The 144,179-nt window shown below is 38.1% G+C and overlaps 3 protein-coding genes across 26 annotated transcripts; 1 reads left to right on the top strand and 2 right to left on the bottom strand.

Annotated features, from left to right (window-relative positions):
• The first annotated feature begins 28,402 nt into the window (after nt 1–28,402).
• On the top strand, nt 28,403–29,116 carry LOC107800330 (uncharacterized). Its single transcript, XM_016623518.1, has one exon. It carries the CDS (start codon nt 28,403–28,405, stop codon nt 29,114–29,116), a length of 714 nt encoding a protein of 237 aa, XP_016479004.1.
• Nucleotides 29,117–33,610: 4,494 nt separating this feature from the next.
• Nucleotides 33,611–106,027, bottom strand: LOC107773572 (uncharacterized). Of its 22 annotated transcripts, none has more exons than XR_012703671.1 (46): nt 105,769–106,025; nt 105,504–105,689; nt 104,368–104,457; nt 103,583–103,656; nt 103,332–103,487; nt 102,656–102,776; nt 102,405–102,460; nt 97,336–97,390; nt 97,205–97,261; nt 96,968–97,069; nt 85,982–86,062; nt 85,789–85,841; nt 80,358–80,427; nt 76,682–76,745; nt 75,041–75,189; nt 74,812–74,939; nt 74,672–74,729; nt 74,403–74,500; nt 62,603–62,687; nt 62,404–62,469; nt 62,264–62,323; nt 61,492–61,578; nt 61,217–61,403; nt 58,809–58,852; nt 58,600–58,731; nt 58,386–58,517; nt 58,215–58,267; nt 58,076–58,124; nt 57,096–57,154; nt 56,642–56,781; nt 56,388–56,536; nt 52,986–53,114; nt 52,821–52,906; nt 52,621–52,736; nt 52,420–52,532; nt 52,157–52,280; nt 50,439–50,560; nt 49,441–49,609; nt 49,137–49,350; nt 39,893–40,202; nt 39,020–39,159; nt 38,813–38,937; nt 38,511–38,712; nt 38,223–38,324; nt 36,636–36,687; nt 33,611–34,010 (listed from the first exon to the last, which is right to left on the bottom strand). XR_012703671.1 is itself a non-coding variant. In XM_075240664.1 (45 exons), exons 1-44 carry the CDS (start codon nt 105,871–105,873, stop codon nt 38,246–38,248), a joined length of 4,878 nt encoding a protein of 1,625 aa, XP_075096765.1. In that variant the 5' UTR covers nt 105,874–106,025; the 3' UTR covers nt 33,883–34,010; nt 38,223–38,245. The 22 variants fall into 22 exon arrangements, 9 of the variants coding, with proteins under 9 accessions (XP_075096765.1, XP_075096767.1, XP_075096764.1 ...); XR_012703669.1 differs by having other exon boundaries at nt 33,874–34,010; nt 38,223–38,327; XR_012703668.1 differs by lacking the exon at nt 33,611–34,010 and adding an exon at nt 36,162–36,497 and having other exon boundaries at nt 38,223–38,327.
• An 18,914-nt stretch (nt 106,028–124,941) lies between these two features.
• On the bottom strand, nt 124,942–134,661 carry LOC107772400 (uncharacterized). 3 transcript variants are annotated; one of them, XM_075240661.1, is made up of 14 exons: nt 134,407–134,661; nt 131,273–131,357; nt 131,074–131,139; nt 130,934–130,993; nt 130,163–130,249; nt 129,888–130,074; nt 127,472–127,515; nt 127,263–127,394; nt 127,049–127,180; nt 126,878–126,930; nt 126,739–126,787; nt 125,727–125,817; nt 125,494–125,633; nt 124,942–125,388 (listed from the first exon to the last, which is right to left on the bottom strand). In XM_075240661.1, the coding sequence occupies exons 6-13, from the start codon at nt 130,051–130,053 to the stop codon at nt 125,587–125,589; spliced, it is 714 nt and encodes a 237-aa protein (XP_075096762.1). In that variant the 5' UTR covers nt 130,054–130,074; nt 130,163–130,249; nt 130,934–130,993; nt 131,074–131,139; nt 131,273–131,357; nt 134,407–134,661; the 3' UTR covers nt 124,942–125,388; nt 125,494–125,586. The 3 variants fall into 3 exon arrangements, with proteins under 3 accessions (XP_075096762.1, XP_075096763.1, XP_075096761.1); XM_075240662.1 differs by lacking the exon at nt 134,407–134,661 and adding an exon at nt 131,502–131,596; XM_075240660.1 differs by lacking the exons at nt 130,934–130,993; nt 131,074–131,139; nt 131,273–131,357; nt 134,407–134,661 and having other exon boundaries at nt 129,888–130,209.
• Nucleotides 134,662–144,179: the final 9,518 nt, after the last annotated feature.

The raw sequence follows: 144,179 nt of genomic DNA, 5'->3' as shown, positions 1-144,179 counted from the left end.
GTTTTAACCTGTATTCAATTTTTAAACAACTTCAGTCCCTTTCTCCTCTTCCTTCTCCTCCTTCGTTTTCTTCTTCTTCTTCAACTGAAAAGGCACTATGATTAATTCTCTAATACTACCACCATTTCATATGTTTGACCAATTACAAAATTACAAGTTAACAGTTGACTATGACAAGACTTATTTGCTTCGAATGGTGAACGCTGTAATGAACAATCAAATGTTCTTCTCTGTGGCAAATCATCAAATTACAGTAGTAGGATCATATGCTGCCTATTTAAAGCCATTTAAAAGAGATTATATCATAATTTCCCCTGGACAGACCATTGATTTATAACTTCAAGCAAATCAACCCCTTAGCCACTATTACATCGCTTCAAGAGCTTACAGTAGCAACCTTGGAATTGGATACGATAACACAACCACCACAAGACTCATTTCCTCTCAAGTCTCACAATGCACCCACATGCACCCACAGATATCCAACAGTTTTTTAACTATCGAAAAAGTGAAAGAAACAAATACCTATGAACAAGGGGAGGATTACACTCATGGAGTAAATAGGTTAAAACTTCAGCTCTAGAGCTGAAGTTCTCCAGTTACAAAAATAAAAAATTTAGCTCTAGAGCTGAAGTTCGCCAGTTACAAAAACAAAAACTTCAGCTCTAGAGCTGAACGTCGCCAGTTACAAAACAAAAACGTTCGCCAGTTATAAAACAAAAACTTCAGCGCTAGAGCTGAACTTCAGGCCCGGCTACTAGAATGCTGAAGTTTTGCGTGATTCTCTTTGTACTTCAGCCCCGTACGCTGAAGTTATGCGAAAAAGCGGGTACGCTTGTAAATTTTTTTGCAAAGCGGGCACAAGTTAAAACGTGACACAAAAAGCGGATATAGATGCAAATGGACCTCGATTAGTTTTTCAATCAACATCCATAGATTGCGAAAAATAATATTGTACAAGTACAACTAAGAAGAAGCGGAGGAGGAGCAGACATGTTCTCTCTCTCTCTCTCTCTCTCTCTCTCTCTCTCTCTCTCTCTCTCTCTCTCTCTCTATATATATATATATATATATATATATATATATATATATATATATATATATATATATATTGACTGAGCACAAAATTTAAGAAAAAGAAGACTTGAAACTTGTCAAAACAATACATATATTTGTGCGGTAATATATCATCTCATTAAAGATAAAAGAAAACTTTAATGTTAAATAATTTCCACATTTAAAAAAGGTTCATTTCTTTTTTAAACGAATATATATATTACTTTACTACAATATATAAGTGAGAATGGGAGTACGAACACAGCAGTTCTGAATTGTAAAAAATACATTGTGATTTGTACTTTATATTTGAGTACATCTTATTGGTGGATTAACATGTGCACTATATCTCTACTTTACCAAACCACGTATACTTTTATTTGATACTACAACTCTCTACAAAATTATCCATCTCTTATGTGAGCACGTGATTTTTGCCCTACGAGAACTACTCCCAAAAATTCAAAATAAAATAATTTTTGTTTGTTTGCAATTGTTGTAAATTTTGTTTTATTTTTCTTGTATTATTGGCATTTGTCCATGAATGTTTAGTAATGAAAAATACAAAAATATATGTGTTGCGTTTGCATTTACAATTTAGGATTAATTAAACAATAATTTGTTTTACGAAAATAAAAAATTAAAAAATAACGTACTTCGCATTTTAGTGTTTAATGTCAAATTGTGTGATTGTCTTTGTATTTAATTTTGGGTGATAATTATTATTAAGGGTTAATTAGTATTTTCTAAGCTAATTTTTGGCTTTACAATTTATTAGGATTTAAAAAAAAAGAGAAAAAGAAAAAAAGAAGAAACAAGAGAAGAAAGAGTTTATAAACTCGGACTAGGCCCAAACAATATGTCCAGGCCCAGTCCGAATACCCCTCTTACCCTGTCCAACCGACCTGGCAATACGACGTCCAAACGACGTCGTATCTGTCACACCCAATCTCAGCCGTCCATCCCAATCCATCAACGGCCAAGATCATCTCTCATTTACCCGTTCCTATACCCGCCCCGCCCCGCCCCAGCACTTAAACGAAACGACCCGTTTCGCTTGGATTTGATCACAACCGTTAGATTTTTGTAATCCAACGGCTCACATTAACCCTTTTCAATCTAATATACCAAAACACCCCAGACACATTACCCCTTCTCATTTCCAACCCCCACAATCGTCTCTTTCAGAGACGAATCAAACGACCCACCAAACCCTAGCCGCCCTCGTTCCCTTCGCCTGAAAACCCGGCGGCCTGAGGTTCGATGGCCCTCAAACTCACACCCCTAAACCACTTTGACCCCCTCCGTCCAAATCTATATCCCTTTGACCTCGAATCATCCCAGCCTGTTTCGAATCTTCGATCAAAGAATCAAGCAAAATGCGAACCTACCCAATCAGCCCCAAACTAACACCCAGTAATCCCCTTTGACCTCCTCATCCCAAATCCGAGTAAAACTCGTCGAATGGCGGATCTAGGGTTCGAACGGTTCGAGACTGTTTCGAGGGCTGCCAGGGTCGAATGAGTTCTAGTTAGTATTATAAGCCTATTTTTGACGAAATAAATAGATAATACTAACTGGAAGTCAATTTCGAAAGGCATGCTGGTGGGATCCGAAAACCAGTAAGTTCTTCTTAGTTTCTCCCTTTTCTTTTTATTTGATTATCTTTGTTAAGCTGTAATCAGGTTCTTCTTTAGGTTTTAGTTTAATTTAATTATAGGTTCTTAATCCAGTAAATATCCCGCCTCTTTTTCTGATTCTTGTTAGTTTAAATACTCCAATGTTCGTTTGAGTAATTCAACCGATTAATTGTTAGTCTTATTGTTGTTATAGTCCGTGTCTTTAAGTGTATGATTTTAGATTTTAGGTTGCTTTTCTTTGTTGTGATTCAGTGGCTTGAATGCTTCATTTTTCTTTTAGTTATAATCAAAAATCGCCATTGAGCATTAGAAGTCAGGTTGTCTTATAGTTGAATTGTTTCTAATTTGTGCTAAAAATCCAGATTTTCATCTTTTTCCAGTGTGTGTTTACTGTTTGATTGTTTTCACTCATATTTATCTGCAATGTGATGTTTGCCTCATTTTGTAACTAATTAAAACTCCCAAGGCCTTAGTTGAACGATTAGGATAGTAATTTCAGAGATTCGAGGGGGTAATTTGGGAATTGAAAACATGAAGAAATGGGTAGTTTGAGTGTTTTGTCCACTAAGTACTAATGTACCATTAAAATAATGTATTTGTTTAATAATTAGTGGGGAACACAACATAATAACATGGGAGCATAATGATAAAAGGCAAAGGGATACATGTGGGAGGATATACAAGCTGTAAAGGAGAAAATCTAAAAGGGGGGAGGGAGTTTTTTATCTTTAAATAGAACACATAAAGAAGAAAGAAGGGTTTTGGGATACACTGGATACACTCGATGTACACTCTGGATACACTGGATATACACTCTGTAAAGGAGAAAATCTAAAAGGGGGGAGGGAGTTTTTTATCTTTAAATAGAACACATAAAGAAGAAAGAAGGGTTTTGGGATACACTGGATACACTCGATGTACACTCTGGATACACTGGATATACACTGGATATACACTCGATGTATACACTGGATACACTCGATGTACACTCTGGATACACTGGATATACAGGGGCAGAATTCATTTTGGAGAGTTTTGGGAGTTGAAAAAGAATAGCTATTGTTTCATTGCCTCGCTTAGGATCTGAAATAGCTAGAACCTTTCTTCCTTTTACTTATGATCTATACGTGGGGTCGTTTATAGGTTTGGATCTGTTTGTTTGAATCAAAATTCAATACCAGTTGGTTTGGTTAAGGTTGTGTTTGGGTGTTCTTTTTTTATTTGGTTTCTACTGGGTTCATACTATTCCTGGTTTGGTCGAGTTAAGCTCTGGGCTGTTGTTGATTTCTGCCCGTTACTGCTGCTTGTTGATTGTTGAATACCAGTTGACTACTTGCTGCTGACCTCTCCTTTTCTATTTGATTCGATTTCCAGGTACATATCTCAGACTGTTTCAATGTATTGTCTCCTGTCGGAATAGCGAAAAAGAAACTGAAGTTTTCTGTCGTAGATCTGTTGTCCTCATAATTTCATTATGTTTTTATATAACTTATGTAGTTTGGTTTGTTGTATGTTGTAATTAATTGGGTGTATAACTGGACTGATTAAGTTGAATTATGTAGGCTGCTAGACTATTGATTTATGGTTATTCTAGCTTTAGACTTAGTATGGTTAGTATTTATTTAGTTGAGCATTTGGCTGTTTAAAATTTAAAAACCAAAAGCAGTTTAAAATTACAACCAAGTTGAAAGCAGGAGGCATTGACCGCATCAAGTTTATTTCTAAGCCAAACGTGCTTCAGTAGTTGGAATTTTGACATAACGGTTAATATTAGTTCAGGGCTTAAACCATTGCTCAAAAAATGGCTTTGTATTCCACATAGTTAATTCCAATAATCCAATTCATATAATAAAGCTAAAGTTGAACTGGATCGAAATGGTAGCTGGTTTGTTAATATTTACAACGGCAGGCGGCGGATCTTAAGTTAGGTAGCGGGTTCAAACTAGAAGATGTTTCCTTTTGTTTGGACCCGGATTTGAATTTGAAGCCCGAAATTTTAATGCTAATTGATTAGGATTTTTCTTTATTCTTAGAGACCAATAAATAGGAAATCATAGTCGCTTTAGGATATCCTTGAAATAAAAACGAGATGAGCCTCGCCGAATAAACAAAAATACAAAATTACGGGGTCCTCAATAAATATTTGTTTTAAAATACTTAGACTTAGAGACGGGCCGTTTAGCCAATTTCACGACCTTCCCCAAAAGATAACAACGCGCAAATCACTTCCGGCGTGTTTTAAATTATTTACTTTCTTAAACTCGGGTGCACATTTATGTGACCCAAATCCAAATCTCAACGAAGTCGAAATGTGTCGTTAATCACGGGTACATTGATTGTGACGTGGTTTGAGATGCATTTCCATGACGTTGCAAATTCCTTTAAAAATAATGAATGAGACGAGCCTCAACAAACAAGAATACACAAATTGTGGGGCCCTCAACGGACAGTTATTTCAAATGCTTAGATTTCGAGACAGGCCGCATAGTGAACTTTACGGCTTTTCTCAAAATAACAACGCATTAGTATATTTAGGCGTGTATGTAATAATGTTATCTTCCTAAACTCGGGTGCACATTTATGTGACCCAAATCCAAATCTCAACGAAGTTGGAATGTATCAAAAATTACGGGTACATTTATGTGGCGCAATTCGAGATGCATTCTCACGACGTTGCAATTCTTTGAATAAATAATAACAAAAGCGGTAAACAGTTAAATTTGCATGTAGGTTCATAATTGTATAAAATCAGATAATCAATCCGAATATGACAGTTGAGCGACCGTGCTAGAACCACGGAACTCGGGAATGCCTAACACCTTCTCCCGGGTTAACAGAATTCCTTATCCGGATTTCTGGTGCGCAGACTGTTAAACAGAGTCATTCTTTTCCTCGATTCGGGATTCAATCGGTGACTTGGGACACCACAAATCTCCCAAGTGGCGACTCTGAATCTTTAAATAAAATTCCGTTTCGATTGTCCTTTAAATGGAAAAACTCCTTCCGCGCCCCTTTGCGGGGGCGCGGCTGAAAAAGGAGGTGTGACAGCTCTGGCGACTCTGCTGGGGAACGAACCCAAAATCTCTGGTTCAGGGTTCAAGAGTTCGAGCTTAAAATAATTGTTATATTTGGCTTTGTTTATTATCTGGTTTATTACATGTTTGGGCCTAATGTGCTAAATGTTGCTTTTTACCGCTTTGATATTATTTGAACTGTATATATAAACTGCTATGAAATCCCTCTCTTCTTTCTCTTGAGGAGTGCACGCTGGTCGGGACTTCTTTCTGTTAGCGTCATATCCCAAAATAGAACGAGGATTAGGAGGAGTTGCAAAACCGGATGATCTTTTGGTTACCGGTACGCAGTTCCCATCCTCGGCTCGAGTTGTCCGCTCGGGTAAGCCAGGTCTAGAACAAACACCCAGGATAAACCTAGTATAACAAAACCTCATGCCGGATCCCTAGTAGGAACGCTTATTTGCATCATGTGCACTTAACTTAGAGGACTCAACACAGGGGTTGGGTCCGTCTAGGACAAGCAACCTGAAATGAAAAGACCATCATGCTACATCTTGTTTGTTTTATGCATTTATTTGCCGCAGACTTGCATGCTGACCGGCTTCTGAAATACTGGAATATTGAAAAAAAAAACAGAAAAGAAAATAGCGGTATAGAGAGATAATTCTGCGTTACCGGCAAACTCTGCCAAAATTTTGTGAAAAAAAAAGAAAATGTTTTTTTAGTGTAATTTGTTTAAACAAGTCTTGTTGTCAGAATTAGTTTATTGTCGTGGCCCGAACTACGCCGGTTTGATTCTCACAGGATGTGAGATACGTAGGCAACCCTCATCGGGTCCAACCTCCCCTTTTGCAAAAATAGCCAAAAACGTCATTTTTAATTGTCAACATAAATAAGTCGGGTGATGCCGTTTTTTGCAAGAATAGCCAAATGTTCCCGAAAGGGACGCCGGAAGGCTGACTTTGCATAAACAGCCACTTTTGATCATCCTTTAGAGTTTTGATCGGTTGACCCTCACAACCTTAAAATCTTCATTCCCGAAGTGCTGAAAGGCCATGTTCGGAACCGGATCTTTCTTATTATTTGTGAAATTTTTTTTTAAAAAAAATATAGCTAATTGGTTGAGTCAAAAAAAATTTATTTTTGCTTAATCACCTTAATAAGGATTTATGTCCACCAGATCGTGGAAGATTTTAAGGATCTGCAAAGGGGCCTTGCACCAAAGCCGGCGGTTTTAAGATGCAGTCGAAGCAAAGACATGTTAGAAATGGTTAAACTGCCTAGGAACATTGCATTCCCCAACGTGAAATTGCAATATGTGTTAAACTCTAATGCTAACAAGTTTGTTGTTTATCCAGAGAAAGATTTCGAAATAGTTAGCTCGTTAGAACTTTCTGGCAGATTACCATTACCACACAAGATCTACAGGGCCCATTCCAAAAAGCATGTCTGGTTCGGACAAAAATATTGAGGAGGAAAAGATGGAGATGCAAATGATGAAAGAGGAAGTAGACAGGTTGAGACAAGAGATAGCTAGGATGCACCTAGCCTGGGCTAGGGGACAAACATCACCAATCCTTCCCCCTACTCCTACCCTCTCACCGGCTCGGACTCCGGAACACCCTCCCACTGGTCCATCAACAAGCTTCCCCATTGCCCAATACTATCAAGGGGAAACTTCCTATAATCCCTAAGCTCCACCACCTAAACAAAATCCTCCTCCACCAACTATTCTTGTTTTCATAGCACCTCCACCTGCCACATTGCAAAAATCATCCGATAAACCAGTGTTTCAGGTTCACAACAACCAATACTATTCTCTCGAACTCACCTTCAAAGCACCCGAGCCATACACTTACACCCCTTACCTTCAGCTCCCGGCAAAAACTGAGAGGCCGGCTAAGAATACAGAGCAGGACGAAGTGCTTCGTAAAGTGAAAAGCCTGGAGCAATCCTTCAGGAATATGCATGGATTGGGCAGCCAAGTTAGTGTGGCCTATAAAGATTTGTGTCCCTTCCCCGATGTTCAGTTGCCGACAGGTTTTAAGATGCCCAAGTTCGATCTATATGAGGGACATGGTGATCTCATGGCACATCTACGAGGTTTTTGTAGTAAGATGAGAGGGGCAGGTGGAAAGGATGAGCTGCTGATAGCTTATTTTGGTCAAAGTTTAAGCGGGTCCGCACTGGAATGGTACACGAGGCAGGATCCTAGCAGGTGGTATACATGGGATGATCTAGCACAAGCATTTGCAAGTCACTTCCAGTATAACCTTGAGATCATCCCTGACCGTCTCACACTGTTGAAACTTGAGAAGAAGCCGGGGGAAAACTTTCGAGAATTTGGTTTCCGCTGGAGAGAACAGGCAGCAAGGGTTGATCCTCCGATGAGAGAGGGGGAAATAGTGGACTACTTTCTACAAACTCTAGAGCCAACTTACTTTGGTCACCTGGTGACGTCAGTTGGCAAATCTTTCAACGAAGTAGTAAAAATGGGCGGTATGATTGAGGAGGAACTTAAGTCCGACAAAATCCTGAGCTATTCGGCGATTAAAGCAACCACTCAGGCCATCCAGAGCGGCATGGGAGGTGCGCTCGGAAAGAAGAAAAGGGAAGATGTCGCAACAGTCGAGGCAGGTACTTGGTCCAGATCTAGAGGTCCCCCCCCCCTCACTACCAACCTAAACTCCATCACTCAAATTACCCACACATTCCATATGGCCCTCCACAGTCCTACTACCCACCACAAGAGCCACATTTCTCTATCCATCACGCCCAAACTTACACCCAGCCTTCGGCTCGCCCGCAATGGCGTCCGCTGGCTCCCCAAAATACATACCCACCTCCACAAAACACATACCCACATCCACAAAACACATATCCACCTCCGAGGGCCTATAGAAATCCTCCAGGGTCAGGTTTCCGTGGGAATCAAGCTTTCAAGAATGAGAGGAAACAGAAGTATACTCCGCTGGGAGAATCCTATACTACTCTGTTCCACAAATTGAGGCAGTTAGGCCTGTTGAATCCTATTGAGCCCAAATTGCCAAATCCCTTTCCTGGAAATCTTGACCTTTCAGCGAGCTGTGAATATTGTTTGGGGGCTCCGGAACACGATACTGAGAAATGTTGGAAGTTGAAGAATGTCGTGAAAGAGCTTATTGATACGAATAGGATCGAGGTTCAGGCTCCAGAAGCACCAAACATTAATCAGAATCCGCTACCAGCGCACCATGAGACCCACATGATCGAACTAGTGCACAAGGGAGGGGAGCTTAAAAAGCCCTCACAAACGGTAATGACGATCCGTGCCAGTGAAAATAGTTTGAAAGAAAACCGACCAGTGGAAAAGCAGTGGTGCAGTCTGTAGATGACAAGCTAGTTATGGTGATGGGGGAAGGGTCAAGCAAGGCGAATGTACAGTTTATGGGGCTGAAAGCAAAAATCAACAATTGAATGGCTACTCATCTTCCTATCCGAAGGGAGACTTGGTAGTGGGCTCTGATTTTCTTTCTTGTTGTCTGGATTATTCCAGGGTTGTAATCCAGATTTCTTTTTGTGCTCGCCAAAGTGTGAAACCTTGTTATCCCGTATTTTAATAAAGTGAAATTTTTTTTTCTCTTTATTCATTATTTTGTTTTAATTTTTCTTCTTCTCTTTCTCTTCTGAACAGTTCTCTTTACACTGGTTCTAATGACATGGCATGCACGACGGATCTTCAACCTAGTCTAAAAAAATCAATCTGATTTCGAACTTATAGTACAAGATTGTGATGATAAGTCGGAATACGATGAGGATGAAGCCTTAGAAGAAACTAACAGAGAGTTGAGCCAATTTGAAAAAAAAAACAAACCCAACTTAAATGACATGGAAGCCGTCAATCTAGGGGATACAGATGATATCAGGGAAGCTAAGATAAGTGTCCACATTGAATCAAACATCAGGGAAGAACTAATCAAAGCACTTATTGAATTCAAAGACGTTTTGCATGGTCATACGACAACATGCCGGGTTTAAGCACCAATCTAGTGGTTCACAAATTGCCCACTGACCCGACATTTCCTCCCGTCAAGCAAAACTGAGAAAGTTCAAAACCGACGTGAGTGTGAAGATTAAGGAAGAAGTAACCAAACAGTTGAATGCTAAGGTTATTCGGGTCACTCGATATCCTAATTGGATGGCTAATGTGGTGCCCGTGCCAAAAAGATGGAAAAATCAGGGCGTGTGTTGATTATCGCAATCTGAACAGAGCAAGACCAATGGCGCTTTATGTTTAACATATATCGAAGGGAAATGCATCGACATGGCTATCAATTCTGACACAGTTAAGAGATATTATGTATGATTTGTTGTAATTGTTGTTTGTTTGTACTTGGCATTTATCAGAGAATGAAATGACGGAGGCAATTCTTTCTTCTATCCAAACACTTTAACCTTTGCTTCCCCTTTTGAGCTTTATTTATTCTTTCATACCCGTCTCTCGGAATCAGTATTGAAAAAAAAGAGAAAAGAAAATATAACACAACAAAAGTCACAAGAAAAACAAAGGAATTGGGAACTACGTTTGACCTGATTCCTCAAAGAAGGATACGTAGGCGCCTCACGGCTCGGTCATAATGTAACATAGTGTAATAAAAAAAATCCCCAAGCAAGAAGAACTGGGGCAGAAGTTCTGTTTATAATTTTGGAAAGAAAGTTTGATTCCAAGAGTTGTACTGTTTCATCCCTTCAAATTATTTTGAACTTTTGATACCCCTTTTCCTTTTAGCCATACACAAAAACCCATAGTGATGTCCAAAAAAGACCTCCCGATCAGTATCCGAGAAGTGCCAAGTCATGCAAACGGAAGTCGGGAACAACACTCTGATCCCCAGCAGAGAAGAGGATCATAAACTGGAAATGAATTGATAGCCGAAAAGAATCCCCGGCAGAGAGAGTCATATCGGTAACACTCCGATCCCCAGCTAAAAAAATAAATTAAAATGAGAGAGTCTTATCGGTGAAAATCTTCACAGGCACCATAAGGCGACGGAAGATGAGAGAAATAAAATGAGAGCGTCTTATCGGTGAAAACCTTCACAGGCACCACAAGACGACGGGAGTTGAGAGAAATGAGAGAGTCTTATTAGTGAAAATCTCTCGAAGGGCACTATGAGGCGACAAGACAAGATTGGCGGGAAGGATCCGCATTTGGCAAAGAGTTGAGTGATTGTTTATCCCCAGCAAGATGAGGCTGTCCGAAGGATTGATTGATACAAATAGACTAGGATGATTAATCCGGAATGCACGACATGATCGTTGGGATCGGTTATATCATCCAGATAAGTTCTTTTCTTTCTTTCTCCCCAGCATTTGTTCAGAAAGACTTCTTCTTTTTCTATTTTTTGAAATCATCACTTTTTCATTTCTTGGTTTAAAGACTTTACCTCCCCAGCAATTTGTTTTTGAAAAGGATTTTCAGAACTTACTACCAGTTGCCCAAAATGGTGCAAAGCAAAAAGGCGAATAGGACAGGCCAAAATAAGGAGACAAAGCAAAAAGAGGTTTATCGTAAGACCAAATGATGAATGGTTCTAGATCCCAAGAGGACCAAATTTCCAGGGGAAGTTGGAGAGAAACGGAAAAAGCAACAGTTAAAAATTATGAGGATCCCCAGTAGATTTGCGAGATACAGGAACAACTCCGACAGATTCTCGACCAAGTTCTGCAATGGTCGGACAACACAGAGCGGGGAAGAAAGAGAAAAGAAAAACCATCCCCAGCAGAAGTATCATCCTCAACAAATAATATCATCCTCAGCAAGTTTTGTAGCAAAGCAGGGAAAGGAAAAAGGAAAAAACCATCCCCAACAGAAGTGGCACGACCACTCACCACGTTTTAAACTAACAAATTTCACTTTGATTTGAAACAGGGAAAGGAGATATTATTGACAGTAGGAAGACATGGCCACAAAGAAGATTATCAAACTGGGGCAGAAAATTTTCTCTCATTGCGAAAATTTTCTTGAAATCAGATACCCACTTGGGGAAGATGGAAGATAACACAAGTTTTGAAGGAAGTGGAATTCCCCGCAGTTTACGGGAGAAAGAATACAAGTTTTAAAGAAAGCAATCTTGGAAGAAGCAAGATAACACAAGTTTTAAGGGTAATGGTCTTTGAATCAGTATCATCCCCACCATTGTTAAAGGGAGGAAAGTTAACTAGTCTTAAAGAAGGAAGATAATTCCCCAACAGTATTATCCCCGGCAGGTTTCAGAGAAGTGAAAACACCAGCTTGAGGAAAATAGTTCCAAGTGGAAGGAAGGCACCAGTTTTAAAGGAAGTAGTTTGTGAAGAAGGAAAATAACATAGTTGTGAATAAAACACCGGTTTGTCCCCAGCAGTTTTCGGAGGAATAAGACACCAGTTTTGAGGGAAACAGTTGAAAGAAGATAATTCAAGTTAGAAGGAAAATGGTTCAGGAGGTAAGGGGAAACAATGGCGATTTATTTTTGGAAGTTGTTGTTGAGGTCAGGAGCCCCGCCTGAAGAACGGAATGGCATTTTAATTTTCGAAGTTGTTGTTGAGGTCAGGAGCCCCGCCTGAAGAACGGAATAGCGATTTATTTTTCGAAGTTGTTGTTGAGGTCAGGAGCCCCACCTGAAGAACGGAATGACGATTTATTTTTCGAAGTTGTTGTTGAGGTCAGGAGCCCCGCCTGAAGAACGGAATGACATTCTATTTTTCGAAGTTGTTATTGAAGTTGGGAGCCCGCCCATATAACAGAGGAATACATTTCAGTCTTTACATTTCAAGTGAAGTTGGGAGCCCGCCCATATAACAGATGAATACATTTCAGCCTTTACATTTCAAGTTTGGAAGTTGGGAGCCCGCCCATATAACAGAGGAATACATTTCAGTCTTTACATTTCAAGTTTTGAAGTTGGGAGCCCGCCATATAACAGAGGAATACATTTCAGTCTTTACATTTCAAGTTTTGAAGTTGGGAGTCCGCCCATATAACAGAGGAATACATTTCAGTCTTTACATTTCAAGTTTTGAAGTTGGGAGCCCGCCCATATAACAGAGGAATACATTTCACTCTTTACATTTCAAGTTTGGAAGTTGGGAGCCTGCCCATATAATAGAGGAATACATTTCAGTCTTTACATCTCAAGTTATGAAGTTGGGAGCCCGCCCATATAACAGAGGAATACATTTCAGTCTTTACATTTCAAGTTTTGAAGTTGGGAGCCCGCCTATATAACAGAGGAATACATTTCAGTCTTTACATTTCAAGTGAAGTTGGGAGCCCGCCCATATAACAAAGGAATACATTTCAGTCTTTACATTTCAAGTTTTGAAGTTGGGAGCCCGCCCATATAATAGAGGAAATACATTGAAGTTTGAAGTCAGTAAAGCAGCGGAATACAACCGAAATCCCCAGCAAGAAACAACAAAAATCCCCAGCAGAGGAAGGCAGTTCAAGATTCGATGAAAAATAATGTGAAGCTCACGAGAAGGAAATAAGCAGTTCGAGATCGACAGTCAAGGGAGAATACAAGACAAATCAGAAAGAAAGAAACATCAGAGGAAACACCAGTCACCGAGACATCAAAGCAACAAGAGACACAAGAGCACGACTGAAGATCTAGATAAGATTTTGTAATTCATGGACTATAGTTTAGTCTAGGTTTTGTTTTCTTTCAGCAGGGTGTAATAAGGAGGTCAGAAAGCAGTAATAACAGCATGCAACAGCAGTAACGGCAAAATCACAGTCCCATGGTAGTCCCAGCTACCAAAACTTCCCGAACTACATTAAACTGATTTCCTTCTAGCCAGGGATATGTAGGAAACCTTTGAAGCAAAGGTTCGGTTAAATCTTTTCAAAAATGCTTCGAACGGGGTATCCGAACGGGCAAAAATCACTCGTATCTGCTCACTTTATCTTTGCACGAAAACTCTTCGTGTTTTCGGACAAAGAGGGGCAGCTGTGAGCACGTGATTTTTGCCCTACGAGAACTACTCCCAAAAATTCAAAATAAATAATTTTTTGTTTGTTTGCAATTGTTGTGAATTTTGTTTTATTTTTCTTGTATTATTGGCAATTGTCCATGAATGTTTAGTAATGAAAAATACAAAAATATATGTGTTGCGTTTGTATTTACAATTTAGGATTAATTAAACAGTAATTTGTTTCACGAAAATAAAAAAACGAAAAATAACGTACTTCGCATTTTAGTGTTTAATGTCAAATTGTGTGATTGTCTTTGTATTTAATTTTGGGTGATAATTATTATTAAGGGTTAATTAGTATTTTCTAAGCTAATTTTTGGCTTTACAATTTATTAGGATTTAAAAAAAAGAAGAAACAAGAGAAGAAAGAGTTTATAAACTCGGACCAGGCCCAAACAATATGTCCAGGCCCAGTCCGAATACCCCTCTTACCCGGTCCAACCGACCTGGCAATACGACGTCCAAACAACGTCGTATCTGTCACACCCAATCTCAGCCGTCCATCCCAATCCATCAACGGCCAAGATCATCTCTCCTTTACCCGTTCTTATACCCACCCCGCACCAGCACTTAAACGAAACGACCCCGTTTCGCTTGGGTTTGATCACAGCCGTTAGATTTTTATAATCCAACGGCTCACGTCCCTTTCAATCTAATATACCAAAACACCCCAGACCCATTACCCCCTCTCAATTCCAACCCCCCCCTCCCCAGTCGTCTCTTTCAGAGACGAATCAAACGACCCACCAAACCCTAGCCGCCCTCGTTCCCTTCGCCTGAAAACCCGTCGGCCTGAGGTTCGATGGCCCTCAAACTCACACCCCTAAACCACTTTGACCCCCTCAGTCCAAATCTATACCCCTTGGAACTCGAATCATCCCAGCCTGTTTCGAATCTTCGATCGAAGAATCAAGCAAAACGCGAACCTACCCAATCAGCCTCAAACTAACACCCAGTAATCCCCTTTGACCTCCTCATCCCGAATTCGAGTAAAACTCGTCGAATGGCGGATCTAGTGTTCGAACGGTTCGAGACTGTTTCGAGGGATGCCAGGGTCGAATGAGTTCTAGTTAGTATTATAAGCCTATTTTTTAACGAAATAGACAGATAATACTAACTGGAAGTCAATTTCGAAAGGCATGCTGGTGGGATCCGAAAACCAGTAAGTTCTTCATAGTTTCTCCCTTTTCTTTTTATTTGATTATCTTTGTTAAGCTGTAATCAGGTTTTTCTTTAGGTTTTAGTTTAATTTAATTATAGGTTCTTAATCCAGTAAATATCCCGCCTCTTTTTCTGATTCTTGTTAGTTTAAATACTCCAATGTTCGTTTGAGTAATTCAACCGATTAATTGTTAGTCTTATTGTTGTTATAGTCCGTGTCTTTAAGTGTATGATTTTAGATTTTAGGTTGCTTTTCTTTGTTGTGATTCAGTGGCTTGAATGCTTCATTTTTCTTTTAGTTATAATCAAAAATCATCATTGAGCATTAGAAGTCAGGTTGTCTTATAGTTGAATTATTTCTAGTTTGTGCTAAAAATCCGGATTTTCATCTTTTTCCAGTGTGTGTTTACTGTTTGATTGTTTTCACTCATATTTATCTCCACTGTGATGTTTTCCTCATTTTGTAACTAATTAAAACTCCCAAGGCCTTAGTTGAATGATTAGGATAGCAATTTCAGAGATTCGAGGGGGTAATTTGGGAATTGAAAACATGAAGAAATGGGTAGTTTGAGTGTTCTGTCCACTAAGTACTAATGTACCATTAAAATAATGCATTTGTTTAATAATTAGTGGGAAACACAACATAATAATATGGGACCATAATGATAAAAGGCAAAGGGATACATGTGGGAGGATATACAAGCTGTAAAGGAGAAAATCTGAAAGGGGGGAGGGAGTTTTTGATCTTTAAATAGAACACATAGAGAAGAAAGAAGGGGGGGCGGAGAGAGCAGTATACACTCGATATACACTCTGGATACACTGGATATACAGAGGCAGAATTCATTTTGGAGAGTTTTGGGAGTTGAAAAAGAATAGTTATTGTTTCATTGCCTCGCTTAGGATCTGAAATAGCTAGAACCTTTCTTCTTTTTACTTATGCTCTATACTTGGAGTCGTTTATAGGTTTGGATCTGTTTGTGTGAATCAAAATTCAATACTAGTTGGTTTGGTCAAGGTTGTGTTTGGGTGTTCTTTTTTTTTGGTTTCTACCGGGTTCATACTACTCCTGGTTTGGTCGAGTTAAGCTCTGGGCTGTTGTTGATTTCTGCCCGTTACTGCTGCTTGTTGATTGTTGAATACCAGTTGACTACTTGTTGCTGACCTCTCCTTTTCTATTTGATTCGATTTCCAGGTACATATCTCAGACTGTTTCAATGTATTGTCTCCTGTCGGAATAGCGAAAATGAAACTGAAGTTTTCTGCCGTAGATCTGTTGTCCTCATAATTTCATTATGTTTTTATATAACTTATGTAGTTTGGTTTGCTGTATGTTGTAATTAATTAAGGTGTATAACTGGACTGATTAAGTTGAATTATGTAGGCTGCTGGACTGTTGATTTATGGTTATTCTAGCTTTAGACTTAGTATGGTTAGTATTTATTTAGTTGAGCATTTGGCTGTTTAAAATTTAAGAACCAAAAGCAGTTTAAAATTACAACCAAGTTGAAAGCAGGAGGCATTGACCACATCAAGTTCATTTCTAAGCCAAACGTGCTTCAGTAGTTGGAATTTTGACATAACGGTTAATATTAGTTCAGGGCTTAAACCATTTCTCATGAGTAAGTTTCTTTTATTTTGATTGGCATGTGAACTCCAATAATCCAATTCATATAATAAAGCTAAAGTTGAACTGGATCGAAATGGTAGCTGGTTTGTTAATATTTACAACGGCAGGCGGCGGATCTTAAGTTAGGTAGCGGGTTCAAACTAGAAGGTGTTTCCTTTTGTTTGGACCCAGATTTGAATTTGAAGCCCGAAATTTTAATGCTAATTGATTAGGATTTTTCTTTATTCTTAGAGACCAATAAATAGGAAATCATAGTTGCTTTAGGATATCCTTGAAATAAAAACGAGATGAGCCTCGCCGAATAAAAAAAATACAAAATTGTGGGGCCCTCAATAAATATTTGTTTTAAAATACTTAGACTTAGGGACGGGCCGTTTAGCCAATTTCACGGCCTTCCCCAAAAGATTACAACGCGCAAATCACTTCCGGCGCGTTTTAAGTTATTTACTTTCTTAAACTCGGGTGCACATTTATGTGACCCAAATCCAAATCTCAACGAAGTCGAAATGTGTCGTTAATCACGGGTACATTGATTGTGACGTGGTTTGAGATGCATTTCCATGACGTTGCAAATTCCTTTAAAAATAATGAATGAGACGAGCCTCGACAAACAAGAATACACAAACTGCGGGGCCCTCAACGGACAGTTATTTCAAATGCTTAGATTTCGAGACAGGCCGCATAGCGAACTTTACGGCTTTTCTCAAAATAACAACGCATTAGTATCTTTAGGCGCGTATTTAATAATGTTATCTTCCTAAACTCGGGTGCACATTTATGTGACCCAAATCGAAATCTCAACGAAGTTGGAACGTATCGAAAATTGCGGGTACATTTATGTGGCGCAATTTGAGATGCATTCTCACGACGTTGCAATTCTTTGAATAAATAATAACAAAAGTGGTAAACAGTTAAATTTGCACGTAGGTTCATAATTGTATAAAATCAGATAATCAAGCCGAATATGACAGTTGAGCGATCGTGCTAGAACCACGGAACTCGAGAATGCCTAACACCTTCTCCCGGGTTAACAGAATTCCTTATCCGGATTTCTAGTGCGCAGACTGTTAAGCAGAGTCATTCTTTTCCTCGATTCGGGATCAACTGGTAACTTGGGACACCACAAATCTCCCAAGTGGCGACTCTGAATCTTTAAATAAAATCCCGTTTTGATTGTCCTTTAATTGGAAAAACTCCCTTCCGCGCCCCTTTGCGTACTTTACTACAATATATATGTGAGAATGGGAGTACGAACACAACAGTTCTGAATTGTAAAAAATACATTGTGATTTGTACTTTATATTTGGGTACATCTTATTAGTGGATTAACATGTGCACTATATCTCTACTTTACCAAACCACGTATACTTTTATTTGATACTACAACTCTCTACAAAATTATCCATCTCTTCAGATTTCACTCTTCTAATATCCTCTCTTTCTCTGCTTGCTTTGGTACCGCAAGAGTTCGAGGTGTCATATTTGTTTGGGTGAGTTATTTAATTCTTTTGGGCTCCTCTGGATCTATCTATATGTTTCAGTTTTCTCCTCTTTCTCTTTACAGAATTCATGAATTTTTTTTCTTCTTAATTTTACATTCTGTTTTAATTATGTTTGTGTTTACCCATAAAATTGTACAGTTGAATTTATACGTAGTGTCTAGACAAGTGAATTAATTCGATCCTGAAATAATTAAAGAAATTTGCAATACATAATCTTGAACAACAACAATAACAACAACCCAGTGTAATCCCACTAGTGGGGTCTGGGGAGGGTAGTGTGTACGCAGACCTTACCCTTACCCCGAAGGAGTAGAGAGGCTGTTTCCGAAAGACCCTCGGCTCAATAAGACAAAAGGACAAAAGAACAAAAGAAAACAATATTAGTAACACCACAGAACAATATGAAAGAAATATATATATATATATATATATATATATATATATATATATATATATATATATATATATATATATATATATATATATATATGAAAAATAAGAACAACATGAAATCAAGAGGCATGATACCAAGCAAAAGCAAAATAGTATCCTTACCAAACTAGTCCCCCAAAGTTTTGACATAAGACAATACTCAGCTACCTCCTAGCCTACAACCTTAATACTCGACCTCCACATATTCGTATCAAGTGCCATAACCTTAATACATAACCTTGAAATGAAGATAAAATCACGAAAACAGTAATTCCGGAGGCAGAGCTTCGGGGCACAACATTGATGAAACTAAAGAACAAAAAAGTAAAATTGTATAAAGCTTTTAATCAATTAACGCGTAAGTTTGCCAGAAAAGTTGTTCCCTTTATAATGATAACAGAGCTCACTATTTATAGCTATATCTAGGAAATAAAGTCCTAGGATCGCGTCCTTCTTTAATGACAATTATGAGGGCCATTGATGAAGATGTAACGGTGAGCATAAATGACAAATTCTTTGTAACGGGCAGTGCACTAAATGTTATAGAATATTCTTCATTAAATGCTACTGATCGGAGGGCATTTGTTGCATCTTTACAGGTATCATTTTTTTCGGTGACAACGGGATAGTTGCCTTTGGTTCTAATTGTCCCCCTCATTAATTTCCACGTGTCACCCTCTTAAGCGGCCACTTAGCACAGCGTATTTTACCGTATACACATAGTCCCCCTGCTTTCCGATAGCATATGTTTTGGTCACCCAGAAGTTGGTAGAAACACTCTTTTTGGCAGAAACTACTATGATTCCTTCTGAAAAGTTTCTAACAATTGATTAGACGCACGTCTTTGCGTATTTAATGCCCCAAACACGGATCATCCCATGATTCAACATAGCGTTTGCTGGTTATCGAGGTAATCATGGTCACAAATTTAGCTGCCTAAACCTTTACTTATCCGCATCAATTTTCTTCGCCGTACTCCATAACTTTCCAAACTTCCTAAAACCTTCTTTATTGTTCTTCAACCTTTCTTTAACTTCCTTCAAACGAAAAAGTTTTTCCTTCATCTGTAACATATAATGGCTTCTTCTTCAAAGAACACCATCTCTTCAAAGAGCAAGAGAAAAGACGAGGACGTTGCTCCTCCAACAAAGGGCACCATCATCCCTAGAAGTCTTGTTATAATAAAAGACTTCAAAGAGAAATTCCCTTCGACTAACCCTCGCACGTGGGCTGTTGGCAGATAACCTTCTTCCATCCGTCCTTCTAGTATTTCTGTTGAGAAGGAATATTTCCACTGCCAATATTTATACATTATTGCTCCTGACCTAACAGAGCAAGTAACCCTACCCAAGGAGGGTTTTACATATTTTTACACGTATCCCTTTACTTTAGGAGCTTTTTTTGAGTGGAGAGCTCGACTCTGTTATTGCTGCCTCCGCTACCAGGTGTGTTTGGCACAAATAAGTTCTTCTGTGTGAAGGACGATTGCTTGTCTTCGGTGTTTGTGCCAAGAGATGGGAGAAGAGCTATCTTTAGCTCATGTGATAAATTTCTATTCCCTCAAAGTCTTTCATGGGGGAATGATAAACTTTAGCAAACATGGCCACCATGCTCTATTTTCTAGCATGGATGATGACAATGACCGTGTGTGGATGGAATGGTTTGTTGCAGTTGCCACCAATGATATCATTCCGGCAACGGCTTCATCCTTTCCGGGATCATGGAACCGCACTCGTAAGCTCCTTGTTTAATATTTCTTTCATTAAAAAAAATTTATATCTGTATTGATCCTCCGTCCTTTGCCTGTTTCAAAAGCTCGATGGGTTCCACCAAGGGTTGAAGGCTTGGACCAGTGGGTCCAAAATCTTGGACGTCACTACGTTCGAAACCCGCACGTGGAAAGAACTAGCCCTCAATACGAGTGGAAGGCAAAAAATCATGATAACTTAGACTCAACTCGTTTCTGATTTTTACATGAGGAAATTGATTGATCCCTTCTCCCTTTTTCTGAAATCAGGTCTACCCACGGGTTCGATTGTTGTCTCCGAAGAGGACAGTTTAGATGATCCTGATGATACGGCGAGGCTGCTTCAGGAGGCGCCTACTTGAACGGGTGTCTCCGGGCCTGCTTCGGGTACAAGTGTTTCTTCACGGAGCCCCTAGCCGGAGAACAAGCAACCAAAAAGAAAGCGTGCCTCCGCGATCGGAGGAAAGTATAAGAGGGCAAAGAATGCCACCCCTGAGTCATCTACGGAAGTCGTGGTGACGACCCCTCTGCCTGGGCCGGTCATAGACACCATGATGATCGACAATGATGGAGAAGCTAGTGATGAGGGAGATTCTCTACATAGAAGACGACGATCCTTATTATCTCAAGAAGATGCTCAACCTATTGAGTTAGTTACACTAACCGAGGATGATGTCTCAACGCTTTGGGGGTTATTTGGAATAGTGAAAAATTCCAACTCTCGTTGCCCGATCCCATTCGCTGCGCCTGGTACCATGAGGTTGAGTATCGGGCCCTTACCGTCTTCAGTTGATGAGCAACCAACAATCAGCACTGCGTTCGCCGAAGCTACTTCTCATCCTTCAATGCCATCAACTTCATCACCTTCTTCATCAACTCTTCCGCCAATAACTGCTACATCATCTTTACCGGCTACGTCTTCCTGAGAAGAAGATGTTCCTCTTCCCTAGTCCCAAGTTCATGGGAATTTGGGGCAAAATTATGGTGCCCCCTCAGAAGATCTGTAAAGGAGGAGGAACGTTACTCTCTCGGTCTCCACCGAATGCAATTTGCTATCCCGGCCAGTTGAACTTGCTAACTATCTGAAGCCTTTGGCTTCAAAGAAAGATTAGGAAAAGATACAGGCTCTCTCAGGAGAGTTCTTGTTGAACAATGCAGCAGTACATTCTTTACTTCCTTTGCCATTTCTTCTGTTTTTGCCTGAAAATACCTTGAATTTGCCCCTCTTATTTTGTAGGCTAACTTTCTTACTTCTGAGGGTCTTCAGAGGTTGATTCGGGAAAATGAGGAACTTGCCTCCGAGCGGGATCAACTTTTGGTTGAGCGGGACCAAGCCGCTACTCGCCTCTCGGAACTGGAAACCAAGCTGTTGAGGCCGTTGTGTTAGAGGCTCCTTTGCAGCAAAGTGAGCAAGAAGTGGAAACCCTTAGCCAAGATATCACCCTGTTGAGGGTTCAATTTGAAGAAGCTAAGACCAAATAGGTTGAAGTTTATAATGACGTTCTTACTACATCCGATCGTGAGGCTGCCTCTACTGAAAGATTGATCAATTTAGAGGCACCCTTGAATTCCAAGACTGAAGAGCTTGCTGTTGCGGGGATGAAATATGCCTAGTTGGAGAAGAAGTATAAGAAGACTATCGAGCATACTAGGCTCTTTAGCTCAACTATCCGTGAGCTTGATCTTAGCCTCCGGTGTATTAGATCCGCCCGAGAAAACCTTTCTGCCGAGGTAACCCAACTCAAAGAAGAACTTAAGCACCGAGCGGTTTTCCTCATTGTTGAGAAAACTTATGTTATGTACAACATGAGGAGAAAAACCTTGGAAGAGGCCAAAGCTGGTATCATTGACTTTGATGTTGAAATTGCTAAGGCCCGTGAGCTTGAGTTAGCTGCTAAAAGTTGTCTTCCGGCAGATCCCTATACTTCCGATTCTTCTGGTTCCGATTTTGAGATTCCGATAACTGGAGACAAACAAAAGGCGAAGATGTTGAAGGACCAACTGATGAATGCCAAAATATTGAGCCATCAACGATTTTACCAGCTTCCCCTAGGCCGCAGACACTTCTCTTCCTCCAGGTTCCGGAGATGCAGCGATTTAGCTTTTCTTTTTCTTCTACTTTTGTATCCGTGTACTTTGGAATGTTATTATAAATAAAGACATCTTTTTTCTCAAGTATTGTTTGAGTCTTTCTTTCGTTTGAATGTTTATGCAAGTTTTGCACTTCCTTTTTTTCTTTTGCCTAAGTGATTTGAGAAAGTTTTACTGTTTGCGTCTTATTACGTAAAGCTTTGGGTGTATTTTCCCTCAAAAGCATTTGGATTTTGGGCACAAATTCGTCCAAAATCAACCTTTTAGCATGAAGGTTTTCATAAGTATTTGTGCAACTTTGATTTTTGTGTCTTTTTATGCAAGGCTTCGGGTGTATTTTTCCTCGAAGGAATTTGGATTCCGGGTATAAATTCTTCCGAAATCAACCCTTTAACGTGAGGGTTTTTATAAGAGAGTGCCCTCTTGTGTTTACGGTGCTCTTGAAGAGGACGTCTCCTGTTTATTACGGCACTAGCATTTGAAGTACTTGTTTAACTTTCAAATGATAAAGTCAAATCATGGTTCAGATAAGAAACAAGATAGAAATAAAAAGATTTCACTTTATTTCTTCCATTTTTAAAAAGTACATAAGTATTCGTTATGATAAAAAAAGAGATTGCCATTTCTTGTGGCTAACTTGTAAAACTAGTTTCTACGGGGCTGGTTGTGTAGTCCCTGGTTCTGATGATACAACTATGTTTCCGGTTTTTGTTTCCTGGTCGACGTGACAGTTATTGTTTCCATATCCTCATATCATTCCCCTCAGTATTCTAATGCGAAGAATGCCAATTGGAATACTGGATGTTTTCACCTTCGAGGACCCCACTAATGAATTGCTCGACAATCTTCATCTCGATAACAAACTTCGCTTCCCATTAGGAATTTATGTTATCCAGCAAAAGACAATATAACAATCCTTTATTGGTTTGCACTTGCGAACGGTCGGGTAACCTTTGTTCGATAGCAAACTTAACTTTCTAGTAGGAATTTTGCTATCAAGCGAAAGATTAACTAACCGTCAGTGTGATTATTTGCTTGAGTGCCTTGTTATTAGAAGGTCTTATTGTTGCTGTTGAAGCTTTATTCGTAGTATGCTTTCCATTGCTGCCTCATTAAAAACCTTGCCAAAAAAACCCAATTAGGACAAAAACTGGACGAAGGAAAAAAGAGTCCAGCACATACTTTCAGTATAGGTGATGTTCACCAGCAATAATATCTTTTGAGGTGTGCCACTAGGTAACTTTTCTCCATCTTGATTCTCCAATTCGTACGAACCTTTCCCGGTGATAACTGAAACCCAGTAGGGGCCTTCCCATGTTGGACCTAGCTTCCATGTATTTAGATCACGAGTGTTTTGAGTTACTTTCCTTAGCACCAAGTCTCCTACTTTGAAATAACGGAGGTTGGCTCTTCGATTATAATATCGTTCCATTTTCTGCTTTTGGGCTGCCATTCTTATATGCGCCAAGTCCCTACGCTCATCGAGTAACTCCAAGTTGACTAACATTGCTTCGTTGTTTGACTCTTCATTTGCTTGAAAATATCTCAAGGTGAGCTCCCCTACTTCCACCGAGATTAAGGCTTCTGCTCCATACATAAGGGAAGAATGATTTTCTCATGTGCTTGATTTGGTCGTTGTTTGGTATGCCCATAAAACTCTGGGTAGTTCCTCGGGCCATTTACCTGTAGCTGCTTCCAACCTTTTCTTGAGGTTTTGTATAATCACTTTGTTCGTTGACTCCGCTTGACCATTTGCGCTCGGATGGTAGTGTGAAGATGTGTTCCTATTTATTTTCATATCTTCAAGAAACTTTGTGATCTTTGCGCCAATAAATTGAGGCTCATTATCACATGCTATTCTTTTGGTATTCCGAACCTGCAGATTATGTTTTCTCACAAGAAATCCACCACAATCTTACCTTACCGGGAGTCGACGACAGTGGTCCGGCGATGTCCATTCCCCATTTCATGAACGACCACGGAGACAGAACTGAATGTAGTGGTTATGCCGGTTGATGTACCAGCGGTGCGTAGCATTGCCACTTATTGCTTTTTTATACGAAAGCTTTAGTGTCTTGTCCCATCCGACGCCAATAATATCCTGCTCTTACTAGCTTTAACGCTAAGAAATCTGCATGGATGGTTTTCGTATATCCCTTTGTGAACTTCTCCCATAGCGTAATTAGCTTCGGATGCTCCCAAACATCGGGCCAGCGGGCCTTAGAAAGATTTTTTGTACAATTAACCTCCTTTAAAGCTATACCATGCCACTTTGACCTGCAGGGCCGGGGATGCCTTGGAATCTTCGGGTAATTTCCCGTGTTCAAGATAAACGATGATCTCATTCCTCCAGTCCCAGACCAAATTAGTCGTATTTACCTCGTATTAGCTATCTTCATCCAGGACCAAGTGCATCATTTGTACTACTGTCCCGGACTTTGGTCCCTTCATTTTTATTGATGAACCGAGGTTAGCTAGTGCATCTGCTTGTGCATTTTCTTCCCTCGAGATATGAGTAATCGACCACTCTCGAATTCGAGCCAGTATAGCCTGGACCTTTATCACGTAATGTTGCATGCACTCCTCTTTGGTATCATGGGGAGTTGCTTCCCGAACACGTCGCGGGTACCGTCTGTCGTGGACCAACATGGCATCATTCCCCTCATTGTGGGTGTCACTGATTGAATCCTAAAAATAAGGTTGGTTTCCTCGAACCTCAGGATTGTGCTTGTTGTTAACACCATTATCTACCATTTCCTATGATTTTTTGCTAGGAAAAATAATCAAAACACGTTAGTAAAAGAGGCACGGATTAAGTTAATTACACGGTTGTCTAGGCCCTACGGTGGGCACAAAACTATTTACCCGTAAAACGGTACAGTTGAATTTATACGTGATTTCTGGACAAGTGAATTAATTTGATTCTGAAATAATGAAATAATTAAAGAAATGTGCAATACTTAACCTTAAAATGAAGATGAAATCACGAAAAACAATAATTCCGGGGGCAGAACTTTTGGGCACAACAATGATGAAACTAAAGAAAAAGAAAGTAAAATTGTATAAAACTTTTAACCAATTATAGCGTAAGTTTGAAGTGTTCTTGCTTTCACTTCAGAATTTTCTAAATTTGAAGTTTTATCTAATATTTTTGATGTTGGTTTCTCTATTCTTTTGAATAATTTCGTGCTAGATTTTCTACAAGCATGTCTGATTTTGATATGCAGGTTTGGAAAGAAATACCCAGATGCATAATCTTTGTTTCTAATTTTGGTGCTCTTATTTTGGTTGAGCAAAATGATATTTTTAGTGTGAAAATATTGTTCTTCAAACATTCGGATTGAGGATGAAATAGGTGCTCAGGAACAAACCAAATTTCCCAGTGTATTTAGGATGTTAAGAACTATCAGTACAGGATAGCGTGTGTAAATACTTTCTTTTGCCAATAACAAAGAAACATTATTACTGGATCCATTAGCATGCAATAGCTTTTGGACTATCACCGAGAAAAGTTCTATTTGTTCATCTTAAATAACTCCATTCATTATTTCAAAGCTCGACCCTGGCCGTGTGAATGTAGTGTAACGCACATGTCTTTATTCCTCTACCGAGGTGCGTAATTTATGCATAGTACACAAACAAATATGCCAATATAACAAAAACAGTATCATTAAGATAGTATAGCCAATAGTTTGTCATATTGGATCTTTCCTACGAATTTTATACCTAAATGTTTGTTACTTGAAAGACTTTTTGTCCCTTTAGTTCAAAATTATTTTCAGAACTGGTACTTAAATTAAATGTGAGTATTCACAGTTCGTAAAGCAAATCAATAGTTTTCACGATTAAGTTTGTTCGGACAAATATCTGCTATTATCTGCCAAATGTTGACACGAATGGAGCTAACAATGGTTTTAAGCTCCTTTTGTTGCCTTGATGTTGAAACGCATAACGATTTTTATTTGTCAGGTAAACAGAAAATGCTACTTTCTATTAGAATTTTGAGGAAGTTCTGTGCATGAACTTAAAACTTAAACCAAAATGATTGTCTTCATCTGCCCTAGGAAGGGCTATGACAATTATTTTATCTCGAGCATTTTGGTTGTATGATAGTAAACGTAGATGTTGTCCATAATGACATGTTTATGATGCTTCCATTTATAAGTGCAACCAAGCTTTGACAAATACTGAAATTGTACGGGAAGTAGACTGTTACAGCGATATGCTTGTAAAGGTGCTTAACGGCATGCATCTCACATTTGAATATTCACTGATGGACCGGTTTATTCCCTTTGTCATTGATGAAGGTGTCAATTTATTCCATATAAAGCTCATATGTATCTGTTTTGATTGGTTTTGTTGCATTTGCCTCTCTTTTATGTTAAATGTTTTCTGCTTAATAAGTGGATGCAGGAAAGCAGATAAAATAAAATTGTGTATTACTATGCAACTATGACTGTTTAAGTGAAAGATGTCTACCGTTTGCTGAACTTTAGTAATAGTATAACCACATATCACGTCCATCAGCTGGAAGCAGAAGCAGATCTGCCTAACAAATGGTGGTGCCGGTAATGTCAATTTTTGTACTTAATTATTATTTTTTCTCCTCTCTTTTATTTTTTTTGCACGGTGGCAGCAGTATTATTTCTTTTAAGCAAGTTTTTTAATCCCAAATATTCAATATTCCCCCCAAATCACAATCCCAATTCCAATCCCAATTCACGCCAAAACCCCAAAAGTCAATTGTGTCTCCCTCTTCCTCCCTCCCTCTCTCTTAATCTCTTCTCTCAATTCACATCGCTATAATTTTGCAATTCCAAAATGGTATTTTAGAATCTCTATTACCAACGATTCTTCAATCCTTATTTGCTCTCTTTCTCAAGGATGTCCCAAGATTTTGTACTCCTTAAGCAGTCAAGCAGGAATACTTTTTATTTCTTATTTGATTGTTAATCTCAGTTATTTTGTTTGCTTTCATCTTTATAATTTTTTTTCTGTTTTCCTCATTTGTTTGGTTCATTGTTTATCTAATTTTTGGAATCCTACTAACCAGTGTAATGCTTATTTTTGTGTCATTTGGCAGATTACATTGTGAAACTCGCTTTTAAAGTCCGGAACTTAGGCAGAGTCGCAAAGACATTCAGTTGATCAAGATAGACTATTACATATTTTGCGGACGAATTGGTATGTTTTTATTTTATTTTATTGTAAATTGGAAGGGGTGTGATTCCCCTACTATATTACTAATTTGCAAGTATTCGTGATTCGTGATTCGTGATTCTCTTATATTTGAATGCGAAAGGGGTATGAAGGTGGGATTCCCTTATTCAATAATAAATTCTAAAAGGGTGTGATTCCCCTTTTCGTGAATTGTGTTATGATTAAGGTTGATTTGAATTTATAAAATGGATATGGTCTAAGATTGAATAAAGGTGAGTATTTGATTTTGTAGGAATAATTTTTCCGAACATCAAAATGGATAGATACTTGATCAATTTAAACAATGGCCAACCAAGTTCTAGTTCGTGTCAACCATCTGCTAATTCACAAATAGTTCCAGAAGTTCAAAGAGAAGCAATTTCTTCCCCTCCTTCAAATGTTAATAGTGTTCTTAGGTTGGGATCTCTTGAAACCGATCCTAAAGAAAGAATACCCATTTCTCAGTATAATCCTAACATTCGAGATGAAGTGAGAAGATATTTTATTCAAAGAGGGCCTTGTCAACCGATTGGTCATGACTTCCCTGAAACTATGTTTGGGAACAAAATGTGTCAATTCAATCCCGATTGGTTTAAAAGTTCATTTTCTCAATATTGGAGTATAGCATAAACACAGATGCTACATTTTGTTTGTGTTGTTATTTATTTAAGAATGAACTTGAAAGTCGTAGACATGTCGAGGATGCTTTTACAAAAAATGATTTTAGGGGTTGAAACAAGGGTTCAAAAATATATAGAGCACATGTCGGTGAAGTAAATAGCATTCATCATAAATGTTTCAATAGAGTGCAAGATTTTGCGAATCAACGCCAATCAATTCAATCATCTTTTGACAGACAAAGCGAGAAAGTAAAAAGTGATCATCGAATGCGCTTACTGCCTCAATTGATGTAGTGAGGTTTCTCTTAAGAAATGGATTGCCATTGCGTGGTCATGATGGAATACAAAGGTGTTTTTCTTGAACTTTTGGAATTTCACAGAGATAAGCATCCGGATGTGGAAAAAGCGATATTACGTCATGCTCCAAAAAATGATATGATGATTTTTCCAACCACTCAAAAGGAGATTATGGATGCTTGTGCTAAAGAAACCATTAAAACTATTATCAATGATTTAGATGGTGATTATTTTGGAATATTGGTTGATGAATCAAAGGACATCTCACATAAGGAGCAAATGGTCCTAGTTCTACGATATGTTAACAAAAATGGGGAGGTGATAGAGAGATTTTTGGGCGTTGTCCATGTGAAAGATACATATGCACAATTACTGAAGGATGCAATTTATTTTTTACTTCTGGCTAACTCATTAAGTTCATCCAAGATACGTGGACAGAGTTATGATGGCGCAAGTAATATGCAGGGAAAAATAAATGGCCTAAAAACTTCAATTTTGCAAGATGCTCCATCTGCATATTATATTCACTACTTTTCTCATCAATTACAACTGACACTTGTAGCTCTTTCTAAAAGACATTCGGATGTAAATAATTTCTTTGATGTTGTCACTAATTTGTTGAATACTATTGGAGCATCTTTTAAACGCAGGGAATTACTTCGACAATGCCAAGTAGAGAAGTTGGAAGAATTACTTAAAATGGAGAAGTTTATATCGGGCAAAGATTGAATCAAGAACGTTGCCTCCAACGATCGAGTGATTACTCTTTAAGGGTCTCATTTTAAGACCTTGGAAAATTTGATGATTTTATTTGCTTCAATTGTAAATGTGCTGAAAGATATGCAACAAGATTGTCTACTTTATCTTGATAGATTTGCAACAAAAAATCTTTTGGATAATATTCAAGAATTTGAATTTGTGTTTATGTTGCACTTGATGTTCAAGATGTTGCTTCTTACAAATGAGTTGAATAAATCTCTACAAAAAAAAAAAGATCAAGATATCGTCAATGCTATGATGTTATTTGACCTTTGAAAGACAAGATTGCAAACAATGAGAGAAAGTGAATTGAAGTCTTTGATGGATGAGGTTTACTCATTTTGTAGTAAACATGATATTTTAATTCCCAAAATAGATAAAAACTATCCAAGGTCGAAGCGTAAGAGGTCAGATGTTTCATATTCACATCACTTTCGTGTGGAAGTATTTTATGCTATTATTGATTTCCAACTTCTAGAGCTCAATTATCGTTTTGATGTAGTGACTAGTGACTTACTCCTTGGTATGGCTAGTTTGAATTCGGTTGATTCATTTGTTAATTTTAACAAAGATAGAATAATGAGGTTGGCCGAGTATTATCCAAGTGAGTTTGGTAAAGGGAGCTTCGGGATCTCAATCTTAGTTACCAGCTTGATAGTTTCATTGTCTATGCTCGAAAGTGTGATAGCGAGTTTCTCAATTTAGAAGGAATTAAGGATCTTTCTATAGTGATGGCCAAAAAAATTAAATCAAACTTGGTATCTTGTTTATTTACTCGTGAAGCTAACGTTGATTTTACATGTTGCTACAGCAAGCTTGGAAGAGCATTCTCCTCAATGAAGCTCATACAGAATGATCTATGTAATAGCATTGGTGATGAATTTTTTAATGGTTGTTTAGTTTACAATATAGAGCGTAAGGTATTTGCAATTGTAAGTAACGATGCTATTATGGATCACTTTCAAAATATGAAAGCTCGTCGAGTATAAATATAAGGCGTAATGGCTTCCTGACCACTTAAACTTGTAGGGCTTTTGAAAGACGATACACAAACTTTTGTCTTTCCCATTTAAACACTCAAACTCGTGAAACCTATAACTAATAAACACATTTTACCCTTGACTCTACGCGCGTGTATTACACATTCGCTAACGTATCCATCCAGTCAGCAAATGACTAATGAGACAGGTACACGTCAATGGCGCGAAATTAAACCCCAACCGATTGTGGTCCCCCCCCTCTTTTAATCAGTACACCGACAAATCCTCCCCCATTTTTCGTCTCTTTTCCTCTCTCTAACCAACCCTCCCCTCTTAAGCCTAGGTTAAGCAATGGCTGAAAATTAGTCATCCCCTTCCAAAAAAAATCTTAATCACTCCAAAACCAACCGATTGGGGTCCCCCCCTCTTTTAATCAAAAGATGATCAAGCTTGTTTGGTCTGAGCTTCCGATTTCAGTCACGTTATAGGCTCTGAAAGTTAGTTTGTTTCTTTTGATGTCGTTTTCTTTTTTGTCTTCTAATTTCTTAGTGAAATAATGTGTGTAACGTTTGATAGTGAAAGCTATTTTTGTCTGCATGCACAATTTTTCATCTGCTATAGTGGAAGCCATTTCGCCTTTTGGATTTTATATTAGGGATTTTATAATTGGGGAAACACTCGAATATTCACTCTTTTTTAGGGGTTTTGTCTTTTTCATGACTAATTTGGCATTTGGGGTTAAAAAATTAGGATTTTTGTCTGCATGCACAAATTATGGAATTTTATATTAGGGTTTTGGGAAAAACAATTGTATGTTCACTTTATTTTAGGGGTTTGTCTTTTTCATGAGTAATATGGCATTTAGGGTTAAAAAATTAGGGCTTTTTTGAATATCAAAATATTCTTGTCTCCCATTTTGTTAAAGGTTATGGCTTTTTAGGGTTAAAATGTATCTGACTTGCCCCCCCCCCCCTTTTTAGGTTTCAATGGTTGTCTATGTGAAATTATAATTTCATCATCTAGGGTGGTTAGTGGCTGACCCAATTATGAGGTATGTAAATGGTCAAACTTGGCCAGTTGTTCTTCAAGTTGACATTGATGAATTACATATAATTCAATTTCATGATTGGGCTAAGGATATGGGGCACCTAACAGTAGATAAATATGCATGTAAAATTAACCAAAAAGGAGAATTTAGATTTCTGAAATATGATGCTGATGTGTTAGCTTTCTGTCAAGATCTTAAGGATGGAGATTTTATTGATGCGTATATATGTCACACAATTAATACACCATGTATTGATTTGGACCTAAATGAAATGTTAAGTAGTGGTGGTTTAAATGTGGACCCCACTAATGTTCAGCCATTTGGCTTTAATGAAATGCCACATGGGCAAACAAGTGATGTTAATGTTAGGGCAACACACTCACCTAACAATGATATAAATAGGGGTGATAACACTCATGGGAAGGGTAAAGAGAGGGCTGCTGAAAGTTATTCTGAAACAGAAGAGTCTAGTGAAGATGAAGGTGAGTTCTATACCTTTTATTTAGCAACTGATTCTTAGGGTGATGTTGAGGGTGATGAGCTAAGTATTGAGAGTGATAAAGATTATGAGGCTATTTCTAAAGATGATGATGATGATACAGCTGAGTCATTATATGGTTTTGATAAGGATATTGTTGGAGAGACAAGTGACCTAGAACCTGAAGTTGTTGTTGCTAGACAGGTTAAAGTGAATGCAAAGAGTAGTAAATTAAGATCTAATGAAGTTAATATTGATGAGATACCTAGTGGATCTGTAGGTATAGACCCTGGTTTTGAAGACATGTATAAAGACAGGGGAAAACAACATGTGTGAGACCTTTAACAGTTGGATCTTGTCTGCTAGGTACAAGTCTATAATAACTATGTTAGAAGAGATTAGAGTGAAGGTGATGGAGAGGATGACTACCATGAGAGAATTTGCAACAAGGTGGATTTCTGATGTATCTCCTATGGCAATGGGTACATAGAGGAACAATCTCAATATGTTGTTAACCATGATTTAAATGGAATGCGGATACTAGGTATGAGATACAACATGGGGTTTACAAACATATTGCTGACTTCACCAACAATACATGCATATGTAGATCATGGCAGCTTAAAGGAATACCATGCTCCCATGCAATATGTGTAATGTTTTTTAAGAGATTTGAGCATGTTGACTATGTAACCCACTGGTACAAGAAAGAAACATACCTGAAGGTTTTTAGTTGTTACATACAACCAGTAACCAACATGGAGATGTGGCCATCAACACAGAATCCAACTGTTGAGCCTCCTGTAATTACCAAGATGCCTAGTAGACATAAGAAAAATAAAAAGAGCTCAAGATGAACCTAAAAAGAAGTTTGGTAAGAGATCAAGGAAAGGGACACCAATGACATGCTCTAATTGTAAGACAGTAGGCCATAACAAGAACGGGTGTCCTATCCTGGTAATGTATTCAATTTGTTTCTGATTGTGTCTTGTACTTTGGTTGTTTCTATATCTCATTTTATATTTTAGAAATTTCAGAAAGGACAAGGTTCTGGAACAACAGGAACCAGGAATGCTGGTGCTACTCAACCATCACAGGCTGCTCAAACAACAACTCAACAACCAGGTCCTACAAGTGATTCTGGAATTGCTAGGGCCAGAAATACTCAACCATCAGTTGTTGCAAGTGCATCTGTAAGTAATCATTTTTTACTTTAGTTAATCTGTATTAGGACTATAATTTTTAAATTACTAGATAGTATTTTATCTTACATCAGGATACTAGAAGTATGAGATCAAGAACTTCTGAGGATTATAGCTAGTGTTAGAGGAAGGCCAAGAGGTAGTGGACTTCGAGGAAGACCAAGAACTACTAGATTTGGTATATTGTTTAGTGATACAGGAACAATGATAGAAAGGGTAAGATCATTAAGGATTTGAATTTTTATTTATATATTAGTAGTTTGGGTACTAATTTAGCTTCCTATGCAGTGTGGAGCAAGAGATAGGGTACATTCTGCTCCTACAAAAGTAGTGGATGCTGGGCAAACCAATATCGATCTTGGATACAATGCACCTGGACTAAGGTGGCAAGGAAGAAATGCTAAATCACAAAGGCAACTTCAACAATAGTTGAGGAGAAGACAAACTCAAGCAAGCCTTAGCCAACCTCAAGTACATTCTTCATCTCAGCCAAGCCAGTCTCCAAGTCCAAACTTGAGCCAATCTCAGCAAAACATTAACCAATTTCAACCTTGAAGACGACTGAATGTTTGATTTTGTGATAACTTAAGTCTGTTAGTTGCAGAACATAATTTGTAGGTTAACTTAAGTCTGTTTAATTATGACTTTTCTTTTGGAACAATGTTTAAACTATTTCTGCTACTAGGCAGCAGTTCAGTGCTAATTTTGTCAACCAAGAAAGCTTATCGAACTTGGTTGTTTATATATGTGTGCTTGTTTATGTTAAAATTTCTTTTCATTTCACAAAAAATACATCATTCATTCTGTCATTATCATTGTACATAGGGTTATGAAGGCACTGATTAGTGCTAACTACACTAAGAAGAAAATTACAATTATTAGTGCAAATAAAATAACTAAAGTTACAATGATCTTTACCCTCTTCCTACGCATCTCTCTCTCTCTCTCTAATTCTTGATAACAACCCTGAAATCACTTGTTTATAGTGATCTGGAAGAGGTGGGTCAAACCACCTAAAAGAATTACAAGAATCGGCTCAACCATAGTTTGAGCACCCATAAAACCTTCTTCCTGGATTTGTTGGCTTCCAAGTGATGCAAATATGAGCTCCAACTCCACAATGACAAAATACAGGATTTTGATTCATTATCACAATCTGGAAAAAGAAAAAAATTTAAAGAAAGCTTCAGATTTTAAGAAATATGAAGGAATGAAGCTTCAAATGCATATAATAGAGGGATAATGTGTTTTACATTGAAGGAATAAGAACCCACTTAAATAGGCCCCATTTTTTACCGTTGGGCATTGGGAAGGGGGCTCTCACGCTCCTAAACATCATGGCACTCACGCAGCAGGCTGACTAGGACCAACTAACGCCACATGGGATAGGTCAACGGTCAAAATGTGTTTATTATTATAGGTTTCACGAGTTTGAGTATTTAAATGGGAAAGACCAAAGTTTGTGTATCGACTTTCAAAAGCACTACAAGTTTAAGTGGCCAGGAAGTCATTTCGCCTAAATATAAATTGATGATGTATTTTTGAGATAATGGAATTGGATAATTTTTGCTAGCCAAGTTGTTTTTATAAAATTTATATCATGAAACTGAATGTTTCTCTTTGAAGCATGCTTGTCTTTGAAGTAATGGTGCACCCATCTTCTCGAATTCCTGGATTCGCCTCTTGCTGGAAGCATTCATAAAGAGTTGAACATAACCTTATATAGTGGGGCGTATTAATCCATGGGCTTCAACTCAGATGGAAGCCATCGTGGAGAAGAGGAAATTATGGCTATGGTTACTTTTGCAAACAACCCCCTTGAAAACAAACTGTTAAATGAGGAAGTTGAACGAAAGGCAATTCACATTTTCACACGAGAATTTTATAATGTAGAAAGCTTTGTAGCAGGGAGTGGAAGTTGTAATTGCTAAAAAAGCTTTGATTGTTTCCTACTACAGTTCATCAAATTAGATAGGAGAATTAGTGTTCTCTTAGCTTCTCAAACCAGATCTATATTTGATCCAAGATAGTCCTTTTTTTTCTTTATGTATATGCAGATTAATTTAGCCACAAGGAAACCAAAGATTGGATTCTTTTATGCAATTCCATCATTTGATTTATTTTTCATCATCACTTACGGATAGAAAATATCAAAGATAAACCAACGCATGTATTGGGCACGTGCATTGCACGGGCAGGCCATTCTAGTATATATATTTGTGGAGGGAAGTGTACGATTAGCCACTAATAACACATGTATTTACTTTTAAGCTATTGTTTAAAATGTCTTCAGTCCTTAGCCACTGCTTTAATAATTTTAACTGCCCTGATGAAAATACCCTTCTGCTCGTATCCTTAACTTTTGAACTTAACTTCAGAACTTCAGGACTACATTTCCTTAACTTTTGAACTTGAAATTCTAAGTTCAGGACTTCAGGACTACATGTTCTTAACTTTTGAACTTAACTTCAGGACTTCAGGGCTACATGTCCTTAACTTTTGAACTTGAAACTCTAAGTTCAGGATTTCAGGAATACATGTCCTTAACTTTTGAACTTAACTTCAGGACTTCAGGACTACATGTCCTTAACTTTTGAACTTGGAACTCTAAGTTCAGGACTTCAGGACTACATGTCCTTAACTTTTGAACTTGTAATTCTAAGTTGAAGACTTCAAAACTACATGTCCTTAACTTTTGAACTTGGAACTAAAACCAAACAAAAATATGAAAACTATCCCATATAAATAAATAACATGGGTTAAAACAACGTTCGTTATGACTTGCAGCCGACTCTGTTCTTTCACATTCTTCTACCCAAACAAAAGCCTAAAATAATACCAAATTTCATCTCATGGATTGGGTTCGTAGTGAAGCTGTTAGTCAAGGAAGTTTTGGAAAAGTCAATTTTGCAATACCCACAAAGCAGAGTACTCAGATTCTTCCATTGATGGTAGTAAAGTCATCTTGAGTTTCCCACTCGACTACTCTCAGCAACGAGAAAAGCATATTTCCATTTGGTAAGGAATGGGTAACACTGTCTTTTCATATTAATTTTAATAGACTAGTAACTATTTTAATACCACTTTAAAAAATGACTACCCCACACAATTTTTACTACATATGCGTGTGTACGTGTCTTGCAACCCTACTATATGAACTGTACCCATTTTTATTTTTCATTATAATCCTCTAAGTCGGCAAAGTCAGTTTATTACTTTAGATTTGACCTAAACTATCTGAGTAGCTTTTCTTATTCTCTCGAGAAAAAGGCAATCCCTCTAACAAGAGAGGGTCTGAGTGGAACAAGAAATGTGAAAAATAGTTTATAGAGGCTGAAGCGATGGTTAGGGAACATAGGTGGCAACTACCAACACACACCAACTTTAAGCAAACATGGGTCTAATTTAAAATGTAATCTTGAACATATCTCGACACCGATTATTACTCTTGAGATGTGAAAGAAAAGCCAGAAACGCCTTCATAGATACACACAAATCAGAACAAAATGCAACTTTTGGTGAAGTATTGCGCTGTTTGATGAAGACGGTGGAGTTGTGTTTCATCTTTTTCTGGTGAAGATTGAATAACCATGGCCTCCTCCTTAGTCTCTTTAAGCGCTAATCCATATATAGTGAATGAAGTCTTGGGTGATGGTAGCGGAGAGGGAAATGAAATGCGGCGAAATTTATGTTAAAATGACAGAAAGGTCCTCACTTTTAATGTTTTGATAAAAACTAGTAAGGATATTTAAGTGAACCAAAATGTAGGTACGGTGCTAACCTACTATCTTCATGTATAGGTATGCGCCTGTGAGGACGCTTCAATTCAAGACCTGAAAAAGGAACCTTTTAGAGCATTTCTGCATCATATATCTGCACCCACTCGCAAATTATTCAAAGGAATACCAGACCCTTTGAATTTCAGGGAGCCACAGAATGTTAAACATAAAACAAAATAACTCACTGAGCAATATAACACGAAAGAGGCAAGAGTACGTAAAAGCTTCGAAAGAGCATAAACTATGGAAGAAATGCACTCTATGGATCAATAGTCCAGGTTTTCAAAAAGGGAAATTTGCATAAATATACAGCCCAACATAACACATTGCATCCATGTAGCTATATTTTTCAGTTTAAACTTGCATATATTTTTTCTCCAACAATATTTTACACTCTTGTACATTATTATAGAATATTTATACACCTATATAAGCAATATATCCACCATGTATAAAAGTATATAACAGTGTATAAACATGTTTCAACCCTATACAAAAGTGTATACCATTGTATAAACGTCTAGGATTTTCAGTTGCAATTCTTGTCCAAACTAAAAAAAAGAAAATCTCCACCAAATGACTTCAAATTTTATAGGCAATATCCTTATTTCCAACAAATCTAAACAACACCCACTTCAAATTTTTCACACAAGTTAGATCCACAATTCAAATCCACTTCTTTAAGCTTGTTCAACAATGGTGGAGGTACCTTTCTAATCTAATTTTCACCATCCAAATCTTACAAAATCAATACTCTAACCACGATTTGAGCTCCAAACACTATAATATAATGAACTTTACAAAAATTTCTAAATCATATAAATGTCCAAAATTGAGAATATAAAACATTTCTAATGATGTAAATATAGTAGTAAGACTTTCTTAATTACTCTCTTCTTTTTCAAGTAGTTTGGGGGTTGTCGAGAAGTATATTCAGTTTTAGGTGAAGAGAGGATGAAGAAACAGGGAGAAGAGAGAACAAAGGAGACATCGATGCATTCCGTTTCTATTTTTGTAATTTTTTAAATACATGTACAAGTTGGCATGTTTGTAAAGATGCGAACTACCTGCACCTGCACAGGAAGATCCTATGAAGCTATAATGTTCCCAGAGATTGACTTTGGGCCTTTCCTGCGCAGCTTAGGTGGAATTCTTTTCTTGTCCAATAAAAAATTTAATATAAGAAAATACTTGCCACTTTCACCTTATAGAAACAAGCTATAATTGTAATTGTGAATTAAAATATTTTTATGAGGTTAAAAAAAAAAACTGAGGATTTTGATGTGTAAATTTGGGCTTAAATTGGTAAGGAAAGCAGCCCACATGTACTTTCCTAGTAATAGCTTCTTTCCAAAATCTGCTAGAATAAGGACACCACCTAATCGAGTTATAGGAAAAAGATACATACAATAATGTACAAGAATGTTTCTCGGTTTCGACACCAACCGTGTTTTCTCGAGTTCTTCATTTTGGCTTAATGCACAAAGATATACATTATGAAACACCAAAAATTGGAGAAAGACCAAAAATTTCCTCATATAATAGACTCGTATGGACAAATTAGGAGCCAACTGTGAGAAAATGCCAACCTTTTCTGTTTCTTTCAAATTGCTCAAGTAGACTTCTGTAGTCCCAACTCAACTATGATGTGTCTCAGCAATACTTGCACCAACTCTCTCACTCTGGCTTCCCTGCTAATAAAGATTTACCTCATATTAGATTTCTAATTCTTGATTTTTTTTAAAATGAACAGAAAGGAAGAGTCAAAAGTTCACTATGAAATAACCACGATATGTTATAGCTCCGTTAAACAAAAGATGCCCAGACACAGAATCAAGAGTTCGACCACATCCTCTTTCGTCATTTCACAAGCTTACCTTGATATGACAAGTTCACAGAAGGATGGGAAAAGAACAAGTAAATGCGTGCGCCTTGCTTGATTCTCTCCTGTGAGGCCTTCTTTTAAGTATGGATGTAAATTAAGTTGGGATACAGTGTCTGAATGAACCACAAGAAGTGCAAGCTCTTGGAGGACAAAGATAACTTCTTCCACACGTGCTGCTGGCAATGGATTTTCTCCTGAATAGTGGTTGTATGATTTAAGAAATAAGCTGAAGAAAACAAGAATAACAAACATGAAAGCATTTAAAATCCCTTTCAACATAACTAGATCACCCACCTAATCTGCTCCCATCCATCAAGAACCTTCCCAGAATGAACTCACATCTGGTCATTAATAATTTTATTGAGATATTGCTAACTTCACATCTAGTTGAAGTCCATTCACCAGTTCCATGGCTGAAACTAAGTGAAATGAGTGTGAAATGGCAATCACCGCAAACATGGAAAACAGGTAAGGTAGTGTCAATTAAAAGGTACTATATACCTGCACAGAAGAAACAGCTTCTGCAAACAGGTCAGGGAGAACCTGCTACAATGTGAAGGCATCAGTTCGACAGTCTCAAGCGGCAAGGAACATGTACGTGATGCACACCGATCCAGAGTGGTGATTAGACGTTCCAGAATCTGCAAAATTGGCATGATCAGCGTTATGCTTGATCTAGAAGTTTACTCCTACAGTGCATCATTAGAAAATATGAATGCAAACGGACATACTACTTTAAGTGGCAATGGAAAAATAACTCTGTTATAGTAAGCAATAAGTCTGAGCTGTAAAACTGGATAAATATCATATTTTATCATCTGCTGAACTTCTCAAGCCACACAGTCTGGGCTATTAATTCACAGCAGATTTCTATATCTAATCCTGCAAAAGGCCATGAATAATTCCTATAATCTCACATTTATCGACCAGAGCTGTGTCACCTGACATACATGATCTTTTCCCCTAACCTATTTTCGAGGATTCAGTTACCTGCAGAGGTAGCTGTTGTTAAATCATTTATACAAACAAGGGCCCCAAAAAGATGTTATAAAAAACCAAAAATGGGCATACTTATAAAAAAAAATCATTGGCCAATGCCTAGTGGCACGCAATAGATTGAGATAAAACCATGATAGATAGCATTTAATTCCTTCTCAAAGAAGAGTGGACATGAAAGATCTACACCATTTGGAACTTATGAAACACATAAGCACATCTTGCATACAGAAGTTCCAAAAATGTTCGAAGTTCATTAGCATGGAAGGTACCAGTGGTCCAAAATGAAGTGTTTGTCGGAGATGACTAAATATGTGCAGCTGTAAAGTGAAAGAACTAGAGTGAGAATATCTAAAAAGATTAGGATTGGAACGTTACGTCAAGAGGTGCATCAGTCTGTGATTTGAGAATTTTGTCTCCAAGAATATCCAAGAGATTCATCTCAAGAGACTCATCAGCACTGTCTACCGTCACTGAAAGTGCACGACCACAGTAGCCTATTAGAAATATCTCAAAAATGTCAGCAACTTCTTTCCAAATACGCATTCTTGCAGGTCTGGTAATAGTCAACTCTGGCCCTGCTTTCTCTGTCAGTTTTTTGACATCATCGAGCAGAATGCGAATAAAACCTTCAACTGCTAGTCTCCAAAGTGAGCCATCAGGATTGTCTCTTCTTGTTATCATACATCTAGTGAAGAAAATTAGAACTCAATCAATTAGAACTCAATCAATGAGAAGCTCCAAATTCTTGGAGTATATTGATCACCTTGAAAGATGAACACAATCAATAAAAGGAGTACAAGTAATTCAAACTCTGATCAATCCAGAAAGATTTATGTATCATTGACATGTAAGCAGACACATATTAGCCAAAAGAAAAAAAAATTACAAAAGAAGCCTACAGATTCATGCAAGTGACGAGAAAGGATTATTTCAAAAGGAGATTATTTTTTATTTTGATCATAATTTATGACAGTCTTCCCAAGCAATTTGGTATGATTAACTGAAGAGAACATGAGAATGGATAATAAGCTCCTTTTTTTCCCAACTTCGTAACAAGGTTGTATTATAAGGTTTTTTTTACCCAACTTCATAACAAGGTTGCAATATCTTGGATTCCCTAGTCAGCTCTTAAAATAGATTCCCTGTCACAAGAACGGTGTTGTCAAAGGCGCGCTTAAGGCCTGAAGCGAGGCTCAAAACATGTCGAGTGCTTTGCCTTGCTTTGGGGGCGCTTCTATGTCACATCAAGACTCTAAGGCATACTTTTCCTTACCGATGCGTGTAATCTTGAAAAGGCGACACTAAACAACTGATATTTCATTTTATCGTAATTTTTTTTGAAAAAGGTTTTTTATCGTAATTATTTTTCAATTTTTTTCTGTATATGTGTTATTCATGCTTATAATTATTGGTCTTGGACTATATATATATATATATATATACACTTTTTCTCCCGTTGCGCCTTTTTTCATTAAAGCCCACGCTTTATTTGCACTTAAAGCCCCAATAGACATTAGAGCTTTTTTACGCTTTTCGCCTTTGATAACACTACACAAGAATACACTTCAGAGTACCATTTTTAATCAAACACTATGGAGCTGTCACGCAGGGTTATTCTGGGGGTCATAAAGGAAACTGGTCGTGGAATGGAGAGGTCCAAGATAAGGTGGACGCCAAGAAAGCGGCTTATTTGAAGCTTGTGGAGAGTATAGACGAGGAGGATAAAAAGACATATCGGGAGTATTATAAGAAGGCAAAGAAAGAGGCGAAGTTAGCAGTTACGACGGCCAAGACTGCAGCGTTTGGACGTTTGTACGAGGAACTCGGGGGCAAGGTCGGGGACAAAAAGCTCTTCCGGTTGGCCAAAATGAGGAAGAGAAAGGCCCAAGACTTGGACCGAGTGAAATGCATCAAGACGAAGATGGCAAAGTATTTGAAAATGTTGGTTTATGTTTAGTCAACAATGGCATGCTGAAAATGGCATGCTGAAATGCATCAAGACGAAGATGGCAAAGTATTTGAAAATGTTGGTTTATGTTTAGTCAACAATGGCATGCTGAAAATGTTGGTTTATGTTTAGTCAATAATGGCATGCCAATTGGAAGAGTTGGTGGAAAGAGTTGGTGTGGATGCTAGGAGGAAGCTTCCTCCTTTGATGTCACCCATGACATCATGTCACCCATGACATCAAGAGGAGGTAGTTTGATGTCACCAATGACATCAAGAGGAGGTCTTTACCTCTATAAATAGATGCACTCCTTCACTTGTAGAAATCATCCCAAAATAATACAATACATTGTAGTGAGTAGAGAGTTAAGAGAGAAATTCTCTTAAGTGTAATTGGGAAATCTCCCCTTCCTTTGTTAATATTAAAAAGGGCAATTGTTCTCTGGTGGACGTAGGATTATTTTGATCCGAACCACGTTAAATCTTGTGTTCTTTCTTTTACGTTTCCGCTAACAATTGGTATCAGAGCGACAGGATTCTTTAACGATCCAAGGAGAAAGAACAAGCAAATATGAGTTCCATGAAGTTTGAAATTGATAGATTCAATGGACGCAACAACTTCAATATCTGGAAGATCCAGATGATGGCGTTACTGCGGAGGGAAGGTTCAATCCATGCTATTGACGGAAAGTATCCTACGGATATATCAGCTCCCGACAAGGAGAAGATTGAAGGGGATGCATTGAGTGCAATCCAACTATCCCTTGCACCTAACGTGCTTTGTGAAGTGAGTACGGGTACCGAAGAGACGGCCAAACAGTTGTGGGAAAAGCTAGAAGGGCTATACCAAGACCGATCAGTGACAACAAGAATGTTGTTACAACGGCGTCTTCACACATTTAAGATGGGGTCAGGTACTTCGTTACAAGATCATTTAGATGCGTTTAATAAACTTGTCATGGACTTACAGATTGCAGGAATTAAAAGGAGGAGGAGACGCTTGCATGTGCTTTGCTATTTTCATTGACTTCAGGATATCGTGATATTGAGAATTCAATGATGTATAGCAAGGAGCCTATCAAGCTTGAGCAAGTGCGGCAGGCACTTAACTCTAGTGATGTGCGGAGGCACATTGAAGGAGATAGAGATGACCAGGCAAGTGGCCTCTTTGTAAGAGGCCGGACTAGCCAACAGGGAAAGACCAAATCAAAGCACAAATCAAAGTCTCGTGTGAACAAGAAGAATACAGAGTGTTGGGGTTGTGGCAAGAAGGGGCACTTTGAACGAGATTGCCCAATGTCAAAGTCCAAGGAAAAGGCGAGTGCATCTACAGTTGAACAGGTACATAATTTTGATAATGATTATGTACTAACAACATCGTGTAATAATAATAGTAGTTATGAAAACAAATGGGTGTTAGACTCTGCTTGTACTCTGCATATGACGTTCCGAAAAGACTGGTTTAGCAGCTACGAGAAAAGTGGAGGAACCGTAGTAATGGGCAATAATGCAACTTGTGCAATAGTTGGCATTGGCTCAGTTCGGGTTCGCTGCCATGATGGAATCGTGAGGACTATTACACAAGTCCGTCATGTTCCTGATCTGAAGAAGAATTTGATCTCCTTGGGTACTCTGGATGAACAAGGCTACAGGTACATGAGCGAAGCAGGAACTATGAAGGTGACTAAAGGTTCTTTAGTCATGCTGAAAGGCAAGCTGGAGAACGGCCTTTACACATTGGCCGGAAGCACCATTGTTGGCTCTGCAAATGCATCTACAGTGCAGTTATCTAATGATGACAAGGCAAGACTATGGCACATGAGACTAGGTCATATGAGCGCACGTGGACTGGAGATGTTGAGCAATCGTAAACTTTTGGAAGGTGAGAAGATCAGCACGCTTGACTTCTGTGAGCACTGCGTTCTAGGGAAGCAGAAGAAGGTCAGCTTCAGCACTGGCAAACACAAGACAAGAGGAGTGCTAGACTACATCCATTCAGATTTATGGGGTCCTTCTAAACTTCCATCGAAGGGCGGAAAGAGCATTTAAAGAGTGGAAGATTTTGATTGAAAATCAAATGGAGCGGAAAATCAAGTATCTTCGCACAGACAATGGCTTGGAGTTTTGCAATGAAGAGTTTAATGAATTCTGCAAGGTTCATGGGATCTCAAGACATAGGACTGTCAGGCATACCCCACAGCAGAATGGAGTTGCCGAGAGAATGAACAGAACTCTTCTTGAAAAGGCTCGTTGTATGCTCCTACAAGCCAAAATGTCCAAAGTATTTTGGGCTGAAGCAGTTCACACTGTTGCTCATATTGTCAATCGATCTCCAGCATCGGCAATTGACTTTAAGACTCCGAATGAGGTATGGTCAGGTGAACCCTCTAACTATTCATACTTACGAGTATTTGGGTGTCCAGCTTATTATCACGTTAATGAAGGAAAGCTTGAACCAAGGGCTAAGAAGGCCATATTCGTAGGGTATGTGGATGGAGTAAAAGGGTACAAACTTTGGTGTTTGTCTTTACTCAAATTTATAGTTAGTAGAGATGTCACCTTCGATGAATCCTCTATACTTGATCCCCGTAAAGTTTCCGTGGAGTTTTCAGGAAACAAGAACAACGAGCAGGTGGAGCTTCCGGTGGAGCTTGCCAAGGAAAAGGATCAAGAGACTCAGGTTAAAGATGAGTCAGAAGATGTAGGCGTTGAAGAACTTGCTGTCAATGAACCATACACAATTGCGAAGGGAGGGAGAAGAGGCAGACACGAGAACCGGAACGCCTTATAAATCAAGCAAACTTGATTGCATATGCGTTCGTAGCTGCACAAGAAGAGATTAAAGATCTGGAGCCCTCCTCGTATATTGAAGCAACTTCTTGCAAGGATGCCGCACAATGACGGTTAGCCATGACTGAAGAGATGGAGTCTCTTCACAAGAATCAGACATGGGTCTTAGTGAAAAGACAAAAGGGGAAGAGGACAGTTGGATGCAAGTGGGTCTACCGAAAGAAAGAGGGAATTCCTGAAGTGGAAGATGCTAGGTTCAAGGCGAGATTGGTTGCAAAAGGTTTCAGCCAAAAGGAGGGAATTGACTACAATGAGATTTTCTCTCCGGTCGTGAAGCATAGCTCAATTCGCGTGCTACTAGCATTGGTTGCACAATTTGACTTGGAGCTTCAACAGCTTGATGTCAAAACTGCTTTCTTACACGGTGATCTAGAAGAGACAATCTATATGGATCAACCTGAAGGTTTCCTAGCTGAGGGAAAAGAAGATCACGTATGCCAACTAAAGAAGTCTTTGTATGGTTTGAAGCAATCCCCTAGACAGTGGTACAAGAGGTTTGATGCATTCATGACTACACATGAATTCTCAAGGAGTGCATTTGATAGTTGTGTGTATCACAAGAAGATGTCTGGTAACTCAATGATTTATTTACTGTTGTATGTTGATGATATGCTTATTGCTGCTAACAACATTACAGAGATAAATGCTTTGAAGAAACTATTGAGTAAGGAATTTGACAAGAAGGATTTAGGAGCTGCAAAGAAAATCCTTGGTATGGAGATTTCAAGAGAAGACGATGTTGTACATCTTTCTCAGAAGAGGTATATTGAAAGGGTTCTCGAGAGATTCAATATGCAAAAGTGCAAGCCTGTAAGTACACCATTAGCTCCTCATTTTAAACTTTCAGAGTCACAAATGCCTCAGTCTGAGGATGAGGTGGAGCATATGTCAAAGATTCCTTATGCCAGTGCAGTTGGTAGTATTATGTATGCTATGGTATGCACACGTCCAGATATTGCTCAATCTGTAAGTGTGGTAAGTAGATACATGTCCAACCCAGGAAAGAGGCATTGGGAAGTTGTCAAGTGGATATTGAGATATCTCAAAGGAGCTTCTGGTGTTGGTCTTACCTTTCGAAAAAGTGGTACAGGTATTTCAATTCTCGGTTATGTGGATTCTGACTATGCAGGAGATCTTGACAGAAGAAGGTCCACAACTGGATACATCTTTACCCTCGTTGGCAGTGCCGTCAGTTGGAAGTCGACTTTGCAGTCGATTGTCGCTTTGTCTACGACAGAAGCAGAATACATGGCAGCAGCGGAGGCGGTAAAGGAAGCTATCTGGTTGAAAAGTTTAGTAGCGGAATTGAGTTTGGTTCAGCTGGAATCAACTCTTAGATGTGATAGTCAGAGTGCTATTCATCTAATGAAAAATCAGAGATTTCATGAGCGCACTAAACACATTGATGTCAGATTTCATTTTATTCGAGATGTTATTGATGAGGGAACTATCAAGGTCGTGAAGGTTATCACAGACGATAATGCTGCAGACATGTTGACCAAGATAGTCCCGCTCGCTAAGTTTGCACACTGCAAGGACTTGGCGGGGGTGTGCATCAACTGATGCAACTCCGAAGAGAACAGTTGCTAGGTGGAGGTGGTATGTTCAACAATGGTTTGATTCTTCTTGTTTCTTACAACGGGGTTGCCCAGTAAGCTTAGAAGTTTTGGCCAGAGTTGTTCACACGCTCGAAACGCAAACCAAGGTGGAGATTGAAAATGTTGGTTTATGTTTAGTCAACAATGGCATGCTGAAAATGTTGGTTTATGTTTAGTCAACAATGACATGCCAATTGGAAGAGTTGGTGGAAAGAGTTGGTGTGGATGCTAGGAGGAAGCTTCCTCCTTTGATGTCACCCATGACATCAAGAGGAGGTAGTTTGATGTCACCAATGACATCAAGAGGAGGTCTTTACCTCTATAAATAGATGCACTCCTTCACTTGTAGAAATCATCCCAAAATAATACAATACATTGTAGTGAGTAGAGAGTTAAGAGAGAAATTCTCTTAAGTGTAATTGGGAAATCTCCCCTTCCTTTGTTAATATTAAAAAGGGCAATTGTTCTCTGGTGGACGTAGGATTATTTTGATCCGAACCACGTTAAATCTTGTGTTCTTTCTTTTACGTTTCCGCTAACAGTATTGATAGACGAGGCACATATTAAACGAAAATGGCAAGCATACTTCCATAAATTGTTGAACGAGGGGAACAGAAGCATCGTGCTAGGTGAGTTGGAGCACTTTGAGAGTCAACGTGATTGTAGCGTGCTCGGGACCTCGTACGAACAAACTAACAAGTCCCATAACATAGCACGGACCTACTCGAGGCCTCAAATCACGCATAACAACATCGAAACGACGAAACGCACCTCAAATCAACCTTAATGAACTTTCGAACTTTTGACGTCAAAAAACTCGCGCAGAAACATATCAAATCAGAATGAACTCAAATTTTGCACACAAGTCCTAATACATCATGTGGAGATACTCGTACCCTCAAACTACCGAGCGAAGTGCAAATGCTCAAAACGACCGGTCGGGTCGTTACATTTCACCCTGTAAATTCTATTTTGTACTATTTAATTAATGGAAATTATGACTTCAAGTAATAAAATGAGTATTGATGGACGAGACACATATTAAACGAAGATGGCAAGCATACTTCCATAATTTGTTGAACGAGGATGGGAACAAAAGCATCATGTTGGGTGAGCTGGAGCACTCCGAGAGTCGGCGTGATTTTGGGTATTATAGGCGTATTAAGGCAGAAGAGGTGGAGAGGGCGATGTGTAAGATGAGCAGGGGCAGAGCGGCGGGACCAGACAAAATCCCGGTGGAATTCCGGAAGAATACGGGCCGAGCTGGCTTGGAGTGGCTTACTAAGTTGTTTAATGTTATTTTTAAGACAAAAAGGATGCCCGAATAATGGAGGTAGAGTACGATGGTTCCATTGTACAAGAACAAGGGCGATACAAAATTGCAACAACTACAGGGGTATAACACTGTGGAGCCACACTATGAAAGTTTGGGAGAGGGTGGTGGAAGCCAGGGTGAGGAGGACCGTGTCTATTTCCGAAAACTAATTCGGATTCATGTCGGGGTGATCGACGACGAAAGCTATCCATTTGGTGAGGAGACTAGTGGAGCAGTATATGGAGAGTAAGAACTTGCATATGGTGTTCATTGACCTTGAAAAAGAGTATGATAAAGTCCCGAGGGAGATTCTATAGAGGTGCTCGGAGGTTAAAGGCGTCCCAGTAGCGTACACTAGTTGATTAAGGATATGTACGAGAGTGTTAAGACTCAGGGTAGGACTGTGGAAGGAGACTCGAAAAACTTTCCGGTTACAATGGGGCTGCACCAGGGATCGGCTCTTAGCCCGTTCCTATTTGCCTTTGCGATGAATGTGCTGACGCGGCACATCCAAAGGGAGGTGCCTTGGTGCATGTTGTTTGCAGATGATATAGTGTTGATAGACGAGCCTCGAGGCGGGGTTAACGCGAGGTTGGAGGTTTGGAGACTGACCTTGGAGTCTAAAGGTTTCAAGTTGAACAGGACCAAAATGGAGCACTTGGAGTGCAAATTCAGTGGCGGGACCCTTGAAGCTGACGTGGATGTGAAGCTCGATACTTAAAGGTTTGGAGACTGACCTTGGAGTCTAAAGGTTTCAAGTTGAACATGACCAAAATTGAGCACTTGGAGTGCAAATTCAGTGGCGGGACCCTTGAAGCTGACGCGGATGTGAAGCTCGATACTCAAGTCATCCTCAAGAGAAAAGTAGTTTCAAGTATCTCGGATCTATTATACAGGGTAACAAGGAGATTGACGAGGATGTCACACATCGTATTGGAGCGGGATGGATGAAATGAAGGCTTGCTTCCGGTGTTCTTTGCGATAAAAATGTGTCGTCAAAACTTAATGGTAAATTTTACATAGTGGTGGTTCGACCTACCCTGCTATATGGGGCAGAGTGTAGGCCAGTCAAGAGCTCCCATGTGTAGAAGATGAAAGTAGTAGAAATGAGGATGTTGAGATGGATGTGTGGGTGTACCAGGAGGGATAAGATTAGGAATAAAGTTATTTGGGACAAAGTGGGAGTGGCCTCTGTGAAGGACAAGATGCGGGAGTCGAGGCTGAGATGGTTCGGGAATGTTAAGAGGAGAATCATTGACGCTCCTGTTAGGAGGTGTGAGAGGTTGACCATGGCGTGTTTGAGAAGAGGTCGAGACAGATCTACAAAATACTGGGGAGGTGATTACGCAGGACATGGCACAGCTTCAGATCGCTGACAACATGACCCTTGACAAGAGGGTGTGGAGGTTGAGGATTAGAGTAGAAGGTTAGCAGGTAGTTGAGAATTTTCCCCTTTCTTACCAGTAGTACTAGTAGCACGCACGTACTTTCATATCTCTCAGATTTATATTACACCATGTTGTTTAGTTTGTTTCAGTTATTGTATTCTCTTGTTGTTACTATTTTGGTGCTACTTATTTTGTTCTCGCCCCCCCCCCCCCCCTTCTTTTTTTCTTTTTCTTCTCCTTTCTCTCCCTCTGTTTCTTCTTCTTATTTTTCTCCTCCCTACTTTTCTGAGCTGAGGGTCTATTGGAAACAGCCTGTCTACCTTCACTAGGTAGGGGTAAGGTCTGCATACACACTACCCTCCCCAAACCCCAAGTATGGAAATATACTGGGTATGTTGTTGTGCTATAGGAGCTGTCAATGATGGCGGGAAAAGAAACAAGAGGATCTGTCAGCATGATCAATTTTTAATGATCGACGGGAAAAGAAACTAGAGGATCTGTCATGCATGATCAACTCTCACCTTCCTAAAGATTGAATAATATCAGGTAAAATTTTGTACTTCTCAGCAGGTGGAGCCTGCAAGAGGAGATCCACTAACACGGGAACAAGTTTTTCTGCGAAAAGATGATTTGAGATACTTGGCACTGTAGTTGATTCAGGACTCTTAGGCGAAGCTTCTACCCTTTGGGATTCTGAAGCAACTCCATTACTGACCTCAGCATCATCATTGATCCCTGGGCAACAATGTCAAAGAAAATAAGTTGTGTAAGAATAAAAAATAGCTCTAAGAAATATACTGATTCCAAACAAGTAACTAATCTCACTGGTCTCCTGGTCGTTCTCATCTTCAATTTTGTCCATACAGGAATCAGAGCTTGGAAGATACAGCAATAATTTTGCAAGCAGCGATGACCACATTGCAGAAAGGTGTTCTGCTGGACGCAACTGTGGCAGTATTTCAAGTGCAGTACGTTGTAAAGGTGGAACATGACCCTAGAGAAAAATATGCCACTGACAAATTAAAACTCATGCAAACCGATAAACTGCACAGCTTGTTGCATTCTCTACTTGAGTACTGTTCTGTCTTCAACATAATAGAAAGGATATGAGAGTTGAATGACCTCTAGGTTTAGAGAGCCGTAACTTGTCTTTTTTTAAGACAAATTATTTAGTATGAGAATGAAATGGACATGAATACAGCAGAACGGTTATAGGGAATTCATAAAACTGCCTCCAACTAGTTAGGTGTTGAGACATAAGTGATTGATTTAATGTTTTAGAGAGGATAAAGTTTAAAAACATTCATTACTGCCAAAATTCAAGCAAGATGCAAGATAGTTTATGATATTGGATGTCCCTGCAGGGACATGATATCTGGATCTTGTAGCAAACTTGTTATTAGCTATAACTTGGGTAGCTGACAGACAAATGATTACGAACCTTGGTGAGTGGTAGAACTCAATAATGCTATCATCATAATTATGAGTGTATAGAATAGCCAAACGAGTTTACTGGAAAGAAGCTGCAGATCTTTCTGACTCTGCTGCTTCTGATAATCAAGTGAAGATGGTCCTTCATACAATTAATAACAAAGGAACCTCAAGCCTAGAGGGTTCTTGTTGAATACATAGTATAGAGAACTCTCCCTTTTTGTCATAAAGTTTTCTTGAAAAAAAAAATACACTTGGATCTAATCGTATTTATACCCCCCCCCCCAAATTTAGAACAACCCACACAGCTCTCACATGCTTATATGGGAATAAAAAGTCCAGACAATCTAAGGGCTTACACAGTCTTATTAATTATATCACATGATACTCACATATTCAGCTTCACCGTTACTATTAGCGACCTTGGCTTGTTTAATCCCTGAATCTACAACTGACAGCAGCTTTAGGTACGTACCATTATCAAACATTCCCTGCGCTTGAACATACAATTCACCTGCCAATAGAAAGGTTCTCACTGTAAACTACTGGACAGACTATAAAAAATGTCATTGTTTCGTCATATGGATTCTCTGTAGCTCCTTGATCAGACTGGTAACATTAAGCAACCATAAAGATTGCATTAATATAAATAAGTAATACATGTTTTAACCTCATGAACTCAACTAACACAGATTCTGGGATCTGCAGACACAGGCGGATTAAGGATTTTAAAAGGATGGCTTCACCACTACCTACAGTGGCGGAGCTACCTTTAATGACGGGGGGTCATTTGAATCCCCTTAGTTGGAAAGTCAGAATGTGCAAAACGGTAAATTCTAAAAATCTTGTATTTATGCAACTTGTTGGATCTTCTTGAAATAAGAGAATTTTCTAATGAGTAGTAAAAGTGGTTCAAAATTTGTTTAGGGTATCAAGTCCAGTGTGTGACATTCTTGCATTTTTTCTGAATGCCATTGTTAAAATTTCTGGTTTCGCCATTGAGTACCTAACATAAAATTATTGTGCCTGAGTATAAGCTGGGTATGAAATAGGGAGTAGGAAAAAAGAAAGACCTGAAAGAAAATTTATAAAAAAGAAGTTCCACAGAAGATCAATTCTTGTACCTGGATGCAAATATATTGCCAGCTTATAATGAGTGCATCACTAAGCCTTCTGCAGAATGGGTTCCCAAGTGCACTACTTTTCTGTTTACATAAATTATTTACAATGCTATATAGATATTTACATGAACCCAACCCTATAAAGTAGATTCGCTACTGCCTACAGAGATAGAGAACAAACTAATTACTGTACAAGTTACAAAAACAAGGAGATTATTGACATAGGACAAAAACAGTTGTCTGTCTATTTTGATCTCTTTAGCTTGGGGAAGAAAGGATGCACTATACTATTTACAGTATTTAGAGGGAAAAGACATTACTCTATGAGGGACTTGACATGGGATAAAAACAATTGTCTGCCTGTTTTAGTCCCTTCAGCTTGGGAACGAAAGGATGCATTATATCAATTACGGTATTCCTCTTATACAATTTTTCTAAGCGTCATAGACACTGATGTTCAACTGCCAACTTCATGTGATTTTAAAACTCATGGTATTCAAATCCATTGCAGCGACTGAGAATTTTCTTAATCTGGAATTAGTGTTATCTTATTCCTAAACCTAGCCTGACAAAAGATGAATTTGTAATTTGGATCAATCTTGACCCTAGAAAAGCGTTATCCAGATTGAGTTTGCTCCAAGTCAAACTTGAGTTGGTCACCGAAATTTTTTGATATTTTATTGATTTATTATACATATAACATAGATATCATTTACAAAATAAAATAGTACTATAGCTATTTATGACTATTGACACCCTAGTATTCAAAAATTAATCCAGAGTAATATATATGTCAAATGGAGATGATATAAAATCCTGATTAACATCAATTTGATCAGACCAACATTACATGCAAACTGGACGAACTAAATCTAGAAAAAATTCTTATTCAGATTTTATAAAAGGACCCGATCAAATCTAATCTGACCTTTAAGCTCCCAAACGGCCCTTATAGAGCAATGTCAATTATTACTCACAAAAACACTTACCAAGACCATATAAGATCTCCTGCTTCAACTTGTATGCCATATTCCCGTTGTAGTTTGGTGACTTGTGCATCACAAGCTCATAGACATCAAGCACCGAAGTAAGATAAGGCATAGGCAGATTTCCCTGCTTCATAGGATTTATTCATTGAGTAGAAGCTAAAACCTATAAGCATTCAGTAATATTCATAACAACTGATAACTTCCATAGACTTCTTCCTATTAGAGAAATGTCATTTGCACAAATACAATGAATCACATATTACCTTTGGGGAATGAGAAACTATGGTGGACTGTAAACAATTTACAGCTGCGAGAGCAACTTCTTTACTACCATTAAATATGCTGTTTCTTACAAAAAGAAGCAATGTCTGCCATCCTACATAAGCACAGAACTCTTCCGCGATCACTGAAAATGTTTTTTCCCAGGTAAAGACGACGATAAATCAACTGATTGTGAAAATTACCAGACTGGAAATTCTCTAAGCTTCTCAAGAAAGGAAAAAAAGAACGTAGAATTCGAGCTATGCCCCCAAGTACAAGCACAAGTGTCTCATCCCATTGTTTCTGAGCTGTGTTACGACTGCAGAACCAAACATTTCACTTAAGAGAGATTGAAACAAAAACAAATAGAAAATATAGACAGCGAGTTTCAAATTTGGCATACCTATGGTGTATGAGCATATGAATTGCTTTCCCTCCACGTGTTCCAAGTTCTTTTCCCTGCCATTCTGTCTTTGAAGATGTTGCAGCCTAAGAGCAAAATATATCTTATTGGTCAAGAAAAGCTACAGGATAGTCCCTAAAATAGATTGGAGCCATTTCAACTTACCATGTGAGAAGAGCGATCTAATGTAGGTAAAACATAATTCCATAGACAATCCTCCCACATGCTCTTTGAAAGCTTTTGTCCATGGCTGCCAAGAATTTGGAAAAGTGTCCGAACAGCAGAGTTCCTAACCTGAAAAATAGATTAGGTTTACGTCCGCTACTAACAAAAGCACCAACAAAGCACATAATTTTCAGCACGGTTAGTGTTAGAGAACTAATGTATGTAGGAGGCTTAGTCCCACATCGGAATAGTAGTAGTATGTAGTGTATAGAATTTAGATATAAATAGGGCTCCTAGTATTATAGTAAGAAAATGAATATCAATAATATATTTTTCCCGTGCTATTAGAGCTTTGGTGAAAAAAGATCATTGTGCATCATTCAAGCGACATCCAGGAAGAAAGAACTTAGTCGACCCGCAATTTTCCGGGGACTTGAGAGGCTGTCAGCGACTGTCACAAGTTTCCCCTATCACCAGCGACCAAACCCCAGTCAGTCTCTCCGGCAAAGTCACCTCCATGCACCTCCACATGCAGTCATAAGTTCTGTCCTCCCGCGTCATGCGCCGGCGCGTTTGGACTGTTCCGGAAACTGTCCTTGCAGAATTGGGTTGCCTCCCCATTCCGACATCACCCATCTAGCTTCCTCTGTTGTCTGATAACTTTCTCTCCAGGCAGTCCACTTTTCCGGCAAGTACTTCTCTTTTTTTGTCAGATGTGAAATTGTTTTGTGGAAAATCAGAACTTTTTCCGGCCAAGTCAGAATCTCCGACAAGTTCAGTCATTTTTCAGTCACCTTCTAGGCCATATATTGGTGAAGATGTGTGGGTATTCACTGGACAGCTACTTGACTCGACTATTTTCAGAGGTCCTTTGAACTTTGGTTGCAACAAAATGGGAACCAATACTTTGAATAGTTGGATGATTTCTCTATCGGAGCATATTGAGTTCCTTCCGTACAAAGCACGTAAACAAACATTTTCTGAGATAGTTTCTGTTGTTCAACCAGGTAATAGGGCGAGTCATGTCTCCCAATCTTCTTCTCCCGACTTTTTAATCATTGATTCGGGCGCATTTGATTATATTTCTAGTAACAAATATCTTTTCACTACAACTTCTTACTCTCAATCACTTCCAACAATCTCAATAGCCCATGGATCTCAAATCATGGCAATAGGAATAGGTCAAGCTAGTCCACTTCCTTATCTTTGAATTCAGTTCTTTATGTTCTTGGTAGTCCTTTTCATCTCATATCCACTAGTCACTTAGCCAAATCACTTAAGTGCTCTGTTTTATTTCTTGATGACTTTGTTATTATACAGGAACTCAGTACGAGACGGATCATTGGTATCGGGCGTGAATCAAATAGACTTTATTACCTTATCCTTGCTAAATCATATGGACTCACATTTTGTCATGCTTCAACAGCTTGTCTTGTAAGTGATTCATCTGATTTATTACATAAATGGTGGAGACATCCCAGTTTATCAAAACTTCAGAAAGTGGTAACGGGTTTGTCTGACTTGTCCACTCTAGCGTGTGAGTCCAACCCGGGCATACTCGCTCCCATTTCCCTCGGTGTCCTGATAATCGGGCAAGCCAACTTTCACTTTAGTCCATTCAAATGTTTGGAGTCCTAGTTGGATCAGTTCTACCTTGGGATTCCGCTACTTTGTCAGTTTCATAGGTGATTATTTCAGGTATACTTGGATATTCTTGATGAAAAATTGATTTGAGCTATTTCCTATTTTCCAAACCTTTCACACTGAAATCTAAAATCAACTTGGGGTTCTATGAGCACATTACATAGCGGCAATGCCTCAGAGTATTTCTCTTATCCATTTCAGCAGTTTATGAACTCTCATGGGATCATTCATCAAACATATTGTCCATACACATCTCAACAAAACGGGTTAGTTGAAAGAAAGAATAGACATCTCATTGAGACTGCTCGTACCCTACTTGTTTGGGGGATGCGTTACTCACATCTTGTTATCTTATTAATCGTATATCATCATCAGCTATCCATAATCAAGTTCCATTCTTTATCTTGTTCTATTCTCTTTGGGAGCACGTGCTTTGTTCATAACTTTATTCCAGGAAAAAAAATAAGTTAGTTCCCCGTACTCTTAAGCTAAGTTGCTCGGACACGGGTGCGGGTGTCCGACACGGGTGCGGATCTAGAGGTCGAATCCTTCTAGTCCTATTCTACTTTTGGTGTAAAAAGTTAGCATAGAAGAAGCAGACTCTATTTTTTATGGCCTAGATTTTTTGTAAGATGATACAGATCTAGGATTTTATTTTTTCTCTTTTTTGTAACTCTGGAGACTTCACAACGTATAGTTCTCCCTTTATACATAAAAAAAAAATTGTTACCATTATAAAAAAAAGTGTGTAAAGTCAAATGATCAACTTGTAGATATTTTCACTTAGTCTCTTACTAGTCCTCGTATTAGTTACAACTGTAGCAAGCTCGGTACATATGACTAATATGCACTGGCTTGAGAGGGAGTATTGATAGTTAGTACTAACATATTATGTATAGTATCCCACTCATCGGGGAAAATATGTCTAGTGCTGTATAAACATTGTATGAAAATAGGCTATTGTAAGACACTTTAGATAACGAATATATCAATAATGTATTTTCTCCGGTGCCTTTATTTCTCACAGTCACCCGTGACAAAAGTAACTAAAACTGCAATTCTTTTAGCTGTGAGATCAGAGGTCGATACTTTTGATTACGACAGAATAAGTTTCTGACAGTAGAAACTACTGTTGTTGACAGGACAAGCAGAAATATATCAGTTTTCAAGTCTGGACCATCAGTTGTTACATAGAATATATCAAATATATTAAATTTTTGTTTTCAATCTTTAAAGTTCAAAGAAGAAATAGGACAGCAGATGTTTATCAAGCAGTATAGATCACTTTGAGGAAACAAGACAATCCACAGTAGAAAATTATAGAGTAGAGAAGCATTAGCATCCTGATAGGAAGGTTTGTCTTGTTTCTAGCAAATTACTTCATAATAACAACAAAAAACATTTCCTCAGAAGGAATAGAGCTATCAATGTAAGACAATATTATCCATGTAAAGAAGGTAAAGGAAAAAAAAACATTTATATTGCTTTCCCAAGATTTATACCATATTACATATCTTCAATAATTTGAATAGGTTCTCTAGTTTCTAGCAAATTACTTTCCCCAATCAGATATTCTAGATAGGTTTGTTTTGCTACAACAAGCCTCTCGGGATTAAAGTAGCAAATGCCTGAATTTGAACTTGTCATAAATGGACTAAAGAGAAAAGGGCTTGAAAGCCTAAAAATTAGTTGCCTATCAGCTATATGCTCAAAAAATGTAACTAGGAAAAAGTTTAATTGCACAGAAAATACAAATACCTCTGGTCTTTCATCAGCACCAAGATTTTGTAATAAAGAAAAAATTGAAAAGAGCAATTTGTCACAGTCTACAATACTCATTTGGAGTGCTTGGTCGTTAACTTTCCCAGAGAAACTTAGAGCCCGTTCTTCCTTCATTCCATTACTATCTGAAATCAGATAAACACTCAGTTTTCATCTAGAACAAGAGAAGAAATCAAAGAACACACTTTTAATAAATGGAACCAACACCTATTTACAACCCGTGGTTCTACCTGATTCTTTTTCTTCATTCTGTTTATACAGAAACCCCTTAACGATGAAATCTGTGGAAGTCCATAAAAGGCCAATTGCTGTCAAACTGATATTCAGTTCAGTGTTCTGAGCACTATATGCTCCAGTGACATCAATGCATCTGCAAAGAAATAACATTATTAAATAATGATGCTTTCGTGCCATTTGGTTTCTTTTGTCTTTCTTCTTTTTAAGTTTGTTTCTTAATTCGTACTGCTGTCTGAGAGACCCTCTTCATCGAGTTCGTTTCCATTGCTGTCTGAGAGACCTTCCCCGTCAAGTTTTCTTTTTTCTTATTTTAAACACATGCAACATGTTTGCAAATTGATCATGGTTGCCAACATTATGCACATGTAATGCTCAAAACTTCTACTGAAGCTGGAATAACTAAGAGAAGAAAAGTAGACAAAGTCCAGGAACACAAAAGTAGCTTACACATGAAGGCAGTCAGCAGGTACTGTTGAAAGGCCATCATTCATGATGACACGAAGATTCTGTGCAAGAAATCGTAGCAGTCAGTTCACATCAAAGATGCATATGTAAGCTAAAGCTTCGCTTTCAAGTATGTTACACCATTCAGAGTGTAAACATTAAGAAGGTAGAACATAGCCAATACTAATTGCATCAGTGAGCCACCATGAATTATGTCGAAGCATTCCGTCCAACCCGTCTTCTTTTGTAAAGCAATTTTAAATGTGGAAAATATTTGTATACAAAAACTATACTATAAGGTAGAGAATCAATCCAAAACTATGGTTCTCTACAAAATATAACGAATCTTCTATACATATAGAAATCTAATGGGTGCATCAAAAAGAAACTAGAAACAAGAGCAATTCTTTAACTGTACAAAGTCAGTCCTAACTCAATCAAAAGCTCCCTATTCTTCTCCTTCTATCGGACCTACAATATAACGAGTGGGCGATAGTATTCTAATTGATCTTATATGCACTGAACATAACCTAAACATCAATAAAGAAGGGAAATCAGTACCACCAACCATGTTATTTAAGCGGTATTTTAGAAGAGATGAAAGAGTAGAGGCAAAATATGAATGATTTTGGGGTTGCGCTTTACACTTTTCCTCAAAATGCCTTTAAAAAGGTAGGACAACAAAAAAGAAATTAGTCAACGAACGAAAAGAATCTGGGAAAAATGGGAAATATCAAGCCGTCTCTAAATACTTTGTTTGTTGTTAACCCTAATAACCAAATTGACATTCCTCTTTTTTGTATTGGAAAAAGAATAACATGTGTGGTGGATGCCTTGCTACTTGAGCTGGCTTGAGTCAATCAATACTAAGTAAAATAAATGGAGGAGCTGGTTGAGACAAAATCGACCCAAGCTCGCAAATCTCATGAGATAAGCCTAGTTCACTTGCACCCTCAGTTTTGTTGAGTGTTTAGCGTTGTTACCTGAAATCCAAGAGTAATGAGATCCTTCTCGGCAGCGTTTGCTACTGACCTGAAAGCATCATTTCAAGATTTAAAGTTCTCTTGACTGAAAAACTATGGCTCTAAAGACCAAAAGCAACTCAAAGTACTAGATGAGCACCTCAACAATTCAAGAATATTTGGCCAGCTATAATGGAGCTTTTCTCCATGTCTCTGAAAGAATATAAATCATTAAAAAGATAAAAACAGTAGTGAGAGAGGATCACAAGAAGAGAGTTCTGCATCTGTGAATCAGTGCTATGGAGTAAAACAGTAACTTGGATAACACTACCTCTAAAACGTGAAGAAGAATTTTGAGAGATCCAGCACGAACATCGATGTTCTGAGCTGAAGAATATAGCACTTTCAGTGGAGAAATGACAGCACACTCCAGTGACCTCAACTCTATATTCTCAGTTTGTACCTAGAGAGTTTGTCAAAAGTAAAGATTATTACCACCTAGCATGCAAAAAGTCATGACCTTTGAATGGAAGGTTAATTCTCACATCATTGCATGCACCCTGGAGCTTGGATGATGCATATTCCTGGACCTGATTAGATCCTAAAACAGCGGAAATAGATTGATCCATTGCATTCAGTGCTATAGTTCTCACATGCTGATTTGAACTATCAGTAAGCTACAAAAACATGTGGGCATTAGAACAAAAATAACAAATGCAACCATAACATTTTATGAAATTAGGGATTAGATTACCTCAATAAAGTGGCAAATAACTTCATTCCATAATGGTCCCACCCCTGTTATAGAAGATTACCATAATTTAACTGTAACGAGAAAAGATAATGAAAATTTGAAAAGGTTAAACATACAGATGCAGCAGAATGTGTGTGTGTGTGTGTATTTTTGAAAATTGCAGCTAAGTGTATGTTAATAGATTCTTGACAAATATTTGAGATTATTAGCCTTCCGTTTGGCCATAGATTTTGCCAAATTTTTTTCCAAAAAAAAATTGGCAAAACATGTTTGTTTATAGATTTTATCCATGTTTTGGCAGATTTTGAAAACAAAATTTCCAAATCCCAAAACTAGCTCTAGACCTTCTTATGTGGTTGAAGGAAAGGATGTTGTCTCCTTATGTAGCCTTGGGCAATCAACTTCATGAGCTAGCTTTTGAGATTGAGTTTGGCCCAAGGTCCATTTTATAAAACATTATATCGGAGACAGATCCACTACTTCTTTCTATGTTTTCAAAATAAGCAAACTGAAGTTGGTTTCTCCTCCTTGAGGTGGACGGAGCCGGTTAGAATATCAAGGGAATACTTGTCTTGATTCACTGACTTGAATAAGGGAAATATTGTAGAATATTCTATAGGATACCTTATGAATTACAAAACATTCCTCTGCTATCAGTTTTCAATACTATACAGACTATCAGTTATCAGCTTTCATTTTCAATTTCAGATTTCAGTTAAATGTCAACTATCAAATTATAAAATGTTATATAAGGGTATTATTGCATTCCATATTTTTATTAAGCAAGTTTTTCAGGACAGCATAAGGGGTAGTCAATGAGACTTACTGAGTACCATGACAGTGATACTTAACCTTCGGGCATCTACTTACTATTGTGTAGAGCTAGTACCTAACCTTCGGGCGTCAGGGACGAGATGTTTGGCTAGTACCTAAACTTTGCAGATCCAGTTGGTGAGCTCCGCTTCTTCTAGCGGTAGCCAATTTTCGGTTTCAGATACATTGGTTAATCTTTATTTTGATTCCGAGGATGCCCCACACATTTGTGTACCTTGCTCTTTATCAGATCATTATATGAATTCGGATTCAATTACATAATTTACCTTGCTCATTATAAAATTGTGATATAAATTCAATGTTAAAAGCAATTCAGTCAGCGAGTTCAGAGTTCACTCGCTGGGTAGTACGGGTTGGTTGTCAATATGTTCCACCCCAGTTTAGGGACATTGACTTATTTGTCAAAGCCCAAGCCCATGGCATGTATTATCCGCTTCGGTCCAACAGACCTCGCGGATTTGCTTTTTGTGCCCTTGAATTGAAGAAAAAAGGAGTGATCAAGAGAAGTTGTCCCTCATGATCAATCTGAATTGAAGTGCTACCAACTCTTCTTGAGGATTAAGTAAATAACAACGATGTCTACATCATCCTACGCTCGTCATCATCGAGCCCAAAAGAGCATAATATGTGAACTTGTCCTATGCCTTATAAAGCTCTTCACTTTCCTCTTCCATTTTAATATGGGATTCGCCTAAGGTATCATGTGCACCCCTTCTTCGGAAGCATGCTAACGAAGAAGCCTGACAGTCCTTCTCTTTAATCCACCCTCATCGGCCCACCCTCTGTCATGGGCGTAAGATAAAAGGAGCACCACTTGTATATTATTACTTCATCAAATCAATGAGAAGTTTTTTCTCTTTTTGCATACATGAACAATAAAACAGATGACATGCAGGTCAAGTCATGCAATATCAATATACATTTTTTACTTTGGACGTCTCCAAACATATCCTAGTCTTCAACTTTTAAGCCAACTTATATGCACCGGGTGGTCATGACTATGAATAACAAAACAATCTGGAAGGCTAAAGTGGGTGTAGTCTGAATATTCCCCAAGTAGGCTCTTCCAGAGATGTGTCTCATAGCTCATGTACGCTTTAGTTTTTCTTTTCTTTTAATACCTAGAATTTTGAAGCAGAAGTTGGAAACAGCAGCATATACCATAGAATTCTGCAGGTACTTGTTGAATAATATTATCCCCATTGTCAAGTGACCACCACTATAAAATTGTAGGTCCATATTACCTAAAAGTTTAAACTATTAAAAAGGACACACTTCCATTTACTTAATTATATTTTCAACAACCACGATAATGACAAGGAAGTCAAAAACATTTACAGCTTACCTGATAGCTAAAATATCTTATCCTATAGCATTTCAGTTGCAATGCATCCTCTTAGTTTAATCAATTTTAGAACAATAAATAGAGAAATAAATAAGTAACCAATTATACGTGATGGCACCTTCCAAAAAATTGAAACAGATAGTTATAAACTAGGAGCATAATGCATGTTTCATGCGTAACAACAGATAGGGAAACAAAAAACATAGGAAAAATAGTTGTCAGGACATACTATGCATGTTATTGACTAGGATCGATAACATTCTTTCTACTGAGAAACAGATGCTTCCACTTTTTTGACTTGACGGTGGGCCAAAGCTACTCACAGCTGCAGACATACACTGATGTGACAACTGACGTAGAGCAGAAAGCAGTGACTTGACAGCAGCTACATGCATCAGAGCAGAGCTCTCAAACAGCTTCATAAAGAAGTGAACTTTTGAATTTATATACAAATGATAATAAGTTAAACAGTGAAAATGAGAAGAAAAAGGGGAACTCAAGCACCTGAGAATTTAAGGAAGAAAGAATATGAAAATCACTATATTGACCAGAAGAATCTCTTGTGAGCTTTGGCACAGCTGTGGAGACCTCCTGCATCATGGTAATTAAAGTGCATGAACAAGTAGATTTTTCAGCCTTCGGTGGTGACACATACAACCATAATGATATGGACAGCTAGTAAATTTTGAGAGGTAAGAGTTGTAAATTATAGCTCATACTGTATTTTTAGGCTGCTATGTCATTCCAGAACCCATTAATTGTTTGCTTGTAGTAATAGAGAGAAAACCTGAGAGCTACTGAAATATTCTGTTTGTTCCCCTTACTCAAAATTATAGCATTATATTTATCTTTTCCACGTTTCACTCATAACTAGACTGTTTCCGCTGAGAAAAGAAAGGGCAGCCCGGTGCACTAATCTCCGCTACGCGCGGGGTCCGGGGAAGGGCCAGACCACAAGGGTCTATCGTACGCAGTCTTACCCTGCATTTCTGCAAGAGGTTGTTTCCACGGCTTTCCGTTGAGAGAGCCAATGAAAATTAAAAGAGGCCATAACTCAAAAGGATACGAAGTAAGCATCAGGAACTGCATTTTTCTACTAGATTTTCATTTGAATAATTCGAAGCTTTTCTATACTACAGTGTAAGTAACTCTCTAAGGACACTAGCCTATTAGTGTTGAAGTAGGTCAATTCAATTTTAGAGATTGGTCCAATCAATCTCCAAAAATAATAATTGAAGATAAACTAGCCCTTTCCTTTGTTGACATCCAATATTACCTGTGTAGTTGCATGTGGAGAATGAATAGTTCGGTCAAGAGAAGCTAGAGTCTCCAGTACCTGCACATATTTAGCAAAAGCAAATATTAGGAGCTTGCAGTTCTAACTTTTCGGTAGATGCAGATGGTGGACCAACTCACCAAGCTCCATGAAGGACCTAAAACATTATGCAGTCGATGAGATATGTTGAAAAGTGTTCTTAGTGCCTGAGATACAGAAGCATCAATAATAACACCATAAGTTTCTCAAAACCCATACATCATGAAATAAAGTTGGCTCTCCAAAAGTAAAATGTCAAAGAAATTTGAAATAGCTGCACACACGACAAACAACAAATACCTGCACATTCTTAGGAGTAAGGACAATAGTTTCCTTTGGCTCAAGCAATGCTTCTGACCGCTTAGACCCAGGAGATTGCACCACACTGTAGATTGTTAATAGCTTATTAATTCAATGAATTGCACAGAACGTTTTCAAAGAAATACTAGAACATATGATCAAACATTATTATAACTATATGCAGCTTAATGTGCAGATTTAGCCAACAAAAAAATAAATAATTACCTACTTCTGCACGAATTTGTGCAATTAGTTGAGCAGCTGAAGTCATTAGGCTACAGACTGCAATTCCTTAAGTGAGGGTTCCTATAATCACTACATCAATTGTTTCTCTGAAAACTTACGACAGGGAGAGGATAGCTCATCATTATCTTTTAGTAGCTTGGCTATCTACATAATCCACCATTATTTCATTTCTGGGGTGAGGGTGTCAATGGAGGGCACGTGCCATCCTTGGCCTTCAACAAAAAAATAAAAGGAAACTTGGCCTTACTTTTTGCATTCGAATTTTTCCCTCAACTTTAATTGAACAACTTTCTTGATTAGGAATAATCACGCGTAAAACCTTCCTTGAAATAAGATAGGAGTAAAAGTGGTCTTCTGAATTATTTAATTACTTCAAGTTCTAACATGATAGGACTACTTCCTAAAAGTCAATAACCATATGTAAAAGGTTGGTTTAAGAACAAAATATCTTCAACCTATTTTTACCTATGGTGCTTGGAACTCTCCGAAATTGTTGCCGCAAACGTGTCGGATCATTCAACAAATGCACTACTTTTGGAAGAACCGACATGCACCCGACGGCGTTTTTAAAGAGTCCGAGCAACATAGATTTTTACAGCTATTTAACAACTTAAAGGTCTATGAATAATATTATAAGTAACTAAACATAATGAATATGACTCCTAAACATCTTTCCTTATTCCATCAAATGTACTTGGTGACTATCAAATTAGACTCAGGACCAATGATGGTGAAATATACTAGAGAGACAAGTAGAAATTTTTATAACCTAATAAGCTATAAAATACAGTTTACAACTTTATGTGAGAGGTAACCGGGGAAAAAAAAAAGAAAGAAAGAAAGAAAAGAAGACTACCGATACACAATGAAGAAAGATCAAGAATTCAATTCGTTTTGTCAGTGGTGCTCAGCTTCTTCTGAATACAAATGACATTTTTATAAGTAATTTTTCAACAAGGGACAAAAATAAATTAGATTATATATCAAGTTGACATGGTGTTAATAAGCAAAGTTGAATGAAAGATATAGTTTATTAATTCAAAACTGAATCAAATAATAGTCATATTTTAGAATAACATTTATCAATCTATTATATTAGTGAAATAATGAAAGCTGAATTAACCATTATTTACAAAATAAGTAAGGAAAAGTTTAAAATTAAATAGTCCATTAAGGTGGCTCAGTTATTACAACAACAACAAACCTAGTGTATTCCCATAAGTGGGATCTAGGGAGGGTCCTACCTTGTGCAGGTAGAAAGGTTGTTTCCGCTAGATCCTCGGCTCAAGGAAAACATGAACTCAGCAGTAACGAAAAGGAAATACAGTAGTGAAGAAGCCATGGGAAAAGAAGCAGTAATAATGGCAAGATATTAAGAAAACCGAAGCAAGAGAAACAATAGATCGTAATAGAAATCTAAGAATAAAACTATAAGAGAATGATACTACAACTACAAGACCGAAAAGGAGTAACAACCGCAAGATAACGTAAGGAGTACGCTCGGCTGCCTCCTAACCTTCTACCCTAATCCTCGACCTCCACACCCTCCTATCAAGGGTCATGTCCTCGGTAAGCTGAAGATGTGTCATGTCCTGCCTAATCACATCTCCCCAATATTTCTTCGGCATGCCTCTACCTCTACACATCTCCGTTACTTTCATTATTTGAACATGAGAGTTTTTGACTAGCCAATATTCCATCTCATACAACATAGTCGATCTAACAACCACTCTGTAGTACTTACCCTTAAGTTTTGGTGGCACATTTTTATCACACAAGACAATGGATGCGAGCCTTCACTTCATTCACCCCGCTCCAATACAATGAGTGACATCATAGTCAATCTCCCCGTTACCTTGAATAATCGACCCAAAATACTTCAAACTTCCTCCCTTGGGGATGACTTATGTATCAAGCCTCACCTCCACGTCAGCCTCATGGGTTACGTCACTGAACTTACACCCCAAGGTGGCGCATTATTCTAAGAAGTAATTGAAAGCAATAGATAAAACCAAAAAGCATGCACAACAAAGGAAGGAATAAATTGCCATATGGAAAAGGAGATGAAGTGAAACTATTGTAAACTCAATTAGCACATCATTTAAAATGTGAAATGGAGGGGGAAAATGAAATCTGTAGCTTAAGACCCTTCATCTTTCAATAGAAAAACTTTTTTTGTTTAACTTTGTGACAAGACAACAAAAACATCATCAATGGTGAGAGAACCTTCCATCACCTCGACATGCGATACAACCAGCTACCTTGTTACACCTTTCTCTATAAATCAAAACAAAAGAAAATGAAAAGAAACAATTTTACTCCTTCCATTCAAAAGAATGACATTATTACTACTTATGAAATCAAATAATTCTACCGTCGACTACAATTTTCAAAATTATTTTTAAAAAATTTCACTATAAAGATTGTGATTCATAATACTTTTTATGTTCGATAAACTCCCTTGGTCACATTTTATGTGAGAGTATGTGACTGACAGTGATTTTAAGAAATAAAGGATAGACTTTTGAAATTTAAGCTAAATCTATGCAAAGTACAAGAATTGCCCTTACTACCAATAATTAAATGAGTTATGGTGAGAGTTTCACATGTCTTTTCACCTCCTCACTCCTTGTAAAAGAATGAGCTTTTATATTCTAAATAGTTCCAACATCATTAAGGGTAAAATTAGGGAGCTAATTCTAAATAGTTCCAAATAAAGAAAGGTGTCAGCTTTTGGGGACAGACTAAAAATGAATGTGTCCAATAAAATGGAACAGAGGAAGTATCTTACAAAAATAAGAAATTGATTTCAGAATTCATAAAAGAAGATTAGAAGTATTGACCCTTATACTATGAATCAGTCATTCCTTCTGAGGCAAACTTCTTTTGTTACTTCCCTCTTTATAACTACTCGGTCCATAAAAAATTGAATGTTTTACTTAACTAGGAAAAGATATTAAGAGCTTGGGTTGGAAAAATTGTACCTTTTTAGCCACTGTTATAAAAAATATATTGTATCTTTTGAGAAGAAATTTCCAAAAGGGTTGTGAAAGTAGAGAAAAGACTACAGATTTTGATGTCCCAAAATGATTATTAGAGTGTCAACAACAAGAGCAAGTGACATTGGTTGAAGTTCTATATGAATATGCATCATCGAATTCCGCTGAAGAGTCGAAGACTTAGAAGAAAGATATGATCGAGTATACTCAACTAGTGTGAAAATCCTTCCACGAGCTGGGCCTAGGTAATATTTTTTGGGGTTCTTTACATTTATACCCCTAACTTTAGCATTCTCTTTTGATTTACATCATACTCTCCTCCTTTTTTCGAACGACTTATACACTTATCTAATCATTTCTTTGTAAATCATGAAATAGTTCACTTCACAAGGGGCATAAATAGGAATTAATTATTAAAACAAACAATGGTTGGAAGAGGAGGATTAGGAGGAAAAGTATTTCATTTTATTTTCACCGATAACGGCTCAATATAATTGCATTGCTTCTCTAGAAAAAGAAATGTATAGTTTTGCAAGTGCAAAATGATGTCCTTCAATGTGATAAACTCAAACAAGAGTCTCCACGAACCGTAAACACCATTAGAGTTTGGAGATGCATTGATTCGGCGGCCAAGCACTAGAGCCCTCTTTCCATTTCTTTTTTCTCCCCATTTTTTCATTTTCCTATTGATGCAGAATCTTTGAGAAGGATATTTATGTAGAGTGTACCCTCAAGGAAAAACCAATTGCAGTACCTATAGAAACAATTTAGTAAACTCGACTTGGTTTTTCCTTCCTTATTTCCCTGCACCTTATCCTCATAAAAACTTTTTACCTCCGTTGCCAACATAAATATTGCTACTTTTCAATCAACGATTGTAGCCAAGATTACAAGAGGTAACCATATATCACTAACTTTTTTTTGAAACTCATGTAGCCGCTCATGAAGTGAAGATTACACTTGTTGAGATTTGTAAATTCTTTATTTTCTTGCTGATTGATTTATTCCTCTGCCAACAAAGATTTCATGCCGCTTCAGTTATCAAGCTTACCTCTTATTTCTTTGTACGCCTGTATATCTTCTTTGTTCCCAAATTACCCTAACTGGATAACTTCATCAGCCTTCTACAGTTTTAATAAGTTGATTTCATGTTTATTATACAATTTTAATTAAACAACATAAACCTAGTTGCCTAAGAGAACAAGGCTTCTAATCGAAACTCGCGATTTGCACTGTCAGACAACAACAGCAACAACAACAACAAAGCGATTATAATCCCACAAGTGGAACCTGGGGCGGGTAGTGTGTACGCATACCTTACCTTTACCGTGAATGTAGAGAGGTAGTTTCCGATAGAACCTTGGCGTAAGGAAAGATGAAAATAAAACAGTAGCAACAAGCAATAACGACAACAAGATAATAAGAAAATGAGGCGAAAGGAACAACATGTAGGGACAGAAATATAACAATAACAGAACAAAAGATTGACAATAATTTCACCGGAAATTTGCACCGCTAGACGATTGACGTTTAAATTCATAAATCCATATCTCCTCAATTTATATTTCCTTTAAATTTGAATGCAACAGTTATGGAGAGATCATTTGAGATACTAAGAGAATCAAACCAATAAAAAAATTGCCGAGATGAGGTATTGTTTGAACCATGTAATCAATAATGGACGAAAACAATTGTCAAGGCAATGCTTGATGAATTTCTTAATAATAATAATAATAATAATAATAATAATAATAATAATAATAATAATAATAATAATAATAATTATTATTATTATTATTATTATTATTATTATTATTATTATTATTATTATTATTATCCCACACCGTGGGGTCTGGGGAGGGTAGTGTGTACGCAGACCTTACCCCTACCTTGTGAGGATAGAGAGGTTGTTTCCAATAGACCCTCGGCTCAGGAAAGCATAAGCACCATATTAATGAAAATATTGACAAGAAGGGATAGTACCAAAAAGCCATATAAAAGCAAAATAAAAACAAAACAAGATAGTAAGGTGATCAACAATGAAAGAAAACAATGGTTAGCCATAAAAACTTACTATCAATAGACAGCGAGAATGCGTGTCAATATTACTGTTATGAACACTCTAGACTACCTACTCTATTACCATAATCCTCGACCTACATACCTTCCTATCAAGGGTCATGTCCTCGGTCAGCTGAAGCTACGCAATGTCTTGCCTAATCACCTCTCCCCACCTCTTCTTTGGCCTACCTCTACCTCTCCGTAGGCCCTCCAATGTCAACCTCTCACACCTCACCGGGGCATCTGTGCTCCTCCTCACATGACCAAACCACCTAAGTCGTGTGTCCTCAATAGGGACCATATCCACCTTGTCGCGAATAACCTCATTTCTAATCCTATCTAACCTGGCGTGCCCGCACATCCATCTCAACAACCTCATCTCTGCTACCTTCATCTTCTTGACATGAGCGATCTTGACTGGCCAACACTCAGCCCCATACAACATCGTTGGTCTGACCACCAATCTGTAGAACTTACCCTTAAGTTTCGGTGGAACCTTCTTGTCACATAAAGCACCGGAAGCGAGTCTTCATTCATCCATCCCGCCCCAATATGATGTGTGACATCCTCATCAATCTCCCCACCCCCCTGAATAATAGACCTAAGGTACTTAAAACTTCCTCTCCTAGGGATGACCTACGAGTCCAACCTCACCTCTCGTTGGGTCTGCCTCCATACTTCCAAGGTCTGCCTCCATACCTCTAATTGCGCGTTCACACCGTCTCGCGTTTCGTCAATCAATACAATATCAACTGCAAATAGCATGCACAACGACACCTCCCCTTGAATGCGGCACGTCAGTACGTCCATCGCCAGAGCAAACAAAAAAGGGCCGAGTGCCGACCCTTGATGCAACCCCATCATAACCGGAAAATGGTCCGAGTCCCCACCCACCATCATCACTCGGGTCTTTACTCCATCATACATGTCCTTAATCAACCTAACGTAGGCAACAGGTACACCTCTAGCCTCCAAACATCTCCACAAAACCTCCCTCGAAACTTTATCGTACGTCTTTTCTAAGTCGATTAACACCATATGCAAGTCCTTTTTTCTCTCTCTATACTGCTCCATCAATCTCCTAACAAGGTGGATGGCTTCTGTAGTCGAACGCCTCGGCATAAATCCAAACTGGTTCTCGGAAATAGACACACTTCTCCTCACCCTTAGCTTTACGACTCTCTCCCAAACTTTCATAGCATGGCTAAGCAGCTTGATACCCCGATAGTTATTGCATTTTTGGATATCACCCTTGTTCTTGTATACAGGAACCATCGTGCTCCACCTCCACTTTTCGGGCATCTTCTTCGTTCTAAAAATGACACTAAATAACCTAGCGAGCCACTCCAAGCCTGCCTTGCCCGCACTCTTCCAAAAATCCACCGGGATTTTATCTGGCCCAGTCGCTTTGCCGCTGCTCATCTTACGCATAGCTCCTCAACTTCATCAACTATAATCCGCCTACAATACCCAAAGTCACAACGACTCCCGGAGAGTTCCAAATTACCAGTACAATGCTCCTGCCCCCCTCCTCGTTCAGAGACTATGGAAGTAGGTCTGCCATCTCCGCCGGATAAGCCCCTCACCCAACAAAACTCTACCTTCTTCGTCTTTGATGCACTTCACTTGGTCCAAGTCACGCGCTTTCCTTTCTTGCGTCTTGGTTAACCTGAACAACCTTTTATCCCTACCTCGACCCTCGAGTTCCTCATACAAACGACTAAAAGTTGTAGTCTTGGCCGCCATAACTGCTAGCACTGCCTCTTTCTTAGCCAACTTATAATGCACCCTATTCGCCCTTTCCTCTTCGTCTACACTTTCCACTAGCTTCAAATACGCTACTTTCTTGGATTCCACTTTTCCTTACACCTCTCCATTCCATCACCAGTCTCCTTTGTGACCACCAGAGTAACCCTTTGAGACCCCTAATACCTCTCTCACGGCTTCTCTAATGCACTGCACAACTGTGGTCCACATAGAGCTTGCGTCCCCGCTACTCCTCCAAGCCCCCATAGTCAACAGCTTGACCCCCAACTCTTGCACTTTAGGTTTCGTCAAGGCTCCCCACTTGATTCTATGTTGGCTATACATCGCCCTCTTCCTCCTCTTCCTCGTGATCTCAAGGTCCATGACCAAGAGCCTACGAAGGGTCGAGAGGTTCTCACTCGGGATGACCTTGCAATCCGTGCAAAAACCTCTATCGAACTTCCTATAGGGTATAATCAATCTGAGTCTCGGCCACCGAACTCCGAAAGGTGACAAAGTGCTCCCTCTTCTTCGAAAAACTCGAGTTCGCTATCACCAAATCAAATGCTCAAGTAGAGTCCAGCAGACAAATTCCTCCTTCGTTTCTATCTCCAAAACCAAAGCCACCATACACATCATCATAACCCCCCCGACCTCGCTCCAATGTGGACGTTGAAATCTCCTTCAATGAAAAGTTTCTCGGTATGCGGGATACCACGCACCATCTCATCTAAATCCTCCCAAAAATGCCTCTTGACTTCCTCATCCAAGCCTGCTTGGGTTGCGTGCGCACTGATTATATTCAAAGTAAAACCTCCAACAACTAGCTTAATAGTCATCAGCTTGTCATTCACCATCCTAACCTCCACTACTAGTTCACGGAGGTCCTTATCAACCAAGATACCTATCCCGTTCCTGCTCCATACCCTCCCAGAATACCGTAGTTTGAAACTGTCCACATCCTGCGCCTTATCTACTACCCACCTAGTCTCCTGTACACAAGCTATATTAATCTTCATTTTCTCGAGAATCTTCGCTAACCTACAGATTTTCCAGTCAAAGTTCATATGTTCCAAGACCCCACTCTCAATCTAGTAACTCCCTCAGGCCTCTCCCCACCCCCACCCCCCACCTTCGAGGACAAGACCTTACCCTACCATTGTTCACCAAAGCCACTATAATAATAATAATAATAATAATTATTATTATTATTATTATTATTATTATAGGATTCAAATTTTCTCCCTTAGAAAAAAAACTCTTTATGATTTTGTTAAATTATCAATAGGTTGGGAGCAAATTGTAAAACCAAATATGATAGGGTGCAAAATAAAAGAATGTACATACATTAGTGATGCAAAATGCGAAGAACTCTAATCATTCACCCACCTTGCCCTACACACTACTCAAAATGCCAACCAACACCATTTCCAATTTCATCTACTAAAAGCATAGTAAGTTCAAACCATATTTTATTATCCCCGCCTTGATAATAGCCCTTTTGTTCGGGTCATTTGATACCCCTCACAGTCCAATTGATAGTTTTATCATTCACAACTACTTCTTTACCCTTCCTACCGTCCTTGATTTCTTACCTTGTTTGTTCCTCTCATCCTTCCTTGTGCCACCTCTCATACACTACCATGTTGCCCCCCTTATGTTGTACTCCACCGACCCCTCTTTCTCCCTCCATACATCTTCACTGCCATCCCCACTAAGTCCTCATTACTCTCGTTTTATATAAGCAGGAGTTTGATGACTTTATTCTCTTTGTCCTCAAAAGAGCTCCCAAGAATTCTCCAAAGTTAAGGTAATTTTCCATGCCCAATTGGCCAATTTCCTCTTCCCATTAATGTTGCAAACCTTTGGACATTCTTCTTTACCTCCACAATAGCCTACTATCAATTATCATTCTTCCTTTGCACAATCGTCTTAACCAACTTATTTCCACCACCTAACTCCACCAACTAAAGATTCTCTTGACCTTATGGAACAACCATAACGGCCAAAGATCTCCTTGAATAAACTTAGACTGTTTTCGTGCATTGAGGGCTGGTGGACGACCCCTACCTTTTCATCTTGGTACGATAGCCCCGTCCATGTTGCCTCGAGTTGGTTTCGGTAGATTATCTACGTTTTCAATTATCATATGCCTAGATTTGATTGTCACGATAATATAGACAGAAAGGGAGTCATTGATTTTCAAGCCCCTTCTGAGGCACAACGACTCTTCCTCTATTATCAAGATTTTTCCCCGTTTCAAGGGTCATACGAGCTTCTTGGATTTTCTAGCCCCCTAGAGCAAAGGTTGCCCCTTTTATTACCATCGTAGTCTCCCTCAAAAGACTCCATTTTCCTCAACGTGATGATCAGAACTTTTTTTCACTTTTTGTGGGTGTGCATTGTTTTTGCTAGTGAACTGGTTTAACTTGTTTTGTCAGACCTATACACTAATCCAAGGGCATACATGTCTTTTTTCTTCTTTTATAGATTCCTTCCTCGCCATTACTTCTAACTCCCAAACATCTGCTTTTCCTCCACTTGCCATTACCGGCTCATCCACCATAGCTAAGAGTATTCCAACCTCTTTCATCACCAACTCTTTCATAGCTAAGAGGACAATGGCGATTAGTAGACATTGATATAAAAAAGACGAATTGAGCAATTTTAGCCAATGCAGCGAACATATCACCATTATCAAAGTCCAAGTATCTGAGTATATCTTTTCGCAACTAAATGAGCAATTTTAGCTACGGGAGTGAATATATCACCATAATCAAATCCAAATATCTTTCATCACCATAATCAAGCCCAAATATCTGAGTATATCCTTTGCAACTAAATAAACCTAAGAAAATATAACTTTAATATTGAATGTATTGTTAGAATATCACTAGAATATGTGCCTAGATACATATAGGTCTAGCTCGGTGTACTTTAAGAAGGAAAATCTTATAAAATATTCTATAGGATATCTTAGGATAATATATATTTAATTATAAGAAAATTCTCATCTTTTTTATTACCGTAGAGATTCATCGCCTCCCATGTGTACGTAACATGACACTCCTATTATAGGAAAACCTCTTGCACATTGTTAATTAAACTAATGGAAAGTTTATTTCTATTGTCACGTGACGTAAGAGCCTCTACATCTTCATAGAGACTCAAATAACTTCTACCATTGACCGGCTTGTCTAGCCAACCCAACCAAAGTTTTCTTCTGTTCTTCTTTCAATCGGTGTATGGCATTGTTCCTCAACAGTGACCATCACTGCTACTTTCTAGATGACCATTCAAACGTGATGCCTCTCTCCAAAGAGATAAGTTGCATCAAGCACAAAGTGAGGAGCAACACCAATCATTGGAGAGAGGAGGGTTGTGGTTGCCAGAAATAGAAAATGAGGAAGAACAACATTAGCCAAGTAGGCGAAGTTAGCATGCTCATATATGGAAGCTACTTGAGATATTACCAAAATCTAAAAGTTTGATATCTTGTTAAAGGGGAGAAGAACTTCTTATTGACTCTATCTTAAATATCAACGTAAATGAGAATTTCCTTATTAAGAGTCATAGCTATGTACATTACGTTAGGTATCCATTCTTCATGTCTAGTTAGATAAGTAATATCAATATTAATGAAAAATGCGCTTAAGCCCTAGAGCGAAGCGTAAAATATGTTGAGTGATTCGCCCGGCTAGCAGGCGCTTCAGTGTCGTCATCAAGGCTCTAAGACATACTTTTCCTTGCCAATGAGCGTAATCCTAAAGAGGTGATGTGAAACAATTTCTTGATCCATATATTTGTTATTCATGCTTATAATTATTAGTCTTGGGATATATTTGTATTTTTTTCTCCATTTATGGCTTTCTTCATTAAATCCACGTTTTATTTACGTTTTTGACCTTTGATAACACTCATAAGTAAATAGTTTACAATTAAATAAAAATATCCCAACATTTCCCATGGAATATTCTTGTAATATTTTAGGGGTAAGGTCTGCGTACACACTACTCTCCCCAGATCCCACTTGTGAGATTCCACTGGGTTGTTGTTGTAAGATTAATTAATCTGTACATATTTGAATCTAGGCACATATTCTTTTAATAATCAGCAACGACTCTTTCCTATTTTAGGACATGTGTATACACTTTTAAGAACAGCAATGGCTTAAGGGAATAATCAATGTTGTACAATTTTCTTAAAATTTTAATATGATAAAACCCACCCCTAGACCCCCTACCCAGGAGGCAAACATTAGCACTGTACTCCCTTGCTAATTCGAACCCCCATGGTTGAAGGAGGAAGGCCATTTCCTCAAGGCTAACCCTCCCTTGTAGATAACCAAGCAGTACATTCTTCCCCAATTCTGTTCTTCCCTTCACTTCCTCTAAAAGACATTATTTTTTCTGGATATTGTGCAAGACATTTTGAAGCTAAAGATAACCAATTGCCAAGTCATCTTTGAGACCCTTGGTTTTGGCTTGACAATTACGGTAGTAAACAAGCGACTGATTAGGATGCACATACGACAGTTTCGAAGAACTAAGCATATAGAAAGTGCAAGTGTCGGCAGGCACCTTGAGAACTTACAGAAGATTAAAAAGCATGATTAATGAATGAGAAAATAACCTCTACAAGATTCAATGTCCAATCAATTATGAAGGAAGAAAAGGTTCAGTAAATTTATTTCATAATAAGTAAAGAAAGTTGTGGCTAAAACTGGAAAAGTTTGCATTGGAATTTACCTCCTCTTCTCAACTTCAACAGGTATGCCAATTGTGAATTTGCAAAGGGATGCAAGGAAAGAATTTAAAGGCTCTACAGCATGAAGAATTCCACAGGCCTGAGCAACAAGAAGTTCTGATCATCATCACAAATTGGAGAAAACTAAGCAGTTGGTCAAGAACATAACACCAATCCCTCTTGCTCTCAAAAGTTGTACAAAAGTCAACTAGAGGCCAATTTTGCAGGAACTCATACAATAGGAAGAAATTTAAATTTGACCAAATATTACCTGAGTAAATGCTTGATAGCCTTTCAGTATTTCCAAAATAATAGCCTCTCCCTGAGACCTACAATGTACATCACAGGTGAAAATAAGTACATATAGCATTTTCTTGAAGGTTCATTCATAGACATGAAAATTTTACATACTTTGCCAAGATGAATGACAAAGCATCAAGAATGGTCAACCACAGAGAATCAACCATTGATACACAAAGAAGTGCAGTTCTCCCAGTGAGTTTTGCTGGTGGATCAGATTCACATCTTGGAGAGTCAAGCTGGTCACACCAAGACAACAAGTATGTCATGTGACTAGTTGCCTTTCAGAATAATTATATCACTACAAGACAAAATATGAAATAGCAACTCCACTAATTACCTCACCCACGTCAACTGCCTCATCTGTTAAAGTAGCCACAGTGAAAACGACTCCTAGTAGGCCCTCAATTGCTAAAGTTATTGCATGTGCTTCACTTGCAACTAAAACAGCAGCATTGGATGCGTCGCTATCTAAGCTCCACTCAATCCCTACCAGCCATATTGCTTAGTGATTAGTGTTAGTAGTTAAAATAAAAAATGCTAGTGAGACAAAGATAAGGGTGAGCAAGGTATAACAGAGGGAATTGACTCCCAGCCCCACATCCAATTGGAGCTCTAAGTCTAACCACCTATCAAAAGGAGGACAAAAACTGACAAAAGAAAACCTAAAACATCCATTTATTGCTCTGAAATAGGAACCGAAATGGCATTTAGTTTTACTTAGAATTTTTGCATCATAAGAGCTTGTTTGGCGAAGTTGTCAAAAACTGTTTATTTTAAGAAGTGTTTTTGTTTAAAAGTGCTTTTCGAAAAAGTACTTTTGGAGAGTAGTAGTTTGTGTTTGGCCAATTCATTTGAAAAGTGATTTTTGCAATATTTGATAAGCAAATTGTGTTTGGCCAATCTTTTCAAAAAGTACTCTTGATTGTCAAATTACGAAAAAGCGCAGTAAATGTTCAGTTAACAATTAGTATTATTTAAAAGGGAGAAATGAATTTAAATATTTATTATAAATAATTTGATTAATTTTTTACATAATTAAAATATAAAACATAAAGTAAACTTATATATTAGAGATATTAATCAATATAAAATATAGTTATCCAAAGCAATAGTATTAAGTATATGGTATTATTATAACAAAAACAAAACAAAAAACACCAATGAAATCTCACAAGTGGGCTATTGTTTGCATGATGATTCAAATATATCAAGATACATCATTCAATATAAAAATCTAATCCATAAATCCTATATAAAAGAAGAGATTTATTTACTATAATAGAGAGACTATTTTAAAGAGGAATATGAGAAGGAGAACAAAGATATGATAAAAAAAGGAGGGGGGGGGGGGGGGATGGTAGAAACAAAAAGGAAAAACGAAAAGGGAAAGGTTAAATTAATGAAGGATAATTTGAGAAATATATTTATCTTGAAAAAATTAATTTTCTGCTTCTGATTCTTGGAATAAGTTAGAATTTGTAGTTTCTTCCCAAAAGCAGAAAAACTGCTTCTAGTGCTACTCAAAAGCACTTCTACTTTTAGGTATGTTGCTTGTATAAGGGAGATTTTCCTCTAAGCAGTAAAATTATTTAACCTATCGGAAACAGTCTCTCTGCCCTTCCAGGGTAGGGGTAAGGCTGCATACATCCTATCCTACCCTCCCCAGACCCCACTTGCGAGATTATTATGGGTGGTGGTTATTGTTGTTGTTGTTGTTGTAAAATTATTTAACTTATCAAAATAAAGAGTGACCATTTACACTTCAGGACACTCCAGCATTTACTTCACCATATTTAAGTAATCATTTATAGGAATGATTAAATTGTTGAGTCAACTGAAGCCGCTAAAAGTAATTGATGTAATCAGGAATCCTGTATAACTCATTCGAACTAATCCACAAATCAAACAAGTTAATTTTCAATGTCTAAAAGATTTTATGTTCCCCTCTCTACCAACAATTAGCTGATGATGCAATTACCTTTTGCTTTACTACTGAACATTCCAGCTACAGCCGCAAGACTCTCCTCACATGTGTCTTGAAACTGGATATAGAAGAGCAAAAGTTAATTTGACTTTCTCCACAAAGAAACCATAACAATATAAGATGAGACCAGAGATAAAGCAAAGTAAGGAGAAATGAAGCCAAATCAAACAATGTAACTGTTTAGCCTAGAATAAGATAACTTTCATCTTTAAATCGAAAAGGAAGTCACATACTCACACATTGATGTTGAGAAGGGTGAACCAGTTTCTTTTTTTTCCTACAACTAAAACAAATTTATTGAAAGGCACCAAATAGGGGTGCAATCTTACACAACAATTGTAATTAGAAATCCAATGTATGTCTACTCAAAACAGCAAGCGCTATTCAGTGTATTCACCAGCAGGTACTGGAGAAAAACTTTGACTTTGAGTACTCCTACATTTAACCAAATTTTCATGTGCTATCATATACTTGAAAAACTCAAACCCATTTAGCTTCAAAACCCCCAATAGGGTGGAAATAAATCTCCTACATATGGTGGGGAGATGCAATGGTCCTCAAATATACTGGATAACCACAATGGATAACTCCAGAACGCAACAGCGAATAAGAGTATACTTTTTCAGTTGCTGCACCTAACGCATTCATTAGGATTAAAGCCTTTCTCACCTTCTCCTGGAATTCTTAACTATAGGAGGTGATCATGGTTAGCCATCCCCAGAATGCAGTTCAAGTAACAGTTAACTTTTTTTTTTAAAATTATTAGCTCTAAAAAGAAATTATGGTGCCCTATAGCACTCAATGGTGTGGTATAGTGCTCAATGAAGTAGGAAAGTCCTTGCTCCCAGCAGAGACAAAAATAAAAGCTACTAGGTGATTTCGTCTACCTACCTAAGTCTTGGTAGGCAGAGTTACCCTGTACCCATGTTGATGGGAGATAATAGGCAAGCCAAGAAGCGTGCAAGATGGTCCGAACATTACGTTGACTCCAAAAAAAATTATGATGACCTAAATGTTTTTCTAAGGGGTAGGGCAAATTTGTATAGAAATAAATCCAATTTGTGCATAAGGAAATTCAAATGTTATGAAATGTCCATCTCCACAACTTTTTGGTTGTGTGAATACTTTTCATTTGGTACAAACATGAAGAGATCATCAGCTTCCTTGAAGGGTCTCTTTGTAGAGTAGAGTTTATCAGTATGGTCCTATTTCCCAAAGGAATTGTTCCTTACTGCACTATGCAATAAAGTCGCTTTTAGACAATGCACTTAGCAGGGTTATGTACACCCTAGTAACTCATCAAGTGAAAATTCTAACCTTTACTCATCCCAAAAAAATGAGTAAAGGTTATATGATTTGGGCATGTGGAGAGGAGGAGCGTAGATACCCCACTAAGGAGATGCGAGAGGTTGACCTTGGTGGGTTTGAAGAGAAGTAGAGGTAGGCCAAACAAACATTGGGGAGAGGTGATTAGGCAGGATATGACGTTTCTTCAGCTTTCCGAGGACTGTGGAGGTCGAGAATTAAGGTAGAAGGCTAGTAGGTACTCGAGAGGGTTTCTTTCTCATACCGATAGTATTAGTGTTAGTCTGGTGTTCTATTATTGTTAGATTTCTATTACTATGTGTTGTTCCTTTCGCTTCATTTTCTTATTATATTGTTATTGTTAATACTTGTGCTACTACTTTCTTTTCATCTTTCATTAAACCGAGGGTCTATTGGAACCACCCTCTCTACCTTCAAGATAGGGATAAGGTTTGTATACACACTACGTTCCCCAAACCCCACTTTTGAGATTGTACTGGTTTGTTATTGTTGTACTTATCCCAAAAAGAAATAGGGATACGCCCAAATTGTAGAAATAAAAAAGTATGGAAGTACCTCTTTCCTGTCTTTTCGAAAAGACAAAAACTAATCCAAATTGTTAAAATGATGCTATAAGTTTGCAAACCATTGAGTTTTTCTTCTCTTAAATGCTTTATTTTGAACTCGTTCACAAGTTACAGATACGCCAACAATCTACCTTAAAATGTACAAAAGACCACACTACTAAATCCAAACTTCACTAGCTGTAAATTTTTACAAATAAAATCATTTTTCAAAAGGTAAATAATATATCCACAGGTGTAGAAAAAGGCACTGAACCAGTATACGACAAAAGCTTCACAAAGATTATACCTCTACAGATACTTATCCAATAACAAAAAAACCAAAAAACAAAAAGAAAAAAAGAATATTGGAAAAAAAATCAAACAAAAAGACTACCTCTAGAGATCTAAAAGAAGATAAGGATATAGGTCATACAGCTATATAGCTCATGTATATTGTCTTGATTTCGCAGCTATTTACACTCCCTAAAAGCATAACCTATTTCTTTTCTTTCGTGGCGACAGTAGCATGCATAGAGGAGTTGCAACCAAGATTTTTAAAACAAACATCTTATTGATGTTGTAAAATCTCTCACTAGAAAAGTTGTATTCAAGAAATAGAGAATATAACTACTTATCAAAAAAAAAGTAGAGATTATACCTAATTGGCTAAGCTAATATGAACTGTGTGGCTGCAGCATCAAAATCTACTAAAACAAAAGGTTATCTCTCAATTCTACAAGTTCATTGTCCATCCTTCAAAAGACTGCTATTCCTCTTTTCCCGTGTTAGATAGTTAATGTACTTTAAAATGTGTATAGTTACACTTATTATTTGTGTCCTGCATCCGAAAATATGAGAAACACGGAAGTGAGTTAATACTAAAAGGAACGTATCCTTTGGCCCAAAGTTCAAGACAATGAATTGTATATACTCTCACCTAGAATTCCCTCTGGAAACAGAAGAGAGGTAGTTAAAAAAAAAAAGGAAGAGTAGAATTCAAATGTATGACTACTAACGGATTGGTGTTTGCCAGTTGTTGGTTGCCACAGGATCAGATGAAAGCCACAGTAGTGAGCAATATGGTTGAAGCTCCTGGGTGTACTGTTACAGCTGTGGTTAAAGCAACTTTTAAAGATCATAGAATTATTGTTGTGGCTATCAAACTTGATTAGGAGGTGAAGCAAAGAAATCATCCGCACTGGCAAAATTACTGATAGTAGAGTGAAACATATTTCCAGCATTCATATTAGTTTATAGAAAAGGGAAGATGGAGGTAGAGAATTCCAATCTAGGCAAAGACTACACTTTAGATCAATTTGCTGACCATCCGCAAGAAAAGTGGAAGGATCCGAAAAGTCATAAATAGAAAATGGCGAGAGTAAGAGGAATTAGAAATTCAAATAAGAAACGGGGTTAACATATCCAAGAATGTGAGAGATTGTCCTTACTTAAACCTAAAGTATAATTTGATATTTTTTCTAATACTTCCATAAAAGATACACATGTTATATTTGACATGGTTTGAGTGTATAGGGGAAGGCACCTTCTTGAAGCGACAATCAATAGAACTTGCATATTACTTAGAAAATTAAAATAAAATCTAGGCAGAGATTGCTCAACCTATTACAAAATCTAAGAGTAAGACATACAACAATAACAGACACAAATACTGTAAATTTGCACTAGCAGAGCCAAAGCATAACCTTTTTTTAAGGATAGTGGAAATAGCAAGATAAAACAGGTAAAATAAAAGATGGATTAGGTATAAAGTAAATAAGTGTAGAGCCCATATTGTGCACCTGGATACTAGAAACAACACGAGCAAGAGCCTTTACCATACCCTCAACCACATTTGTGTTTTTTGGATGCCTGCATACACCAAATACGTTCACATATGCATAAAAGGGGGGAAACGGAGAATAGGGGAACTCGATATTTTTTAGATAGGTAAAATCAATTGCATTTTACAGAGCTTGTACACAATCCAAACTATGCCTGCAATGGTATAAGAATTTTGATAAATTTCACTTCAGATATCGTAGAATTTAAGAAGAAAAGGCATCTTTCATATATGAGCATGTATTTACATCCAATGAGCAAGGCTACTTATTCGGGAGGTCCTATGACTAATTAATGAACGGAATCAGTTACAATCAATTACAAAATTAGAGCAAATCAATTAGAATAAGAAAACAAATCTCCTACAATCAAGCCTCCTACAATCAAGCTAGTCAACACTCCTCCTCAAGTTGGCGCAAAGATGTCACACATGCCCAACTTGTAGATCAAAGTATGAAAGGTTTGGTTGTTGAGGCCTTTTGTAAACACATCACTAGCTATTTCTCTGATGACACATGAAGCAAACTCAAGATACCACTTGTAATCTTTTCTTTGATAAAGTGTCGATCACTTGTGGGAATTACTGGGTTTGTTGTCGTTGTTGTTGAAGTGTATCAATTTCAACTTGTTTCGTTCGGTCATGTTGAACAGAGTTACGAGCTATACCAATTGCAACCTTTTCATCACAATACAAGAATGTTTTCTTTGACAATCTCAATTCCTCTAATAGCTTTTGTAGCCACAAAAGTTCACAGACATCCTGGGCCATAGCTCTATATTTTGCCTCTGCACATGATCTAGCAATCTTGCTTCTTAAAGTACCCAAGTTCCCTCCTACGTGTGTACAGTAACCATACGTAAATCTCTTGTCATCTAGAGATCCAACTCAATCTGCATCTGTAAAGGCTTCTATCTGGAGGTGACCATGTTTGGAGAAAAGCTGATCTTTTCCTAAAGCAAACTTCAGATACCGCAAAATGTGAATGTCCACTAGCATATGAGGATCTCAAGCTGGCTCACCAAGCTAACTGAATAGACTATGTCTGTCTAATGTAAGAGATATAAATGAGTCTTTCTACTAACCTCTGATATCTCTCTTTGTCATCTGACTTTCCAACTCCTGTTTGTAACTTGCGATTGCTTTCAATGGGCGATTCTGATGGCCTGCGACCTCTCATACTAGTTTCGTTCAAGAGATCCAAAATATACTTCTGTGAAAAATAAAGATTTCTTTTTTTGATCTAGCAACAATCATAGTGCAGGTGCTCTTTATCAGAAGTGAATGTCCTTGGTTGCTCATGAGACATAGTTAACCAGGACTTCTAGGTTGGTGTTGAATAAAGCATGACCTGTTGTCGGCTCTTTTCCTGGTGAATATAAGAGTATGCATCCTCAAGAGAAGGAAAAGGAATTTTACCAAGAACTTGAACCCTGATCTAATTGTATACTCGGTCCAAATCGGCCAGAAAATCATATACCCTTTCATTTTCAACCGATTTTTGGAAGAGAACTACATCATCAGTACACTTTGCTTGGAAATCCTGATAGTAGTCAATCTCCTGCCATAACCCAGTTAACTCAGAATAGTAATCAGTGATAGCCAACTCACCTTGCTTAGTGGAATGAATCTTATTTCAAATTTCAAAGATCTAGGCATCATTTCCCTAGCGAGAGTAAGTGCGCTTAGTTGGTTTTCAAATCTTTTGAGTAGTATGAAGCAATAAATATTGTTTAGAAATTCGAGGTGCATAGTATTCTAAATTCATGTCATATGTAGGGAATTGTCAGAATCCTATTGACTATAGATGCCATCAGTCACAACAAGGTGCTTTCTTTTTTCCAGTAATATAACCCGATAACTTTCTAAACTTAATAAAAAGCAAATAAGATCTTGACCAACCAAGATACGTACAGCCCCATCCAATTTTATAGCACTTATTTGTGAAAGAGAAGTGTTGTCCCTTATAGAAGTGTTAACAAATTCCTTATTGTCCCCCATAGTTCAAATAGGACTCTAAATCGAAAAATATACTTTCCCGTATGTACCTTCTCTGAAAACCAGTCATACTTCACGGTCCATATGATCACTTAGATATTTCTAAACCAATTTCATATTTTGGAGATTCAGTCACTATCGCTCTCTCACCTTCCTCCACGCTACATCACTTGCCGCTCCGGTTTCATCACCTACAGTTTCAGCTATAGCTTTACCTCCACCTACAGCTCCACCACCTATCTTCTACAGCTCCCATACTTTTGACTTATCGTCGATGTCAGCTTCCAGCATCACGTCCAAATAATTCATGTCCTGTACCGGATCCTTCACATACTGCGAACTTGTCTCCTCCTAGTCCAGCAATCGCACTCCGAAAAGGTATTTGATCCACTCTTAATCCTAATCCACATTATATTGGTTTGAATTATCATCGTTTATCATTAACTCATTATGCCTTTGTGTCATTTTGTCCTGTATTTCTATCCTTAAGTCCATAAGTGAAGTGTATCTCATCTTGGAAGGCGACATGCTATGATAAACGAGATGTCTGCTTTACATGCTAGTGTTACTTGGGCGCTTGCTTCTCTACCTCCAAGTAAATCTACTACTGGTTGTCGATGGGTGTATGCAGTCAAAGTTAGTCCACATGGTCAAATTGATCGCCTTAAAGCACACCTCATTGGCAAAAAGGTTATACTCGAATATTTGGGCTTGATCACAGTGATACTTTCTCTCTCGTGGCCAAAATAGCATATATCCACCTTTTTCTATCCATGGCTTAGCAACCATTTGGTTTTTTGTTGCTTATGGGGAGTTTAATGGCGTTGTATGAGGGTTGTGCGGTCACTCTATGGTCTAAAACAGTCTCCTCGAGCCTGATTTGATTAGTTCAGCACAGTTATTCAGGAGTTTGGAATAACTTGTAGTGAAGTTGATCACTCCGTGTTTTACCCGCACTCTGCTCCAAATTTGTATATTTATTTGTGGGTTTATGTTGATGAAGGTGTTATTACCGACAACTTTCACGATGGCATCACTAGCTTTAGTATGCCATAGACATTTTTGAGGAGACATGAATGACGGGTTGTAGACCCATTGACACTCATATGGATCCAAATGTTAAACTTCTGTCAGGATAAGGGGAGCCTCTTGCAAGATATAGTGCGGCTAGTTGCTAAGTTGAATTACCTCACAATGACTAGACTTGGCATCTCCTTTCCTATGAGTGTTGCAAGTCAGTTTATGGACTCTCCCTATGATAGTCATTGGGATACAGCTGTCTAGATTCTTCGGTATAAAAAATCAGCCCCAGGCATAGAACTGTTGTTCGAGGATCGTGGCCATGAACATAAAGTTGGATACAGAGATGCTGATTGAGCAGGATTACCTTCTGATAGACATCCTACATCTGGATATTATGTTTTAGTATGAGGTAATTTGGTATATTAGAAGAGAAAGAAACAGAATATGGCTGCTTGGTCTAGTACAAAAGCTTAATATCGAGCAATGACTACGGCAAATAGTGAGCTAGTTTGGATCCAACAGTTGCTCAAAGATGTGAAATTTGGTGAAATCAATCAGATGCTAATTGTGTGTGATAATCAAGATACCCTTCATGTTGTGTCAATTTCGGTGTTCCACGAAAACTAAACATTGAGATTGACTGTTACTTCGTCGGATAAAAGATACTCTCAAGAGATATTGCTACAAAGTTTATGAAGTCTAATGATCAGCTTGTAGATATTTTCACCGAGTCCCTCACTGGTCCTCGTATTAGTTACATTTGTAACAAGCTCAGTACACATGATTTATACGCAGCGGCTTAAGGGGGAGAATTAGATAGTTTATGTATACACTGGAATATGTGTAGTATAGATATAAATTCCTTGTATTATAGTTAAGTAACGCATATTAATGATATTTTTTCCTGCGCCTTTACTTCTAACATATTTAATTGTGTTTCTTTGCTTTCTTTTTGGAGCAACATGCAAATGTGAGACTCACCGTGCAGAGGCCATGATTGACTTTATTATCTCTACACAACCTATGAGGACCACTTTTGGTGTACCCTGGCGTTTATACTAGCATACACTTGACTGATAAATATATAAGACTTTATTTTATTCAACAACAACGACCCAGTGAAATCCCACTAGTGGGGTCTGCGGAGGGTAGTGTGTATGCACTCCTTACCCCTACCCCGAAGGGATAGACAGGCTGTTTTCGAAAGACTCTCGGCTCAAGAGGACAAAAAGACAAAAGGAGACAATATCAATATCACCACAGAAATCATAGGAAAATAGGAACAGCATGAAATCGAGAAGAAAGATGCAAAGCAAAAGCGATAGCTAGTAAATAGGTTCGGCACTAAAAAGCGAAATAGTAAGATACGACATTGCCACTAGCTATCTTAGACAAAAACCCTAACAGACTAGTCTCACAACAGTACGAAGTAAGGCAAAACTCAACTACCTCCTAACCTACAACCCTAATACTCGACCTCCACATCTTTACCTTATTCAAAAAAAAAAGTGCGACAATTGACGAGAGATTTGCCATTCATATTCATGATGGAACGAGAGAGAGGAAGTGGTATAACGTTCAACCTTCTCTCGAGAGGAACTTTGTTAGTGGAAAGGAGTGCAAGTTACTTTTGCTACTACAAACACTACTAAATTTAGCTTTTAATCAATTTCAAGCCCAATATTTCCTAGAATACTAATCCCTTTGATTCAATTTGTTTCGCATAGCTTGACTCAACACGAAGGTTTGAGGTAAATGATGATTTTTAAACTTGTTTTCTTAAATTTGCTATAACATGTGTGTTGCTACAAGACAAACATGAGGTCTTAAACATGACATAACATTTGTTTTTTTAATAAGAAAACATGACATAATATTTGTATACTTATAAAAGCTCTCATAAAGAAAATATAGAAATGTGTCATTTTTTTACAGACTAATAAGGAAATGTGCCAAACAAAATGGGATGGAGGGAGTAAAAGGAAAAGCAAACCAAAAATAAATAAATGAAAAGGATAAATAAGTCTTTAGAAAGTATGATTTAGTTTTTTGGTTTTATTTTCACTGGAAGATAATATAAAGGGTATTCCGTTTTGCATATTATTTTCTTTTCATTTTTTCTTTTTCCTTTCGGTATAACTTTAGTTTTCCCTTCATATGGTCAAGAGAATATGAACACAGATGCAAAACCTGCATACTTTACTGTACGAAAAAAACACAAGAGGTAGTTCACATAATTTCACAATCTAGGAGGTGAAATTATTTACAAAAAGCAACATTTTAACTGATTATAATTAACTGCAAAAAATATGTTTCATCCAAACAATTATCTGCAAAGAAAATTCCAAGAATCAAAAGGTGAGCAACCTTACATGTCAAAATTAAGGAAAAGAACTTGCATTGTGCGTGCTTCCACACAGAAGCCCTGCCAAATAGGCGAAGTTACAAAAATTAGATTAGATAGAAGTTAGTATTCACTTGACTATTTCACAGATTCAGTGTAATGGTTGGCAGCAATAACTACAGGAGAATTATCTTAAGAGAAAAAGAAGATTTTTGACTTACCCTTAAGATTTCAAGAACAAGAATGCGATGCCACAACGGTAAGTCTAGAGATATAACCCTCACCAACATGCTGAGAAATACCTATCCGAAAGAGGATTGACTAGTTTAGCAGTGAAAAATACTCATAGATAGGAAATAAAGTTGTCGATCAAAACCATAACAAATAAATAGGAAAATAGCTTAAATTCAGCAAGAATAAGAAGATCAGAACTGACATCAAAAAGTAAGCATGCTCTACAAAACTACAGAAAGAGATAAAGTGTGTAGTAGCGTAGAGTAAAACACTAAGAAAGAAATACAAGCAGTGGTAATTTTTGTACCAACACGTCACAAATCTTTTAATGAATATACTTCATCAGAAAGGATTTAACGAGATTTAGGTTAGGGTTCTGAGTTTTCTTTTTTGTTTCCCAAAAGGGGTTTTAAGGTTAATTGTATTTATTTTCATCTTTCCTCTCCTATCTTAACATTATGCATCGCAATAAGAATATAATATTCAGAAGTACATCGTCTATAAGAGAGTGATCTTGCCCAATCTGCTTCTATCTATGCAACAATCCGCTCATGGCCTCGATCTTCAAAGCAGCTAGGGCAGAATTTATATATTGAAGAACACAAACAATTTATTCCAATGATTGTCATACGGAGTCCATAAACTAACTTACAACACTCATCGAAAGGTCATATTGAGATAATTCAACTTACAACCAACAGCCTATTACTTCCAAGATCACTCAGGGTTACCCCCTAACCTAGTAAAAGCTTAGCATTGGAATCCATTTGGGGTATCAATGGGTCTACAACTTGTTATTCATATCTCCTCAAGAATGTCCGGCAAATACTTACATTGTGAGAAGACAAATCCTAATTTGGGCTAAGCGACATCAATGCTTAGGAAACATTTCAATATCCCAAGATCCTTAGTCTAGAAGTGTCGAACGAGATGCTCCTTTTCAATCCAGTAATACCTTCTTGAGCATTGCACAACAACATACCCGGTTTATTGCCACAAGTAGGGTCTGGGGAAGGTAGTACGTACGCAGACCTTATCTCTACCTTGTGAAGATAGAGAGATTGTTTCTGGTAGACCCTCCACGAGCATTGCCCGTGAAGATTATATCATCAAAATAAACTACCAAATAACTGCACAGATTTGGAGCAGCATATCGATAGAATATAGAATGATCAGTGAGACTACGAACATTGCCAAGCTCCTGAATAACCATGTTAATCTTAACCAACCATGCTTGAGGCTATTTCTGACCATATACAAACCGATGCAACCTGCATATAAGACCACTAGACTCAACCAGGTGGTTGCTCTATGTATATTTCATCCTCAAGATTGTTGTTGAGAAAAGCATTCTTGATATCTAACTGATAAAAGGGCATTGGCAAACAGTAGCTAAGGATAGAAAAAGACGATTTAAAGTATCTTAGCCACAGGGGAAATGTATCTTCACGACAACTCCAATCCGTGTATAACCTTAGTAACATGATGTGCCTTTAGCTGATTAATCTATCTATCAAGGCCAACGTACGCGCACCGCCAATCAACAATAGATTTGCTTTCTAGTACCACTTGATTGTAAAACAAACATCTCATCAATCGTAGTATGCCGCCAGCCTGGATGAGAAAGATCCACATATACTCGTAGGAATAAGCAGATGAAAATGATGATACAAAGGCATAATGAGGTGACAACAAACGATGATAACTCCGATAGGTAAACTTCGAATTAGGATTAGGGTTACAACTTGGATGAATATCTTTTTGAGTGGCAATAAGATGATTTTGTGAGGGAGACTAGTCCATAGCAGGCAAACATTCTGATTTTGGGTGTGAGTTATCTGGAACGAATGAAAAATGCAGACGATAATTAAATCAAGAATGGTGGGGCTATAGAAGGTGCAGCTATAGAAGGTCGAACTGTACATGGTGAAACAAAAGCTAGTAGAGTTGTAGATCTTGGAGCTATGGAAGAAAACAAAGAGATAAAGGTAGAATCCCCAAAATATGAAACTAGTAATACTTTAGAAACATCAAGGTGGTCAAAAGAGAAGGCTGTGAAGTATGGTTGAGTTTCAAATGAGGTACCATCAATGAACATAAGATATTGTTGGAGGTCGTTGAGTAGCTCTGAGATCCGTTTTGCACCCACTAACTTAGAACTACACAGTTAAGAGCACCAGGAGCTAACTTGTCTTTTCCAAAGTAAAATTATGGACAAATCATGTGCTCTCAAAGCATGAGGAATAAAAGAGAACAAAGACGAGTTAGGAACAAAACAGAGTGTTGGACTTCATTTTGGATAGCAGAGGAAGACATGCGATTAATAAAATAACATTACGTAATAACTGCATCCCAGAAAATACAACAGAACATGAGATTATAAATAGGGTGCGAGTAGTCTCAACGGGATGCATGTTTTCACTCTCAACTATCTAATTTTGTTGAGATGTGAAAGCAGATGACCTATGATGAAACTTTCCATAAAAGTTCATAAGCTACAAAATGGAGAATATAAATATTTTGGCACGCTATCACAATGCGAAGTGCAAATAGAAGCCCAAATTAATTTTCAATTTCAGCATGGAACTTTAGAAAATGGAAAACAATGATCGATTTCCATCAAGAATATCCAACTACACCTAAAATAATCATAACGAAATCGACAAAGTAGCAGAATCCCAGAGTGGAACTGCCCTAACTTGGACAACAAACATCTAAATGAACTGAAGTAAATTGAGGAAAAGGAACGAGTATGCTTACCAAGTTAACATGACTCACATTTAAAGTAGACAATGTAGTCTAGGTTGTCTGAATAGGTGAATCAATAACATGACAAGTTTTGGGAGGAGGACAACAACAACATACCCAGCATAATCCCACAAGTGGGGTCCGGGAAGGGTAAAGTGTACGTAGTCCTTACCCCTATCTTTAAGAAGGCAGAGAGGTTGTTTCCGGTAGACCCTCGGCTCGGGAAAGATAAATGGAAGGGGCAATAACAAGCCAACCAAATCTAACAACCTAAGCTAAAATACAAAACTAACACTAACGAATGCAAACAGAAAACCGAAACAAAGGCAATAACAAATAATAACAAAAGTCCAGAGATACGAAAATACACAAAGGACACTAAGGCCTCATTTGATTTTTAAAGATTAAGACATCTGAATCTGAATGCACATCTTAATGTTAAGATATCTATTAAGATCTGAATACTAAATGATTAAGATTGTTTGATTTTTAACATCTGAATGTATAAAATTTACGTTTATTTGAAAATTAATAAACATAAAATTCAAATAAAATACTAATTAATCTAATATTCCATCACTAAAATATATATCTTTTTAAAATATGATAGTTGTTGGTGGTGATGGTTAACGGTAGTGTTTGTGAATGCCGACTAAAAGCGGTGGTTGGTGGTAGATTTGGTTGATGGTGGTAGTTTAGGGTAGTAGCTAGTGGTGATTGGTAGTGGTAGCTATTATGATTGAGGATGGTGGTGGTGGGTGGTGATAGTTAATAATGGCGGGTGGTGGTGGTAGTAGTTGTGATTGAGGAAGATGATGGTGCGTGGTGGTAGTTTATAATGATGGGCAGTGCCAGCTATGGTTGTTGATGGTGATGGGGTGGTTAGTTGTGGTAGTTGAGGTGGATGAGTGATGGTTGTCGTTGAGAATGATGGTTGTTAGCGGAAACGTAAAAGAAAGAACACAAGATTTAACGTGGTTCGGATCAAAATAATCCTACGTCCACCAGAGAACAGTTGCCTTTTTAATATTAACAAAGGAAGGGGAGAGTTCCCAATTACACTTAAGAGAATTTCTCTCTTAACTCTCTACTCACTACAATGTGTTGTATTATTTTTGGGATGGTTTCTACAAATGAAGGAGTGCATCTATTTATAGAGGTAAAGACCTCCTCTTGATGTCATTGGTGACATCAAACTACCTCCTCTTGATGTCATGGGTGACATCAAAGGAGGAAGCTTCCTCCTAGCATCCACACCAACTCTTTCCACCAACTCTTCCAATTGGCATGTCATTGTTGACTAAACATAAACCAACACGTTCAATCTCCACCTTGGTTTGCGTTTCGAGCGTGCGTGTGAACAACTCTGACCAAAACTTCTAAGCTTACTGGGCAACCCCGTTGTAAGAAACAAGAAGAATCAAACCATCGTTGAACATACCACCTCCACCTAACAACTGTTCTCTTCGGAGTTGCATCAGTTGATGCACACCCCCGCCAAGTCCTTGCAGTGTGCAAACTTAGCGAGTGGGACTATCTTGGTCAACATATCTGCAGCATTATCGTCTGTGATAACCTTCACGACCTTGATAGTTCCCTCTTCAACAACATCTCGAATAAAACGAAATCTGACATCAATGTGTTTAGTGCGCTCATGAAATCTCTGATTTTTCATTAGATGAATAGCACTCTGACTATCACATCTAAGAGTTGATTCCAGCTGAACCAAACTCAATTCTGCTACTAAACCTTTCAACCAGATAGCTTCCTTCACCGCCTCCGTTGCTGCCATGTATTCTGCTTCTGTCGTAGACAAAGCGGCAATCGACTGCAGAGTCGACTTCCAACTAACGGCACTGCCAACGAGGGTAAAGATGTATCCAGTTGTGGACCTTTTTCTGTCAAGATCTCTTGCATAGTCAGAATCTACATAACCGAGAATTGAAATACCTCCACCACTTTTTCGAAAGGTCAGACCAACACCAGAAGCTCCTTTGAGATATCTCAATATCCACTTGACAGCTTCTCAATGCCTCTTTCCTGGCTGGACATGTATCTACTTACCACACTTACTGATTGAGCAATATCTAGACGTGTGCATACCATAGCATACATAATGCTACCAACTGCACTGGCATAAGGAATCTTTGACATATGCTCCACCTCATCCTCGGACTGAGGCATTTGTAACTCTGAAAGTTTAAAATGAGGAGCTAATGGTGTACTTACAGGCTTGCACGTATGCATATTGAATCTCTTGAGAACTCTTTCAATATACCTCTTCTGAGAAAGATGTACAACACCGTCTTCTCTTGAAATCTCCATACCAAGGATTTTCTTTGCAACTCCTAAATCCTTCATGTCAAATTCCTTACTCAACAGTTTCTTCAAAGCATTTATCTCTGTAATGTTGTTAGCAGCAATAAGCATATCATCAACATACAACCGTAAATAAATCATTGAGTTACCAGACATCTTCTTGTGATACACACAGCTATCAAATGCACTCCTTGAGAATTCATGTGTAGTCATGAATGCATCAAACCTCTTGTACCACTGTCTAGGGGATTGCTTCAAACCATACAAAGACTTCTTTAGTTGGCATACGTGATCTTCTTTTCCCTCAGCTAGGAAACCTTCAGGCTGATCCATATAGATTGTCTCTTCTAGAACACCGTGTAAGAAAGCAGTTTTGACATCAAGCTGTTGAAGCTCCAAGTCAAATTGGGCAACCAATGCTAGTAGCACGCGAATTGAGTTATGCTTCACGACTGGAGAGAAAATCTCATTGTAGTCAATTCCCTCCTTCTGACTGAATCCTTTTGCAACCAATCTCGCCTTGAACCTAGCATCTTCCACTTCAGGAATTCCCTCTTTCTTTCGATAGACCCACTTGCATCCAACTGTCCTCTTCCCCTTTTGTCTTTTCACTAAGACCCATGTCTGATTCTTGTGAAGAGACTCATCTCTTCAGTCATGGCTAACCGCCATTGTACAGCATCCTTGCAAGAAGTTGCTTCAATATACGAGGAGGGCTCCAGATCCTTAATCTCTTCTTGTGCAGCTACGAACGCATATGCAATCAAGTTTGCTTGATCTATAAGGCGTTCCGGTTCTCGTGTTTGCCTCTTCTCCCTCCCCTTTGCAATTGTGTATGGTTCATTGACAGCAAGTTCTTCAAGGTCTACATCTTCTGACTCATCTTTAACCTGAGTCTCTTGATCCTTTTCCTTGGCAAGCTCCACCGGAAGCTCCACCTGCTCGTCATTCTTGTTTCCTGAAAACTCCACGGAAACTTTACGGGGATCAAGTATAGAGGATTCATCAAAGGTGACATCTCTACTAACTATAAATTTGAGTAAAGACAAACACCAAAGTTTGTACCCTTTTACTCCATCCACATACCCTACGAATATGGCCTTCTTAGCCCTTGGTTCAAGCTTTCCTTCATTAACGTGATAATAAGCTGGACACCCAAATACTCGTAAGTATGAATAGTTAGAGGGTTCACCTGACCATACCTCATTCGGAGTCTTAAAGTCAATTGTCGATGCTGGAGATCGATTGACAATATGAGCAGCAGTGTGAACTGCATCAGCCCAAAATACTTTGGACATTTTGGCTTGTAGGAGCATACAACGAGCCTTTTCAAGAAGAATTCTGTTCATTCTCTCGACAACTCCATTCTGATGTGGGGTATGCTTGACAGTCCTATGTCTTGAGATCCCATAAACCTTGCAGAATTCATTAAACTCTTCATTGCAAAACTCCAAGCCATTGTCTGTGTGAAGATACTTGATTTTCCGCTCCATTTGATTTTCAACCAAAATCTTCCACTCTTTAAATGCTTCAAAAGCATCACTTTTTGCCTTCAAAAAATGCACCCAAATCTTTCGTGAGAAATCATCAATAAAAGTGAGAAGATACCTCTTTTTGCCCTTCGATGGAAGTTTAGAGGGACCCCGTAAATCTGAATGGATGTAGTCTAGCACTCCTCTTGTCTTGTGTTTGCCAGTGCTGAAGCTGACCTTCTTTTGCTTCCCTAGAACGCAGTGCTCACAGAAGTCAAGTGTGCTGATCTTCTCACCTTCCAAAAGGTTACGATTGCTCAACATCTCCAGTCCACGTGCGCTCATATGACCCAGTCTCATGTGCCATAGTCTTGCCTTGTCATCATTAGATAACTGCACTGTAGATGCATTTGCAGAGCCAACAATGGTGCTTCCGGCCAATGTGTAAAGGCCGTTCTCCAGCTTGCCTTTCAGCATGACTAAAGAACCTTTAGTCACCTTTATAGTTCCTGCTTCGCTCATGTACCTGTAGCCTTGTTCATCCAGAGTACTCAGGGAGATCAAATTCTTCTTCAGATCAGGAACATGATGGACTTGTGTAATAGTCCTCACGACTCCATCATGGCAGCGAACCCGAACTGAGCCAATGCCAACTATTGCACAAGTTGCATTATTGCCCATTACTACGGTTCCTCCACTTTTCTCATAGCTGCTAAACCAGTCTTTTCGGAACGTCATATGCAGAGTGCAAGCAGAGTCTAACACCCATTTGTTTCCATAACTACTATTATTATTACACGATGTTGTTAGTACATAATCATTATCAAAATCATGTACTTGTTCAACTGTGGATGCACTCGCCTTTTCCTTGGACTTTGACATTGGGCAGTCTCGTTCAAAGTGCCCCTTCTTGCCACAACCCCAACACTATGTATTCTTCTTGTTCACACGAGACTTTGATCTGTGCTTTGATTTGCTCTTTCCCTGTTGGCTAGTCCAGCCTCTCACAAAGAGCCCACTTGCTTGGTCATCTCTATCTCCTTCAATGTGCCTCCGCACATCACTAGAGTTAAGTGTCTGCCGCACTTGCTCAAGCTTGATAGGCTCCTTGCTATACATCATTGAATTCTCAATATCACGATATCATGAAGTCAATGAAAATAGCAAAGCACATGCAAGCGTCTCCTCCTCCTTTTTAATTCCTGCAATCTGTAAGTCCATGACAAGTTTATTGAACGCATTTAAATGATCTTGTAACGAAGTACCTGACCCCATCTTAAATGTGTGAAGACGTCGTTGTAACAACATCCCTGTTGTCATTGATCGGTCTTGGTATAGCCCTTCTAGCTTTTCCCATAACTGTTTGGCCGTCTCTTCGGTACCCGTACTCACTTCACAAAGCACGTTAGGTGCAAGGGATAGTTGGATTGCACTCAATGCATCCCCTTCAATCTTCTCCTTGTCGGGAGTTGATATATCCTTAGGATACTTTCCGTCAATAGCATGGATTGAACCTTCCCTCCGCAGTAACGCCATCATCTGGATCTTCCAGATATTGAAGTTGTTGCGTCCACTGAATCTATCAATTTCAAACTTCATGGAACTCATCTTTGCTTGTTCTTCCTCCTTGGATCGTTAAAGAATCTTGTTGCTCTGATACCAATTGTTAGCGGAAACGTAAAAGAAAGAACACAAGATTTAACGTGGTTCGGATCAAAATAATCCTACGTCCACCAGAGAACAGTTGCCTTTTTAATATTAACAAAGGAAGGGGAGAGTTCCCAATTACACTTAAGAGAATTTCTCTCTTAACTCTCTACTCACTACAATGTGTTGTATTATTTTTGGGATGGTTTCTACAAATGAAGGAGTGCATCTATTTATAGAGGTAAAGACCTCCTCTTGATGCCATTCGTGACATCAAACTACCTCCTCTTGATGTCATGGGTGACATCAAAGGAGGAAGCTTCCTCCTAGCATCCACACCAACTCTTCCAATTGGCATGCCATTGTTGACTAAACATAAACCAACACCTTCAATGGTGATGGGAGTGGTGGGGATGGTGGGTGATGGTAGTCGACAATGGTGGCGGCTATGATGGTGGTGGTGGTTGAGTATGGTGGTGGTGGGTGGCATGGTGGTAGTTGATAATGGTAGGCGGTGGCGGCAGTTAATGAATATCGATGATAGTATCTTAATGAAATTAAGTCTCTGTTATAGATCTTAATGATACAGACTCATTAAGTGGTTGTGAAGTAAAAAAACAAACAAACTTAATGATTAAGATCTGAATAATTAAGATTCAAATTTTAAAAACAAACGCAGTTAATGTCTGAGATTTGAATGATTAAGATTCAAACCTCCATTAAGTGCAAACAAATAAGGCCTAAGTGATGTATCAAAGCTACTGCTACAAACATGGACAATGCTTGACTACCTAACCCTTTATCTTTATTCTCAACCTCCACACCTTCCTATCCATGGTCATGTCCTTAGTAAGGTGGAGCAACGCCATATCTCGCCTAATCACCTCTCTCCAATACTTCTTCGACCTACCTCTACCTCTCCGTTGGCCCTCCAATGCCAGCCTCTCACACCTCCTCACCGGTGCATTTGTGTCTCACCTCTTCACATGGCTGAACCATCTAAGTGTCGCCTCCCGCATCTTGTCCTCCATTGGAGTCACGCCCACCTTGTATCTCGTCTCGAGTTTTTCCGTCTGTCATAGTCAAAGTGCCCAAAATTATTTGACCAGATCCGGTATGGATACCATACCCACACCCATACTAGGGTCATGTCGACACGGGTGCGGCACCTAAACTGCCGTGTCAGAGCAACTTAGATTTCGGTTTTTGATTTTTAAAAATGTTCTACCATTAGCATACCAAATTATTTCTGTATGATTCGGTATATTTAAGTTCAATTTCGGCTAAGGTCATAAAGTTCGTGTGTTTTCACGTCCGGTACCAATAATTTGTCACGTACTGAATTCCTCTATGACAACAAAGTTGTTGAAGAAAGCCATTGAGCAATTAAATGTTTGATTAAAATGACTAATTGATATAAGATTAAACTGACAACTAAGAATACAAAGAACATAATTTAAAGTTAGGAAAGGAAGTGCGCTAACTTGACCTGTTCCAGTTTACATGGTCTAAGATCCATTGGCCGGTGTGAATATTGGAAGAGATTGAAAATAAAAAGTAGTAGAGGAAAGGGATTTATTACCACAAATGTGATTAGAGGCCCCTGAAATAATGGCCCAAGGACTGAAGTAGGATATTTGGAATAACAAGCTACGCTATTACCTGTCTGAACAGTAGAGGTTATCTCAGAAGATGTTTGTTTAAGTATTTTGTGTCGAAGGAACTCAATATACACATGTAAAGAAACTATTCGACCATTCTGAATTCTTGAATCTCATTTTCATGTAACCAAACCGCTCAACTCCCTCTCACATTTATTGTTTAATTTAATCAAGTTAATAAATAATAGGCAAACAGAACGGTAAGCAGGCTGATCACAAAAATTTACTCAAATAGGCTGCCGGAACATTCTGCTCGTCGGAAAATGTCGCGTAATATTTGGAAAATCAGGTAGAGCCTAAATGATGCTAAAAGGATGATGGAAAGGTAAGAGTTCCAGAGTCCAAGTTGACTTGACTGATGCTAAAAAGATGGTGGAAAGATGACTAGACAGTGAAGAACTGACCGGTAACCAGAAAGTCTCGTCGAAAAAGCTGAATGACTATCACAAACTAAGGTCCAGCAATCGGAATGCAGCGGGAACTATGGGTAGATTTGAAATGAAGAGGCAAGCCCAATCAAAAGAATTTTGCCAGAATGTCGCCAGAGGACTGCACACGCGCGGTGCGTGCAGAGATCTCGCCAGAATTTCCTGAGCTTAGATCAGTGCATGGAGGCGCATGAGGGTCCTATATGAATGGGCTTTCTGGGGTGTGGTCGCCTAAACTTCCAAACCTAGTGTTGGTGTTGGTTGATGCCCAACACTCATGGAATTTGACAATCAATTGCTCAGCCGCCAAAAAAATGCACAGCGGCAAAGTTTTCTTCCTGGACATCATCGGTAAATGTGCAGCAATTAAATCCTCATACAAGCTCCGACATCAATGAGAAATAAAAAACACAGGAAAGAATATTGAGAGAAAACTTAACTTGATATTTCCTCAAGCTACCGGATCTAAATAGTGAATGTACAAGTTATACTATAGGAAAAAATATTCTGACTATCTAATTTCATGAAACAATCAATCTAATTAACTCTTGACTAATTCTAGTTGAACATCATATCATTTACAATACTCTTAACGTAAGGCAATCAGTCTGTCAACATAGATGGAATTTCTTCTCGGAAAGAATCCATAATGACCACCAAAAGGAACAGCAAATGTCATAAAATGGTTAAATATTTACCTCAGATTCAGTGATAAGTGAAGAACTGTATAGCCTGATTATGTTGGCTACTGAACGCAACACCAGACGCCGAAAATAAGGTTCTCCGGATTCTCCTTCAGGCTGCTCAGAGGATAATGTATAAGATACAAAAGAAATTAAGAGAACCAGATTCTTGCGATGACAGCAGTTTAAAGTTTATGCTTAAGCCTTAAATCTGTTTCACTGACACTAAATTTCGGATGGAAGAACTATCACCTCAGTATCAGTACGAAGTGATGTCATTAGCAGTGAGCATATCTGGCGACGAAGAACCTGCTATATAGAAGCTAACGATTAGAGAATGGGCATAATCAATTCAGATAGAAGTAAAGACGATATCTCTATACCTCTTCATAAGGAACCAACGCTCTGAACACCACCACATAATTGGACAAAATAAACCTGAAAAACAATGAAGCAACATGAGAAGTAAAATCAAATCATGAAACATATTAAATAAATTAGTCAACAGCTACAGAAAACTCTTCAGACTTATTTGTACAGACCATCTGCATAAACATGTTTTCTTAGTTGCGTTCTTCATCTTTCTTCTTCTACAATTTTTTTTTTGAATAACTAAAAATCAATTTATTCAAATCATGCAAGAAGATGTCAATAACTACCCAAAAAATCCTTAGATTCCAGTAAAACAATGCTGGATAAAATACTACAGCTGCTACTGTAGTTCATGCTCTAAAGTATGGCCTATTCATTATATATAGCATGAAGGTTCTCGACTCATGGACAATCAAATCAATCAACTATGCCTAACTCCATAATAGTAGTTGGGGACGGCTATATGAATCCTCTACACCTATACTAAACTAGATGAAATCATGCACACCAGAAAAAATGTTAATAAAAACACAAGAGAGAATTGAGAGAATATGAAGATTGATAATTTCCTCAAGCTACTAGAGGCTTTAAATAATAATTTAAACTTACTCTAAAAGAGGAAATTATGTCAAAGTTACATAATTGCAGGAAACATAATTTTCTTAACTAATTCCTACTGATTCTAATTGACGTACAATATGCAAAAATCACACAATATTATTAGCACTCTGTGCTGAACTTGTTATATATGCAGATAACTCAGGGACAAGAAAGAGACTTGGCGATATATCTGCAAGCTGATTCCACTTCCCGAACTTTGCAATGATATCTCCTAAGAGTATCTTTTCTCTGTCAAAATGACAATCAATCTCCATATGTTTAGTTTTCTCGTGAAACACAGAACTTCATGCTACATGAAGGGCAGCCTGATTATCACACAAGTTACATCTAATCAATATCTCCAAATGTTTTCAGTAGCTGCTTGATCCATATGAGCTAACAAGTAGCTTCTACCATAGTCTGGTATTCTGCTTCTACATTGAATCCTACAACTACTTTTTGTTTCTTACTCTTCCAGAAGCTAAACTGTCTCCAACCAGAATGCAATATCCTGAAGTACATCATTTGTTAGAAGGTGACTCTATCCAATATCTGCATCTATATACCCAACAACTACTCATGTCCTCAATCCTCATAAAGTAATCCTTTTCCTGGAGTAGATCTTATACGCCAAAGAACATGCATTACTGCATATCAATGACTCACTTAAGAATCCATGAACTGACTTTTCCAGATGCTAATTACCTCCAACCAGAATGCAATATCCGGAAGTACATCATTTTTAGAAGGTGACTCTATTCAATATCTGCATCTATATACCCAACAATCTACATGTTCTTGATGCTCAGAAAGTAATCCTTTTGCTGGAGCAGATCTTATATACCAAAGAATACAAATTACCGCATATCAATGACTGTCATATAAGAATCCAAGAACTCACTTACTATGCTTATCTGAAAAGCAATATCCAATCAAGTACAGTAAGATAACTCAAATTGTCAACAGAACTCCTATGTAGTCCATGATCACTAAGGGGTTCCCTCAATCTGGTATAAGCTTAACATTCATATCCATATTAGCATTGATAGGCCTATAGTTTGTCATTTCTATCTCCTTGAGAATATCAAGAGCATACTTCCTTTATGAGACTACAATATCCAATCTGAATTGAGCGACTTTAGTACCTAGGTGGTATCTCAACTAGCCAAGATGTTTGATCTGAAAATGTTGAAAGAGATGATACTTCAGCTTAAGGATGTCCTTTTAATCATCACATGCGATAACTATATCACCATAAATACCAGACACATGCAAAGATTTGGAGTGGAATGGCGATAAAATACAAGATAATTATCTTCATTGCGGATCTGGCCAAAGTCCTGAATAACTTTGTTGAGCTTACCAAATTATGATCACCATATAAGAATCGACCTAATCGACATACCAGACCACTAGAATCTCACTGAGCTACAAGAGTTGGTGGGTGCTCCATTTACACCTCATATTCTAGATCCCCTTAAAGAAAATGCATTTTTTTATTTTCAACTAATACAGAGGCCATTGACGAACAGCGGCCAAACTAAAAACAATAAAGTACAGAGACAATCTTGGCCAGAAGAAGGAATGTATCACCAGCATCAATCCTAAATATCTGAGTATAATCATTGACAACTAAAACAAGCCTTAAATCGATCAATTTAACCATCCAAACCAACCTTGATGCATAAATCCACTATAACCAACAGGAAATTTTCCTAGAGGCAAAGGGACAAGCTCCCAAGTACCACTAGAGTGCAGAGCAATATCTTCTCAACCATAACACATCGATATTTTGGGCAAGAGAGCTTCACATGTAGACTTAGGATAAAAATAGAAGATAAGGATGACCAAAAAAAAAAAAAGGAGATTCAGTAATAGAATAACAGATGGATGGTTTCAGTATGTCAAGGTAGAAAAGTCCATGTGATTCATGCAGTACCAATTACTTGTCTCATACTATGATCCTACACGAACAACTAAGTGTTTCAAGTAGGCAATTAACCAATATGGGATTGATAAACAACCAAAAACATAAAGGACTGAATTTAAAGTCAAAAAGGGTAAAGAAATAGCTTAACCTACTCTAATAGTCATGGTTTGGGATCCATTAGCCAATCACAGTACTCAAAAGAGCAAAAAAACTCCAAAGTTGGTTGGAGCTTTAAGCGAAAAGCGTAATTAAATCATGGGCTTAAGGGAAGAAAAGCACCGAGGAAAAAAAATAAAAACAGAAATGAACTACCAAAACTTGTGACTATAAACACAATTAATAATTATTTCAAAAGAATGGACAAATTATAATTAAGCTATAGATGAAGTTGTGCCCTTAAAGACAACCCATTGGTGCGCACACCTTAACGCCTTGATGCCTCTACTAAAGTGCCAATTAAGAGAGGTGAAGCACACAACCTGGGCTTTACTAAGCTTCAGGGCTTAAGCACACTTTAAGGAAGCCTTTAACAACACTGTAGCCAATGTGACTTTATGAAGGGATTCAGAACAAGAGTAAGAAATTATAAAGAGGAATTTATTACCAGGAATATGATCGAAGGCTTTTGAATCAATGGTTCAAGGTAGAAAACCAGAGGACCTGAGGCATAAGTGGATTACCAATTTGCACCGTGGATGCAATTTGAGAAGAATTTTGTTTACATGCCTTGTACTTAAGGAACTCAATGCAACTAAATATATGAAGTTTTCTGAAACAAAACTTGAAAAAAACAACCTCTAAATGAGGTTATCTAAATAGTCTTATCGTCGGAAAACTTGCCAGAGTATCATCAGAAAATCTATATTTTATTAGAGATAGAAGTTCATCCTCCAATATGTTGGGTGGAGTCGCCTACTTCAATCTATTCTAAAGGTGTCAAAACAGTGGGTAGCAGCCGATGGAAAATTAGAAAAGTTGAGAAACACGCCAAAAACATAATGGAGTACTCTAACTAGGGTTGCAATTGGTTGGAATGGCTCGGAACCTATATAGGTAAACTCGGGTTCAAGAGGCGAAGTTGAATGGACTCACAGTGCCAGGGCCTAAGATAATTTCACCGAACATTCTTGCCTCTAGACATCGCACGGAGGCGCATATGGACTCAAGTGACGGTGTGTCTTTTTGGGTTGTGCTCGCACGAGAGTTTTTATTCATACTCTAGTGTTGGTTTATATGCAACACTCGCGGAAGCTAAGAAAGATTTGCATAGCACTCTTTTTATCTATGAGATGTTAAGGTAATGTTCGAGCAACACTCGCATTATCCAGAAAATTGCATTGCAACCAAAAAAGTTCTATCCCTAATATCGTTGGTAAATACACATCGATCATTTTCACCAATGCTTTGATACAAGTGAGAAAGAAGAAGCACGACAAAGAATTGAGAGAATGCGAGGCTTGATGATTTCTCAAGTTGTTGGGTGTTCAAGTAATAATGTACACTTATTCTAAAATAGGAAAGTACATCAAGGTTACATAATCACTGGAAAAATAATCTCTCTAATTGATCCCTACTAACTCTTATTGATATACACCTTAGAATAATTAACAATATTCTTGGCATCCTTAACAAAGGCATGCTAGATCCAATTATCCGGTGCAAAAGCTAAAGCAATTCACTCCTACTATGCATTAATAGTCCATGATAAGAGGTGAATCTTGTTAACAGATGAAACTGACAAAGAGTGGTTCATCACAGTTGGATTGAGACCAATGTTACTAGTCCTTTAGGTCGATTCAATTCAAATGCATGTTGTCCTACTAGAGTTAACAGGCTTATTATAGATAGATAGATAGATAGATAGATAGATAGATAGATAGAGTCTCCAAGGCTTTGGTCTAGCAGAAAGAACGAAGCGCATGATATGTGGGGTGGACACAAGTTGCGAGTTTGAACCCCGTCTTAGATAAAAACCTGATATTTAGATGGAAAAGGGTGAGGGGCGAGCTCATTATCCATCATAGTCTCGAAAGTACGCCAAATGGTCCTCGAAGTTCTCGGTTATCAAAATACATTATATATATATATATATATATATATATATATATATATATATATATATATATATATATATATATATATATATATATATATACACACACACACATACATAAGGGAGCATGTGCGTATGTATAATGTAAATAGAACAAGAAAGTCTGAATGACTTACTCAATCCAAATATGCCTTTTGGAAAAGAATGGCAAAATTTCAAAACTCTACAAGTTAGGGCTCTAGGAAAATAATGTATTTCTCAAAAGTTGGAAATCTAACAGTACTTAGCTTTGTTGAGCAAGTACGATATTTACTTTGAAGAGATAAGTATTATAATACTCCACATTCATGTGGTACACTTCACAAGCATTAAGCAGAATCCATATTTAAGGGGATAAAAGTATTAATGCTCCACATTCATGTGATACACTTCACAAGCATCAAGCAAATCCATATCCAAAGGGATAAAAATATTAATCTAGAAGGTTAGATTATTACTCAAGTAGATCAAGTGCAAATGTCCGTTGAATGGAACTGACACGTAGCCAGACAGCCTGAAGTATAAAACAGACATAATATCAGGGAGGAATCTAAAGCTTCCATTTGCAACAGAAACCACATTTATTTTTATTATTTTTTGATAAGTAACAGAAACCACATTTATAATGTAACACTTCCAGAAAGTAGGCAGTCCATAGAATTTGAACATCTTGCAAACAAGAAGAAGAACCACTTATATTGGCACATACAGATCCACCTGCAGCAAGAGCTGTCAGGTCCTCAAGCAACCGAAGTGCAAGCTTTCCAGATTTAGTTAGGGTATCCCTCATTAGCGATGGACCTCCAGAAGAAAACTCCTGCTCCAACAACCTGTTCAAGTACGTCGAGAAATTGAAATTCGTAAATCATAACATCAGACTTCATAAGATAAGCAATCAATTTGTTTAAACAACCCAGTTAGATCAACCACTAACTTAAACTTCTTAAATGCCAGTAGAATATTTTATACAGAAGCAAACATTCTCTCATTAAGAAAGAAAGATATAGTCAATAAGAAGGAAGAGTACAACAAGAAGGGACAAGATGTCGTCGAGGAAGAATACTTGAAATATAAAATTTAAACGAATAGGGTTCTTCACGAATCTTCAAGGGATCACTCACGGATTAGCATAGGTGCAATACCAAAAATGACTAAATACGTCGGCATAGATAGAGGGAATATAACAGATAGTTGACAAAGTAGGTATGTATGCAAGAAACAAAGACAGGCCAGACCACTCAATTATCTATTAAGTTGCTGAATCACCATGAGCGGAATATAATAAAAAGTTGCTAGACATGCAGAGAAGAGGACAGAAAAAACTAAATCCATTATAATATTAGGATGTGTAGCGGTTAAAAAAAGTTATCAGGATGTGTACATACTCTAGCTGATTTATATTGCGATTAACATCACTACTAACTGAACTGCTACGAGAAATGTACACTCCAGAACCAAATTTTCCTGGTGGAAGTGACTCAGCAGAAACCACGCGATCAAATATCAATGCTACGGCTTGCCTAAAAGTTGCTGCAGCAGTACTGAGACAATTTGCCAAGAATGAGCACCCAAATGAAACAAGAGATAAAAGGGAACAACCAACTGAATGCGTTTTAATTTCACCCTTTAAACTCACTTTCGCACGCTATCAGAGGATCTATTGTTTTCAAGAAGACGAAGAATGATAACAAGTGCTTGAGCGGTGTAGTCCTGAAAGTTAAAAAAAAGTTAATGCACATCCATTTTAAAAAAGGAAGACCAACCACAATTCTCTCAAAATAACATTTCCCACCTAAAGAGGAAAACTGGAAACCATTGAAGGAATTATAAGAAGGATTTTTTCTAAGCTCCAGCACTTCCCTCATTTCTCCCCCGGCATTCCCTGTATTACATGTTATCACATACTAGCTAGAAGCTAGATTTTTTCATTCTTTAATATGCAGCAGTATGTTTTTTCTGTTATGCATACTTATACATATTATGTTTCACTGTCAAAATTCAAACTAATGTTTTGAATTCATCAACCATAACCATAAGTTTTGAGCAACATTCAATACTCACATAAAAGGTGTTAGAACTCAGTTATGTACTTTACCATACTGTCATTCATGCTAGACAGGGAACTAAAGATATTACACGTGGAGTCAACATTCATAGATAAGATTCAACAGCAAGGTACCCACAAAGGATATCAGTTTCCATCATATGCGCTCAAAAGTCTAGCAAATTCCTGCTTTTTTCCAAAAGAACAGACAAAACTAGATTAAGCATACATGAACGAGTTTTGCCCTTTTCTGTTTAGGCAAAAGTCACTTAGTTGTTCAATGTCCGATACCACTGATTCAGCCATATTTCAGCAACACATAGAGAATAGCCAACAACTTACTATGATAATCGAAGAGGTAATAGATTAATTATTACCTCATTATCAGGTTGTAAACGAGATTGAAATATTATGAGGATAGTCTGCAAGGTCTTAAGCTGAAGACTCTCATCAGCCATTTCCCCATGCTGTGAAAAGATTTAGAGAAGAGACAGATTTTATATGAGGCAAATATAGTGTAAAAGCATACAACAATATTTCAGACCGGAAGGAGGAAAATACTATTGGTATGAATTATAGACGAAAGATCATGTGGATATTATATCTCGTTAGTAACACAGAACTTGCTAAAAGTTAGCTTTTAGAACCCAATAGCAATAACCATCTTTTTTGCAGATTGATTTTCAAGTTCCTCAAAGCATAATGTGATGGTGCATCTTTCGGCATTGCTAACTTTGTACTTCAAATAAATCAGATTACCCCTCATTCACCTTTGTCCTTCAAATGCAGGTTATTTAGTTTCTACACTACGTGTCCGGGTTCTCTGCTGAGTACTTGAGGTGCTCAAAATAAAAGAGCTTGGTTAAGTTTGAACTCAGAATCCACCAAAGGTACCCAAACATGATAAGTGTTTAATACTTGACCTTGAAATAGCATGGGAAGAAATAGCAGCTATACTATTTCACGTTGCCTTAAATCCAGCATATTTTGCTTTTAATACCTTTTTATCAAAAATGTTGCTTTTTTTTTTTTTGTGTGTGTGTGTGTGGGGGGGGGGGGGGGGGGGGGGGGGGGGTGGGTTAGGTGCTCAAAGGTAGTTTTGCTACCTAAACTTTTGCAGAATTTCTCATGCTTTTTTTTCAAATAGATTATGCTTGGGAAGTCTTTATTGTGTTTTGAAATATTCTTCTTTGGATTTTCATTATTTGCCTACAATGAGACACTCTTAGATCGGATTTTGTTACTTTCAACAACATCAGACCTTTGTTCCTTATGATAGATTTAACAAAGCATGATAAGGCTCAAAGGTTTGTAGAGGGGACCCAAAATCCATTATATTATACTGTAGAAATATTGCAATCAAGGCACTATCAAGATCAAACTGACTGTCAGCTCTAATTTAATTTGATTTCTGCGCTAGCAATGTTGTTAACTTATGGCAGGCATTTTCTCAAACAACGAACTTGCTTATATATCCAAGGTAGAGAGAACATATATATATATCAGAACTTACATCTTTGAGGGTGTCGAGAATCTCCTTTAAAGCTGATGGAGCAACTACATCGTGAGAAATGAGCTTTTGCAGACAAGAAAGTCCAATCACGCTCATTTTCACAGTCCTAACTTCACACGCCATCAAAAATATCTTTAGTATATCCTCGTTAAGTACTATCTCACTCGGGCTCGACAAACATCTTAACTGCATAGTTATATATAAATATGAATCAATATTTATTTAGAGTCAAAAAAATTGAAAAAATAATACTTTGAGAAAGAACCTTCAAAATAGCGTGCTCTGCAGCATCTTTGACGGCAGGATATCGCCGGCGAGCTTCTGCCGATAACGCTCGAAGATCTGACTCCAACACTGCCATCAAAGCCATCTCTTTTTTCTATTCGGTGGTAACGTTACGTTTTGCAGATCTCCTTTTCTCTCAGCGCCCGCAGTGAGACGAGACACCGTCTGGGAGTAGCAGATCCGCTGTCGTTTCAGGGAGCTTGGTGCACGTGTGGAGCACGAGATTGACTCTATTTTACGGGCGAACTGCCCCAATTAGCTACTTAAAATAGCTCAAACACTAATCATTTAATATATTTGAGTTATTTGAGTTATATGTAAATAATCTTAAAACTTAAATTTTCTCTATTAAATATAGATAATCATTGGATATAAATTAAGAAACACTATATAAAAAAATTAATTATTTCTTAAATTTTTTAGATATAATTTTATTTTTATTTTTTGATATCATTCTCGCCGGTGTCATTGGATCCTAAAATTAGTCGGTAAGCAAAATAATAACTCATATTTATGACAAAACAATCAAAGGTTGAGACTATGAAGAACTTTTTTGGATACGACTTGACTCTTTTAATATTACTTGAACTCTTATTTTGTGCGTTGATATTTTTCAAAAATTATTTCTATTTTAAAATTTCAGTTTCTAAAACATTATTTTTAAATAATAATTTATTTTATAATAATGTAAGTACAAGAGGGGTTGCTCTGATGGTAAGCAACCTCTCTCTACCCCAGGGTAGGGGTAAGGTCTGCATACACACTATCCTCCCCAAACTCCACTAGTGGATTATACTAGGTTGTTGTTGTTGTTGTTGTTGTTGTAAGTGAAAATATTATCCTTAAATCAAAACTCATTTTATTCGGCTATCTAAAAATTTACAAAATTGTTTGGCCAGTAAATTTTTTTTCCAGTATGACTCCATTTTGATATTTGACATTAACCATATTAAATATCCGAGTTATTTAAATGATATGTAAATAACCTTATAATTTAAACCTTCTAGATAATCGTTAGATATCAATTACGAGACAGTACATGAAAAAAGACTAACATTTTTTCAAATCTCGTAGTGATAATTTTATTTTTGCACCATTCTCATTGGTGTCATTGGAACCTAAAAATAGCCAAAAAGTGAAATAATAACTTGTATTTATGTCAAAACACAAAGTGTTGATACAATATGAATGATTTTTTGGTTACAACATGACTCTTTTACTACGATTTGAACTCTTATTTGGTATGTTGTTATCTTTCAAAAAATATTTCTATTTTGGCATTCCAATTTCTAAAACTTTATACACACACACACACACACACACACACACACACACACACATATATATATATATATATATATATATATATATATATATATATATATATATATATATATATATATATATATATATATATATATATATATAAAAAATTATTATCTTTATAATGATGCAAGTGAAGATGTTATCCTTAATTTAAAATTTACTTTAGTCGGCTATCTAAGAATTTAAATGATTCTGTAGCCGGTGATATTTTATTTCAATATGACGTCATTTTGAGTTTATCGATATCTCTAGCCACAAATTTTGAATTTGGAATACCCAATATACAAAGGTGGATCTAGAATTTATACTTTATGGATTCAATTTTAAGGTTTTAGCATTGTACTCATTATATTTTTAGAGTTACGTGTTCATATCTACTCTTTTTATAATTTTAAGAATTTTTTACATATAAAGTTTTGCTCAGCGTAAAAAGTTATGGGTTTAATTGAACCTGTTGTCAACACTCTACATCTGCCTCCGCCTATATATATAATTTTTTTTGTTCTTTGAATCATTAAATGTTACATTAGTTGACTTTAGTATGTAACATTGCATATATTATCTTGAAATTGCCAAATAGTTTTTCTCGACATCATACTTGGCTTAACCTCAATACAAACTACTCAAATTGCATTCATATTCAAATTCAGATATCATATCATTTTATTAGTAATAGTGATTCTTTAAAAACGACACACAATGTAAAATAAATATTCTAAGATATCCTTGTCTTATAATCTATGTATTTGAGTTGAAAAAAATATTTAAAATCGATGATATCAACTTTCAATTTTTTTATACTTACATAGATAAAACAGAGGAAGATATTCGTTGTCATCTCTTATTTCTGGTTATTAGATTTTTCATACATTTTTTTATATATTTATTTTTTTTATCTTATTTTTATGTCTTTTTTTTTTTGTTTTTGCAAAACATTAATTTATTTCTCTATAAAAGGACGAGTTTAAATAGAAATTGTCTACATAAAAACTTTATTTATATTTTTAGTCTTCAGTTGAAATTCTTCCATAATTTTTTTTGGCTATATCTAATCAACCTAAATAAGTGCTCGCCTTACCACTTAAATTAAAAAATTGAAGAATGTGTAATTTATATATAATTCATATATAATATGTGTATAATCGTGTGTTGCCAGTATATTATCTATGGATATTAGCTATAAAAAGTAAACAATAAATCTGGTCAAATATTTATGTAAATATTCTATAAGATTCTGGTTTCTTGATTTTATCCATGATATGACTTCTATTATAATAATTTAAAAACACTACTAAAATTCAAAAATTTCTTATCCTTTTATTTTTTAAATTACATTATATTTTAAAAAATAATCCCATTTTGAAATAATTTATTTACATTTTTAAAAAAATCATGTCATACCAGTTATATGGAATAATTTTTTTTCACAGGCGCAATAGTATTTAAATAATCAAAAAAGATAACAAAAGTTCCTAGCATGATTGCATATGATCATTAACCAAATTAAGTATGATAACTTGATAAAAAAAGATAAATTTCTTTTTTTAAAAAAATTTAAATACTTTATATATAAATTTAAAATTATTCTTTAATTCAAATTCAGTTATATATATTATAAAGTTATATAAATAAGGTTATAAAGTTATATAAGAGGGGGTTAAAAAATTAAAGTCATCTAAAAAGTTAGGGTTAAAAAATTAAAATCGTTTTCTTAGATGGTATAGATGATATGACTGATGATATGATAATATTAACAATATCAAATGCAGTTGTTTTCTATATATATCTAAACAGATACTACAATTGTATTGTAGATATATAAAATGTACGGCCAAATCTACTATCGAATAAAATTCGGTTTCTATGTCTAATATAAATTCTTCCAAACTTTGAGTAAGACTCATAACAAAGCTTTCTGGATTTGTATAGTTATTACGATTATTGGACATTAACAATAAAATTATTTTTTGCGATTAAACTCTTATGTTGTGAAAATCCTACTCGGTACTCTCTCTCTCTTATTCTATAGACTTACCATATTATCTAAATTATGAACTGAGATAACCCCTTTACTACTCTTTTTTTAATCCACTCTGTTCATCTCTTCTTCCCAATCTTTTAAAGATTTTAACACTTTTCTTAACTCTTATTTCTTTAACTTCACTCCGGTCATGGTTAAACATTTATATCCTTCTTAATTGTTTTCGGGTTTTACTTAACCAGTTTCTCCTAGGAATTTACAGGTTAATCCATCATAATTGTTAAGAAATTGGGAAGCTAACCATATACTAAGAGTGATATCTAATAATCGAGCATATGAACATGAAACATAAAACTATACAAAATAACAAAAAAATTTAAAATAAACAGGGGTAATATCTAGCAAATTCATAATTTAAATAAAGATGAGTAACTTACATGCTTATAGGAGAGAGATTTCCCTTTCGGGAAACCCGAAAAAGTCTACTGAGCTTTGAGAATTAAAAACGATCACATATAAGCATAAAGACTTATTTATTTTACAAGCTTAGAGGAGGAACTACTAAAGTATTCATAAAGAAATATTTTACAAAGTTTTTGGGAGAGGGATTTTGGTTGATGAAAAGTTGGTTGGATGGGTTTTCTTCAGAGTGTTTTTCTTCTTGTTCTCTCTTGTTTTCCGTCTGCTTTCTTCTCCCTTTTATAGCTAAATTTTTGAGCGAATTTGAAAAATGGATTCCAAACTCTTTCGAAATCTATCTTGTCCAGCCTTGCAGGGTACTTTATTAGGCCCCATCTTCACATGGCTTGGTTGGAGATTCCTTTCGTGTTCGTAACTTTTTCTTCCACTCAAAATTTTAACTTGTCTTTTAGCACAACTAACATTACCTCTTGTCACATCTTCTTTACTTTATGTCACTTGTCACTTTTGTCTTTTAGTACAGCTAGCATTTCTTCCTGTCACATGTCACGACCCAATTCCCGAACCCCGTCGTGATGGCGCCTCTCGTGAAGACAAGGTCAGCCAAAACAAACGAAACACACCTTTTAACAATTAATTAACATAAACAAGTCTAAAACATGATTAATATAGCCATAATTGCGGAAACAACGAAAATAACAAAAGGGAAACCATCCCGACACAGCCCAAACCGGGGTGTCACAAGTCACGAGCATCTATTAAAGTATAAAGACAACTACAAGGTCTGAAATGTACAAAACAGGACGGATGAATGAAAAGGGAGAAAAGCGGTGTTGTGAACGCTGGCAGCCACCTTGCTAAACTCCAATAACTCAGCCTTCGATCAGCACAAAACCCGCTGCCGGGGGAATAAATACCTACATCTGCACATGAGGTGCATGGAGTAAAGTGAGTACTCCAACTTAGTGAGTAATAAAGGTAAATAACAATTGAGTAGTAAGAAATCACGTAAAGCAACCAACATGATGTATAGAAGCAGTGTAAAACCCTTTGAGAAAAGTAGTGAAGCTGTGAAATCTTTAGAAATATCTTAGCTTAGTTTAAACCTCTTTTGAAAATGACCTTTTCAACAATTACGCAATGATTGCAAAACAGTTAGTGCCGATAAGCACAGAAAATCCGCCCCTCGGACACAAATACCACAGTATAACAGGTAAAATAACAAGTAAATATGAAAGAGGAACACATAAAAGTTCGCCTCTCGGGCAATATCTCAAAACAGTACCAGCCCTTCGGGCTACCTCACAATCACTCGTATCAGCCCCTCGGGCTCACTCTTAGAATAGTATCAGCCCCTCGGGCTCACTCTCGGAATAATGGGTACCCGCAATCACTGTGGGTGTGCAGACTCCCGATGGGTCCCTTATGGCCCTAGCACTATATCAAGCCACCTCGTGGCATCATCACTCGGCACTCTACCTTACATCACTCGGCACTCGGCCTCACATCGCTCAAGCCACCTCGTGGCGTAAACAAGTATCTCAGGCCCTCGACCTTATATCACTCAGTAGATCCTCACATATGGCCCTCGGCCTCACTCAGTCCGAAAATCCTCACAAAGCCCCTCAGGCATTAGTAAAACAGTAGTTCTCAACCCAAAACATCATTTAAAATATCATTTAAGCCTCAAAACTGAGTAAAAATGGCCGAGTTTGTAAAACAGTAGATATCAACAGGACTGAGTTCAAGTAATGACTCAAAAAAGTGAGCAAATAGTGATAAAATCCCCGAAGGGTTCAAATAATTGACATGAAGCCCAAATATGGCAATCAGCCCAAATCAGGATAATAACAAATAAGTTTCAGTCAAATACGCGGTAAAATAATCAATCGGGACGGACTAAGTCACAATCTCCAGTAGTAAAAGACCCCACGCTCATCATCCAGCGCATGTCTCACCTCAATATAGCACTACAATGTGCAATTCGAGGTTTCAAATCCTCAAGACATCATTTACAATCATTACTCACCTCGAACCGGTGAAATCTCTAGCTTGCGACACCTTTGCCCCTCAAATCGGCCTCCACGTGCATCGAATCTATCCAAAATCAGAACGAATACATCACAATATGCTAAGGGAACAAAGCCCAAGCGAAAAAAATCAATAACGGGCACAAATCCCGAAATTACCAAAATCCGAGCCCCGGGCCCACTTCTCAAACTCAGAAATTTTCACATCATTAGTTTCCTTATCACCCCACGAGTTCATACATACCAAAAGTTCTCAATTCCGACCTCAAATGGTTCTTCAAATCCCAATTCAAAAGTTCAAAATCCCAAGCCCTAGTTCTTCCATTTTTAGCTTAGTTCCATGAATTTCTAGGTGGATTTCACAATAAAATCACGTTTTAGGTTCATAAAACTTACCTCCAATCAATTCTCCTTGGATACCTCTTCAATTCCCCTCAAAAAGCTCCCAAAATACTCAGCTATGGTGGAAAAATGGCTCAAAATCGCGGATGAAACAACTTAAAATATTCTGCCCAGGGGTTCTTTTCGCATCTGCGGACAAAAATCCCGCTCATGCGGCACCGCTTCTGCGGGCACTCCTCCGCATCTGCGGAACTTTACCTAAGGTTCGAAATCCGCATCTGCGGTCAAATGGTCGCATCTGCGACTCCGCAGATGCGGTTCCTATACCGCACCTGCCGTTCCTGCCTTGCCCCCTCGAAACTGCATCTGCGTCTTTCCTTCCACATCTGCGACACCGCACCTGCGGTCCCAATTCCGCAGGTGCGAAAATACCAGAAGCAGCATACATCAACTATTTTCTAAGTTCCAAAATTCTTGTTAGCCATCCGAAATCACCCCGAGGCCCCCGGGGTCTCAACCAAAAGCACGAACATGACCCAATACTTTATTCAAACTTGTTCCAATCATCAAAACACTTCAAACAACATCAAATCCATCAATTCACATCGAATTCAAGCCTAAGTTTTCTAAAAACTTTTGAAATATGCTTTCGATCAAAAACCTAACCAAACCACGTCCGAATGACCTAAAATTTTGCACATACATCACAAATGACATAACGAAGCTACTGCAACTCTCGGATCAAAATCTCACCTACCAACCGGAAATCGCCAAAATCTCAACTTCGCCAATTCAAGCCTGGTTCTACTTCGGTCCTCCAAAACCAATTCCAATCACGCTTCTAAGTCATAAATCACCCAATGAAGCTAATCAAATCATAAAAATTTCGTTCCGAGATCATATACAAATAAGTCAACTCTTGGTCAAACCTTTCAAATTCAAAGCTTTCATCTAAGACTATTCTTTCAAATCCATTCCGATTTTCCTAAAAACCAAAACCAACGATCTACATCAGTCATAATATATTACACGGGGCAAGTCATGCCTGAGAACTGGCGATCAAGTGCAAAAGCTCAAAACGACCGGTTGGGTCGTTACATCCTCCCCCACTTAAACACACGTTCGTCCTCGAACGTACCCAGAGTTGTTCTAAAAGCCAACCAATCGCTGAATAACCTTACCATGCATATACCCGGGGGTGATCCCACGTCACCCTATCTCATATAGGTTCGATAACACATTGCAACTGAAATTACACAATCCAGTCTGCCCCATAAGCCATAGAACCACATTTCCATTTCTGAAACCATCAATACGATCCAAACCTCACACCTATACTCTGAATAGACCTGAACCAGCTGTAATAACCCATGTTTGCAACCTCGGGAGCAATCCCATGATATACCACATAACTCAAACACTCATAGCGATAACTTCTATTCACAACAGCTGCCCACAACAACCAAATACTGGTAGAAAATCTCTTATCAGCTAAAGTCTCATTCCAACACTGTCATATACTGCCAACGATAAAGGAAACACGCACTAAACCATAACCATTTTCTCGGGTCACCCATTCATGAAGCCGCTTCTCCTTTGACAAATACCATAGCAAATTTTCGAGCCGAACCTCGATCTTATCCTTCCCAATATGCTGAAATCGAATTTGTTCGTATTCATCAATGAACCCAACGGGCTCCTCTAATCTAACACACCACTCTAGTGACATGACACATCAATAGAGGCCTAAGCCACAACTAGCATAGTACGCGCACCAATAAGCAACGGTCCGAACCTACTCAAATTATGAAAATGACTCAAATGAAAGAGTTGTACCTCAAGCTCACCAGTACCACCCAACACAAGGCTAAGAACCCGTCTCACATCCTAGAATAGAACACACGAATCTAACCCACAAGGTCATATCTCCACATAGCTTCGCTGCAACGCGCGACCCTATCCAAACACTGCTCCACATGAGACACCTCAAGTTACTATGCTCGAAGTTGACAACCACGCACAATTTGATGTCGGATCTAAAGCAAATCATTACACCCACGGTGACAAGTAACATATGCCACGCAAACCCGATAGGACATAACCGATACGCCATTCATCGAGCAACACCCAATTACTCTTCCCGCTCGACTTCCACTATGAACCCCAATAGAACCGCACTATATGTGCCCATAACCAACAAATCATAACGTCTCGCAACATAGAAAGGCAACTCATAGATCTCCCCGGATTACTAATAAGCTCAATAACGATCGAATTAACCTATCCCTCAACAATACAATTCAGGGCCAACCAAACCGACTCAAGCTAGAACACGCATCCACATTGGCCTGCCAATGAACTCCTTACCAAGGAAACCTGAAGCTGCTCCTTCCACTACTATAACTCCTGTCGGAGCCATACGATACGGTGCCCGTCACCAAATCAGTACCGAAATCCACAACCTCGCCCGGCGACATGCCCGGCCATAAGAAGCACATCCGAAAAGTCCCTCAACACTGGAACTGAATCAATGGTAGAAACCTCTGCACTGACATCCATCACGAAAGCCCAATTAAGAAAGGCAATCCTTCCCAGTCGTCCGCAGGGTCCTTGAAATATAAACCACTCTACTAGAACATAACCCGACGCACCTTGTCACTTAACCCGTGGCATTTCCAGCATAGCCCAAAGTGCAATAGTCCGGAATAACCCAACATGGAGACAACCAGTCTAAACCCCAACATCACATCCAAAATCTAACAAAGAAAGATCCACTCGAGCCTCCAAATCCCGATAGTTTCCAAACAATGCTGATACACGCGATCTACAACCACATCATAGCCTGAATATGAGAACTTCCGTCTCCACATCCACACGACACATGAATCACCATATCCGATCCAATTTCGCTATCCGAACACATGCCACACCTTTAATACCCAATCATCCCACGATAGATACTCTAAAATTTCCCTATGCCAACAAGCAATCCCGAATATCACTAGTCGATCTAACAAGGAAATGCCGCAATACTACCGAAGTGCCATTAACTTAATCACATTGTCTTTTCTGAAACATATACCCTCGTCAAATCACCCCAATTAGCACTACCACTTCCTTAATCATCTGAAACTACTTGTGCTGCCTAAGAATTCATGACTTTCCGTTTAGAACTGAACCGTAACCTTCCACACACAATTGTCAATGCTCCACAACCTACCACATATACCATACCATCTTAGGATAACATGAGAACTTCATCTTCCTTCCAAGCCACAAACCACTATGTACTCAATTGGTCAAGAACTTTCCATTGGTCCCAATCTAGAAGAAAAATCACTATACATCCCATGCTCAGCATCCCCATAGAAAATATACATCTCCAAACCGCGGTAAAAACCATCAGGAACTCTCCGAATTCCCTTTGCACAAATCAGGCCTGCCAGGACTGAATCCTTCTAACTCGACCAAGCTAAGCAAGTCATCAAAACCTAAGAGCATCGCTGCAAAATACCTAAAAGAACTTATTACCTCGAACACACAACAGAAATTAATCATATCCTTACTATACCGATTCGGTATACTATCAAGCTACTCCATCTATCTAACTTTCCTTTTGATTCATCTTCAACTTGATATTCTCTCTTACTGTAGCACCAAAATTTCTCATACCAGGATTACCACACGACACCCAAGCATAAAACCACACTGTCTAAGACTCATAAGCCGTTGAATACTCTCTTAAATATTCCCAAAAGCACCACATTTGAAATACTTTGCTCTGAAGAACTTCCTGCGAATCTAAATCTGTTACCTCCTGATACTAATACATAGAATCCCACAATTAATATAGAAAACACCACAAGTCTTTAATTCTCAGTTTCTAACCGCATATGTGACTTTGGAATACTCAATTGATATAGGCAGACTCTTGAACACATTAGAACCATTCTCGCAAGTCATCCACTAACAACTCAAGACATTCCGTGATTCTTACACACTTATGAAGCATACTATGTACCTTGTTAAGAATTTTTTTTTCCTTTACTCGAGCCATCCTCGGTCTCAATTCCCGTAGGCCATAACTGATTCACCCGAATGCCTCAAACTAGAATCGACATAGCACCTAGTCGTGCAATCAACTAATCAACAGCAGACTCCCCCACTTGGCTTGAAGCCATAGATCAAAATACACTCAATAACTCATAGCACTTATATTACATTGATGCCACAATACTATAGTGAGATTAAACTCGAATCCTTTGTAAGCTTGTGAAAACACAGATCATCTAGTACTTAAATCTTCGGCAAACCTCGCACTCATTCTCACAACAGTTAAACCCACTCTCTCAAGCGACCCAAATTAAATTCACACATATGTTTCACTTGCACATGAGATCTTCTAACAGTCACATAGGGGTCTCACCACCCCAGAACACTTTGCGAAGATAATCCACCTGCTTTGCCTTCAATTAACGTTTCTAAATACCTTCTACCGTCATAAACTATACGCAGTCACTTAGTCTTTTTGAGTCTAAACTCATACCGCAACATGAAATTTACTTCACTCATGCCCCCTTCGGGCAATACGGTGTAATACGCGAAGCAGCTGAGCCATAGCTCTTCGATCGCTATATTCTTGCGATAGCGAAGGCGTGGTTCATCCTCTAAGAGAGAGTAGATGCGAAGGTTCGGATCGAAGATCTTCGCGAGACAGCCCCGGGGCACCATAGCATGTCGGGAATAAGGGGGACATAGTGAACGTAACCACTCCCTTGGTTGGGGGCTGTGACTCCCCTATCCTTTCAATTTTTTGATTCCCAGGTCTTTTTTATTATCACTGTTGGAATATTTTTGTTGACGACTTGGTCAGGGCGGTTCACAATTTCTTTGCTGAAGGCGCTGTTAAGCCCTAAGTTTGAATTCCAATTTAATTGCCCTTATTCCGAAAGTCTAAAGTCCTTCCAATTTTCACCAATTCCGACCTACCTTTATTTATGGGATATTTGAAGGAGAGCTTTGTAACTTTTTCTATAAAATTCTCTCTAGCTCGAAGAATTAGTTTGATTCTCCCTATAAAAATAGTTAAGGAAAAAGCCGATAAGATCCAAGAAAATAAAATACCCGCAGCAGAATCGGAAGACCTTTAGTAGATTGTTTTTAGGTCCAAGCGGTGAATCAGAAATTTCTGGAAGCATCCTTTACTTTGTTGTTCACAGTAGCAGCTTGCCAAGTGGGAGGGGAAAGCCTCTCAATCCCTATTTGAAGGCGAAGATGATCGATTCTCTTTTTCGAAGGGAATTAAAGCCTAAGGAGATAGGGCTCTTTCCAGACGAGCTGGTGTTCGATGGTGAACTCTTTCCTACCCCTTTCTATTTCGACTTCTTTGAAAGGTGAAAGAGTAAGAAGCTAGACCGACTTGCTCTTAAATTAAAAGCAGCAAGAGCAAGTAAGTAGGCTTTTCTCCGCAAGAACAATCTTGACTTTCTTTATACTTTATAATATAAGGCCCTTTAAACGATCGTAAATGGCCTGAAATGTAACGACCTATGAGAGAAGGGTTTTTAGAAAAGAAAGCGTACCAATCCGTCGCGCCCCCTTCTTTCTAATTCATTCACTTCAAGACTGGTTCTGAACGCCGCGTAACATCATCTTCAACCAACCTCCACCGTACTTTCGGTGCGACCACTAAAGAATTCCACGCGCCCATAACTCGGGGCTATACCTCGAATCAAGACGGAATTTCAACACCTAATAGTTCTTCTATCCTCCAGCAGGCCTTCCTCGTTACTTCTAAGTCGTATAGATACATCTCGTAGTACTAACATACTCATCACATAGTTACCCAACCGTCACTCCCAATAATAGGGACAATACAGAGCATATAAGTTCAAAACACTTGCTCACACAATCAGCACCTCAGTGCTCAAGCCATAGGCAAAGATCCGGCCTCAAGTCCTCTAGACTGGCCCAACATCAACTCACAAAGATCATATCTCGCCCCTCAATCAGGGAATAACGAGCCATCAAGGCACATCTGATACTGAGCGCTCATGCGCGCATACAAACACGTGGAAGGAATTTCAAGAGTTACTTTTCAAGCTAAATCAAGGACGCACGATAGGAATTCAAGAATGTGAAGTTTTTCCTAAAGGTTCTGCAGCCTCTCGAGGATAAATACAGACGTCTCCGTACCGATCCGCGAGACTCTACTAAACCTGCTCATGACTCGTAAGACCTATGTAACCTAGGCTATAATACCAACTTGTCACGACCCAATTCCCGAACCCAGTCGTGATGGCGCCTCTCGTGAAGACGAGGCCAACCAAAACAAACGAAACACCTCTTTTAACAATTAATCAACATAAACAAGTCTAAAACATGATTAATATAGCCATAATTGCGGAAAAGCGATAATAACAAAAGGGAAACCATCCTGACACAGCCCAAACCGGGGTGTCACAAGTCACGAGCATCTATTAGAGTATAAATACAACTACAAAGTCTGAAATGTACAAAACAGGATTGATTAGCGAAAAGGGAGAAAAGCGGTGCTGCGAACGCTAACAACCACCTTGCTAAACTCCGATAACTCAGCCTCCGATTAGCACAAAACCCGCTGTCGGGGGAATAAATACCTGCATCTGCACACGAGGTGCATGGAGTAAAGTGAGTACTCCAACTCAGTGAGTAATAAAGGTAAATAACAACTAAGTAGTAAGAAATCACGTAAAGCAACCAACATGCTATATAGAAGCAGTGTAAAACCCTTTGAGAAAAGTAGTGAAGTTGTGAAATCTTTAGAAATATCTTAGCTTAGTTTAAACCTCTTTTGAAAATGACCTTTTCAACAATTACACAATGATTGCAAAACAGTTAGTGCCGATAAGCACAGAAAATCCGCCCCTCGGGCACAAATACCATAGTATAACAGGTAAAATGACAAGTAAATATGAAAGAGGAACACATAAAAGTTTGCCCCTCGGGCAATATCTTAGAACAGTACCAGCCCCTCGGGTTACCTCACAATCACTCGTATCAGCTCCTCGGGCTCACTCTTAGAATAGTATCAACCCCTCGAGCTCACTCTCAGAATAATGGGTACTCGCGCTCACTGTGGGTGTGCAAACTCTGGAGGGGCCCCTTACGGCCCAAATGCTATATCAAGCCACCTCGTGGCATCATCACTCGGCACTCGGCCTCACATCGCTCAAGCCACCTCGTGGCATCATCACTCGGCCTCACATCACTCGGCACTCGGCCTCACATCGCTCAAGCCACCTCGTGGCGTAAACAAGTATCTCAGGCCCTCAGCCTCATATCACTCAGTATATCCTCACATATTGTCACGACCCAGATTTTCCACCCTCGGGGAGTCGTGATGGCGCCTACTAATGAGAGCTAGGCAAGCCAACTCTTAACTACTTTTATCTTTTATAAATTATTTCTTTTATAAAATAAAAAATTCGCCCGTGGGGCCCACATCTCGGAACACGTCAAAAATTATGGAATATGAAACCTCATCCAACCACGAGTCTAACCATACCAAAATTACTAAATTTCGATAACATTTCGACCCTCAAATCCTCAAATCTATATGAGAGAGTTTTCAAACTCTTCCAACTAAATTCATAGATTTAATACCAAAACTAGTAATAGATTCGGGTAATCTAACCAAAATTAAGTTAAGAACAATTACCCTGTTGTTTTCTCTGAAAATCTCCCAAAATTCGCCTCTTCCCGAGCTCCAATTTGACAAAAATGGAAAATGTAGAATTTCATATGGAATTAATTCCTATAATTTTTATTGACTTAATCGAATTGTTTATGACTAGATTTGAGAATTTCGGGCACGAATTCGCGAGGTAAAGACTTGTTGGAATTTTGAATTGGTTGCAAAGCGAGGTAAGTGTTTGGTCTAACCTTAGCTTGAGGGATTAGGAGTTGTGTCCTATTTGTTATGTGTTATTTGTCGAGTACGACGTATATGCATGGTGACGAGTATCTATACGTTGGTGTCAAGCATGCCCGTGAGTCTTATACTTTGATTAATCTGACTCTGTTTCGTATTGTATATGCTCTATATGATAATTTTTATTGAGGAATATGACTTGTGGAAGTATTATTGCTAATTGAATATGGTAGAGCATTGGCTCAAGTTGAGAATTGAATTGTTGAACATTATAGAGCATTGGATCAAATTGTGAATCGAGTTGTGAAGTAAATGTGAAAAAGAGAAGAGGTTGATGATATTATCTCCCTTGCCGGGATATTGTTGCTTTGATATTCTCTTCCTTGCCGGGACGTTATTATTCATGATATTGTTTCCCTTGCCGGGGTTTTATTGTGATATTTTTATTTTCCCTTGCCCAAATTGCTTTGTGATTGTTGCTTGGGTGAGGAAGAGTGATAAAGCACGAAGGGTGATGCCATGCACATTTACATTATTCATATGGTGATGAAAGAGTGATAAAGCACGAAGGGTGATGCCGTGTCGCACGATGTAAAATTTCGTGCAGTTTATATTGATTCTTATGGTGAGAACGAGAGTAAAAGCACGAAGGATGATGCCGTCCACTTGTCCTTGATTTTCCTGATCCTTGTTGATAATTGAATTATGGCTTTCCTTATATTCCTTTATTGGTTTCCTGTTAATACCTGATATTATTGACTTCCTTGCCTGGATTGCTTTGTGAATGTTTCTTGGGTGAGTAAGAGTGTAAAGCACGAAGGTGATGCGTGCATGGTGAGGAAGAGTGTAAAGCATGAAGGGTGATGTTGTGCATGGTGAGAACGAGAGTAAAAGCACGAAGAGTGATTCTGTGCACTTTCTGTTTGTTGTGTTTATTTGTTAATAACATTTCAAGTGTATTAACTGTTTAGATCTCTTTAATGTTGTGATCCTTTGTGTTGGAATTCATAGTGTTTACAATACCTCGCCTTATTTTTTTTATATGTTCAATACTTCAAATTTCAACAATTGTTACATTTTTAACTCAATTGATTTCTCAACTAAATTTTCCTTAAACCGTTTGAGGTTGTACTTTACTTAAAAAGGAATTTCTTCTATGTTTTGATTTATTGATTTCTCGTATTAAAGGTAATGACTCATTCGATATTGTAATTTAATTGAAAAGGGTATTTTCTTTATCAAATGATTTCAAAAAAATAATAACCTCATCTTCTCTTGTTGATTTCCTAATTGGGTTGGAAGCTGTACTCTACTTTATGTTAAGTGAATGAGGCGTCATAAGGTGACCTTTACTCGAAAGAATTATATTCGAAGGATGCTTATTTGAAATATACTTATTTGAAGGAAATATATTCGAAATATATTTATTGAAAAGCATATTATCTTAGAGATTATTACTTGAAGGATTTATAGGCGAAAGATTTATATTGAAGGACTTGATTAATTGATTGCACATGTATTTATTATTTGTTGAGAAGCATTTATGGTGTTCTTGTTGCCTGTTATTTATATCACTGGTTGATCATTGTTGTCATCATTGTTATCTGCTTCCTATTATTTTTGTACGCTATACTGCACAGGTTTATTTGGTAGTCTGGTCCTAGCCTCGTCACTACTTCGCCGAGGTTAGGCTAGGCACTTACTAGCACATGGGGTCGGTTGTGCTGATACTACACTTCTGTACATTTTTGTGTACAAACCTAGGTATTTGATTGATAGTAGCTATTCGTTGCGGTGGAGACTCAAGGTAAACCTGCTGCAACGTTCGCAGTCCTAAAAGTCACCTTCAATTGAACTTATTTCCATTTGTTCTGGAACAATGATGTATTTATTTTGTATAACTACTCTTAGAAAGGCTTGTGACTTGTACCACCGGTTTTGGGAATTATAAATTGTTAAGAGTTATTGAATTTAAAGTTGGCAAATATCAATGTTATTTCAGTTAATGTTAGGCTTACCTAGTTTAGAGACTAGGTGCCATCACGACTCCTTCGGAGGGATTTTTGGGTCGTGACACATATGGCCCTCGGCCTCACTCAGTCCGAAAATCATCACAAGCCCCTCGGGCATTAGTAAAACAGTAGTTCTCAGCCCAAAACATCATTTAAAATATCATTTAAGTCTCAAAACTGAGTAAAAATGACTGAGTTTGTAAAACAGTAGATATCAACAGGACTGAGTTCAAGTAATGAGTCAAAACAGTTAGGAGACTTAGTCCCACATCGGAATACTAGTAGTATATAGTGTATAGAATTTAGATATAAATAGGGCTCCTAGTATTATAGTAAGAAAATGAATATCAATAATATATTTTTCCCGTGCTATTAGAGCTTTGGTGAAAAAAGATCATTGTGCATCATTCAAGCGACATCCAGGAAGAAAGAACTTAGTCGCCCGCAATTTTCCGGGGACTTGAGAGGCTGTCAGCGACTGTCACAAGTTTCCCCTATCACCAGCGACCAAACCCCAGTCAGTCTCTCCGGCAAAGTCACCTCCATGCACCTCCACATGTAGTCATAAGTTCTGTCCTCCCGCGTCATGCGCCGGCGCGTTTGGACTGTTCCGGAAACTGTCCTTGCAGAATTGGGTTGCCTCCCCATTCCAACATCACCCATCTAGCTTCCTCTATTGTCTGATAACTTTCTCTCCAGGCAGTCCACTTTTTCGGCAAGTACTTCTCTTTTTTGTCAGATGTGAAATTGTTTTGTGGAAAATCAAAACTTTTTCCGGCCAAGTCAGAATCTCCGACAAGTTCAGTCATTTTTCAGTCACCTTCTAGGCCATATATTGGTGAAGATGTGTGGGTATTCACTGGACAGCTACTTGACTCGACTATTTTCAGAGGTCCTTTGAACTTTGGTTGCAACAAAATGGGAACCAATACTTTGAATAGTTGGATGATTTCTCTATCGGAGCATATTGAGTTCCTTCCGTACAAAGCACGTAAACAAACATTTTCTGAGATAGTTTCTGTTGTTCAACCAGGTAATAGGGCGAGTCATGTCTCCCAATCTTCTTCTCCCGACTTTTTAATCATTGATTCGAGCGCATCTGATTATATTTCTAGTAACAAATATCTTTTCACTACAACTTCTTACTCTAAATCACTTCCAACAATCTCAATAGCCCATGGATCTCAAATCATGGCAATCAGAATAGGTCAAGCTAGTCCACTTCCTTATCTTTGAATTCAGTTCTTTATGTTCTTGGTAGTCCTTTTCATCTCATATCCATTAGTCGCTTAGCCAAATCACTTAAGTGCTATGTTTTATTTCTTGATGACTTTGTTATTATACAGGAACTCAGTACGAGACAGATCATTGGTACCGGGCGTGAATCAAATAGACTTTATTACCTTATCCTTGCTAAATCATATGGACTCACATTTTGTCATGCTTCAACAGCTTGTCTTGTAAGTGATTCATCTGATTTATTACATAAATGGTTGAGACATCCCAGTTTATCAAAACTTCAGAAAGTGGTAACAGGGTTGTCTGACTTGTCCACTCTAGCGTGTGAGTCCAAACCGGGCATACTCGCTCCCATTTCCCTCGGTGTCCTGATAATCGGGCAAAGCCAACTTTCACTTTAGTCCATTCAGATGTTTGGAGTCCTAGTTGGATCAGTTCTACCTTGGGATTCCGCTACTTTGTCAGTTTCATAGGTGATTATTTCAGGTATACTTGGATATTCTTGATGAAAAATTGATTTGAGCTATTTCCTATTTTCCAAACCTTTCACACTGAAATCTAAAATCAACTACATAGCGGCAATGCCTCAGAGTATTTCTCTTATCCATTTCAGCAGTTTATGAACTCTCATGGGATCATTCATCAAACATATTGTCCATACACATCTCAACAAAACGGGTTAGTTGAAAGAAAGAATAGACATCTCGTTGAGACTGCTCGTACCCTACTCATGTGATCTCATGTTCTGTTGCGGTTTGGGGGATGCATTACTCACATCTTGTTATCTTATTAATCGTATATCATCATCAGCTATCCATAATCAAGTTCCATTCTTTATCTTGTTCTATTCTCTTTGGGAGCACGTGCTTTGTTCATAACTTTATTCCAGGAAAAAAAAAAAGTTAGTTCCCCGTACTCTTAAGCTAAGTTGCTCGGACACGAGTGCGGGTGTCCGACACGAGTGCAGATGTAGAGGTCGAATCCTTCTAGTCCTATTCTACTTTTGGTGTAAAAAGTTAGCATAGAAGAAGCAGACTCTATTTTTTATGGCCTAGATTTTTTGTAAGATGATACAGATCTAGGATTTTATTTTTTCTCTTTTCCGTAACTCTGGAGACTTCACAACGTATAGTTCTCCCTTTATACATAAAAAAAATTGTTACCATTATAAAAAAAAGTGTGTAAAGTCAAATGATCAACTTGTAGATATTTTCACTTAGTCTCTTACTAGTCCTCGTATTAGTTACAACTGTAGCAAGCTCGATACATATGACCAATATGCACTGGCTAGAGAGGGAGTATTGATAGTTAGTACTAACATATTATGTATAGTGTCCCACTCATCGGGGAAAATATGTCTAGTGCTGTATAAACATTGTATGAAAATAGGCTATTGTAAGACACTTTAGATAACGAATATATCAATAATGTATTTTCTCCTGTGCCTTTATTTCTCACAGTCACCCGTGACAAAAGTAACTAAAACTGCAATTCTTTTAGCTGTGAGATCAGAGGTCGATACTTTTGATTACGACAGAATAAGTTTCTGACAGTAGAAACTAGTGTTGTTGACAGGACAAGCAGAAATATATCAGTTTTCAAGTCTGGACCATCAGTTGTTACATAGAATATATCAAATATATTAAATTTTTGTTTTCAATCTTTAAAGTTCAAAGAAGAAATAGGACAGCAGATGTTTATCAAGCAGTATAGATCACTTTGAGGAAACAAGACAATCCACAGTAGAAAATTATAGAGTAGAGAAGCATTAGCATCCTGATAGGAAGGTTTGTCTTGTTTCTAGCAAATTACTTCATAATAACAACAAAAAACATTTCCTCAGAAGGAATAGAGCTATCAATGTAAGACAATATTATCCATGTAAAGAAGGTAAAGGAAAAAAAAACATTTATATTGCTTTCCCAAGATTTATACCATATTACATATCTTCAATAATTTGAATAGGTTCTCTAGTTTCTAGCAAATTACTTTCCCCTATCAGATATTCTAGATAGGTTTGTTTTGCTACAACAAGCCTCTCGGGATTAAAGTAGCAAATGCCTGAATTTGAACTTGTCATAAATGGACTAAAGAGAAAAGGGCTTGAAAGCCTAAAAGTTAGTTGCCTATCAGCTATATGCTCAAAAAATGTAACAAGGAAAAAGCTTAATTGCACAGAATACAAATACCTCTGGTCTTTCATCAGCACCAAGATTTTGTAATAAAGAAAAAATTGAAAAGAGCAATTTGTCACAGTCTACAATACTCATTTGGAGTGCTTGGTCGTTAACTTTCCCAGAGAAACTTAGAGCCCGTTCTTCCTTCATTCCATTACTATCTGAAATCAGATAAACACTCAGTTTTCATCTAGAACAAGAGAAGAAATCAAAGAACACACTTTTAATAAATGGAACCAACACCTATTTACAACCCGTGGTTCTACCTGATTCTTTTTCTTCATTCTGTTTATACAGAAACCCCTTAACGATGAAATCTGTGGAAGTCCATAAAAGGCCAATTGCTGTCAAACTGATATTCAGTTCAGTGTTCTGAGCACTATATGCTCCAGTGACATCAATGCATCTGCAAAGAAATAACATTATTAAATAATGATGCTTTCGTGCCATTTGGTTTCTTTTGTCTTTCTTCTTTTTAAGTTTGTTTCTTAATTCTTACTGCTGTCTGAGAGACCCTCTTCATCGAGTTCGTTTCCATTGCTGTCAGCAGGTACTGTTAGCAGGCCATCATTCATGATGACACGAAGATTCTGTGCAAGAAATCGTAGCAGTCAGTTCACATCAAAGATGCATATGTAAGCTAAAGCTTCGCTTTCAAGTATGTTACACCATTCAGAGTGTAAACATTAAGAAGGTAGAACATAGCCAATACTAATTGCATCAGTGAGCCACCATGAATTATGTCGAAGCATTCCGTCCAACCCGTCTTCTTTTGTAAAGCAATTTTAAATGTGGAAAATATTTGTATACAAAAACTATACTATAAGGTAGAGAATCAATCCAAAACTATGGTTCTCTACAAAATATAACGAATCTTCTATACATATAGAAATCTAATGGGTGCATCAAAAAGAAACTAGAAACAAGAGCAATTCTTTAACTGTACAAAGTCAGTCCTAACTCAATCAAAAGCTCCCTATTCTTCTCCTTCTATCGGACCTACAATATAACGAGTGGGCGATAGTATTCTAATTGATCTTATATGCACTGAACATAACCTAAACATCAATAAAGAAGGGAAATCAGTACCACCAACCATGTTATTTAAGCGGTATTTTAGAAGAGATGAAAGAGTAGAGGCAAAATATGAATGATTTTGGGGTTGCGCTTTACACTTTTCCTCAAAATGCCTTTAAAAAGGTAGGACAACAAAAAAGAAATTAGTCAACGAACGAAAAGAATCTGGGAAAAATGGGAAATATCAAGCCGTCTCTAAATACTTTGTTTGTTGTTAACCCTAATAACCAAATTGACATTCCTCTTTTTTGTATTGGAAAAAGAATAACATGTGTGGTGGATGCCTTGCTACTTGAGCTGGCTTGAGTCAATCAATACTAAGTAAAATAAATGGAGGAGCTGGTTGAGACAAAATCGACCCAAGCTCGCAAATCTCATGAGATAAGCCTAGTTCACTTGCACCCTCAGTTTTGTTGAGTGTTTAGCGTTGTTACCTGAAATCCAAGAGTAATGAGATCCTTCTCGGCAGCGTTTGCTACTGACCTGAAAGCATCATTTCAAGATTTAAAGTTCTCTTGACTGAAAAACTATGGCTCTAAAGACCAAAAGCAACTCAAAGTACTAGATGAGCACCTCAACAATTCAAGAATATTTGGCCAGCTATAATGGAGCTTTTCTCCATGTCTCTGAAAGAATATAAATCATTAAAAAGATAAAAACAGCAGTGAGAGAGGATCACAAGAAGAGAGTTCTGCATCTGTGAATCAGTGCTATGGAGTAAAACAGTAACTTGGATAACACTACCTCTAAAACGTGAAGAAGAATTTTGAGAGATCCAGCACGAACATCGATGTTCTGAGCTGAAGAATATAGCACTTTCAGTGGAGAAATGACAGCACACTCCAGTGACCTCAACTCTATATTCTCAGTTTGTACCTAGAGAGTTTGTCAAAAGTAAAGATTATTACCACCTAGCATGCAAAAAGTCATGACCTTTGAATGGAAGGTTAATTCTCACATCATTGCATGCACCCTGGAGCTTGGATGATGCATATTCCTGGACCTGATTAGATCCTAAAACAGCGGAAATAGATTGATCCATTGCATTCAGTGCTATAGTTCTCACATGCTGATTTGAACTATCAGTAAGCTACAAAAACATGTGGGCATTAGAACAAAAATAACAAATGCAACCATAACATTTTATGAAATTAGGGATTAGATTACCTCAATAAAGTGGCAAATAACTTCATTCCATAATGGTCCCACCCCTGTTATAGAAGATTACCATAATTTAACTGTAACGAGAAAAGATAATGAAAATTTGAAAAGGTTAAACATACAGATGCAGCAGAATGTGTGTGTGTGTGTGTATTTTTGAAAATTGCAGCTAAGTGTATGTTAATAGATTCTTGACAAATATTTGAGATTATTAGCCTTCCGTTTGGCCATAGATTTTGCCAAATTTTTTTCCAAAAAAAAATTGGCAAAACATGTTTGTTTATAGATTTTATCCATGTTTTGGCAGATTTTGAAAACAAAATTTCCAAATCCCAAAACTAGCTCTAGACCTTCTTATGTGGTTGAAGGAAAGGATGTTGTCTCCTTATGTAGCCTTGGGCAATCAACTTCATGAGCTAGCTTTTGAGATTGAGTTTGGCCCAAGGTCCATTTTATAAAACATTATATCGGAGACAGATCCACTACTTCTTTCTATGTTTTCAAAATAAGCAAACTGAAGTTGGTTTCTCCTCCTTGAGGTGGACGGAGCCGGTTAGAATATCAAGGGAATACTTGTCTTGATTCACTGACTTGAATAAGGGAAATATTGTAGAATATTCTATAGGATACCTTATGAATTACAAAACATTCCTCTGCTATCAGTTTTCAATACTATACAGACTATCAGTTATCAGCTTTCATTTTCAATTTCAGATTTCAGTTAAATGTCAACTATCAAATTATAAAATGTTATATAAGGGTATTATTGCATTCCATATTTTTATTAAGCAAGTTTTTCAGGACAGCATAAGGGGTAGTCAATGAGACTTACTGAGTACCATGACAGTGATACTTAACCTTCGGGCATCTACTTACTATTGTGTAGAGCTAGTACCTAACCTTCGGGCGTCAGGGACGAGATGTTTGGCTAGTACCTAAACTTTGCAGATCCAGTTGGTGAGCTCCGCTTCTTCTAGCGGTAGCCAATTTTCGGTTTCAGATACATTGGTTAATCTTTATTTTGATTCCGAGGATGCCCCACACATTTGTGTACCTTGCTCTTTATCAGATCATTATATGAATTCGGATTCAATTACATAATTTACCTTGCTCATTATAAAATTGTGATATAAATTCAATGTTAAAAGCAATTCAGTCAGCGAGTTCAGAGTTCACTCGCTGGGTAGTACGGGTTGGTTGTCAATATGTTCCACCCCAGTTTAGGGACATTGACTTATTTGTCAAAGCCCAAGCCCATGGCATGTATTATCCGCTTCGGTCCAACAGACCTCGCGGATTTGCTTCTTGTGCCCTTGAATTGAAGAAAAAAGGAGTGATCAAGAGAAGTTGTCCCTCATGATCAATCTGAATTGAAGTGCTACCAACTCTTCTTGAGGATTAAGTAAATAACAACGATGTCTACATCATCCTACGCTCGTCATCATCGAGCCCAAAAGAGCATAACATGTGAACTTGTCCTATGCCTTATAAAGCTCTTCACTTTCCTCTTCCATTTTAATATGGGATTCGCCTAAGGTATCATGTGCACCCCTTCTTCGGAAGCATGCTAACGAAGAAGCCTGACAGTCCTTCTCTCCTTCTCTTTAATCCACCCTCATCGGCTCACCCTCTGTCATGGGTGTAAGATAAAAGGAGCACCACTTGTATATTATTACTTCATCAAATCAATGAGAAGTTTTTTCTCTTTTTGCATACATGAACAATAAAACAGATGACATGCAGGTCAAGTCATGCAATATCAATATACATTTTTTACTTTGGACGTCTCCAAACATATCCTAGTCTTCAACTTTTAAGCCAACTTATATGCACCGGGTGGTCATGACTATGAATAACAAAACAATCTGGAAGGCTAAAGTGGGTGTAGTCTGAACATTCCCCAAGTAGGCTCTTCCAGAGATGTGTCTCATAGCTCATGTACGCTTTAGTTTTTCTTTTCTTTTAATACCTAGAATTTTGAAGCAGAAGTTTGAAACAGCAGCATATACCATAGAATTCTGCAGGTACTTGTTGAATAATATTATCCCCATAGTCAAGTGACCACCACTATAAAATTGTAGGTCCATATTACCTAAAAGTTTAAACTATTAAAAAGGACACACTTCCATTTACTTAATTATATTTTCAACAACCACGATAATGACAAGGAAGTCAAAAACATTTACAGCTTACCTGATAGCTAAAATATCTTATCCTATAGCATTTCAGTTGCAATGCATCCTCTTAGTTTAATCAATTTTAGAACAATAAATAGAGAAATAAATAAGTAACCAATTATACGTGATGGCACCTTCCAAAAAATTGAAACAGATAGTTATAAACTAGGAGCATAATGCATGTTTCATGTGTAACAACAGATAGGGAAACAAAAAACATAGGAAAAATAGTTGTCAGGACATACTATGCATGTTATTGACTAGGATCGATAACATTCTTTCTAATGAGAAACAGATGCTTCCACTTTTTTGACTTGACGGTGGGCCAAAGCTACTCACAGCTGCAGACATACACTGATGTGACAACTGACGTAGAGCAGAAAGCAGTGACTTGACAGCAGCTACATGCATCAGAGCAGAGCTCTCAAACAGCTTCATAAAGAAGTGAACTTTTGAATTTATATACAAATGATAATAAGTTAAACAGTGAAAATGAGAAGAAAAAGGGGAACTCAAGCACCTGAGAATTTAAGGAAGAAAGAATATGAAAATCACTATATTGACCAGAAGAATCTCTTGTGAGCTTTGGCACAGCTGTGGAGACCTCCTGCATCATGGTAATTAAAGTGCATGAACAAGTAGATTTTTCAGCCTTCGGTGGTGACACATACAGCCATAATGATATGGACAGCTAGTAAATTTTGAGAGGTAAGAGTTGTAAATTATAGCTCATACTGTATTTTTAGGCTGCTATGTCATTCCAGAACCCATTAATTGTTTGCTTGTAGTAATAGAGAGAAAACCTGAGAGCTACTGAAATATTCTGTTTGTTCCCCTTACTCAAAATTATAGCATTATATTTATCTTTTCCACGTTTCACTCATAACTAGACTGTTTCCGTTGAGAAAAGAAAGGGCAGCCCGGTGCACTAAGCTCCGCTATGCGCGGGGTCCGGGGAAGGGCCAGACCACAAGGGTCTATCGTACGCAGTCTTACCCTGCATTTCTGCAAGAGGTTGTTTCCACGGCTTTCCGTTGAGAAAGCCAATGAAAATTAAAAGAGGCCATAACTCAAAAGGATACGAAGTAAGCATCAGGAACTGCATTTTTCTACTAGATTTTCATTGAATAATTCGAAGCTTTTCTATACTACAGTGTAAGTAACTCTCTAAGGACACTAGCCTATTAGTGTTGAAGTAGGTCAATTCAATTTTAGAGATTGGTCCAATCAATCTCCAAAAATAATAATTGAAGATAAACTAGCCCTTTCCTTTGTTGACATCCAATATTACCTGTGTAGTTGCATGTGGAGAATGAATAGCTCGGTCAAGAGAAGCTAGAGTCTCCAGTACCTGCACATATTTAGCAAAAGCAAATATTAGGAGCTTGCAGTTCTAACTTTTCGGTAGATGCAGATGGTGGACCAACTCACCAAGCTCCATGAAGGACCTAAAACATTATGCAGTCGATGAGATATGTTGAAAAGTGTTCTTAGTGCCTGAGATACAGAAGCATCAATAATAACACCATAAGTTTCTCAAAACCCATACATCATGAAATAAAATTGGCTCTCCAAAAGTAAAATGTCAAAGAAATTTGCAATAGCTGCACACACGACAAACAACAAATACCTGCACATTCTTAGGAGTAAGGACAATAGTTTCCTTTGGCTCAAGCAATGCTTCTGACCGCTTAGACCCAGGAGATTGCACCACACTGTAGATTGTTAATAGCATATTAATTCAATGAATTGCACAGAACGTTTTCAAAGAAATACTAGAACATATGATCAAACATTATTATAACTATATGCAGCTTAATGTGCAGATTTAGACAACAAAAAAATAAATAATGACCTACTTCTGCACGAATTTGTGCAATTAGTTGAGCAGCTGAAGTCATTAGGCTACAGACTGCAGTTCCTTAAGTGAGGGTTCCTATAATCACTACACCAATTGTTTCTCTGAAAACTTACGACAGGGAGAGGATAGCTCATCATTATCTTTTAGTAGCTTGGCTATCTACATAATCCACCATTATTTCATTTCTGGGGTGAGGGTGTCAATGGAGGGCACGTGCCATCCTTGGCCTTCAACAAAAAAATTATAGGAAACTTGGCCTTACTTTTTGCATTCGAATTTTCCCCTCAACTTTAATTGAACAACTTTATTGATTAGGAATAATCACGCGTAAAACCTTCCTTGAAATAAGATAGGAGTAAAAGTTGTCTTCTGAATTATTTAATTACTTCAAGTTCTAACATGATAGGACTACTTCCTAAAAGTCAATAACCATATGTAAAAGGTTGGTTTAAGAACAAAATATATCAAGCTGCTTAGCCCTGCTATGAAAGTTTGGGAGAGAGTCGTAAAACTAAGGGTGAGGAGAAGTGTGTCTATTTCCGAGAACCAGTTTGGGCCGAGGCGTTCGACTACAGAAGCCATCCACCTTGTTAGGAGATTGATGGAGCAGTATACAGAGAGAAAGAAGGACTTGCATATGGTGTTAATCGACTTAGAAAAGACGTACGATAAAGTTTCGAGGGAGGTTTTGTGGAGATGTTTGGAGGCTAGAGGTGTACCTGTTGCCTACGTTAGGTTGATTAAGGACATGTATGATGGAGTAAAGACCCGAGTGATGATGGTGGGTGGGGACTCGGACCATTTTCCGGTTATGATGGGGTTGCATCAAGGGTCGGCACTCGGCCCTTTTTTGTTTGCTCTGGCGATGGACGTACTGACGTGCCGCATTCAAGGGGAGGTGTCGTTGTGCATGCTATTTGCAGTTGATATTGTATTGATTGACGAAACGCGAGACGGTGTGAACGCGCAATTAGAGGTATGGAGGCAGACCTTGGAAGTATGGAGGCAGACCCAACGAGAGGTGAGGTTGGACTCGTAGGTCATCCCTAGGAGAGGAAGTTTTAAGTACCTTAGGTCTATTATTCAGGGGGGTGGGGAGATTGATGAGGATGTCACACATCATATTGGGGCGGGATGGATGAATGAAGACTCGCTTCCGGTGCTTTATGTGACAAGAAGGTTCCACCGAAACTTAAGGGTAAGTTCTACAGATTGGTGGTCAGACCAACGATGTTGTATGGGGCTGAGTGTTGGCCAGTCAAGATCGCTCATGTCAAGAAGATGAAGGTAGCAGAGATGAGGTTGTTGAGATGGATGTGCGGGCACGCCAGGTTAGATAGAATCAGAAATGAGGTTATTCGCGACAAGGTGGGTATGGTCCCTATTGAGGACACACGGCTTAGGTGGTTTGGTCATGTGAGGAGGAGCACAGTTGCCCCGGTGAGGTGTGAGAGGTTGACATTGGAGGGCCTACGGAGAGGTAGAGGTAGGCCAAAGAAGAGGTGGGGAGAGGTGATTAGGCAAGACATGGCGTAGCTTCAACTGACCGAGGACATGACCCTTGATAGGAAGGTATGAAGGTCGAGGATTAGGGTAATAGAGTAGGTAGTCTAGAGTGTTCATAACAGTAATATTGACATGCATTCTCGCTGTCTATTGATAGTAGGTTTTTATGGCTAACCATTGTTTTCTTTCATTGTTGATCACCTTACTATCTTGTTTTGTTTTTATTTTGCTTTTATATGGCTTTTTGGTACTATCCCTTCTTGTCAATATTTTCATTAATGTGGTGCTTATGCTTTCCTGAGCCGAGGGTCTATTGGAAACAACCTCTCTATCCTCACAAGGTAGGGGTAAGGTCTGCGTACACACTACCTTCCCCAAATCTCACGTTGTGTTGGATAATACTGAGTATGTTGTTATTGTAATAATAATAATAATAATAATAATAATAATAATAATAATAATAATAATAATAATAATAATAATAATAATTATTATTATTATTATTATTATTATTATTATTATTATTATTATAATAATAATAATAATAATGACGATGAGGTAGAGGAAGAAATTCATCAAGCATTGCCTTGACAATTGTTTTCGTCCATTATTGATTACATGGTTCAAACAATACCTCATCTCGGCAATTTTTTTATTGGTTTGATTCTCTTAGTATCTCAAATGATCTCTCCATAACTGTTGCATTCAAATTTAAAGGAAATATAAATTGAGGAGATATGGATTTATGAATTTAAACGTCAATCGTCTAGCGGTGCAAATTTCCAATGAAATTATTGTCAATCTTTTGTTCTGTTATTGTTATATTTCTATCCCTACGTGTTGTTCCTTTCGCCTCATTTTCTTATTATCTTGTTGTCGTTATTGCTTGTTGCTACTGTTTTATTTTCATCTTTCCCTACGCCAAGGGTCTATCGGAAACCACCTCTCTACATTTACGGTAAAAGTAAGGTATGCGCACACACTACCCTCCCCAGGTTCCACTTGTGGGATTATAATCGGTTTGTTGTTGTTGTTGTTGTTGTTGGTGTTGTTGTCTGACAGTGCAAATCGCGAGTTTCGATTAGAAGCCTTGTTCTCTTAGGCAACTAGGTTTATGTTGTTTAATTAAAATTGTATAATAAACATGAAATCAGCTTATTAAAACTGTAGAAGGTTGATAAAGTTATCCAGTTAGGGTAATTTGGGAACAAAGAAGATATACAGGAGTACAAAGAAATAAGAGGTAAGCTTGATAACTGAAGCGACATGAAATCTTTGTTGGCAGAGGAATAAATCAATCAGCAAGAAAATAAAGAATTTACAAATCTCAACAAGTGTAATCTTCACTTCATGAGCGGCTACATGAGTTTCAAAAAAAGTTAGTGATATATGGTTACCTCTTGTAATCTTGGCTACAATCGTTGATTGAAAAGTAGCAATATTTATGTTGGCAATGGAGGTAAAAAGTTTTTATGAGGATAAGGTGCAGGGAAATAAGGAGGGTATACTCTGCATAAATATCCTTCTCAAAGATTCTGCATCAATAGGAAAATGAAAAAATGGGGGGAAAAAAGAAATGGAAAGAGGGCTCTAGTGCTTGGCCGCCGAATCAATGCATCTCCAAACTCTAATGGTGTTTACGGTTCGCAGAGACTCTTGTTTGAGTTTATCACATTGAATTATACATTTCTTTTTCTAGAGAAGCAATGCAATTATATTGAGCCGTTATCGGTGAAAATAAAATGAAATACTTTTCCTCCTAATCCTCCTCTTCCAACCATTGTTTGTTTTAATAATTAATTCCTATTTATGCCCCTTGTGAAGTGAACTATTTCATGATTTATAAAGAAATGATTAGATAAGTGTATAAGTCGTTCGAAAAAAGGAGAGTATGATGTAAATCAAAAGAGAATGCTAAAGTTAGGGGTATAAATGTAAAGAACCCCAAAAAATATTACCTAGGCCCAGCTCGTGGAAGGATTTTCACACTAGTTGAGTATACTCGATCATATCTTTCTTCTAAGTCTTCGACTCTTCAGCGGAATTCGATGATGCATATTCATATAGAACTTCAACCAATGTCACTTGCTCTACTTGTTGACACTCTAATAATCAATTTGCGACATCAAAATCTGTAGTTTTTTCTCTACTTTCACAACCCTTTTTGGAAATTTCTTCTCAAAAGATACAATATATTTTTTATAACAGTGGCTAAAAAGGTACAATTTTTCTAACCCAAGCTCTTAATATCTTTTCCTAGTTAAGTAAAACATTCAATTTTTTATGGACCGAGTAGTTATAAAGAGGGAAGTAACAAAAGTAGTTTGCCTCAGAAGGAATGACTGATTCACAGTATAAGGGTCAATACTTCTAATCTTCTTTTATGAATTCTGAAATCAATTTCTTATTTTTGTAAGATACTTCCTCTGTTCCATTTTATTGGACACATTCATTTTTAGTGTGTCCCCAAAAGCTGACACCTTTCTCTATTTGGAACTATTTAGAATTAGCTCCCTAATTTTACCCTTAATGATGTTGGAACTATTTAGAATATAAAAGCTCATTCTTTTACTAGGAGTGAGGAGGTGAAAAGACATGTGAAACTCTCACCATAACTCATTTAATTATTGGTAGTAAGGGCAATTCTTGTACTTTGCATAGATTTAGCTTAAATTTCAAAAGTCTATCCTTTATTTCTTAAAATCACTGTTCAGTCACATAATGTGACCAAGGGAGTTTATCGAACATAAAAAGTATTATGAATCACAATCTTTATAGTGAGATTTTTTAAAAATAATTTTGAAAATTGTAGTCGATGGTAGAATTATTTGATTTCATAAGTAGTAATAATGTCATTCTTTTGAATGGAAGGAGTAAAATTGTTTCTTTTCATTTTCTTTTGTTTTGATTTATAGAGAAAGGTGTAACAAGGTAGCTGGTTGTATCGCATGTCGAGGTGATGGAAGGTTCTCTCACCATTGATGATGTTTTTGTTGTCTTGTCACAAAGTTAAACAAAAAAAGTTTTTCTATTGAAAGATGAAGGGTCTTAAGCTACCGATTTCATTTTCCCCCTCCATTTCACATTTTAAATGATGTGCTAATTGAGTTTACAATAGTTTCACTTCATCTCCTTTTCCATATGGCAATTTATTCCTTCCTTTGTTGTGCATACTTTTTGGTTTTATCTATTGCTTTCAATTACTTCTTAGAATAATGCGCCACCTTGGGGTGTAAGTTCAGTGACGTAACCCATGAGGCTGACGTGGAGGTGAGGCTTGATACACAAGTCATCCCCAAGCGAGGAAGTTTGAAGTATTTTGGGTCGATTATTCAAGGTAACGGTGAGATTGACTATGATGTCACTCATTGTATTGGAGCGGGGTGAATGAAGTGAAGGCTCACATCCATTATCTTGTGTGATAAAAATGTGCCACCAAAACTTAAGGGTAAGTGCTACAGAGTGGTTGTTAGATCGACTATGTCGTATGAGATGGAATATTGGCCAGTCAAAAACTCTCATGTTCAAAAAATAAAAGTAACGGAGATGAGTAGAGGTAGAGGCATGCCGAAGAAATATTGGGGAGAGGTGATTAGGCAGGACATGACACATCTTCATCTTACCGAGGACATGATCCTTGATAGGAGGGTGTGGAGGTCGAGGATTAGGGTAGAAGGTTAGGAGGCAGCCGAGCGTACTCCTTACTGTTATCTTGCGGTTGTTACTCCTTTTTGGTCTTGTAGTTGTAGTATCATTCTCTTATAGTTTTATTCTTAGATTTCTATTACGATCTATTGTTTCTCTTGCTTCGGTTTTCTTAATATCTTGCCATTATTACTGCTTCTTTTCCCATGGCTTCTTCACTACTGTATTTCCTTTTCGTTAATGTTGAGTTCATGTTTTCCTTGAGTCGAGGATCTAGCGGAAACAACCTTTCTACCTACACAAGGTACGACCCTCCCTAGATCCCACTTATTAGAATACACTAGGTTTGTTGTTGTTGTAATAACTGAGCCACCTTAATGGACTATTTAATTTTAAACTTTTCCTTACTTATTTTGTAAATAATGGTTAATTCAGCTTTCATTATTTCACTAATATAATAGATTGATAAATGTTATTCTAAAATATGACTATTATTTGATTCAGTTTTGAATTAATAAACTATATTTTCATTCAACTTTGCTTATTAACACCATGTCAACTTGATATATAATCTAATTTATTTTTGTCACTTGTTGAAAAATTACTTATAAAAATGTCATTTGTATTCAGAAGAAGCTGAGCACCACTGACAAAACGAATTGAATTCTTGATCTTTCTTCATTGTGTATCGGTAGTCTTGTTTTCTTTCTTTCTTTCTTTTTTTCCCCCCGGTTACCTCTCACATAAAGTTGTAAACTGTATTTTATAGCTTATTAGGTTAAAAAAAATTCTACTTGTCTCTCTAGTATATTTCACCATCATTGGTCCCGAGTCTAATTTGATAGTCACCAAGTACATTTGATGGAATAAGGAAAGATGTTTAGGAGTCATATTCATTATGTTTAGTTACTTATAATATTATTCATAGACCTTTAAGTTGTTAAATAGCTGTAAAAATCTATGTAGCCCGGACTCTTCAAAAACGCTGTCGGGTGCGTATCGGTTCTTCCAAAAGTAGTGCATTTTTGAATGATCTGACACGTTTGCGGCAACAATTTCGGAGAGTTCCAAGCACCATAGGTAAAAATAGGTTTGGCCCGCACTCTTCCAAAAATCCACCGGGATTTTATCTGGCCCGGTCGCTTTGCCGCTGCTCATCTTACTCATAGCTCCTCAACTTCATCAACTATAATCCGCCTACAATACCCAAAGTCACAACGACTCCCGGAGAGTTCCAAATTACCAGTACAATGCTCCTGCCCCCTCCTCGTTCAAGAGACTATGGAAGTAGGTCTGCCATCTCCGCCGGATAAGTCCCTCATCCAACAAAACTCTACCTTCTTCGTCCTTGATGCACTTCACTTGGTCCAAGTCACGTGCTTTCCTTTCTTGCGTCTTGGTTAACTTGAACAACCTTTTATCCCTACCTCGACCCTCGAGTTCCTCATACAAACGACTAAAAGTTGTAGTCTTGGCCGCCGTAACTGCTAGCACTGCCTCTTTCTTAGCCAACTTATAATGCACCCTATTCGCCCTCTCCTCTTCGTCTACACTTTCCACTAGCTTCAAATACGCTACTTTCTTGGATTCCACTTTTCTTTGCACCTCTCCATTCCATCACCAGTCTCCTTTGTGACCACCAGAGTAACCCTTTGAGACCCCTAATACCTCTCTCACGACTTCTCTAATGCATTGCACAGCCGTGGTCCACATAGAGCTTGTGTCCCCGCTACTCCTCCAAGCCCCCATAGTCAACAGCTTGACCCCCAACTCTTGCACTTTAGGTTCCGTCAAGGCTCCCCACTTGATTCTATGTTGGCTATACATCTCCCTCTTCCTCCTCTTCCTCGTGATCTCAAGGTCCATAACCAAGAGCCTACGAAGGGTCGAGAGGTTCTCACTCGGGATGACCTTGAAATCCATGCAAAGACCTCTATCGGACTTCCTACAAGGTATAATCAATCTGAGTCTCGGCCACCGAACTCCGAAAGGTGACAAAGTGCTCCCTCTTCTTCGAAAAACTCGAGTTCGCTATCACCAAATCAAATGCTCAAGTAGAGTCCAGCAGACAAGTTCCTCCTCCGCTTCTATCTCCAAAACCAAAGCCACCATACACATCATCATAACCCCCCCTGACGTCGCTCCAATGTGGACGTTGAAATCTCCTCCAATGAAAAGTTTCTCGGTATGTGGGATACCACGCACTATCTCATCTAAATCCTCCCAGAAATGCCTCTTGACTTCCTCATCCAAGCCTGTTTGGGGTGCGTGCACACTGATTATATTCAAAGTAAAACCTCCAACAACTAGCTTAATAGTCATCAGCCAGTCATTCACCATCCTAGCCTCCACTACTAGTTCACGGAGGTCCTTATCAACCAAGATACCTATCCCGTTCCTGCTCCACACCCTCCCAGAATACCATAGTTTGAAACTGTCCACATCCTGCGCCTTATCTACTACCCACCTAGTCTCCTGTACACAAGCTATATTAATCTTCATTTTCTCGAGAATCTTCGCTAACCTACAGATTTTCCAGTCAAAGTTCATATGTTCCAAGACCCCACTCTCAACCTAGTAGCTCCCTCAGGCCTCCCCCACACCTCCGAGGACAAGACCTTAGTAAAACAGTAGTTCTCAGCCCAAAACATCATTTAAAATATCATTTAAGTCTCAAAACTGAGTAAAAATGCCTAAGTTTGTAAAACATTAGATATCAACGGGACTGAGTTCAAGTAATGAGTCAAAACAGTTAGGAAATGGTGATAAAAATCCCCGAAGGGTTCAAATAATTGGCACGAAGCCCAAATATGGCAATCAGCCCAAATCAGGATGATAACAAATAAGTTTCAGTCAAATACGCGGTAAAATCATCAATCGGGATGGACTAAGTCACAATCTCCAGTAGTAAAAGACCCCATGCTCATCATCCAGCGCGTGTCTCACCTTAATATAGCACTACAATGTGCAATCCGGGGTTTCAAACCCCAGGACATCATTTACAATCATTACTCACCTCGAACCGGCGAAATCTCTAGCTCGCGACACCTTTTCCCCTCAAATCGGCCTCCACGTGCGTCAAATCTATCCAAAATCAAAACGAATACATCACAATATGCTAAGGGAACAAAGCCCAAGCGAAAAAAATCAATAACGAGCACAAATCCCGAAATTACCAAAATCCGAGCCCCGGTCCCACTTCTCGAAACTCAGAAATTTTTACATCATTAGATTCCTTATCACCCCACGAGTTCATACATACCAAAAGTTCTCAATTCCGACCTCAAATGGTTCTTCAAATCCCAATTCAAAAGTTCAAAATCTCAAGCCCTAGTTCTTCCATTTTTAGCTTAGTTCCATGAATTTCTAGGTGGATTTTACAATAAAATCACGTTTTAGGTTCATAAAACTTACCTCCAATCAATTCTCCTCGAATCCCTCTTCAATTCCCCTCAAAGAGCTCCCAAAATACTCAGCTATGGTGGAAAAATAGCTCAAAATCGCGGATGAAAAAACTTAAAATATTCTGCCCAGGGGTTCTTTTCGCATCTGCGGATAAAAATCCCGCTCTTGCGGCACAGCTTCTGCGGGCACTCCTCCGCATCTGCGAAACTTCACCTAAGGTTCGAAATCCGCATCTGCGTTCAAATGGTCGCATCTGCGACTCCGCAGATGCGGTTCCTATATCGCACCTGCCGTTCCTGCCTTGCCCCCTCGAAACTGCATCTGCGTCTTTCCTTCCGCATCTGCGACACCGCACCTGCGGTCCCAATTCCGCAGGTGCGAAAATACCAGAAGCAACAAACATCAACTATTTTCTAAGTTCCAAAATTCTTGTTAGCCATCCGAAATCACCCCGAGGCCCCCGGGGTCTCAACCAAAAGCACGAACATGACCCAATACCTTATTCAAACTTGTTCCAATCATCAAAACACTTCAAGCAACATCAAATCCATCAATTCACATCGAATTCAAGCCTAAGTTTTCTAAAAACTTCTGAAATGTGCTTTCGATCAAAAACCCAACCAAACCACGTCCGAATGACCTGAAATTTTGCACATACATCACAAATGACATAACGAAGCTACTACAACTCTCGGAATTCCATTCCGACTCTCGGATCAAAATCTCACCTACCAACCGGAAATCGCCAAAATCTCAACTTCGCCAATTCAAGCCTGGTTCTACTTCGGTCCTCCAAAACCAATTCCAATCACGCTTCTAAGTCATAAATCACCCAATGAAGCTAACCAAATCATAAAATTCGTTCCGAGATCATATACAAATAAGTCAACTCTTGGTCAAACCTTTCAAATTCAAAGCTTTCATCAGAGACTGTTCTTTCAAATCCATTCCAATTTTCCTAAAAACCAAAACCAATGATCTACATCAGTCATAATACATTACACGGGGCAAGTCATGCCTGAGAACTGGCGATCAAGTGCAAAAGCTCAAAATGACCGGTCGGGTCGTTACATCCTCCCCCACTTAAACACACGTTCGTCCTCGAACGTACCCAGAGTTGTTCTAAAAGCCAACCAATCGCTGAATAACCTTACCATGCATATACTCGGGGGTGATCCCACGTCACCCTATCTCATATAGGTTCGATAACACATTGCAACTGAAATTACACAATCCGATCTGCCCCATAAGCCATAGAACCACATTTCCATTTCTGAAACCATCAATACGATCCAAACCTCACACCTATACTCTGAATAGACCTGAACCAGCTGTAATAACCCATGCCTGCAACCTCGGGAGCAATCCCATGATAAACCACCTAACTCAAACACTCGTAGCGATAACTTCTATTCACAGCAGCTGCCCACAACAACCAAATACTGGTAGAAAACCTCTTATCAGCTAAAGTCTCATTCCAACACTGTCATATACTGCCAACGATAAAGGAAACACGCAATAAACCATAACCATTTTCTCGGGTCACCCATTCATGAAGCCACTTCTCCTTTGACAAATACCATAGCAAATTTCCGAGCCGAACCTCGATCTTATCCTTCCCAATATGCTGAAATCGAATCTGTTCGTATTCATCAATGAACCCAACAGGCTCCTCTAATCCAACACACCACTCTAGTGACCTGACACATTAATAGAGGCCTAAGCCACAACTAGCATAATACGCGCACCAATAAGCAACGACCCGAACCTACGCAAATTATGAAAATGACTCAAATGAAAGAGCTGTACCTCAAGCTCACCAGTACCACCCAACACAAGGCTAAGAACCCGTCTCACATCCTAGAATAGAACACACGAATCTAACCCGCAAGGTCATATCTCCACAAAGCTTCGCTGCAACGCGCGACCCTATCCAAACACTGTTCCACACGAGACACCTCAAGTCACTATGCTCGAAGTTGACAACCACGCACAACTTGATGTCGGATCCTAAGCAAATCATTACACCCATGGTGAAACAAGTAACATATGCCACGCAAACCCGATAGGACATAATCGATACGCCATTCATCGAGCAACACCCAATTACTCTTCCCGCTCGACTTCCACTATGAACCCCAATAGAACCGCACCATATGTGCCCATAACCAACAAATCATAACGTCTCGCAACATAGAAAGGCAACTCATAGATCTCCCCAGATTACTAATAAGCTCAATAACGATCGAATTAACCTATCCCTCAACAATACAATTCAGGGCCAACCAAACCGACTCAAGCTAGAACACACATCCACATTGGCCTGCCAATGAACTCCTTACCAAGGAAACCTGAAGCTGCTCCTTCCACTACTATAACTCCTGCCGGAGCCATACGATACGGTGCCCGGCACCAAATCAGTACCGAAATCCACAACCTCGCCCGACGACATGCCCGGCCATAAGAAGCACATCCGAAAAGTCCCCCAACACTGGAACTGAATCAATGGTAGAAACCTCTGCACTGACATCCATCACGAAGGCCTAATTAAGAAAGGCAATCCTTCCCAGCCGTCCGCTGTGTCCTTGAAATATAAACCACTCTACTAGAACATAACACGACGCACCTCGTCACTTAACCCGTGGCATTTCCAGCATAGCCCAAAGTGCAATAGTCCGGAATAACCCAACATGGAGACAACCAGTCTAAACCCCAACATCATATCCAAAATCTAATATACCAAGCAAAGAAAGATCCACTCGGGCCTCCAAATCCCAACAGTTGCCAAACAATGCTGATACACGCGATCTACAACCACATCATAGCCTGAATATGAGAACTTCCGTCTCCATATCCACACGGCACATGAATCACCATATCCGATCCCAATTTCGCTATCCGAACACATGCCACACCTTTAATACCCAATCATCCCACGATAGATACTCTAAAATTTCCCTGTGCCAACATTCAATCCCGAATATCACCAGTCGATCTAACAAGGAAATGCCGCAATACTACCGATGTGCCATTAACTTAATCACATTGTCTTTTCTGAAATATATACCCTCGTCAAATCACCCCAATTAGCACTACCATTTCCTTAATCATCTGAAACTGCTTGTGCTGCCTAAGAATTCATGACTTTCCGTTCAGAACTGAACCGTAACCTTCCTGTCAATCCTCCACAACCTACCGTATATACCATACGATCTCAGGATAACATGAGAACTTCATCTTCCTTCCGAGCCACAAACCACTATGTACTCAATTGGTCAAGAACTTTCCATTGGTCCCAATCTAGAAGAAAAATCACTATACATCCCATGCTCAGCATGCCCATAGAAAATATACATCTCCAAACCGCGGTAAAAACCATCAAGAACTCTCCGAATTCCCTTTGCACAAATCAGGCCTGCCAGGACTGAATCCTTCTAACTCGACCAAGCTAAGCAAGTCATCAAAACCTAAGAGCATCGCTGCAAAATACCTAAAAGAATTTATTACCTCGAACACACACCAGAAATTAATCATATCCTTACTATACCGATTCGGTATACTATCAAGCTACTCCATCTATCTAACTTTCCTTTTGATTCATCTTCAACTTGATATTCTCTCTTACTGTAGCACCAAAATTTCTCATACCAGGATTACCACATGACACCCAAGCATAAAACCACACTGTCTAAGACTCATAAGCCGTTGAATACTCTCTTAAATATTCCCAAAAGCACCACATTTGAAATACTTTGCTCTGAAGAACTTCCTGCGAATCTAAATCCGTTACCTCCTGATACTAATACATAGAATCCCACAATTAATATAGAAAACACCACAAGTCTTTAATTCTCAGTTTCTAACCGCATATGCGACTTTGGAATACTCAATTGATATAGGCAGACTCTTGAACACATTAGAACCATTCTCGCAAGTCATCCACTAACAACTCAAGACATTCCGTGATTCTTACACACTTATGAAGCATACTATGTACCTTGTTAAGAATTTTTTTCCCCTTTACTCGAGCCATCCCCGGTCTCAATTCCCGTAGGCCATAATTGATTCACCCGAACACCTCAAACTAGAACCGACATAGCACCTAGCCGTGCAATCAACT

This window comes from Nicotiana tabacum, chromosome 20, assembly GCF_000715075.1.
Source record: "Nicotiana tabacum cultivar K326 chromosome 20, ASM71507v2, whole genome shotgun sequence".
Classification (NCBI taxonomy): domain Eukaryota; kingdom Viridiplantae; phylum Streptophyta; class Magnoliopsida; order Solanales; family Solanaceae; genus Nicotiana; species Nicotiana tabacum.
This window is presented reverse-complemented; position numbering and strand designations above follow the sequence as displayed.

What these genes read in the sequence shown, in the direction of transcription:
- LOC107800330 (XM_016623518.1), top strand. Translation starts at nt 28,403, where the DNA reads ATGGATTGCCATTGCGTGGTCATGATGGAATACAAAGGTGTTTTTCTT.
- LOC107772400 (XM_075240660.1), bottom strand. Translation starts at nt 130,080, where the DNA reads ATGAAGCTGTTTGAGAGCTCTGCTCTGATGCATGTAGCTGCTGTCAAG. An exon ending in TTCTTCTTCACGTTTTAGAG is followed by an intron (nt 126,931 to 127,048) that starts GTAGTGTTATCC and finishes ATATTCTTTCAG; the next exon opens with AGACATGGAGAAAAGCTCCA. An exon ending in AATATTCTTGAATTGTTGAG is followed by an intron (nt 126,788 to 126,877) that starts GTGCTCATCTAG and finishes TGATGCTTTCAG; the next exon opens with GTCAGTAGCAAACGCTGCCG.
- LOC107773572 (XM_075240664.1), bottom strand. Translation starts at nt 105,873, where the DNA reads ATGGCTTTGATGGCAGTGTTGGAGTCAGATCTTCGAGCGTTATCGGCA. An exon ending in TTCTCGACACCCTCAAAGAT is followed by an intron (nt 104,458 to 105,503) that starts GTAAGTTCTGAT and finishes ATCTTTTCACAG; the next exon opens with CATGGGGAAATGGCTGATGA. An exon ending in TCCTCTGATAGCGTGCGAAA is followed by an intron (nt 103,488 to 103,582) that starts GTGAGTTTAAAG and finishes AAATTGTCTCAG; the next exon opens with TACTGCTGCAGCAACTTTTA.